This window comes from Narcine bancroftii, chromosome 2 (assembly GCF_036971445.1).
Source record: "Narcine bancroftii isolate sNarBan1 chromosome 2, sNarBan1.hap1, whole genome shotgun sequence".
In the NCBI taxonomy this organism is placed as follows: domain Eukaryota; kingdom Metazoa; phylum Chordata; class Chondrichthyes; order Torpediniformes; family Narcinidae; genus Narcine; species Narcine bancroftii.
Genome location: NC_091470.1, coordinates 335,594,529 through 335,714,079, shown reverse-complemented (window position 1 = coordinate 335,714,079; position 119,551 = coordinate 335,594,529). Strand labels below are relative to the sequence as shown.

General features: G+C 41.6%; 1 protein-coding gene and 1 long non-coding RNA gene across 3 annotated transcripts; one reads left to right on the top strand and one right to left on the bottom strand.

Moving 5' to 3' along the window:
• Window positions 1-4,743: 4,743 nt before the first annotated feature.
• Window positions 4,744-68,586, bottom strand: LOC138755709 (uncharacterized). Of its 2 annotated transcripts, none has more exons than XM_069922169.1 (4): window positions 68,401-68,586; window positions 53,691-53,860; window positions 12,994-13,203; window positions 4,744-9,511 (listed from the first exon to the last, which is right to left on the bottom strand). In XM_069922169.1, exon 4 carries the CDS (start codon window positions 9,028-9,030, stop codon window positions 8,326-8,328), a length of 705 nt encoding a protein of 234 aa, XP_069778270.1. In that variant the 5' UTR covers window positions 9,031-9,511; window positions 12,994-13,203; window positions 53,691-53,860; window positions 68,401-68,586; the 3' UTR covers window positions 4,744-8,325. The 2 variants fall into 2 exon arrangements, with proteins under 2 accessions (XP_069778270.1, XP_069778269.1); XM_069922168.1 differs by lacking the exon at window positions 68,401-68,586 and adding an exon at window positions 63,855-64,043.
• LOC138755713 (uncharacterized) lies at window positions 8,446-21,559 on the top strand. Its single transcript, XR_011352484.1, has 3 exons — window positions 8,446-8,775; window positions 14,574-14,685; window positions 19,713-21,559. It is a non-coding gene; the product is annotated as an uncharacterized lncRNA (long non-coding RNA).
• Window positions 68,587-119,551: the final 50,965 nt, after the last annotated feature.

Genomic DNA, 119,551 nt, shown 5'->3' with positions numbered 1-119,551 from the left:
TAAGGAGGACCAGAGATGACCACCTTCCACTATACTCCAACAACTCTGTAGTGGAGTGATTGGAGAGCACCAAGTTCCTTGGAGTTCACTTAACTAGTGATCTATTGTGGACACAACACCTTCTGGCTAGTTACATCACAGTATGGTACAGTTGCTGTAGAGAAATGGAGGTCAATCATTTGTGGCAGAGAGGATCACTGGAGTCTCCCTTCCCCCATCAACATAATCTACCAGGTCAATTTCTGAAGAGGGTGAGCAAAATCATTGAGGACTCCTTCCACCCTGCACACAACCACTTTCAGCTGCTTCCATCAGGAAAGAGATACAGGAATATCAGAGCCAGCACCACCAGGTGGAGGAACACCTTCTTCCCTTGGGCAGTGAGAATGCTGAACGACCAAAGAAAGTGCTCACATTAACCATCCGACACTTTCATATTCATGAAACGATATTTATTTGTTTGTATATATTAATACTTGCCCTGCATGTGTATTTTTTTTGTCTGTACATGTGCTACGCCTGGTTGTGTGTTTGCGTGTTTTGCACCGAGAGCTGGAGAACACTGTTTCATCAGGTTGAACTTATGCAATCAGATGATAATAAACTTGATTTGATAATATCAAACATAACCATTGTGGTGGTTATTAATTGCTTCCAAGTAGCAGCTCTGGGATTGTAAATCATTTTGAATCTTAATTTCAAAAGTTGGGAGATTTTTCTTTCTGTTTCTCTTTTTCTCCTTTACTGAATTCTGTTTTGATATCAAACCAAACAAATATGCATATCTTTCCAATCGTTTTGCTGTTATTATTCAATCCATCAACTTATTTGGTGGATGTGGTTCTAATTTCCCAGAGGCCTTTATTTCCTTGCTACAGTGTGATCAATTTGCACTCTCAGCCATTTACTGATATATGGGCACAAATTATAGCAAGGACTAGTCCTCTTGATTCATTGCATTAGAAGTCGACTTGCGGTTAATGTGTTGGATGCTATTCTGATCCTGTCTAAACAGTCAGTAGCTAAGTTCCTTCCAACTCTATCCTGACTGGCAATGTGGTTTTAGCTACCGTAGTTAAATCTCAGCAGATAGAAAGACCTATTTATGTCCAATAGCAATATTTATAACCGATAAATGAAAGCTAGCACAAAAAACCTCCTACGATGTATATACAGGTTTGCTTCCAGCTGTGTCTGGGAGATTACTTTTCAATTCCTGACTCTTTTCCTCAATTTATGATATATGATATGATGTGATAGAATGTGATATGATTTGCGAGTTTGATATATGTAAGAATACTATACAGATGCACCAACATTCAGGTGCATAACATACACCAACAAAAATAGGATAAACTAAATTACCATAATGCTTCTTAAGGCAGAAAAATAGATAATAATGAAAAAGGAGAGATTCATCAGTTGAAGTTAGTGTAAATAATGGTTCAATCAATAGTGTAGACTGATCATTGGGTGGTTGTGGAGTAATTCAGGGAAATTCAAAAAAGTCTATTTGAGAATCTAGAGTTGCTGGACCTCAGGCTGCTCAACCTTCTGACTGAAGGTAGCAACAAGAAGAGGTTATGTCCAGGGTGATGTGGATGCTTTATGATATTGGCTGCCTTCTTGAGGCAGAGCCTCACATAGATGTCTGCAATGGATGAGATGTTGGAGCGAGTAATGCAAGAAGCTATGTCTGCCACTTCCTACAGCCTTCTGTGTTCCTGTCCACATATCGTTTGGCTAGAGATTGGTTCTGGATTGTTAGCACTAAATGCTGCACCTTATTCTTTTGCTGAAATCTAGATCCAATGAAACTACCAAAGTACATTAACCATTAACTCTGTTTTACAGATGCTTATTGTCCCACTGTGTATTTCAAGCATTTTCTGGTTTTATTTCAGATTTTCAGCATTTGCATTTGCTTTGATTTTAACCCTCAGCTTCACAGCCTCTGGACTGCACTGAAATCCACCACAATTAGCACACGTGAAGAAAATTTGAACAGGTTCTTTTGCTCCACAAGCCCATGCCACCCAATTGCAACCAATTGACCTACAACCCCGGTATATTTTTGGAAGATCAGAGGAACACAGATACAGGGAAAATGTACAACCTCCTTACAGTTTTTTTTAGACCTACAGCAGAGTAACAGGCCCTTTCGGCCCACGAGCCCGTGCCTCCCAATTACACCCAATTGACCTACAACCACTGTACATTGTTGAACAGTGGGAGGAAACTGGAGCACCTGGAGGAAACCCATGCAGGCATGTAGAGAACATACAAACTCCTTACAGACAGCGCTGGATTCGAACCCCAGTCCTGATCGCTGGCACTGTAACAGCGTTGTACTAACCACTATGGTAACCATTCCTCTTGGCCTCTCTATCAGTAAATATAAGGACTAGTTTCAGAAGAATGGCTAGAAAATCCAGGAGCTAATTAATCACAAGCGCAATCCACTCAAAAGAAAAGAAATAGCTCTGCACGTTATTGAACGCTGAGATAAACTGAAAAGTCTGGAAAAGAAGTGTTGATGAGTGGAAAAAGTGTCAGAGATCCAGCAGCTCAAGAATAGCCCAGAAATCTATGGTCTAAATCAGTGGCTTTCAAACTTTTTCTTTTCACTCACATATACGGTATGTGAGTGGGGGGGGAAAAAAGGTTGCGAACCATTGCTCTAGACCAAATTCTTTCTGAAGTATTTTGCTTGATAAAAATTGTCATTTATCCATTTCCTTGGAGTTATGAAGCCATGCACATAACGAGTCAATTAAGTACGATTAAAACAGCGGTTTTCAAACCTTTTTTTTCACCCACATACCACCTTAAGCAATTCTTTACTAATCACAGAGCCCTTATGGTATAGGGATTGCTTAAGGTGGTATGTGAGTGGAAAGGAAAAAGTTTGCTGAAAGCTATGATAGGAGCAAAGATCAGATATGGTAGTGAAGCAGCTGGCTGGAGTGTTTCAAGGAGTTCCTCAATCTAGACCAAGGTGGGCAACCATTTTTTTTAACAACTCACATTCCACCTCAAGTAATCCCTCAAGGGATTGCTTAAGGTGGAATGTGAATGGGAAGGGAAGGGAAGAACCACTGCTCTCGAACAAATTGTTACTGAAATATTTTGCTTGAGTAAAATTGTTATTAGCTCCTTTCCTTTGGAGTTATGAAACTGTGCACCTAACAAGTCAATTAGATACAATTAAAACAGTGGTTTTCAAATCTTTTTATTTCCACTCACATACCACCTTAAGCAATCACTTACTAATCACAGAGCACAGATGGCATAGTGAATACTTAGGGTGAGTTTTTTAAAAAAAAGGTTGCCCACCTCTGATCTGGAGTCTGTCCTTGATGCTACTGTCCTCAACTCCATTCTGAAGTGGACTATGTGGTACAGCTTTCCCAGCAGTTCAGACCAACAAGGTTCATTTATCATCTGATTGTACAAGTACAACCCAACGAGACAGCATTCTCTGGTCCTCAGTGTAAACATGCAGATATAAAACTAGACATAATACACATCCAGATATAACACACTTACAGCCAAGCAATACATATGCAGGACAAATGTACATATATAACAAAAATATTGTTTAATAAATAGCATTAAATAAATTTTGCATGTATCTTCAGACAACGATCCCTTTAGATCACGTCGATGATACGACAGAGTCCCCAGTGATCTTCTCTGCCAGTCTAATGGTCCTGTACATTGACATCAAATCCATTTCTCTGCAGCAACCATACCACACTATGATGCAACTGGCCAGGACATTCTCGATAGACCTTCTGTAGAAAGTTGGCATGATGGTAGTTGTCAGCTTTGCCTGCTTCAGTCTTCCCAGAAAGAGCAATCTGTGTTGGACCTTCTAGACAAGTGAAGTAATGTTGTGTGTCCAGTATAGGTCACTTATTAAGTGGACTCAAAGGAACTTGGTGTTCTCAAGTTGAAAAGCTAGGTGGCACCTTTAGCATAATGGTTAGCCTGATGTTATTACAGTGCAAGTGACCCGGGTTTACATCTGCCACTGCCCGTACTGAGTTTGTACATTCTTCCTGTGACCTGTGTGGGTTTTCTCTGGGTGCCCTGGGTTTCCTCTCATCCTTCAAAATGTATGGGGTTAGTGGGTTAATTGGACGGTATTGGGCGGGATGGGTTCATGGGCCGGAAGGGCCTTCTACCATGCTGCATTGTTGAAAAAAAATTACACATCTGTTTGTAATGATAGAGATAACCTCTTGATATGTTTGCAGAAGAATCTTTCTCACTGCACTACCTTGATGAAGGGCTCAGGCCTGAAACATTGTTTATATATTGTGTATTTGCCTCCTATGGTCGCTGCAGGACCTACTGAGTGTCTCTATTACTTTTGTGTATTAACTGCAATCACAGTGTCTGCAGACTTTGTTGTTTTACTTACTGTACTAGGTATTTTGTAACATATAAACTTTAACAATGGATAAACCAATGCCAATGTCTTCTCTCAGGTCTACACCCCAAGTATGGATGGTTGAACTGGAGCAGCCAACGCAAAGATGCTGTGAGGAAGGACCACAGTCTTTCCGTTATTGCGCATTGAGGGGCTGAGACTGAGGGGTAGCCCTTCGAACAACAGAGTGGGGAGAAGCAACAAGGCATCACAGGGGTGGTTATGATATATTTAGAGAAAAAAATTTAACAATGTATATTGATGAAAATGTGTAGATATGATTCACATTATGGGTGTAAAAAGACTTTGAACAGTTTTCTTTTTGTAAATAATTTACTGTGAATTGTTGTGTCCGGGTTGTACCATCTGAATTCTTAATAAACACTAGAAAGGCTTGTAAGTTTAACGGCACATTTCTTTACTTACATCAGGCTACTGGGTCGCGTAATGATATAATGTCTCTCACCACACATGCACCACTCTCAAGTGTGATGTGGCTCTTACAGTGTTAGTGTTCATGCTCTAGCATAAAATAGTCCCAGGTTTCCTCAGTAAAAAAAATTATCATTTTAAAAATTTATTACAACTTAAGGTTTATTAAAAATAAATTGTTCTTACTTCTTTATCTGCAATTGCAATTAAGAATTAACTATTCTATTTACACATTTGCAGTTCTATATTCTTTTCAGCAGAATCACATTGGTAGTAGGATGTTGTTTCTCTACCTCATAGACCTTGTTGCAACTGTTTGGTTCTGTGGTTCTCCTGCTGTGCAGTCGCGGTGTTGTTGGTTGGGGTTTCACCCCGCATTCCATCCCAATTTGTTGGAATTACAGAAGCTTCCGATGCCTCTGGTCCTTTTTGTGACAGATCTTGTGTTGGGCGAATGTGGGTCCTGTTTCGTCTCAGCTGCCTGCCAGATTCTGTTTCAATGATGTGTGCCCTTGGCATCTCAGCTTCTCTAACAATCTTTGCTGGACTCCAGGTTTTTATCACTGGATCTTGAACATGCACATGCTGCCTTGTGAAGAGTTCTGGTAATGTTCATGTTTGTTATAATGTTAACGACTTCCCTCTTGTATGCTAGTCAATTTTCTTCTTATTTCCTCTTGGTCATCTGGTGGACAGATTTTGCTTGGCAGGGTTGTCTTGAACTTGTACTTTCTGCCATTCAGAAGCTTTGCTGGGGACTACATGTCAGCCCTCAAGGGTGTTGCAAGATAAGGGTCTTCCTTTGACTCTCGACACTTAATGAGAGTATTTAATTGTCTGTACATGCCCCCCAATTAATCCATGGCCCTTGGGGTAAAATGTTGATGATATAGTGATGGTGAACCCATATTCTGCAGCTATTTCTCTGAATTCATGCGATGTGAATTGGGTCCCATTGTCACATATCACTTGTTTGGGTATCCCCTGTTCCGTGAAGAGCTCTTGTACTCCAGCAGTGATAGTTGGTGTTCTCATTTCCTTCACTTTCCTGATGAAGGGGAATTTGGAATAGTAGCAGGACACAATGAGATACCACTCTCGATTTTCTGTGAATAGGTTTGCTCCCACAATGTGCCATGGCCTGGCAGGTACTTCAGCAGAATCATCTCTTCCTTTTGTAGTGTATTTTTGTATATCTGGTCTGCTGGACATGTAGCCACCATTTTTCGATGTCCTTATACATGCCTGTCCAGTAAACTGCTGACTTTGCTCTAAGTTTGGATTTCTCCATTCCCACGTGGCCTTGGGGTATTTTCTGTTGAATTTCTTTTTGCATTGTGTCTGGTATTATCAGCTGAGACCCTGCCAGCAGTACACCATTCTCCAGGGATATGTCATCCTTGATGGACCAATACTGGGGTATTGTAGGCTATACCTGTTTTATCCTTTCAGGCCATCCCTGTATCATCTGTTGGGAGAGCAGCTGCAGTACTTCATCCTTTACTGTTTCTTCTTTAATCAGGTTTAGTTTGTTACTGCTCACAGTGATGAGGTGATGTTCCTTGATCTCCATGTCTTTCATTTCATATTTTTCATTTGGGGAAAGATGTGACAAGGCATCAGCGAGCACCATTTCCTTCCCTTGCCTATACTTCAAGATGAAATCATAACATTGGAGCCTGAGGAGTAGCCTCTGTAATCAGTCTAATACCTTGCTGAGGTTCTTTTTCTGGATGTGTTCCAGCAAGCGATGATCATTCTCTACCACAAACTTCCTCCTGTAGAGGAATTTGTGGAATTCTTTGCATCCATATACAACTGCCAACAGCTCCCTTTTGATATTGGCGCATCGGATCTCTGCTGTTGTGAGGGCTTTCAAGGCAAAGGCCTATCATTTTTCCTTCCTGCACCAGTGCTGCCCCAAGGCCCCTGATGAAGTGCCTACTTGTAATGTGACACCTTTTTTCTGTCGTAGCAGCTCAGTTCTATTTCTCTGCAGACCACTTCCTTAAGTTTGTCGAAATTTTGTTGATTCAATGGTGACCACTGAAACTCCATATTCTCTTTCAGCAACTCTCTGAGATTGGCTATGTGGTCTGACATGTGTGGGGTGAATGTACTAAGGAAGCTTCTTAATTCCTTTATATCCTTTTGGTGTTCCATTTCACCTTCTGTGGGTTTGGCCTGACTCCATCTGATGTGTACACCATTCCGAAGAATTGGCGCTCCTTCTCCTTAATGATGCATTTGTCTGCATTGAGTTTGATGCTGGCCCCTCTTGTTCTCTCCATGGCTTCATGTAGGTAAAGACCTGGATGTCCTCTGCGATGCGCCCTTGCATCCCCTGTAGGTCTCCTCTATCTTTTGCTGGAAGACGTCTTGGCTTACCTTTAGGCCAAAAGATAGTCGCAGGAACTTGTACCGGCTGAATGGAGTATTGAATGTTGTGAGCAGTGTTGATTCTTCATCCTGCTTCTCATTCCAATATCCATTCTTTGCATCTAGTTTGCTAAAGATTTTGGATCCTAGTTCAGAAGTGATGTCTTCCATTGTTGGTGTTGGATAGTGACCTCTTTTGGTTGCTTGGTTTGAATCTTTGGGGTACAGACATATCCTCATGCAGTCATTCGGTTTTCCTTTATTACAATGGAGTTCACACAGTCGGTTAGTTCTACCACTTTTGCCATCATTCGTTTTTCTTCCATTTCTTTGAGCACTTGCTCTAGCCTTTGTTTCTGCTCTATTGGCACCTTCCATGGTGTATCGATTACTGATTTGCATTCTGGGTCTATGGTTATGCAGTATTCAAAATTTCTGAAGCACCCATCTGTGTCATCAAAGCATTCAGGGTATGTCCATGAGCCCGGCCTTGTTTGTGATCGGAGGGCGTTGCTCAAGTAGAATGTTGCTATTGATCCTCTTGGACATTTCCTTCTCCCTGATCTCATTGCTTATGGCGATTACCTGTAATTCCTCACAACTATTCAGGCCTAGGATTGCTGGTCCATTGGCGTCAACCACAAAGAATGTGTATATGATGCTCTTTCCTTTTATTTTGACTTTTCCTAGTTGTTTAATTACGGGGCCATCGTAGGTTGTGAGTGTGAGATTTACGGCTTCTAGTGTGCCTTTCTCCAGGTACCCGTCCAGCATGTTCTTGGGGAACATCTGACTGTACAGTCTGAGCAGGAGGACGTTGCTTTGTGATCTAGTGTCCAACTTTATTTTCAAGTTGAATATTGTCAGTTTGTTCCTGATTTTTCTCTTCACTTGGATCGAGGTGTACAGTTCACTTTTTCCTCCCTTCCCTTTCTTGGATGTCTCATGGAGGAGTATTATTTCGATGTCGAGCATCAGTGAGTCAGAGTCACTGCTGTCACTTCCCTCGACGTGGTGTACTTTCCTTCTGTATTCTTGTTTTCTCTCTCTTTTCATGCCAGACCTACACATTTTTCTCAGTGATTGACCTTCCCACAGCTCCTGCACTTCAAACCATATGCAGGGCATTTCTTGCGATTATCGAAGGCGTGTAGTCTGCCGCACCTCTTACAGTTCTCAGATGTCTGCAGCTTTCTCTGTGTGCACTTTATGGCATTGACGCTTCTATCACTGTGCTGCGTGTTGGCCTGCACGGAGAGGGATTGCATTTGCCTCTTAGTGGCCTCAAAGGCGTCTACTGCAGCTGCTAGTTTCAAACTATCTTTTCCCATGAGAGCTTTCTGCACTTCAGGATGAGCGCTTCCCCACATTAGTTGGTCGACTATTCGCTCCTGGATTTCTTTGAGCTTGCATTTCGCAGCAATATTCTTTAGCCTTGTGAGGAAATTATCTACCGACTCGTCAGGCTCTTGTTTCAATCCCTGGAACTCGTATCGCTTTATTCTATGGTTGGATCGTGGTTCCAGGTGAGAAGAAAATATTTCAATTAACCTTTCTGGGTTATTTTCTTCCTCTTCAGCCAGCTCCCAGCTATTAAACAGGTTTTGTCCTCGGTCTCCCGTCCAAAGAAGGATGCAACTAACCTTTTCCTCTGGTGTGACTCCCTTGAGGAAACTTTTGAATGCCAGGTTGCACTTCTGCTTGAACTTTTTGAAAGCCTCTATGATGTCGTCGGCTTCCCCATCCATCAGTGGGTGCAATGCTGCTGCTGCCACGGCCATTTTCTTCTCTAGCTCTGGTCATCAGATAATGGTGCTTTTTTTTTGTTTCCTTCTCCCCGTGTTTATTTCAATTTTTTTTCTATATGGTGTGTGTTTCAATCAATCCCACTTCTGCCACCATGTTGTGTCCGGGTTGTACCATCTGAAGTCTTAATAAACAGTAGAAAGGCTTGTAAGTTTAACAGCACATTTCTTTACTCACATCAGGCTACTGGGTCGCGTATTGATACAGTGTCTCTCATCACACATGCACACTCTCAAGTGTGATGTGGCTCTTACAGTGTTAGTGTTCATGCTCTAGCATTAAACAGTCCCAGGTTTCCTCAGTATATTACATGAATAAAGTCTATTTTGGGGGAAAAAAGTTTAATTGCACTGCATCAGCTCCAAAGATACACACGAGACTCCTCATTCTTAATAAAGGGTGCACTTCATCTGAAATGTTGCAGCTTTTATATTTCTTGAGACTCCTGATTCTATTCTGAAGAAAATCACAAAGGTTCATTAGAGCAAAGGGAACAGTTGGAAGATGTTCTTAAAGCCTTCTGGTAAATACATATCATTATGTCCAACTAATGGGAAGTCCTGGTCTATTTATTAATTTGCTAGTTCTGTCACATGTTTTGAGCCCCGCTCTGATCAATATACAAAACAACACATTAAAGTGTAGATTCTGGTATCTGAAACAAAAACAGAAATGCTAGAAGTATTCAGCCTGTCGAGCTGCATCTGAGAAAGAAAAACCAGTTAACATTTTTCATCAGTGAGCTTCTTCAGAAATGGGGGGCTCCAATATTAACCCTGGAAATTATAGACAGGTGAGCCTGTAGTAGGTAAATTATTGGAAGGTGACCTAAGAGATTGGATATACAATTATTTGGATAACTGGGGACTGATTAAGGATGGTCAGCATGGTTTTGTGTGCAGTAGGTTGTGTTTAACCAATCTTATAGAGTTTTTGGAGGAGATTACCAGGAAGGTTGATGATGGAAAGGTTGTGGATGTTGTCTACATGGACTTTAGAAAGGCCTTTGATGAGGTTCCACTTGGGAGATTCGTCAGGAAGATTCATTCGCTTGGTATTCATGGTGAAGTAGCAAACCGGATTCAGCGATGTTTGGACAGGAGAAGCCAGAAGCATGATTTCTTCTCAGACTGGAAATCTGTGACTATTGGTGCACCTTAGAGATCGGTGCTGGTTGTCATCCATGTCAATTATCTGAATGATAATTTGGTAAATTGGATCAGCAAGTTTGCAGATGACACTAAGATTGGAGGTGTTGTGTACAGCAAAGAAAGTTTTCAAAGCTCGCAGAGAGATCTAGACCAGCTGGAAAAATGCCAAATGGAATTGATTGCAGACAAGTAAGAGGTGTCGCATTTTGGAAGTACAAACTAAGAAAGGACATATATAGCAAATGTTAGGGCACTGAAGAGTGTGGTAGAACAAAGGGATCTGGGATTACAGGTATATCATTCCCTAAAAGTGGTATCACAGGTAGATAGGGTTGTAAAGAGAGCTTTGGCATATTGGTCTTCATAAATCCAAGTATTGTGTTTGGGAGTTGGGATGCTTTATAAGACATTGGTGATGCTTAATTTGGAGTATTGTGTGCAGTTTTCATCAACTAACTACAGAAAATATATCAATAAGATAGAAAGAGTGCAGAGAAGATTTACTAGGATGTTGCCTGGACTTCAGGAACTGAGTTGCATGGAAAGGTTAAACAGGTTAGGACTTTATTCCCTGAACCATAGAAGAATGGTCTCTTGGTATTTCTGTGACCACGGGAAATGCTACATTTGCACTTACTCCTCCTCCCTCACCACCTTTCATGATCCCAAGCAGTCCTTCCAAGTAAAACAATGCTTTGCCTGTGAATCTGTAGGGGTCATTTACTGTATCTGGTGCACTTGGTGCACCTTCCTCTACATTTGGGAGACTCCACACGGACTGAGAGGTTGCCTCATTGAGTATTTTCACAGTGACATTTGAAACAGCAAGAATTTCCCAGATACCAACTAGTTTAATTTCACATCTCATTCCCACACTTGTCAGTCCTTGGTCTTGTTTCTTCACAGTCTACCAAGCTGAGACCACATGTAAATTGGAGGAAAAGCACCTTATATTCTGCCTTGGCCTTCTCCATCCAGATGACATCAATATGACAACCTCCAGTAGCCCCCTCCGCTCACCTTTTTCTTCCTCCTCATTTTCCCTTACTGTCTGTCTTTCCCTAGCCTTCAGCCACACTTCAGCTCTCCACTCAAGCACCAGAGTGGAATAAATGTGACAGAGATATTTTTTAAATCCAGGGGAAAAGAGAATGACCTCTCATAGGTGCCATGTTGAGAGGTTATACAGTCAACGTAGCTGTAGGTAGAGGTGTTTGTGGTTAATCTATCTCCTAAGATGCAGATAAAGAGATCCAAATGGCTCAAGAAAGTTTCAGAGATGGACAATATAAATGTGAGACCAAGGTAGGAATTTGCAGCAAAAGTGATGCAATTCTTAGGTTCAAGATGCGCCTCCAATGGTGATCAGCATATTTTTCAGTCTCCTTCCCTTTACTTTCATAACAACCATGTAGCTATAACTCAGATGAACAGTACATTAGTTGACAATCAGTGATGCCCTCTGAAGGTTTCAAGGCCACAAATAATTTCAAATGGAGTTTCAAAGTCAATCGGTTTGGTCATTGCATTGGTAGATCTGCAGATACCTGGAGTACACAAAAGTACTGGAGATACTCAGCAGGTCATGCAGCATCCGTGGAAAGAAAAGGCAGTTGACGCTTTGGGCCTGGGCTCTTCTTCAGGAGGGCAGGAAATGAGGCAGAAGTCTGAATAAAAAGATGGGAGGGAGAGAGCGATAGGTGGATAGAGGTGGGAGAGTAGAAGCTGAGGAGTGATAGGTGGAGAGGGCAAAGGGCTAAGAAGGATAGTTCTCTGATCGGAGAAGGAAGGGAAGTTGGTGAGGAGCCAAAGAATGGAGACAGAGTGATAAGGAAAGACAGAGACTGGGGAGTGGATTAACAGAAATTGAAACCATTTATATTGATATAATTTGGTTGGAGGCTATTGTTCCTCCACTTCCCAGGTGGCTTAAACTTGGCAGTATGAGGCCATGGTCAATGTGGCAATGGGATGTGTACAGTACTCTTCCCCTCCCCCCTGATTTTCAGCAATCCTGAAGAAGGGCTCAGTCCCGAAACATCAGCTGCCTTTTGGATGGATGCTGCACGAGTTTCTCCAGCACTTTGGAGCACTGCAAAGATTGTGCTTGACCTCTGATAGTCCTCTCCACTGTTAAAGAAAACCAGAGAAAAAAAAATACTTTGCCTGATTCTAGCAAAGGGTGTCATGATGAGTGTAGCAGGACATCATGGATAGTGTAATTGGGGTGGCAAGGTTAGTGTAGCAGAGTTGACATGGTTAGTGTAGCAGTTAGTGCAATGTTATTACAAGCGCCAGTGATCGGGACTGGGGTTTGAATCCGGTGCTGTCTGTAAGGAGTTTGCTCATTCTCCCCATGTCTGTGTGGGTTTCCTCCAGGTGCTCAGGTTTCCTCCCACCCTTCAAAATGTAGAGGGATGTAGGTTAATTGCAGTAATTCGGCGGCACGGGGTTACCACAATGTATGTCTAAATTTAAACATTTTAAATTTAATTTAAAAAAGCAGACAGTTCCATTTGCCTGTTTAATAGGTTGTCATGGAGATAAAGAATATACATTGTGCATTGCTAGCAGCAGGTCAAACTCATAAAATTCCCCCATGAAAAGTTCTGTGGTAAGCTCTTAAGAAGATCACGAAGTCAATAAGCTTGGACATTCCTGACATAACTAATTTGTCATGCTTCTGGTAACTGGGAAGTATCCATGAAACATAACAGGGAAGCTCATTGTCACACTGCCTTGATTGCATTTTCTACGTGCACCAGTAAGTTATGGCACCTGACATACCCCAGGCAAAACCTTGCTCTTCAGAGTGACAAATGAAGCACGTGTAATCTGTGCTTGTGTGCATGTGAAAGCAGGATTATGGGAGTTTAATTCTTTCCTTCCAAAGGCAGTGACTGAAACAACCAGTTTTTTTTCAATCCCTGATGCCAAACAGGTGTGGAGATGACAAGTTAGCTCGCAGCTGGTTGAAGCACTCCCAAAGGATGGCACCTGCAATTATAAAAAATATTATTGTCAAGAAATAGAGTTTACATTGAAAAACACTGTATTTGACTAATGAAATTGAATTAATCCTATTGTTCTACCTATGGATTTCTTGCTGGTGATCTATTTTTATTGGACTGTCATGTACGCTTACCAAGGTACGCCCACATGTGCTCCTTCACCACCATACGGGACCCGAAACAGTCCTTCAGAGTGAAGCAACACTTTACTTGTGAATCTGCAAGGGTCATCTACTGCATCTGGTGCTCCCGTTGAGGTCTCCTCTACATTTCCCCCTACATTTTTCATGTTACTAGAGGTGCTGTGCCTTCAACAAAGTGGGTCTGCAGGGCACTGTAATTCTCTCCTTGTGGCTCCCTGCATCTCTACCTTTTTGCATCCCTTGAGGTACTCCTGAATCACTTTGATCATCCATTTGGTCATGAGTCTTAATGTGTCCTTTTGCAGTTTAGAGTCAGCTCTTTGTATAATTCCAAACTTGTGAAACATTTAAATGAAATGAGAATACTATATGAGTTGATGATTTCATTTTGCATACATAGTTTTTACTGGGGAACAATATAATTATTTGTTTCTTATAACTGAATAACAGAAAGATAGTTATTAATTTTCAGACAAACATAATTATTAAAATGCTTCTTCTCATCTTTGAGCTCAAACTGCCATTATTTGTCATTCTTTGGCCAATGGGACTTCCTGCTCTTATCCCTTCCCTTTATTCTTTTCCATTCACTTCCTTCATGTTCATGCAATTCAGTTAAATTGTGAGTTGTCTCAACTTAAATGTCCATTTACTGCAAAGCATTCCATCTTCTGCCATCTCCAGCTGCAAATATTTCTCTAAAATTCTCCTTTTGATGCATATTCAAGATACTCATGGGTCAAGATGATCACAATGTATAATAATTCATCCATGCTGAAGGACCTAGCATCCATTTCAGCACCTAATTGTTTCCTATGATTATAAATGGTTCCTCTCTTCATGTATCGCCCTCTCTCTCTATTCAAACTGTCAGAATTCACCATCCTGACCACTCTACCCTTGTAAATTATTAACTCATCTCCAACCCCTCTTTTATCCCCAAAGCCCTAGTTTTCTGACATACTCTCGCCCATCTTCCTTGCAACTCCACTTCAGAATCTTGCCAATCTGCTTTGTAATGGTCCTGTTTGAAGTGTCCAATCATATAGAGATCAGGGTGTACTGTATATTCTCTTCTCAGGTTTCTTGAGCTTGCTATGGCTATTGATGGCATGATGTCACCATCGGGAATTAGATCTTTTTGAACTATTTTGCAAACAAGTAATATTCCATTTTAAAAAATGAATTTCAATGGTTCTTCCCTCTTTTTCAGGATGTCTCACTACTGTTCATGGCCAAGGAAATATTCTTGGAGCAGCCACTATCTACAGCAAAGACCAGAAGAAATTTGTAATAGTAAAAATCTATGAATGATAGATTAACAGGTAATATCTCAGAAATTATCTCATGAAGAAAAGATAAATACTCCTCTAATGTTTGATTCTGTAAAGTAGTCTGGACACATGCAATGGCATGCTGTGCAAATTTGGGAGCCACATCTGGGTTTGTTCTCCACACCTACATGTCCCACACTGATCAAGGGTCATTTTAGCAGAAGCATACCTTCCCATCTCTTGTTAGACCTTCTTCTAAGTAAATTAGAAGGGACCCGCCTGTACAGGTTCCATCACATGTAGTGCAACATTAGGGATACAGCTTACAAGTTCTCTCTGGGCCTCCCGATCACTGATTCACAGACCATCCAAGATGACTGAGGGTTCCATCAACTCAATATCACTGTCATTTTGGCGGTTTCAATTTGCTCTGCCACTTGCCAAGTCCTCTCCATCACAGATCCTGGTCAACAGGCTTGCAGCCTAGAACCCTTTCAACATTTGACCAAACCTGCTGCCAACCTCCAAATTTGGCTTTTAAATCTTCAGCCCAAATATGACCCCCGATCTTTTATTTCCTCCCTCCTTCCCCTGCCCCTGTCCCACCCTTGCAACAGGTGTCCCTCTCACTTCCAAAGCCCTGCATACCCCCAGACTCAGTTTTGGATTTACTTACATTTCCACATACACTCAACAGTAACAGCGTGTTTGAAGGAGAGGCTTTTGTTGCACATGGCCTGTGCAGTAATGCACAGCAGCTTCAGTCTTGTGAGTTATTAAATTTCCCAATGAAGGACTTATGAAGAAAGTGTACATTACCTGCCACAGTGTAATGGTTTAATGGATGATAATAATATTTATCAATTATAAGCAAGGATTTCACATGACACACTGAAATATCTAGAAATGTAACAGGCCATGGTAACAGGCCATTTTGGTCCATGAGTGCATGCTGTCTAATTTACACTGAATTAACCTACACCCCCGGTACGTTTCAAATGGTGGGAGGAAACTGGATCCCCCGGGGAAAACCCACGCAGTCATGGGGAGAACATACAAACTCCTTACAGGTTGTAAAGGCATTTTGCTAACTGCTTCCCCAACTGTGCCACCCCAAAGCGCAACGCCTTTACAGTACGAGCGATCGGGACCTGGGTTTAAATCCCGTGCTGTCTGTAAGGAGTTTGTACTTTCTCCTGTGTCTGCATGGGACTTCCCAGGAGGCTGTGGTTTCCTCCCACCTTTCACAATATACTGGGGATGGAGGTAAATTGGGCGGCATGGACTAGTAGGCTGAAATGGCCTGTTAACATTCTGTATGTCTAAGTTTAAAAATAAAAATTTTAATTGTGTTATGAAAGAAAAGTCAACATCAACAAATTAATTATTTTACATATGTACCATCCACGTGAATTAAACACGTACTCACTTTAACCGTTTTTCTTTCATTTGACAGTCCAAACTAATTATGAATGTAATATAAATGTAATACTGCATCAATAACTGACACTGGAACTATCTACTCCAATCTTACTACTGTTTTTTTCAAGACATTTCTCCTAATTCTATTACAGGTACACAATCCTTTATCTAAAATTCGGAAAGCTCCAAAATCCAGCAAGTGGGAGAGAGACGGCAGCGTGAGTCGGGTGGGCGAGGTGGAGAGACCAGCAGCGTGAGTCGGGTGGGCGAGAGTCCGGCAGCATGAGTTGGGCGGGTGAGAAACGGGCAGGCGAGAGTCAGGCGGGCAAGAGACCGGCAGCGCGAATCGGGTGGGCGAGGGGGAGAGACCGGCAGTGCGAGTCAGGTGGGCGAAGGGGGGAGACCAGCAGCGTGAGTCGGGCGGGCGAGGGGGGCCCGCAGCGTGACTGGAAGGGGGTTGGGGTGGATACGGCAGCATAATTCGGGTGGGCTTAAATCTGGCTTTCCGAAATCCGGAAAAATCCGAAATTCAGAACACACTGTCCCAAGGGTTCTGGATAAAGGATCGTGTACATGTGATGAGGGAAATAGAGAGTTGGCATTTTGGGTCAAAATCCTTTACCTGGACTAAACGAACAGAAGGGAGAGAGGCAGTGTAAAGAAGTGAGGGGCCGGGGTGAGACAAGAGTGGGTGAGTGATAGGTGGATCCAGGGGAGGAGGGATCGGTTAGAAAATGTTTGGGGGAGGAAAAGGTGGAGATAATGACAGAGGGTCAGAGGTGACAAGTGGAAGTATGAAAGGACTGCAGAAAGGAAGGTGAAGAGTGAAATCAAATAAGGGAAGGATGGGGGAGCAGCTGAGAACACTGGAAGAAGAGAGGGGAACCCAGTGGGGTGTGTGGGTGAGGATCAATGGAAAAGGTGAGGGAGTGTCTTTGAAGTTAAATAGCTGCTTTGGAGTGTTGCGTGGTTGCAAATAAAGCACTGTTAATGTAAAAGTGTTTTATTTCTGTGTCTTTTAACATAAGACACAGGAGCAAATATAGGCCATTGGGCCCTTTGGATCTGCTCTGCCATTTAATAAAATCATGGCTAATCTGGTCATGGACTCAACTGCACCTACCTGCCTTTATCCCATAAATCATTAATTTCCCTCCAATGCAAAAATATACCTAAGTAAGTATGAGACAAGTTTTACTGTTTTTTTGCACAGAGAATTCCACTGATTCACTATTCACTAAGAAAAGCAATTCCTTCTCACCTCCCTCCTAATCAGCTCCTCCAAAGCTTGAGAAATTTAATCATTCAATAGCCATGAGATATTAATCTGAGAAACTTATTTATCATTTAGAAATGTTTCTATTTTTAAAATCTGGTTCTGAACGCTTTCTCCATCCCAAACTAGTTCTGGGAGAAAATCAAGAAACTGCAGATGTTCAAAGTTTGAAATAAAAATTTCAACTACTGTTCAGAGAGCATCTGCGAAAGAGAGCCAGTGTTGTTGTTTGAGATCAATGATACTTTGTCAGAAGGGGGAAAGCTATCAAGTTAGCTCTAAGTTGCAGACAAGGTTGGAGGATAAAAACAAAGGGAATATCTCTGATAAGATATGCTAGTAGTTGCTGTGGTCTTGATCTATTGATGAAGTCATCTAGTTGACAGATTAATAAGGGAATTTAAAAGAGAGAAAAAATAAACAATAGGTTATCAAAACCCACACAGGTCAACACGGAAAGTAGGTACAAACTCCTTACAGACAGTGTTGAATTTGAATCCAGGTCACTGGCCCAGAGCTGTAATAGCTAAGCACTACACTTGTGCAGCCCTGGCCTTGCTGAATGTTGGATGGTGGAGGTAGGAGAGAGGAATAGGGGTGGATTGATTGGCTGCTGTGGCATCTTCTACCAGGTGCGAACTGGGCATTTCTGCATTTCTGCCTCCCTTTTATCTCAATTGCTAACCTTCTGAGTTGGAAATGGGTCAGGTCAAGCAGACCAGGGAGCAGACTCACTTGCTGAGTCACTGAGACTGGCTGGCTCTACAGTTTATATGCCTTCTCTCTCTCTCCCATCACAGCAAGTTCAGTGATCCTCTCTCACACAATGTTTTTGTTAAGAACAGATATACTTTCCCCAGATATACTGGGGACTTATATAGAGGGATTGAAGTAAAGATTCGCTATTTCTGATTTTAAAGAGCAATTGTGGATACTTTAGCCAGAGTTATGAGAGGAATCATGAGAAAGACTGGAGGTTTTGGTGCCCCTAGCTTCACACATGCACACTCTTTAATTACTGGTGAAAACATTATCCCCTCTTTTGCCTTTAAAACCATAAGATAACTTTTCCAGAGATCTATAAGTTGCTGAGTTTCTACACTGATTACACAGAAATAGGTCATTTCGTTCACAGTTATTTTGAAATATTTGCCTGATTTGAATAACTTATTTTCCAAGTAGGCCAGATGTAAAAATCAGGGTACATTCTAAGGTCACATGCAGGAGCCGACTTTATAGATATGCCCAGCCATTAAACATCAATGCTTTTCTCTCCGTGTAAACTAAATGATGGAACAACTCAACATTTTTACATTCTTTCCTCTTTCCCTGATGGGATACCAGTGGTCACACGATAAGGTGAAAGAAAAGAAAACACAATTGGAGGGAAGTTTATATTAAGAGTATTTTACAAACTTTCCATTTGTCAAGCCAAATGCCAATTTGATATTGATCCCAGCCAGATTACACGTGACTTTTATTCAGTAATCTTAATAAACTTGATAGAAGTATATAAAGTTATGATAGGCAGAGATAGTCAAAAAAAATTCTCATGGTAGGGGTATAAAAAGCAAAGGGGCATAAGGTAGGAGTTTTAAAGGGGTTAATTTTATACACAAACTGGCTGGTACACGCTGCCAGAGGAAGTGGTGTAATCAGGTACAATTGCTACCTTTAAGAGGGAGACAGACTTAAATTGGTGAAGCACAGAAGATATAGTCCAAATATGAAAAAATGGGGTCAGTGTAGATTGTCAAAAAGGGTAGCATGGTAACGATGGTCTGAAGGGCCCATTTTTGAGCTGGTTAATTTTTTAACTCCATAAAACCAATGATATCCTATGTCACTGCTTTGAGTCAGAACCCTGGTCTGTATTCCAATCTTAATGACAACACTACGGCAATCAATTACATCACCAGCAACTGTGTAGAAGGCTGTGTGCCAAAAAAGAATGATCCCTGGTGTTCCCCAATTAGAAGCAATGGCTGCACAGCAAGGTCCACTCATTACTGAATGTCAGGGGTGCGACAAACAGGACAGATGGCAGAGCCTAATGCAAGATACCAAGAGGCAATACTGAAGCAGATACACCCCAGAAGAACATCACAAATACCAAGTGCTTGTGGCAGAGAAAGCAAGCCATTACAGGTTGTAAGGTGAAACTGGGCAGAAGCCCAGTCCTCCTAGACAAGTTCACTTGATTTTAACAGGTGGGCAACATGCCAGTGACACACACCTCTTCAACTTCAGGCAGTCATCATCACAGACATCAGGTCGGGCTTCAGAATATAGAAGGGAGATAGAGGGACTAATGCTCGAGTGTCTCTAGATGAGTTGTTCAAGGGTATTCACAGACATCTTCAACTTCTCTCTTCTACAGGCTGAAGCACCCACCTGCTTCAAGAATTCTATCATTCCGGTGCCAAGAAGGATGTAGTGTCAAGCCTAAAAGTTTACTGATTGGCCAATAACTCTAGCTTCCACCATCATGGAGTGTGTTGAAAAATTTGTCATGGTTCACATTAACTCCAGCCTTCCAGCCACCCTCAACCCAAATCAATTCACCTGGGAACTGGTCCACGACAGATGCAATCTCCCTGACCCTACACCTGGAAAGCAAGGTCTATGTCACACCTATGTCATTGATTATAGCTCTGCCTTCAACGCAACAGTACTAAACAAAATCGGCCCCAAACTCTGCAACCTTGACCTCAGCACCCCCATCTCTACAATTGGATCCAAAACTTCCAATCCCACAGGCTGCAATCAATGAGGATTAGTGACACCAACTCCTCCATGATCATCTTCAACATTGGGGCTCTGCAAGATTGTGTGCTCAGACCCCCATTACAATACTCCCTATACACATGACTGTGTTGCCAAATATAGCTCCAAATCCATCTATTAATTTGCAGTTGATACCACTATTGTAGGTAGGATCTCCAACAATGATGTCAGAATATAGAAGGGAGATAGAGGGACTAATGCTCCAGTGCTTGAAAAAACAACCTCATCCTCAATGTCAGCAAGACTAAGGAACTAGTGACAGAATTCCAGAAAAGGAGCAGAGCTCACTCCATGGTCAGCATCAACAGAGATGAGGTGAAAATATAGACAATTTGAAGATCCCAGGAGTAAACATCTCCAGTTCTGGTCTGCCCATGTTGGGTAATTGCCAAGGAAGTGCACCAATACTTGTAGTTCCTCAGAAGTTAGAAGAAATTTGGGATGTCACCTGCATTCCTTAACAACTTCTACAGGTGCACTGCTGAAGGTATCCAGTCAGGATGCATCGCCGCATGGTATGGGAACTGTTTAACCCAAGACTGCAAGAAACTGCAGAATGTTGTTAATACAGCTCAGTCCATCACACTTACTCCCCTCCCCTCCATTAACTCCATCTGCAATTCCTGATGTCTTAGAAAAGCAGGCAATATGTTAAAAGATTCATCCCACCCTAGCCACACTCTCTTCGCCTCCCCTCCCCCACCCCCCATTAGATTCAAGATTGTGAGATCATGCACTGCCGTATTCAAGGACAGTTTATTTCCTGCTGCCGTAAGACGAGATGGCAGAGGTCGACAGCATCGAGTCCACGCTGCTGAAGATCCAGCTGCGCTGGGTGGGTCACGTCTCCAGAATGGAGGACCATCGCCTTCCCAAGATCGTGTTATATGGCGAGCTCTCCACTGGCCACCATGACAGAGGTGCACCAAAGAAAAGGTACAAGGACTGCCTTAAGAAATCTCTTGGTGCCTGCCACATTGACCACCGCCAGTGGGCTGATATCGCCTCAAACCGTGCATCTTGGCACCTCACAGTTTGGCGGGCAGCAACCTCCTTTGAAGAAGACCGCAGAGCCCACCTCACTGACAAAAGGCAAAGGAGGAAAAACCCAACACCCAACCCCAACCAACCAATTTTCCCCTGCAGCCGCTGCAACCGTGTCTGCCTGTCCTGCATCGGACTTGTCAGCCACAAACGAGCCTGCAGCTGACGTGGACTTTTACCCCCTCCATAAATCTTCGTCCGCGAAGCCAAGCCAAAGAAAGAAGACTCCTGAATGAACTTCACACTGGTTAATTTTCCCTTTGCTATGCACCAACTGATCTCTCCCTGTAGCTTTTCACTCTGTGTATGAGATGTCCTGTTGGACTGCTTGCAAAACAAACTTTATCACTGCACCTTGGTATATGGGACAATAAACTTTAATTAATCATGAACTTATTTTTCAACTTGTTGAAAGCTTCATCAATCATTATCTCAGATATGAGAGAAATACCTGCATTCCTGTTCTCAGTAGGTTATAAAGCACTTCAGAGTCAATAAAGTTGTCTTCAAATTGTATTACTTTTATAATATTAGAAGTGGGATAATCTATTCAGATGCAGCATAAGAAATAATTACCAGATGAAATGACAGATAAACCTCGGTCAGTCTAACAGGGAAACTGGTGCTATTTTTCAAATTTTGGTATGGGATCTTTTAGAAACTGTATCTCTGAACACTACACTGGTGTATCTGCATGTTGCTGTGGTCAAGGACAAGAAGCAGGTTTCACACCCACAGATACTGATGCCATGAGTGAATTAAATCATGAATATCATTCCCACATTTGGAAACCTAACAAAATACTTAGTGCAGTGAAAACTTTTTCCACCAAATAATTCTAGGCAATATTCATTCTTCCACAAACATGTGACGCATTATTTTTTTTTAATCATTTGAAATTGGAGACTTTCTCAGCTAAGCCTATGCCTCACAGGTAGACAATGGAGATGATTGTATGCAGAGGGAACACTAATCCCTCGAGATAGTGAGGACATGGATTGGTGAAGGTGGGTGTCCCATTCTGAAAAGCAGCAGAATGGAGAAGAGGATGAATGAGCCTCACAGGTTAGCCCCATTAAAAAGTTGCTGGAACACAGGAGAGTTCTGATGAGTGGGCGAAATAAAATTCAGCTTCTGAAACCAATCATTCTGTGCAACATGCAAATAAAAGTCAGTTAAAATAACTAACAACCGTTCTAGCAGTCTTTGCCCCCACAGGAAAGGTTTATAATTAGACATTTGGTGTATATTGATAATTATGAACACAGAGGAAGGCTGAAGGTCAGTTTCTAGCTCTGCCGTTATGTTAACTTCACCTCAAATTTCCTGAACAGATCTGCACGCAAACAAGATCCACTGTCACTGAAATGTAAGCAGATCAGTTAAAAATCAAGTCATACTGAGTAATTTCTGCCCGTTTTTAAAAACTAAATAAACAATAGTCAAGGCAAATACCATCTCACTCTCAGTTTAGTAAATTTGATCACAACTAGTTCTAATTGCCTAACTCTTACTGCCACTTGAATGGCTTGTGAGTTCATTTAAGAGTCAATCAAATTGCAAGGCTAGATAAGAATATCAGATGTAAATAATAAAGACATCAGATACTTGAAAATTGAAGCAATGCACAAAATGCTGGAAAAACTCAGTGGGTCAGACACCATCCATTGAAGGCAATAGATGGTCACCATTTCGGGTCCTAACCCTTCATTAGGTATAGCAAAGAAAGGTTAGAAGCCCCAAACAAAAATGGGAGAGGGAAGGGGGAATGAAGGGGGAGGAACACAGGTGATAGGAAAATGGAGGTAGGAGGGGAAATGGGAAAGAAATGTAAGAAGCTAGGAGGCATTAAGAGGAAGAGGCAGAGGGCTGAAGAAAATGGACTCTGAGAGATGGAAGGAAGGGAGTGAGGAGCTGGAAGAAGGAAGGTGTGGGTGGTGGGCAGGTAGAGGGAGTGAAGGAGTGGAAAGAGGGTGAATGAGGCCAGAGAGATAAGGGAAAGCAAGAATATCATATGTCCTTGGCTGAAGGGCATTAATGAAATGAATAATTTTTTAACAACCCTTTGAGTCCATGTTTACCATTACTTTCCTAGTTTATTTCTTATTCCAGACTTATTTATTTATTTTAGTTTAAATTCCACAGCTGCCATGGTGCATTTCAAGCCCATGCCTTCAGATCAATAGCACCGAAACCTTTAGATATGAATACAATAAATTAACTACAATATTATCAGGTTATCCAATCTTCCAGTGCTCAACCCATTCTTCGACAGAATAAATGGTGAGGGTTTGAAAGCTGTTGGTGCTCAGAGGATCTGTGTTTCCTTGGACATGAGTCATGAAAAGGTTATGTAAAGGTGCAGTGAGTAATTTGGAGAGCAAACAATTTCTGATTAGTAATCAGAGAGGATTTGAGTGAAAAAGAGGAGGTTACTTAGTCCAATTACATAGTGAAACACGAAAGTCTGCAGGTGCTGTGATTGTGGTAAGAACACAGAAAAGCTGGAGGATCTCAGCAGGTCTCTCAGCATCCATAGGCAGTAAAGCTGTATAATCAATATTTCATGCCTGAGCCCTTAAATACCTTGAAGAAACAGTGGTGATACCCCACTAGCCTACTGCAGGGGTCGATCTCTGTACCTGCAGGAAGATCATCGGAGGACAGACCACACCTGGCTGGCTGTCAATCAGCCTGAATAGACCTAACTCCACCCGGCCAGCTATCAGTCAACTGCCTTGGATATAATCCTGAGCCAGCCCCTCCCGAGCCAGTCACTCAGGAGTCACCAGTACAGCTACCACTGTAGCAGAGACTTTTAACTGAATAAAGCCTGTTGTACAGTCTTTCTCGAGTTTTGTGTCTGCTTCCTGCTGCAACTGTGCATCACACAAACCAAAGAGAAACACCTAATATTCCATCTGGGCACTCTCCAACCAGATGGCATTAACAGCAACTTCTCCAGTTTCCGTTAACCTGCTCCCCATTCTCCCTCTCTTCCCCAACCCTGAGTCTTCCTTCTTCCAGCTCTCCATCCCCTTCCCTCTCCATTCACAGTCTCATCCCCCTCCCCCCCCCCCACCATTTGCTGGTGTGCCCACCCTCCGTTATCCACCTACTACCTCCTTCCTGTTGCATCTGTGCTTCTCCCGCTGCCCCTCCTTCCACCATTTTGTTCAGGCGCTTGTCTACATTTTGCATGTACCTTGATGAAGCGCAATATAAAGAACACTGTTCTTTGTCTAGGACCAAAGATCACAATCTCAGAACACGAGGCCACCCATTCAGCACAGAGATGTGAAGAAATTTATTTACTTCAACTGCAACATTTCTTTGGAAAATAGTCAACTTGAGAGGAATCATTGTCACTGAGTAATTTCAAGAAAAAGAATGATCATTTTTTTTTAGATGTTAAAATAAGTTCATGCAGGGAAGTAGCCCCGAGATAAAAGATCAGTCACAGTCTTATTGAATGGCAGAATAGAAATGAAATGTTGAGATGAGTGCTGCAAGCAACAAATAAGGCTCTTTGATGTTTAACTTAAAATTTCTTTTATAACCATTTTATCCCTGTCGATTTTTCATTCTTTGAGACATTTGTTACAATCTCTGCCTTTCTCTACGCCGATGATTTTCAACCTTTTTTCTTTCCACTCACATCCCACTTTAAGTGATCCCTATGCCATTGGGCGTTTTGTGATTAGTAAGGGATTGTTTAAGATGATATGTGAGTGGAAAGGGAAGATTGAGAATCACTGCTCTAGACCCAATCATTATTGAAATATTTTGCTTGAGAAAAATTGTCCTTCCTTTAGAGCTATGAAACCATGCACATAACGAGTCATTTAGGTAGGATTAAAACAGTGGTTTTCAACCTTTTTTCTTTCCACTCACATACCACCTTAAGCAATCCCTTACTAATTACAGAGCACCTATGGCATAGGGATTACTGAAAGTGATATGTGAGTGAAAAGAAAAAGGTTGAGAACCATTGCTCTAAGCATATGTTATCTGTCATAATACCTCTTTATATGCTTCAGTGTCAATCTTATTTAGTATTGTTGCAATGAAATGCTATTTTACTATGCTGTGGCTATGATGTTGTAATGAGGAGGGTCACGTAACCCTTCCAGTAGGAACCTAGGCGGAAGTCACCTCACCCGCCAATCATGGCTTAAGCTGCCCATACGTAAGCACATACCTTCCCATTGGCCCCCTTAATCACCTTACTTATTTTGAGCATTCCTGAGCCGGCCCCTCCAGCCAGCTGTGGTATAGAGTCCAACACATGGTGCAGCTCTTCCTCTTTCCCCCAGGAATGAACCCAAGCTCCATTCCAGGTGGCGAGTCATGAGCGACTCTGGCGAGACCAGTGTGTGCCATTAAAAGGTCAGGAGCTATAGTTGGTACATGCCTGTAGGATTGTTGGAATTTATCCTTTATTGTAACCTTGTAATATATTTACAATGGATTGTGGTGCCATGCCTGTCAGTTACCAAGGGGTGGCGGGTATCGTTTTACATAATCTGTGGGTTGAGCATCTCTCGGTTGTTTTGTTGCATCCACTGCTTGTGAACTGTGTGCGTTCTGTGTGTGTAGGTGTGAGTGAGTGTGCCCCCTGCTTTTACTTACCACCCCCCCCAAGCATTAATAAAGACTCTTTCTTTGTAATACCTAAGCAGTGTTTAGACACGTTACTCCTCGGACCACTGAACTTGTTCTCACTATCAAAGAAGTGCAAATTTTGTTGTCATCTAATGCCATTTGCAATGAAGTTACTATCATATGAACTTGGTGGTAAAGATAGTTTTCAGCCATCAAGAGTACATCAAGGCTCACTATGAATTTGCTTTATCTTCTGCTTCATCATGGTATCATGGATCTCACAACATTATTGTAAACACCTGATTTACTGCTCTCATTTTCTCACAACTGATTCATGACATTAGTTCTTCATTAAAATGTACCACACTGTTCCTTTGCTTGAGCCTGCACCAATGTAGAGATTGAGAAATCAGGAAAAGAGAGGCATTAAAGTTAGAACCTTACAAATTTGGGCTAGGAAATAAATGCAGAAAGGGCTTAGGGCATGATTCCCGCAGCAGAACAATGAGGTTCAAACTACCATTATATTGGGCCTCTGACTTCATTTCCAGTGAGAAGTGAACAGAGCAGCAAGTTTGAAGTTCAACCCTCAGCCAACTGAGGAATAAGTATGAGGAAGGGAGACATCAGTAGCTGTGGGGAAGCATGGCAGCAGCAGTGACCCATGACTCCTTTCATGTGGTTTAGAGGAAAAGAAAATGGGGGCCTTGGATTGAACCAATCTGGAAAAGTGCATTCATTTATTTGGTACTTCATCCAGAAAGCGGATATTGACCTTGGACTGATGTGCAGTGCAGATTCACCAGAATGATATTTGGCTAAAGGTGCTGTATGTACTGACAATAACCACACCAGCAGTGCAAGTATAAGACAGCTTTAATAAACTAATATGTACACTAAGAGGTCTTGTTTCTCTGCAAGACGAACCCAGAAGGCTAGACTGTAGCTCTGGACTGCTTTATATACAAGGTCACCGGGATGACCCCTGGTGACCTAGTGGTGTAATTACATATCACCACACTGTGTTAGAGAACGGGTGATTTAACTTGTCGTGCTTTACCCTGAGTTTAGAAAAATTAGGTATAACCAGAAGGAGAAACTAAAAATGATAATAGAAATCAATAGTAGTTCTTTTAATGGAAGAATTCAGAACAAGACAGCATGATCTTAAAATTAAAGTCCAGTACAATACATTTCTCAAAGTTGCTGTGCAGATTGATAGGCTAGTTAAGAAGGCCTATTGAATGCTGGACTTTATTAATAGAGGATTGTGTTCAAGAGTTGAGAGGTTATATTGCAATTCTACATATATTTGGTGAGACCACACTTGGAGCATTATGTTCGTTTCTGGTTACCTTATTATAGGAAAGGATAGGCTCTGGAGAGGGTGCAGAGGAGATTTACCAAGATGTTGCTTGGATTGGAAAATGAATCTTATGAGGCAAGTTTAGCAGAGCTGGGACTTTTTGGGGCAAAGAAGGATGAAAGGAGACTTAATGGAGGTCTACAAGTTACTGAGAGACATAGATAAGGTGGGCAGCCAGCGTCTTTTTCCCAGGGCAGGAAGAGAAAATACCAGAGGGCATCTCTCCAAAGTGAAGGGAGGGAAGTTTTGGGGAGACATCAGGGGTATGTTTTCTTTACACAGAGAGTTATGGGTGCCTGGAATTCCTTACCAGGGATGCTGGTGGAGGCTGAAACGTGAGAGGCATTTAAGAGACTCTTAGACAGGCACATGGACAAAAAAAAATAGAGGGTTATGAGGTTTAGTATTTGATTTTGGTAGGAATATATAGGTCAGCACAACATCAAGGGCTGAAGGGCCTGTACTGTGCTGTAATAATCTATGTTCTATGTTCATATGTTCAAGTTCAATTTCACGTTTATCATCATCTGATTGTATCAGTACAACCCGATGAAACACCATTCTCCAGGGCACTGTGCAAAACAGACAAACAGACATAACAGATACAGACAAACTATACATACATTAAAATATTGCTAATATTACGAAGTAGTCACAGAGAGTTTGAGCAGTTGAACAGTTATTCAGCAGTCTCACTACCTATAGGAAGATGTTCCTCAGCCTGGTGGTTGTGGTTCTAACACTTCTGTATCATTTTCCCTTCATGAGTAGTTGGAGAATACTGCGTATAGGGTGGTAGGGGTTCTCACTAAATTAGTATTCCTCTTTAAACAATGATCCCAGTAAATTACATCAATGGGGTGGGGGAGGGGGCTGGTGTGGGGGAAAGTAGACCCCACTCATCCTCTCTGCTGCTTTTATGGTCCTTTGGATTGACTTCTAATCCGATGCTCTACAGCAACTGCAACACAGTGACGCAGCCAGTTAGGAAATCCTCAATGGAGCTCATGTAGAAAGTTGACAGAATGATGGCTGGTAGCCTTGCCAGATATAGTCTTCTCTGGAAGTGCAGTTGCTTTTGCACCTTGCTGACAAGTGAGGGAGATGTTGTGTGCCCAAGATAGGTCACTTTTTAAGTGGACTGTGAGGAACATGGTGCTCTCTACTCTCTCCACTACTGAAGCATTAATGTGCAGTGGAGGATAGTCACCTCTGGTCCTCTTGAAGTCCACAATATTCTTCTGTGTCTTGTCCACATTGGGACTTGTTATACTTGCACCATTTCATGAGATTTTCCACCTCTTCTCTGTATTGTGACTCGACGTTGTCATAGATGAGGTCAACTACTGTTGTGTTATCTGCAAAATTGAGGACTCTGTTGGAGCTGGATCTGGAGATGTAGCCGTGGGTCAGTAGCATGAACAAAGGTGGGCTGAGCACATAGCCTTGAAGAGCGCCAGTGCACAACGTGATCATGCTCGATGTTTTGCTGCCAACTAGGACAGACTGTGGTCTTTCTATTAGGAAATCCCACTTACAGAGGGATGTTGAGTCCCAGTGAGGACAGTTTCTCCACCAGCCTCTGTGGTATGATTGTATTAAACGCTGAGCCAAAGTCAATGAACAAGTGAAGTAATGAAATTGGAAAGTACGTTTTGATCTAAAGGTCAATGAAAATCAGGTATCCTCTTGAAACGTCCTTTAGCAATGACTGCAACACTCAGGAATGTCCTGAGGTTAAAAGATGCTGTGCAAATATATATGTTTCTTTGGCATCCATAAGACTGATACCAATGACGTTTCCTGCATCAGATTATGTGAAAGGTCTTGAATCAGAAATGATGAGTGGAGCTGAGGAATATGCTTAGTCACAATATAATTGAGTAGTGGAGGATGAACTTTTACCGATAGTTTTAAATCATACTGTATAATATGAAACTTGATTCATGTCGGTGACAGCTTTCAATTCACTCCAGTACAGCCAGTGGCATGGATAATAGTGTTCAACAACTCACTGTAATAATAGCGTAAAAATTCTCATTGCATGGTTGAGGATCATATTACATCCCTGTGACCTTTAATTTACCTGCACGAGCAACTTATTAAAATGGTTGAACAACATAATCTAAACAAGCCACATATTTATATGCCAATGTAGCTACATGGAACAAGAATCCATATGATCTGATTTCATTCGTGGTATTTTTGATGAGTTCTTGAGCCAATGAGGTATTTCTCTGACTTGTTTTCTCTGGCTGGAAAATAACATTTTTTTGGGGGGGTCAAATTAATGTCTAGAAAACAAGATAACCTTCTGCTTTGTTTTAAGTGCAAGGCCAACTGTAAGGAATCCAAGTATATGAAATCATTTTCTGTCTAGTCTGGAATGCAATTTCACTCATAGCCAACTGGCTGATGTTCATTAATGGGGAACCCTGAGAGTCTGCAAATTGGCGTTTAGCCAGCTATAACATGGATCTTGCCACAAAATCAGCACTAAATAATCTTAGACTCAGCATCATTCTATCTGGGAATTAGCATAGAGTTAAGAATTTTATTTTGATTGTGATTTGTAAATTTCAGATCATTTAGAAGTTGTTTTACAAAAAAAGGAGTACTTTTTTGAAGTTCAGTCAACTATGATAATTCAGAAGCTCATTTGCAAACAACCATCTCCCACAAACAGCAAAGTGATAAAATCTGTTGTTTCTGTGATATATGTTTTTTCTCTCAAAGTTGATAAAGGGATAAATAGGAGTCCAGACACAAGGGATAAAACCCATTGTTCTTCTTCAGAATAATGGCATTGAATTCAGCTGAGATAGCAAACAGACCCTTTAGATGTTTGGAGTCCTGTCTAATAATGTTTTAGTTCAGACGTGAGAGGGGCCCAATCATTAGCTCACAGAGAATTGTTTTCCTTTTGCAATCAACCTTATCATTTAAGATGCAGGTCATTCAGCCCATTGAGTCTGCTCCACCATTCAAATCACGGCAGATGTATTTTTCCTCTCAATCCCATTCTCCTGCCAAGTACAACTATGCCACAAAAGATAGGTGGTGAGGCAATGTCCAGCTGACTGGGCCTTTGCACTGCAACAGGGCTGGGTCAATCCTTCACAACTCCAAGGGCAGGTAGAAACTCAGCACCTAGCAGCACTTGATGCCCTCATACTTTGGTTCCATGCACAGCCTGATGGAACCACACACAAAGGCGGTCATCAGAATGAGGACTACATTGGGTATGCACTTGCCACTGTGGTCTAGAAACTTGTACATGACAATTCTTTAGATCCTTTCCATCTTGGATCCCCATATGAATGTGAAGACGAGCCTTGTGACACTGAGGACAAAGGTGCAGGGGATGAGCCACACCTGTGCTATGTACAGCAGTTCCAGGAGCATCCCTCACCTGATAACCAGGTTATTGAGAAGTAGCGTTGCACTACAGACCCATTTTCTCGTGGACTTTTGCAATCCGCTCAGACTAATTTTTGTTGCATACCTTGATCCCTCCAAGCCAGATTGGCATCACCTTCAGGTAGTCAGATCTGAGTGTGAAGGGGATGGCAGGGACTCCAAAGAGAAAACAGCAAGAAAGTCCATATCCACGGAAGCTTTGATCTAAGAGCCTCTGGTGCCTGGCAATGTCCTTCCTGATAGATTCAGCAAAGGGCTCTATGCAGCACATTAAAGAAAACAGGAGGGAGGGAGCAACCTTGCCTGACTCCAGACTTGATAGGGAAATTTTTATAAATAAACACATCCATCAAGCAGTGGTGAGCCCGGAACATCCTACAGACACTGAGAGACATGGACTCGATGAATACTGTGAGGTAATTCCCTGAACAAACCAGTCCTGGTCATCTGAAGGTATGCCTTACCACCAGAGTCTGCTAATAAGCACCAAGATTTGGTCTGGCTGGCAGTGAAAGGAGCCCTCCTGGTCAGATCCCTTGTATTTGACAGGAATATCACTCATAACTCCTGGTGTCCCCAAGATGTGTGTGGAGAGAATCGCCCTCCTCTTTGCAGAATTCGTTATGAGCGTATAAAGAAGGATGTATGGATCCTTGTCATGGTTCATCCCGAGAAGCAGCGTGACAGAGGACCACAGTCTAGAGTCCTTCTGCAAATGGGCATTGAGGGGCTGAGAATGAGGGGGAGTCCCCCCCCCCCTCAAACAACAGAGGTTGAGTAACCACAAGATGCCACTGTGGTGGGAACAGTGCTAAATAGAGAATAAATGTGTTGGATATGAAACTATGGATGTGAAAAGACTTTGAATAGCTTTCTCTTTTGTAAATAATTTATTGTAAATAAAGTTTATTTTTTGAAAAAAAAAGCATACTCCTACCTTTTCCCCATAACACTTGACAACATATCAACTTCTGCTTTAAATGTACCCGATGGCTTGGCCTCTATCAAGGTTTATGACAACAATTCTACAGATTTACCACCCTCTGACTGAAGAATCTTCTCATCTCTTTCTATCCTGGACCATCTCCAGCTACATGATACCAGAAAACTAAGTTTACTACAGAAGGTTGGTATCTTTGAGCCAAAACACTCCACTTATGCTTATTAATACTGCCTGTTAATAAAGAGGACACACATCGAATGATTAGTATATTTCATTGCCAATTGTAAAATTACAACAGCAATATAAAATGCTTAAATATCCCTTTAATTGTCTTCCAAGAATTTATTGCAGCTGGATTAAAATCAGAATTCATAATTAAATTAGCTTTGACTCAAGATTAAATTCAACAAATGGCTCATGATTTCACAAGTAGATATGTTGTTTATTCTCTGGCCTGTCCATTAGTGTGTCTGCCAAAATGGTTCTCTATGGTAAAAGTTTCTCCAAAGCATTACTATTATAAATATGTCACTAATGGATTCATGTACAAACTTCAGTACCTCATAATTGTTGGTATTTAATATTTCTTCTGTGAAAGCAGAGCAGAGCTCCACAAGATAATTTTTATACCAACTAAATTGAGTATGGTTTGTTTCCATTATATGTTTTTTTTCATTTACAAGGTTGATTTGCTTATCATTTACCATCACCTCTCTTGACAATTCTGCTGTTCTCAAATTTTCAGAATGTTCACCTAAGAGAAATTCCTGCGAGCTAGATATTGGAATATTTAAATCATGATCATTTCTCAACACCAACTCCATTCTCGTCAATGACATCTATCTAAAATTGTTTGCGTCAATTATATCACACTTGATCTATGTTGAATTTTGGTCTACATATCAATGCCATAACTCTGCACTTATTTCCATCTTCGTAGCATTGCCTTTTGCAGCCCTGAAAAGAAAAATTTTGAAAGTTACTGTGTGAATGGCAAAACAAAATGGACAATGACCATTGGCAGTAGAGTCACAGGGACGTTTGGGATAGAAGTATGTCCTTCAGACCACCAAATCCATGCAGATCTTTTTGCCTATCTACATTAATCTCATTTGCCAACATTAAAACTACATCTTTCTAAGCCTATCATTCTAAATGTTGTTTAACCATGGTAATGTATCTGATTCCACCAACTTCCCTTACAGTTTGTTCCAGATATCAACTTTTTTTTTGTGAAAAAACCTTACCCCATAAATCTTGTTAAAATTCCTAGCTCTCATCTTACACTTAAACCTTCCTGTTTTTGGTATTCCTACCAGGAAGAAATTATTTTGACTACCATCCCCATCTATGCCTTCCATATTCTTATTTCCTTGTATCAGGTCATCACTCAGCTCCCTTCACCATGGGAAAAACAACCCCGCACCATCTAATCTCTCTCAAATGCGAAAGTTTTCCAAAAAAAAAAACATCCTGCTGAATTTCCTTTATACTTTCTCCAGGGCAACCACATCCTTCCTATAGTGTGGCAATTGGAACTATACACAACACTCAAAACATTGTTCATTTCTTTCCATATTGGAAGAAAGTGTAGCGGGAGCACCAGCTGAAGCAGGTTCGATCTGCAGAAACTGGAATTAGCCATATGGAATGTAGGATCCGGCCCTATGACTGCCCAATTTGGCCTTAGTGTACTCCACTATGGAGTATCACACTTCTAGATGGATAATCATTGGATATGTAACCAGACATGCCCAAATATCACCAGAATACTGATTAATAGTTATTAATTTGCTCCTGTCTTCTAACCTTAGAAGGAATGCCGCCTTCATCCACTTTGCTAATTGTGTCATTGCGAATCCAACACACCCAATCTTCAAAAGGTGTTCAGAGGTACCAAAGATGCAATTCATACCAAGACCTAAAGCATACATTGCAGTAGGAAAAATGAAAGGCTCAATGCAATAAAAAAAATCAGAAATTTGAACATCAATTATACATCATTTATTTTTTAAAAATAAAAACAAATGAATGCCCTTAAAATGAATACAAGCAAGACATGATTTTACCCTGAATTATTTTTTGAAAAAAAAAAGCATTCTCCTATCTTTTCCCCATAACACTTGACAACATATCAACTTCTGCTTTAAATGTACCCGATGGCTTGGCCTCTATCAAGGTTTATGACAACAATTCTACAGATTTACCACCCTCTGACTGAAGAATCTTCTCATCTCTTTCTATCCTGGACCATCTCCAGCTACATGATACCAGAAAACTAAGTTTACTACAGAAGGTTGGTATCTTTGAGCCAAAATCATGAATTCTTTTACCCTGAATTAAATTCAAAGCAACTTCTAATTTTGACTGCAACCACAAACCTCAAACAATGCAACACAATTTCATGCAGTAAGGCCATAATATTTTGAATCAGGAGTAGGCTATTCTTCCCCTAGTGGTCTCTCTCCTGTTCATAATAGGTGATCCAATTTTCCTCACCCACTTTCCTGCTCCTCCCTGAGCTGTTCGCTATCCTTTATCATTGGCTTGGATGGTGCACCAACAAAACAACCTTGCACTCAATGTCATCGAAACAAAGGAGGTGATTCTGACTTCAGGAAAGGAAAACCAGAGGTTTTCATTGGGGATCAGAGGTGGAGAGACTGAGAAAATTTAAGTTTTTGGGAGTCATTATTTCAGAGGATCTTCCCTGGACCCAACACACAAATAGCATCATGAAGAAAACACCTCTACTTCCTCAGGAGTTTCCAAAGGTTTTACATGACATTGAAAACTCTGGCAAATTTCTACAGATCTGTGGTGGAAAGTGTACCGTCTGGCTGCATCACAGTCTGGTATGGGGACACCAATACTCCTGAGCGTAAAGCAAAAGTTTAATCAAACAGATTACATTTTATTGATATACTAGTATTTTATTACAAAATAAAAGGAAAATCTAAACCCACTACCAAGAAAGAAGCTGTTTGACTATGAAAAAAGAAAAGAAAGACAGAATTCTTGTCAGAGTGATAAATTACCTCATTAGTCCACATTTCTACCTTCATAACAAATCAAAGATTATAAAAGTAATTCAAAATGAGTCCCCACAGTATTTGAAAATTTAAAATCAAATTAGAAATTGAGCATCTAATTTTCTCTAAATTTAAACTTGACATGACGTCATGTGGCCATTGAGCATGATTAGCTGGGGTAATCTCCCTCCATTTGAGCAACACCACCCGCCTAGCCATAAGGGAAATAAAAACTAATACATGTAGCTTAAATGTCATTAATATTATGACACAGCTCAGGACATCATGGGTAAACCACCCCCCCCCCCCCCACCACCAATCTATCAAAAACATCTGCAAGGAACGCTACAGTCAGAGAGCAGCAGCAATCATCAAGGATGCACACCATCTAGCACATGTTCTGTTCTCGCTGCTACCATCAGGAAGGAGGTATGGGTGGCATAAGACTCGCACCACCAGGTTCAGGAACAGCTGTTACCCCTCCACCATCAGACTCCTTAACAATAAACTCAATCAGGGACTTTTTTTCAAGACTTACTTTTGCATTTTATTGATTTTTTTCTCTCTTTCCATATTGCACTGTCAGCTTGATTACATTTCTTTATTTGTTTACATTTGTACATTGAATAAGTTTTTTTACACTGCAATAAGTGGTAATTTTGCCACGCCCGCAGGAAAAATAATCTCACGATTGCGTGGGATGTCATTTATGTACTCTGGCAATAACAGTGAAATTTGAAAATCTGAAATCTCCCAAATTTCCATATGTCAGTGAGGCAAGAAATAGGAAGGCAGTGCAATTCAAATTGTGCTTAAGGATCTGGTTGGTGTAAGAGGGAGGCCTTCAGACGTACATTTGCCAACGACCCTGCAGAAATCAGATGAGTATCAAATAACATTGAGTCAAAATACAAGGGAAAAAATTGAAAGTCTTCTGGAGCCGTGCCTGGACAACAACCTCTCTATCAATGCCCATAAGATGAAAGGGCTGATCATTGATTTCTGAAAAGGGGGCAGAGCCCACACTCCTGTCCACATTAATGGCATTGAAGTCGAAAGAATAGATAATAGATAAAGAATAGAATAATTATCTCCAACAACCTGACTGAAGATAATCACATTGGCACAACAGTCAAGAAAGTACCACTAAAGCCTAAACCTAAGTTCTTCATGGCTCCTCTGTCCCTCTATGTCTTCTACAGGTGGACCATCAAAAGTATTTTTGCTGGCTCCATCACAGCATGGTATGGGAGTTGTCCTGATCCAAATTGGAAGATACTACAGAGACAGAACAATTATATAAGAATGCTGAAAGAGCAGAGAAGGGGAAGATGTGGTGAAAGACAGAATTCATCACATTGAAGGAAGAAATAACAGTGGCATGGAAGGTGAGGACTCTGGGTGAGAGGAGAGCCGGTGAGAACAGCAGCACTGAAAATCAACCAGATGTGGTTGAGAGTCGTTTGAGCTATGAGGAAGGGGAAGCAAAGAGGTCTCAGAAGCAATGGTGTGGGCATTTTAGGATCTGCTCCACTAAGCATGATTTTGAAATTGAAAGCTCTCTCCGATTGGTCAGTGAAAAATATAACATGGCTATCTTGACTACAGGGAGGTATTGTTAGCAGAGCAGTTATCTCAGCACTATTACAGTGAAGTGACCCACTTATGAATCTGGTGGTGTCTATAGGCAGTTTGTCAAGCTCCCCATGTGGATGTTCTCTGTGTGCTCTGGTTTCCTCCCACCTTCCAAAATGAAATATATGGGGATTGTTGGTTAATTGGTGCATTTGTGGGGCAAGGGCTGTTGGGCCAGAGGGCCTGTTATCATGCTGTATGTCTAAACTTAAATCAGAAAAAAATTATTGCCTTTAACTAACTCAAATCTCATTAAAGTTAGCACCAGATCCTTCTCTCAGCAAAATTCTACATCAGATTCTGGATTTCACCTCCTTCACACTCCCTTTCAATTCCACACCTGCATGCTTTTCCTTTTTCATGGGTGTGTTTCCCTTTGCATTCAACCTCTGGCTGCCAATCACCTATGGCCCAAAGTACTCATTCAGTGTGCTTATCTCGCTCATGTTCATTCCATCATTTTCCTTCATCCATATCCATGTTTCAACCTTGTCATCTATTCCCTTTCCTATTGCTTTCACAATGTTATTTCTATTTTAAGGTTGATTATTCCATGCATTAACCTCTTTCCTTCCTCGGGTTTCTACATTCCTTAGTGTTCATCCTTTCTTATCTGCTCCATTCCTCAAGTCCTCATGTTCCCCTTGGTTTCCACCTCCTTTTCTATTCATTCATATCCAACCTACTCTTCTCTTGCCACTTCTCCTTTCTTTTTTCCCTTCCATTCTCCTGTTCATAAAGTAGTACCTTCAGCACAAAAATAAACTATTTGGGTCAATAGGTCCCTAATAGTCCTACCATCACCCTTTTCCCTCACCCTTCCAGTTTTATCCCTCTTCCCTTCTTCATAGATGCTTTGTTGACCTATATCCCTATTCCATTTTCCAAATGTTCAATAAAAAAATATCAAACTGGTTTTGACTAAACCAGAGACCGATAGCATTAAAAATAACTGGATATTTCATTGAAACAATGTAATCACTTCAGCAAGAGGAAATTAACCTGTGATAAATCTGGTTTTCAAATAGAAATCCGGCTTGTCTCAATATATTGATTTGGACACAAGATAACTGGTGAGTTCAGCAAGTCCAAAGTCACACTACTGCCAACTCTATGCTTGGATTTTTATTTTTGTCCTTGGTTTAAAGAACAATCTATTTATATTCCCTTAAACTACTCCCACAGACTGCAAAGGTTCAATGTTAATAATTAATTCAATGTTAGACTTTAGCAACATTAGCAATGTGACTTAATTTTAGCACTTTCAAATTCTTTACAGTGACTAATAAAATATTTCTTTTTTTCTTTTTCAATATTTTTATTCACATTGAAATTTCACATCCAAAAATATGGATATATGTTAAAATTCAGAAAAATATATTACACTTAAATCATATCATTTCATCTAAGATACTCCACATTTTAATCAAACAGATTACATTTTATTGATATACTAGTTTTATTACAAAATAAAAGGAAAATCTAAACCCACTACCAAGAAAGAAGCTGCTTGACTATGAAAAAAGAAAAGAAAGACAGAATTCTTGTCAGTGATAAATTACCTCATTAGTCCACATTTCTACCTTCATAACAAATCAAAAATTATAAAAGTAATTCAAAAAGAGTCCCCACAGTATTTGAAAATTTAAAATCAAATTAGAAATTGAGCATCTAATTTTCTCTAAATTTAAACTTGACATGACGTCTCGTGGCCATTGAGCATGATTAGCTGGGGTAATCTCCCTCCATTTGAGCAACACCACCCGCCTAGCCATAAGGGAAATAAAAACTAATACATGTAGCTTAAATGTCATTAATATTATGTTACTCTCTCCAATAATACCAAATAAAACAGCCAAGGGATTTAGTTTAAAATTAACTTTAAAAAGTGCAGAGAAAGTTTGAAATACTTTGATCCAATATTTCTCAAGACTCTGGCATATCTAAAACACGTGAATTAATGAAGTATCTCCATTGTTGCATTTATCACAACATTTATCTACATAAAAATAACATAGGTTGACTTTGGACATGTGAGTTCTATGGACTACTATAAATTGTAGGAGAGAGTGGCGGGCACATAAAGATGAAGTATAACCAATTTGAAAATTACATTCCAAGTTTCTTCAGGAATTAAAATCTGTAGGTCTTGTTCCCAGGCTTTTTTAAATTTCATCTGAGGGAGCCTCTCTTATTCCCAACAACACATCGTAAATGTTAGATATTGAACCATTATAGAAAGGTTGTACCTTTAAAAATTACATCAATTAAATTCTTACCATAAAACATTTAAAGACTTATTAATTCCTCCTCTCCTGGAAGTAATGAACAAGATTGAAGAAACACAAAACATGCCAGATTCGTGTAAAACAGCAATAATTACAGTAATACCAAAGACGGGGAAAGATCCACTAACACCAGCATCGTATATACCAATATCTCTACTTAACTTAGATTATAAGATAATAGCTAAACTATTATCAAACAGATTGGCCAATTGTGTACCAAAATAGTAAAACTAGATCAAACTGGATTTATTAAGAAAAGACGAACAACAGACAATATCGATTGTTCATTAACTTAATCCATGCAGTACAAGGAAATAAGTTGCTAACAGTGGCAGTTGCTTTAGCTGCAGAGAAAGCCTTTGACAGGGTATAATGGAATTAATTATTCAAAGTACTACAGAGGTTCAACCTACCAGAGAAATATATTAATTGGATTAAAGCATTATATAAGGGAACATTGGTGAAGGTGACAGTAAATGGATATATATCAAACCAATTTAAATTAAGCAGGTCAACTAGGCAGGGATGTCCACTATCTCCCTCGCTGTTCACATTAGCTAAAGAACCCTTGGCAGAACTGATAAGAACAGAAAATAAAATAAAAGGGATAAAAATAAAAGAGAAGAAATATAAAATCAGTCTATTTGCAGATGACATCATAGTATACTTAACAGAACCAGAATTATCAATAAAAGAATTACATACGAAATTGAAGGAATATGGAGAAGTATTGGGGTACAAGATCAACACAGATAAAAGTGAAGTGATGCCAATGAATAATGCAGATTTCACAAAGTTTAAGAAAGAATCACCATTTAAATGGCAAACACAAGCAATCCGATACCTAGGTATTCAACTAGATAATAATCTAGGCCATCTATACAAATTAAATTATCAGCCATTAATGAAGAAATTACAAGATGACTTAGAACATTAGAAAGATTTACCATTAACACTGATAGGAAGGGTAAATTGCATTAAAATGAATATTTCCCAAGGATACAATACCTATTTCAATCGTTACCAATTCCCTTAACAGAGAAATTCTTCAATGAGCTAAAGAAAATAATAAGGAAATTCCTATGGAAAGGGTGGAAACCCCCAAGGATAGTGCTAGATAAATTAACAGAATGGTACAAACAAGGTAGCTTACAGCTACCAAACTTTAAGAATTATTATAAAGCAGCACAATTAGATATCTATCAGATTCTTATCAAACAAGGGGAAAACCAGATTGGACCAGATTAGAGCTAGATAAAATAGGGGAGAAGGTATCAGAACATATACTATATAAGTGGGATGAAAAACTGGTGCAACATAACACTATCTGCTCAACATTTGGAAGAAGATTCACGTAGAAAGGAAAAAAACAAATTACCAACTACCAAACTTATTATTGACGCAGTATCAACTAATCCCTTTCACAATAGATAACCTTTCCTTTAGAGAATGGGAGAGAAAAGGGATCAAAAGAATAGAAAATTGTTTTTTGGGAAATAATTTATTAACATTTGAACAAATGAAGTACAAATATGAAATAACTCATGGTACAATGTTTGCATACCACCAAATGAAAACCTACTTGAATGACAAATTGGGAAGCAGGATGAAGTTACCAGAAGGAAGCAGCTTTGAATATGTGATTACAGACACAATGATAATTAAAAGATTTATAACAAACGTGTACATCAAACTGCAAGAGAAAGAGAATGATGAAATAAGCTGTAAACCCAAACAAAAGTGGGAACAAGATCTAAACATAAAGATAAAAAATGAAAAATGGGAAATGCTATGCTCCGGAACTATGAGAAATACCATAAACACGAGGTTACGCATGATACAATATAATTGGTTACACAGGCTATACACCACGCCCCAAAAGTTAAATAAATGGGACCCAAAAGTATCATATAGATGTTTTCACTGTAAGAAGAAAATGGGAACAACAATACATGCAATTTGGGCATGTGAGAAAGTGGAAAAGTTTTGGGAAGATCTAAATCAGGTATTAAATAAAATCACAAAAAGCAACATATCAAAATACCCAGAGATCTTTCTTCTAAGTAATATAAGAAGTAAAGAACTTGGCCTCGATTTGGATGAAGCACAAAAAAGATTTATTATGATAGCCTTAGCTGTAGCAAAAAAATATATAATGTCAACCTGGAAATCAGAAGAGAGCCTGAGAGTACAGCAATGGTACATGGAAATGAATAAATGTATTCCATTGGAAAACATAACATATAATTTAAAAAATAATGTCACAGTATTGGAACAAATTTGAGAACCGTACATGGAACACAACAGAGAGGGCCTACTGCGGACCTCCACCACCTAAAATGACAGAAGGAGAAGAAGACGAAATGAACTGACCCAGTGTGTAAAAGTTGATGACACAATTTTCTTGTTTATTTTCATTGTGTGATGACATTGTTTCATGGGTTTAATGAATTGTATATGTTGAACGTTTAGTGGGTGGGAAGGGGGGTGGGAAGGAGGGAGGGAAGGGAGGGGGAAAAATGGGAGAAAATGACACTGTGTATATTCAAGAGGGAAATGTTTGTGTGTATTTTGGTTAATATGTTTCATAGTGTGAAATTTTTTTTTAAATTAAAAAAAAATTAAATTCTTATCAGTCCTCTTTGGAACTGTATATAATTGAGATCACAAAAAAATTTCTAATCTGTAGATAACGAAAAAAATGAACATTTGGTAGACCATATTTAACTGAAAGTTGTTCAAAGGAAGTGGGACTCCCCTCAACAAATAAATCTTTAAAACATTTAATACACAATCTATACCATTCTTTAAAAGTTGTATCAATCATGGAAGGTGTTTACAAGGGCAGTCAAGAGGGAAATGTTTGTGTGTATTTTGGTCAGTATGGTTCATAGTGTGAAAAGTAAAAAAAATTTAAAAATTTAAAAAAATCATGGAAGGTGTTTCAATCACAAAAGACTAAAGTTGTGAAACTGACAGGCTTTTATTCACTATAGACTGAAACACTCATCAACCTCATTGACTGATCAAGGCAGAGTGAAATAGGGAGCATGCAAAGGGCTATGTGTAGATCGGTCTTGGGAGGTGCATCCAGTCGGCAGCAGCCAAACAAAGAATAACAATGGTTTACCACAGAAGGCTTAAAGAAATAATTAGAAAAAAAGGAGTAGAGAGAGAAAATTTCATGAAACCAAAATGTTTCTAAATTTTATCCAAATCCTCAAAGTATGTTTAACCACTGGATTATTAGTTAATTTATTTAGAGATATAGGAAGTGAGGATCCAAGAAGAGAAATGAGAGAAAGTTTTGTAACAGAATTAGATTCCAGAGATATCCATATTGGACAGTCTTCACAGTTATTATAATATAACCAAAACGTAAGGTTTTGTATATTGACTGCCAAATTAAATATTTCAATATTTATATTAATCATATTTAAAATAATTAGACAAATTGAGTTATTTATATTTATATATGTTTACACATGCAATGAAATATTTTGTTTGTGTGCCCATATATCTGTATGTGAAAGAAGCAAATACTTGGGCCTGGGACTGAGGTCATATATATTATACATGAACATCTACTAATTGAGTTATTTATATTTATATATGTTTACACATGCAATGAAATATTTTGTTTGTGTGCCCATATATCTGTATGTGAAAGAAGCAAATACTTGGGCCTGGGGCTGAGGTCATATATATTATACATGAACATCTACAGGCTATGGAAGCTTCAAAATAAAGTCTATTTTTGATTTTAAAAAATAAGCATAAATATATGCTTATCTGATATTTAACAGGAATTATTTGATAGCATTTAGAACCAGACAGCATAATGGTACATTTTTCCACTTTATTTATGGAAGAAATGCTAAAGTTGCTGGACCCATACCAAAAATCAAAGTCTACTCAATTAACTGAGCACAAAACTGGTCCTCACTGCTATTTTGGATCTAGTGAGCCCAGCAAGTGAGTCCCAAACAATTATGACACAACCAAGTATAGTGACTCATTGATTTCACTCATTGGCATTCGTGAAAGTTCCAGGACTATACAAAAAAGGAAAGAAAACCACCCAATTCAGGGAAAATCTCTGAGGGAATTCCTTTTTAAGATATGAGAAACAATTCAAGTAGATGATGTCAGTGATGTCAATATTGATGAATCCTTCTAAATCCAGTTCCACTGACCTTTAGTAAATCATACTGCCCTATTAAGTCACAAGATAGAAATTCCTTTAATAAGAAAACTTCCTGAAAATGTAGTTTCCTCTTGCTTAACTACTTGTTGTGAATGGCCTTATCGTACTGTTTAAATTCAGATCTGTAGATACTAATCTCAAAATTAGTGACACAGCAACATACCTCATTTTAGGCTCTGTAATCCATTCGCAAATGGAGCGGTGTATATATTCCAAGTTGTTTTTTTAAAAATCATGTGAAACAAAACATGAGCTTTCATAGCTTGTGTTTTACATCATTTTGGCAGCAAAAGGATCTAATTATGGGCTTGTAGGAACAGCTTTCCAATTGGCAGGGTTCAGGAATGAATGTTTTATATGTTGCTCCTGAGACCTTGTTTCTGTTCCAGAATGAGAGAATTTGCATTGTAATCGTATCTTTCATAATTTCAGAGTAGCCCAAGGCAGTTGATGATTATTGATACACATTAAAAATTGACTATTAATATATATATATAAATACATCTATCTATTTATTTATTTAATATATATTTGTGTGTGTGTAATACATTTGCAGACAAGTGCCCACAGATCAATGGTCAGTTCATCTCTTTTAATGCAGTTTACAAACAGCTTTGACCACAAGTCCATCAAACAATGGTCAGCATTGAATATCCTGCAGACATTGAGAGACAAATACTTAATGGATATGATGGAGTGCTTTCCTGAGCAGACTGTCCAGATCATCTGGTGGGATGCCTCATCACCAACAAGCACCAGGACTTGGACTGGATGGCATTGAGAGGAACCCATCCGGTTAGATGTTTCTTGTCTTCTTCTTTGGCTTGGCTTCGCGGACGAAGATTTATGGAGGGGGTAAAAGTCCACGTCAGCTGCAGGCTCGTTTGTGGCTGACAAGTCCAATGCGGGACAGGCAGACACGGTTGCAGCGGCTGCAGGGGAAAATTGGTTGGTTGGGGTTGGGTGTTGGGTTTTTCCTCCTTTGCCTTTTGTCAGTGAGGTGGGCTCTGCGGTCTTCTTCAAAGGAGGTTGCTGCCCGCAAAACTGTGAGGCGCCAAGATGAACGGTTTGAGGCGATATCAGCCCACTGGCGGTGGTCAATGTGGCAGGCACCAAGAGATTTCTTTAGGCAGTCCTTGTACCTTTTCTTTGGTGCACCTCTGTCATGGTGGCCAGTGGAGAGCTCGCCATATAACACGATCTTGGGAAGGCGATGGTCCTCCATTCTGGAGATGTGACCCACCCAGCGCAGCTGGATTTTCAGCAGCGTGGACTCGATGCTGTCGACCTCTGCCATCTCGAGTACTTCGACGTTAGGGATGAAAGTGCTCCAATGGATGTTGAGGATGGAGCGGAGACAACGCTGGTGGAAGCGTTCTAGGAGCCGTAGGTGATGCCGGTAGAGGACCCATGATTCGGAGCTGAACAGGAGTGTGGGTATGACAACGGCTCTGTATACGCTTATCTTTGTGAGGTTTTTCAGTTGGTTGTTTTTCCAGACTCTTTTGTGTAGTCTTCCAAAGGCGCTATTTGCCTTGGCGAGTCTGTTGTCTATCTCATTGTCGATCCTTGCATCTGATGAAATGGTGCAGCCGAGATAGGTAAACTGGATGACCGTTTTGAGTTTTGTGTGCCCGATGGAGATGTGGGGGGGCTGGTAGTCATGGTGGGGAGCTGGCTGATGGAGGACCTCAATTTTCTTCAGGCTGACTTCCAGGCCAAACATTTTGGCAGTTTGCGGAAACTGCCAAGATGTTTCTTGTACAATAGGAATATCACCCATAGTGCACATTGTTCCCGAGATGGCAGTGGTAGAGTGCAGACAGTTGCCCAAGTCTTTGCAGAATGCAGATTCACTAAGAATATGTGGAGAAGGATGCAAGGGTCCTCATCATGGTTCATCCCCTGCAGCAGGGTGACAGCAGACTCTCTTATTTACAGACTGTTCCCAGGCACGTACACAGACACAGATATTCAGAAGTGTTGGAAGACCATCAACGTGGTGAACTGAGATGTTGGTGAGGGAATGCTGCCAACTGATACATTTCAGGCTTGAAAGGCCCTGAGGTCTGACGCAGCCAATGTGAGGGCACTGTGGGGGAAGGATCACAGACGAAGTCCTTCCATCACTGGGCATTTATGGTCTGAGATCAAGGGAAAGCCCCTCAAACAGCAGAGGAGGAGAAACAACAACGTGCCACAGTTTGAAGTGAGAGAAGAGATAGCTGGGGCAGTAGCTATGATCTTTGAATCCTCTGTGACTGCAGGGGAGGTGCCAGAGGATTGGAGAATGACAATGTTTAAAAAAGGTACTAGGGAGAAATCCTGGGAATTATAGACCGGTGAGTCTTACGTCATTGATGTACAAACTATTGAAGAGGATTCTTAAGGATAGCATCTGAGCATTTGAAAAAGTACAGTCTACTCAAGGATAGTCAGCATGGCTTTGTGAACAGAAGCCTAATTGAGTTTTTTTGAGGACGTCATAAAAGAAATTGATATGGGTAAGGCAGTAGATATAGTCTACATGGATTTTAGGAAGGCATTTGATAAGGTCCCCCATGAGCGACTCATCCAGAAAGTCATGAGGCATGGGATCAGTGTGGATAAAAAATTGAATTCAGGTAAAAAGCAGAGAGTAGTAGTGGAAGAAAAGTATTCTACCTGGAGGTCGGTGACCAGTGCAGTGCCGCAAAGATCTGTTCTGGGACCCCTGCTTCTTGTGATTTTTATAAATGACCTGGATGATGAGACGGAAGGATGGGTGAGTAAGTTTGTGGATGACACGAAGTTTGGGGGAGTTGTTGATGGACCTGTAGGTTGTCAAAGGCTTACAAGAGGATAATAGACAGAATTCAGAGTTGAGCAGAAAAATGGCAGAAGGAATTCAATCTGGATAAGTGTGAGGTGATGCATTTTGGAAGGACAAACCAGAAGGCTGAGTACAGTTACTTAAGAGTGTGGATGAACAGAGAGACTTTGGGGTTCAAATCCATACATCCCTCAAGGTCACTGCACAGGTTGATAGGATAGTTAGGAAGGCTTGGGGGATGCTAAGCTTCATTAATAAGGGAATTGAGTTCAGGCATATAGAGATCATGTTGCAACTCTACAAATCTCTAGTGAGACCACACTTGGAGTATTGTATTCAATTCTGGTCACCTCATTACAGGAAGGATGTGGAAGGTAGGGAGAGGTTACAGAGGAGATCACCAGGATGTTACCTGGATTGGGAAACAAGTCTTATGACGCAAGGTTAGCAGAGCTGGGACTTTTCTCTTTGGGTGTAGAAGGATGAGAGGTCTACAAGATTACAAGAGGCATAGAGACTTGATAGAAGTCTACAAGATTATGAGAGGCATAGATAAGTTGGACAGCCAGCACCTGTTTCCCAGGGCAGGATCAGCAAACACCAGAGGACACATGTACAAGATTAAAGGAGGGAAGTTTAGCGGAAACATCAGAGGTAAATCTTTTACAAAGTGTTGTGGATGCCTGGAATTCCTTGCCTTGGATGCTGGTGGAGGCTGAAACATTAGAGGCATTTAAGAGACTCTTAGACAGGCATATAGATGAAAGAAAGAGGGTTATGGGGTTTAGTACTCTTTTTTAAGGAATATATGGGTCAGCATAATATCAAGGGCTGAATGGTCTGTATTGTGCTGTAGTGTTCTTTTGTTCTATGTTCTATGGTGGCGATGATATAAATAGAGAGAGTATGAAACAATGTAGAATGATGCGAATGCATGGACATGACACAAATGGCGAGAAGAGACTTTGAAAGATTTTCTTTTATTGTGAATAAAATCAACTTTTGAAAAAAATAAATGAATATTACCAAGAACTATTTTATCTGAATGCTACCATGGATCTTAAAAATGTAACAACTCCTTTAGTTAAAACAACAAAATGCTGGAGGTTCACCAGGTCAAGCAGTGTCCTTTATATAGCAAAGACATAGATACGTAACCAATGTTTCGGGCTTGAGCCCTTCATCAAAATATGAGAAAATGCTGGCAGGTGTCCAAACAAAAGAGTAGGAGCAGCGAAGAGGAGGTGATGAGGCAGGAGATGATAGGTGGAAAAAGGAGGGAGGGAACAGCAGCAATGATGGGAGGGGGGATCGCAGGGCTGGGTGGGTGAAAGAACTGGAATGATAGGAAAGGGGAAGGAGAAAGAAAAGGTGAGCAGGTTTAATAGAAAGCAATAAAATCAATGTTCATGCCATGTGGTTGGCTGTTGCCCAGCTGGGAAGTAAGGTGTTGTTCCTCCAATATGCTGGTGGTCAGGGTGAGACAATACATGAGGTCATGGACAAAAAAAAATTCTGATAGTATTCAACACTTAACCCCTTTATTATGGGAAGTGGCTCTTGCCACTAGTGGCACACGGTCTAGAAAGGAGAAGACAGAAAAAAGAGTCCGTCTCCCTCAGACAGAATATCAAAGATACTATCAATCAGTCAATCAACATGATAATCTACAAGATTATCATCAATTTCAACTTCAATTTCAGCTGGCTTCTGGTTTTCTGTTGAAGATTCTTCTCTCAATTAATCCTGGTTCTTTTGCATTTGCTGAGATGAATAACACTGGCTTCCATTTTGTTTATTATTAAGTAATGAATTAGCAAATTCCAAAGCTTCAGATTCATTAGCAAAAAATTGTGCTTGGTATTCTCCATAGAAGACTTTAAGGATTGCTGGATATCGAAAAGCAAATTTATATCCTTTCTTCCATAAAACTGATTATGCTGGATTAAATTATTTTCTTCTATTAACAATAGCAATACTCAGGTCTGCATAAAATAATACTCTGAATCATTTACAGACCTTGCTGTTCCCTTGCTTTTTGAACTGCCAATTTCAGTATAATTTCTCTAGCTTGATAACATGAACACTTAAATCAAAATAGAGCATGGTGGTTGCCCTGGACACGATTTCTTTCTCAGAGCTCTATGTGCTCTATCAAGTTCCAGTCCATTTGGAAAATTTTCAGACTCCAGAATTTCAGGTAACCAGTTTTGAAAAACTACTGGATTAGTACCCTCAAAATCTTCAGGAAGTCCAAAAATGTTTACATTATTTCTCTGGCTCTGATTTTCCAACATATCAACTTTTCGCAAAGTCTTTTTTTCTGAACCTCCCATGCCATGAAAGAATTTTCTATCTTATTAACTGTATCTTTACATTCTTATACTTCCATATGACACTCTTTGAAAATCTTCTTCAAATTTTTGAACCTTCATTTTAATTTTGTCAACAGTTTTAATATATTTTGCCATATCAGTCTTCATTACAGTCATTTCTTCTTTAATACCTCCCCCTTCCAAATTGTGTAGAAAATTCTGTTCTTATTTCTGCAAATTTTTTAAATTTTCTCACTCATGAAATTTATTTGCTCAGAAATTTTATGAAAAATTTAGGGGTCCAGAGGTTCTGGAGTATGTCCCCACTTTACCTTGAATGTACTTCCTTCATTTTCTGATTCTTCTCCTTGTGACTGTGGAACATATCCTTCTCCTTCAACTCTGATCTCCTCTTCCTCTTCTGTCAATTTTGTCAGAAGCTCAGCCTGTGCCCTTTGCCTGGCCTTTGTCTGGCCAGCAACGCTGGTCGACACAGGCCCTGAAGGCTCCATACAAGCCACAGTTGTTCTTGAGTCGCATCTTCAGTCTTCCTCCATGCTTCAGTTCCCTGAGGAAGTGGAGCTGGAGATTGAATTCTCACCCAAGGAGGTCACACCGAACTAGGCTGAAGAAGAATCAAGTCTGGAGGTTGAACTCTCAAGGTAGGCCCGGTTTCTTCATTTACTGTTGTTTCTGTTGTAGCCGTTTTCTTTACAGGTTGAGCTTTAGATTTTCTTGTTGCCATTGCTAGAGATCTTTAGAAGAACTTTAAAATTATCACTTTTTTTAAAAAGTTTTTAAAAGTCGGGTTTTAATTAATTCTGCCAGGAGAGGCGTTTTTCCACATCTCTCACCTACATCATCATGCCACGCACCCCCACCCCCACCGACATCTTATTGAAGTGCAAAAGTCAACCATAAATGAGCCATTTGATGAAGCACTCCAGCTAAACTTTTGAAAAGGGGCGAGCAGCAAGATGGGCATGAATGTTTAATCGGAGGGCATCCCATATTCCATTGGAATGACGGGGAATGGTCTATGGAATATGATTGGGAGATGGAAGTTCCCAGCATCGATGATGCTACTCCTGCCGTCCTGTACAGGAATGTGAGGGCAATCAAAGTGCCAGCAGCCCCCAGCATTGAGGACTTCGTCATTATCAAACCCGTCAGCAATGGGACAGTCAGTAAAGTGTTCCTGGCTCAGAAAAAACACCCCGAGAATGACGTGTATGCAGACAAGGCAAGTACTAGGTTCGGTGGTCAGCTGAAATAGGATCGCTGAAGATTTACTGTAATCATGACTAAACAAGCCACATTATGTCTTCTGGTGTTCTAGTGGGGAAAGGTTGTAATTTTCTCATGACATTTGAGCATGTGTAGGCGTGCTAGGTGGCTGTGGAGCAGAGCACACTCATCCATGGCAGATCTGTGGTCCTTGTGATTGATCCTGTGATGGGACCACATTGTTTGGCAGAGAGGCTTGACCATCCCACCCACTCCGCTCACCAAGCCTCCGCCTCTGGCTGCTCTCCCACGGTCACTTGCTGATGTTGCCCACTAGGTGCAGCAGGCTGTGAATGGGCAGAGGGAGGGGATAGGAGAAAAGGGAGAGAGGAGGGATGGGAAAAATGAACGGGAATGGTGAGGAGCTGAAGGGCAGGGAGATGGAGGAAAAGAGGATGTAGGTAGGAGGTGAAAGGGAGGGAGGTGGGTGAGTTGGGCAGTAAAGAATGAAGGAGAGAGGTGGAGGGAGGATATGAAAAGGAAAGGGAAGAGAGATTGAAGGGGCTGGAGAGAGAGAAGGAAGGGATGGAGGAAGAGATGGGTGGGTTGGGGAGGGAGGAGAGTGGGGCTTTAGGTGGGAGGGAGTGGAGAGGGAGGATGGCTTAGAATGGAGGGGGAAAGATTCGCAATGGTACCCTGAGCTTTACTAGAATGAAGCCTAGACAAAAGAGGCAGTTGTACTTGCTTTGTTAATTAAATTATTTGGTTTGCATTGTGGATGTGTGCACATTAATTTCCTCTGTGCGCTTACACATACACAGCTTTGAGGGAACAGTGGTCATTTCGACTTATTTATATGCTCGCCCCCTAACGTTAATACCTGGTTATGCCCCTGGAGATCCCCACTATTGTGGCACACAGAGCTAAGGTGCTGAACAAAGCCATCTCCCAGTCTCTCCGATGCAGAGGAGGCCACAGCTGGAACACTGGACACAGTACATGACCCCCCCCCCCAACTGATTCACAAATGAAGTGTGTTGTTTCACTTGGAATGACTGTTTAGGGCCCTGAATGGTGGTGAGGGAGGATGCGCGGGCACCAGTGTAGTACCTCCAGAGGTCACAGGGGCAAGTGCAAAGGAGGTGGACTGGTGGGAGCAAGGAAGTCACAGTTTGCTCAGTCTTATAAATGGGAGTCAGAAGAAAGGGTGAGTGATATGAGAAAGAATATTTCTTCAGTAATAGGCCCCAGCATCTACATATATTCTTCTTTATCTCCAGGTGTAATTTCAGCATACATGAAGCACAGATAGCATCAACATAATCAAGTCGTGCTCCCATCAATTTAGGCTTTGCATCATGTAGCCAAATTGGGGTTCATTCATTCATTCATTTGGATGTGGGTGTCACTGGCAAGTGTGAACTTAACATCCATTTCTGTTTGCAAAGTATTATACAACCAAAAGGATTGTTAGACCACTTGCAGAAGACATTTATGTGTTTATTGCGGTGCACATAATTGCAGCAGTGAACCGGCCCCGCTTGCCATGCATGGTCAGCAAGGCAGCCACAGCCATTGCCAGTCCTTCTCTTCCAGTGCAGACTAGAAGTACGTTTACGCGCTTATGCCAGCGTGACGCAAGTTCCAGGACACAAGAGGCGTGCTCCAGGCAACCTTAAAGGATGTGGCACGATCATCAAAGAAAGTCAGTTGTGCTAATCGAGCCCACAGCCTGCTGTCTCAGTTCTTTTGCTGCACTTGAGCACAACACGCTACAAATCAACCATTCTGAGTCAACCTCTTTGATGCCAGGCTGAACCCAGATTTACAAGGGTAGGAAATAAAGTGCTGAATCTCAGAAATAATTGGGTTTTCTCCTCGCCAAAATGATAATATTTTTAGCGTCTGCAGGTTTTATTGTACAACTGGTGGTCAAAGCCGATATCAAAGTGTCTAATGTTCCACCACACCAAGTAGGTGGAGGTGATATGAGTTAAGCATTTATCACATCTGTCTCTCTGAAGATTCTCTGTCTGGTACTGGTTAAGATTTTATCTGACCTTTTTTCTGTGTTTCTCATGGTACTATCCTTCTTTACATCTCCCACTGGTTACCTTTTGTCTTTCAAAGAGCTCCCTTTGCCCCAGGCTGTCAACAGAATCTTGCCATTGCAAAAAAAACAAACTTGAAACCTGATTGCAATGTCAATAAATCCTTTTGTGTATGGGGACTTTTGTATCTCCTGCTAATTGCTACCTCCCCCATTCACTCCCCTTCCCAAACTCATCATGCATCTGTATGCATTACCATTGCACAACTCTTCAGATACAAAAAAAACTCCCAGAAAGTGTTAGGGAAACTTGCAGTGACTGGCTACTGCCTGAATATGGTCGGTACTTTCTACAGACCTGTTTTTTTCTGTCTGATTTGTTCTGCTTTTGGTTAATACGTGGGTGGATTTTCAGAAAGGAACAGACAACAAGTCAGTTGGCCATTTCATGCCAGGCCTCCGCCTGGAGGCTGGCTACAAGAGGGGATCGAAAACTTAAAATTTCTTTTCAGAGAGCAGCACTGAAAGGCTGCTCCAGCATCGCATTCATATCAAGAGGTGCCTCATAGCACCCTCCAGATCCAACAGAGGCGGGGCGACTGGTGCTGTAGCACCACCCATCATAAATACGCGGTGCAGCAATGGTCATCTTCCCTACCCATAATCCCCCACCCAGCTGGAACCGCTCTGTGTTTCCCAGAACAGTTCCAGCTGTGTGGGGGATTATGGGTAGGGAAGACAGCCATTGCCTGCCACATTTTGAGCCACAGAGAGTGGCCCCAAAGGCCGAAGTGGCCCGGTGAGACTGCCACAATCCACACCGGCCGCCCCCTGATGGCTCCCACCATCCCCGCTGCCCTAACGGCTCCCGCCGGCCCCCACTGCCCTGACAGCTCCTGCCTGATGCCTTTGCCTTGGGGGGGTCATGGAGGGAGAGGGATGCATGGGGAGATGGGTTGCACGCTGACGGCGTCATCAGCCCACCCCTAACCAGCCGCTTGCAGCGGCTGTACATTCAGGTCAGATGGCAGAGTGCAGTTCCCCACCAATTATCCTTCCCCAAGAAGGGTTGGAATCGGTGCCACAGAGCCAGCACATCTTTAGGTGTAAGGGCAAAGAACCTCCGCCTTTATTGATGGGTGTTTTTTATGCTTAAAAGTGCCTAGTATTGCCTTGTATTAATTTTAGATTTATCTGTAGAGGGAATGGTAATTTTTTAAACAAAATCAGTTACCTTCCATGGTTTTGTTTACATTTCCTTTACATCAAGGTGCAACAGCTTAACACATTTCACAAATGGAGATCAATCTCCCTACAACTTAACAACATTTGATAGAATGGAAAGACTACTTTACAGGGACATCTGTGGCACAGTCCAAATCAATCAGTGAGCTGCCCCATTAAGTCTGGAGTCAGGCAGGATTGCCCATATCTGCTAGTTTTATTACTGTGCTGAATGTAAAAACAAAATGCTGAGAGACTCAGCAGGTCAAACAGTGTCTTAAGGACAGGAGCATAAGAGGAGTGAAGACAGTCAGGTCAAGTCCTCCAAGTACATGGATGACATCACCATCTTTTTGGACACCCAATTGGTCCCCAAAGTGATCAGTAACTGTGGCCATTTTGAGTCTGCTTCGGGTGCCAGGGTAAACCAGTTGAAGAGTGCAGCAGTGCTCTTTGGTAACTGGTCTGACCAGTACACCATTCCATTCACAGTCAGAGCAGATGACCTGAAGGTGTTGGGAATTAGGTTTGGAGAGCTGAAGGCATGCAATTTGTCAGAGAGGATGGCAAAGGTCCACCAGAAAATGGGTCTGTGAGTGCTGCACTCCCTCTCAATAACAGGAAGAACTGGTCATCAGGTGCTGGTGTGGCACAGGTGTGGTCCATCCCCCATACCTCCGCTCTGGCAGTCACCAAAGCTGTCTTCCATTTTATATGGGGATCCAAGATGGAAAGGGTCCATAGGGCCACCATATACAAGTCAACAGACAATGGGAGCAAAGGTATACCCAACAGGCCCTCATTTTGATGACCATCTTCGTGTGTGGCTGCATCAGGCTGTACATGAAACCAAAGTACGAGGCCACCAAATGCTGTGATGTGCCAAGGTTCTATCTGTCTCAGGTGTTGCAAGGATGGAACTGGCCCCATTGTCCTATAATTTAACATTTGTGAGATGGATGACCCTTTAAAAATCCCTTTAATACTATTAGTGAAGAAGACAGAATTTGCCAAGGCACGAGTGATCCACTTCTGCACAATCTGGCCTTGCTTGTTATTTCAATGATGTGTGGAAATACTTTGGGCTTGAAAGCTCCAGATTTATTTTTGTTAGCATCATTATATCCCAAAAAGTGACCTGAGGAGAATATTTTTTGTTTTTAAAATAAACTTTATTCACACTAGATTTTTTAAAATATTTGTAGTGTTGTATTTGCAAATAAACAAAGGAAAACTGTGCAAATTAAAATTTAACTTCATAGTGTCATATTCTTTTGTACATTGTTATACCTCATGGTGTTAACCATTTATATGAAGATCCTCCCACCCCACCCCCCCACTCCACACCCCTCCCAGTGTTCCTTTCCCTTCTGTTGTTTGAGTGGCTTTCCCACCAATCTTACCTCTCAATATCTAGTAGCAGAAGAATCCTGGATGCCCTGAACAGAAATAATTAAATCCGCTTGGCAATAGAATCTAGGTTTTGCCTTGACTATACCACACCAACTGTCCTTCATGGAAAAGGTTTTCCAATTGACCACAAGGCCATCAGCAGTAATTAGCACAGAACATCCTGCAAACAATGAGAGATGAGAACTCAATTGGACACGGTGAGATGGTTCCCTGAGTAGACCATCCAGATCATTAAGCGTGCTTAATCCCCATCCCTTAAATTGCTGGGTTGGCGATTTAACAGGTAGGTAGGCTGCTATTTGAAAGGTGCAGGAGGCACACTCGGCCCAGTAACCTCACCTGGGTCCCTGGATGGCTGCAATTTGAAAGCACCTTCTGATTTAAGCTCTGTTCCTGGGGACTCACACAGAGTCAGATGTACAGAACTGCTGGAAGACCATTAACTCATTGAAAGATGAATGTTGGTCTGCCCGAAACTATTGGTCTTTCAGCACACGGAGATGTCAGTGAGAGAATGCTGCCAACTGGCTCATTCCATGCTGTGAAAGTACGTGCTGAGAGATGCACTGAAGCCTGGCACAGCCAACCGAGAGAGATATGTGAAGGACCACAGTCTAGAGTCGGCATTGAGGGGCTGAGAATGAGGGGAAACCCCTTACACCACAGAAGGGGAGTAATAACAAGGTGCCACTGAAATAAATGTGACAATGTGATGGAAATGTATTGATTTACATTGGAAAAAACTTTAAACAGTTTTCCTTTTGTATATAATTAAAAGTGAATAAAGTCTATTTTTTTGGTTAAAAATGGGAAAAAAAGAACATTGTCATCCTGTCTTGGAAGTTATTTATCATGAAAGATAAAACAAGCTTTAAGGCCCATTCTTCTGGGAGAAAAGTAAAGGAAAGCAAATAGATTGTTTTGTACAGGGAATTTGATATTTGGATGTTCAGATATTATTTAAAACTTAAACTGCATGGAAAGATAAATATCAATGTGAATAATAGGTCAAAATTTTAAAAACTAGGAAATAAGATAGAATGCTCCCCAAGTTTGCAATATCCAAAAAACACGACCAAAGTTAATATTTTTGAGCAAAATGCAGAACCTGCTGCAAATTTAAAATAAAACTGATGATAGCTCATCAATCAAAATCTATTTCCCTCTGTAAAAATAATTAATGCACAAATGTTTTGGAGAAATTCAACATGAGACCTTTGTCAAGGTGACCTTGAGCAAGGGCTCAGGGCCGTTATGTTGGTTATATGCTTTTGCCTCCTCTGGACACTGCAGGACCTGCTGAGTTTCTTCAATGCTTTATATATTAGCTCAATCACAGTGTTGCAGACTTGCTTGCTTCACTCCCACTGTATGATTTGCTGAGTATTTCCAGAATTGATAGTTGAACATCACCGTAATTTAAAACTTCTTGCATTTATTAAATCTCCATATCCCCATCCCAATCCATGATAACAGTAACCCTCGTGATTTGTACCCTTCTCCAGACCCTAGTGCCTTTCAATGTGGTGGAGAGGCTTTTAAATATTAGTTGGATAGGTTTGAAAATTGCAGCTCTGTAATGGCAGTGCTGCCGCTGGTGCAGACCCGTGGGGAGCAAGGAGTGGAGATATAGCGCTCCTGCGGGGTCCAACCGCTGCTGTCAGCTCTGCACGGGCTTTTGAACAGCCCATTAAAGGAGCGGATGGTAGTTTTATTTAAAATTCCGCGACCGCGGGGTCTACACCCAAGATAGCGGCACCCATGATCGGCAGCAGCCACGAGGGGTTGCAGACTCCAGGGAAGCAGTGGACTGGCACAGGGCACCAGAAAACAGGGAGACCATCCCCCGTCTGAGAAGGGGAAGCAGAGGGGACAGCCCATGGGATGGTGACCATGGCAGCAGACTCGTGAGGAGGCCCTGCGGTTAAAAGACTCACGCGTGCAGCAGGCTGCTGGTGACTCGAGGCTGGGGGATGCTGGACACTGCTGTTGGGAGACTTGCGTTGGTCTGCAGAATGCTGGAGACTGGTTGGAATCTGACAGAAGGAGTACCAGGTATCGGAACTGGGATGCAAGTGCGTGCTGAAGGCACTGAGGGGTTCCTGATCGTGCCAGAGGCTTGGATCTGGAGCTCAGGTTGCCATTGGTTTGGACTGGACTCTGGGTGGCTGCAGAGGCTGTGGAATTGCTAGAGGCGAATCTATGGACACGCCGTGACTCTAGGGGGATTCTCTTCTGCTTCTCTTTCTCTGACTGTAAGATACGCTTCAGGTAATTTCTGTTGATGGCAAATCTGCCTTACAGCAAGCAAGAGCAATTTCATGTAACATAACACTGTTTTATTACAATTTCAAAAAATTAATCTTGAATCTTGAATGTGGGGAAGAATAATTTTCATTGCTGGAGGGAAGGAATCATAATTTTATGGGACAGGAGACCATTTGACCCATAAATTCTATATCAACTTCCTGCAGAGCAATCTGTCACCACACCCCTGCAAATTAACTGCTTAACAATTTCTCTGTTTTGTTTCCATCAGCCTTACACCCAGAGAAATCTAAATGTAATTAATCTATGCATGTGAAAAATTTTTCTTCACAACCCTTTGTGCTTTTTGCATTTTAAATCCGCTCCATCCAAGTCTTTCCATTATCTGCATATTGGAACTGTTATCCTCTATCCAGTTTTTCTAATTGAAGAGTATTGTCAGGTCTGACTGCATTGTTTTGCAAACTGCTGGCAGAGACTTGTTTGGAGGAGTAGTTCTCTTTAAACTGTAACGATTTCACAGTGTTATAATGATGCTATTATTTGGAATCAATGTAGTATATCAGCCAAATGCAACCATTCATTGGTTCCAAATTGTGACTACAGTTTGGGGAAGAATGTTCATCCCTGAATGACTGAGCTGTAATTTTAATCTCTTCCATGATGGTGAATTTCATCTCTGTGGAACCCTAAAGTCACTGAGCATGGAAACTGTGCTGACCATAGAACGTCTGTTAAAACTAAACTATTTCTAGTCTCCCCTTATACCCATCAACTTCTCTGAGAATCACCTACACACTAATGGCAATTTAAGGCAAATTAATCTACCAGCTATCATGTCTTTGGAATGTGGGAAGAAATCAGAACCTTGAGGACACCTATTCATCACAGGGAGAGTTTCAAAACTTAACATAAACAGTTGAATCTAATGAAGTTGATGGGAGAATAAAATGCAATGAGTGTAAGTGGGTGTTTGATAGTACAGAGCATTGCCATCAGAAAATATAATTTTCTCCACTTCTGAATACCTCTATTTTAACAACCTCAAATAAATTACTTCTTCGGTCACCTGTAGGCATGATTTAACACTGTGAGATTGGCGACCTTTAAAATCCCTTTAACACTATTAGTGAAGAAGGCAGAATTTGCCAAGGCCCTTGTGATCCACTTCTGCACAATCCTTGCTTGTTATTTCAATCATCTGTGGAAATACTTTGGGCTTGAAAGCTCCTGATTTATTTTTGTAAGCATCAATAATATCCCAAAAAATGACCTGAGCAGAATTTTTTTAAAGTTTAAAATAAACTTTATTCACACTAGTTTATTTTTAATATTCGTAGTGTCGTATTCATGAATGAACAAAGTAAATTTAAATTTATTTTCATAGTGTCATATTCTTTTGTATATTCTGTTATTGTACCTCATGGTGTTATCCATTTATAATGCCATTGCCACTAATATGCTCCCATCCGCCCACCCCACCCCCCCCAACCGCACCTGTCTCCCCATCATTCTTCCCTCACCTGCTGCTTGAGTGGCTTTCTCACCAATCTTACCTCTCCATATCTGGTAGCAGAAAAATCCTGGAATAATTTACTCACCCAACTAATTCAAGAGGTGACTTTGGCTAGTAAGACATTGAGTGACAAGAGCAAGTCAATAGAAAATAATTTCCAAAATCAATGGGATCAAAATTTATAGAGAGCAGATTATTTGTTTCACAGGTATTGTGGCATCAAAGGTTGGATATGGGAGAATGCCAGTAGACTTTATAACCAATAGTTGTAAATCCAACACCCACAGGAGAGCTGCATAGAGGAGAAATGCTCAGTGATAATCATGCCTACTATTCAATTAGTTTGCATATAACCTTTTCTAAATTTAAAACTAATTGTTTTATCTTACTGGGCATTATTCCAGCATTTATTTGGATAAACTCTGGTTGACAAACAAAAAAGTAAGTCCTATGTGTTTAATGAAAAGAACTGTAGAAAATCTTTGTTTGGCTTTTGCCAAGTAAATTAAAGAGTAAATTAAAACTTTAACTTCTTCAAACAGAGCAATTTGTGGAATAGAATACACCACCACATGAACTGCATGAGGCAGAAGGAAATTCAATTCATAGTCAGAATGGGGAAATAAACAATGAACAGAGTGTGAATGAACAGAATTTATTGTGAATTTACCAATTGGGTGTAATTGGATGGCATGGGTTTGTGTGGCCAGAATAGGTTCCAACTTTGATTTATCATTAAAATCAGTAACTTCATCAATGAATATAGAACATAGAATAGTATAGTATGGCTTTTCAGCCCCCATTACGATATACTTTCCTCTTATATTTGACCTCCCCAAGAGCAAAATCTCACACTTGCCCAGATTAGACTGCCATGTCATTTCTCTGCCCATATTTCCAACTGCCGTGTCCTTTGACAATCTTCTTTGCTATCCACAACACCTCCAATTTTTATGTGATCTACAAACTTACTAATCAACCACACTATCTTCTGTGTTCTATAGTCAAGACAATTTTGAATCCAATCTACAGTCCTGTAGATCTGGAGTAGCCTACCATGAAGGTTCTGTTAAATACTTTACTGAAGTCTATGTTGACAATGTCCTCTGCCCCACTATCAACAATAATTTTTGTCACCAGCTCAAAAAAACTCAATCGTTCATAAAATATGACCTGCCCTACAATAATTGCATGTTTTCCCAATGTGAGTAATTCCTAACCCAAAGAATCCTCTCCATTACCATTGAGGTGAAGCTCACCAGCCTACTATTTCCTAGATAATCCTTACTGCACTCCTTAAAGGAAGGTGGGCTACCTCCCTGAACTAATCCAGTCTGTGTGAAAAAGATGCTTCGCCACTTCTGATAGGAAGATAGAACCGGAATTTTGAGTCTGAAATTTAAGCAGAAAATGCTGGAAATACTCAACAAGTCAGGCTGTATTTGAACAGGAACAGAAAATGCTTCAGATTTCTCGCTTCCCTCCCAGAGCCATAACAAGCTTCTTTAATCTCCTTGCTGTTCTGATGAAGGTTCTTTGACCTGAAATGTTAACACTATTTCACCTCCCACAGATGTGGCCAGATCTGAGGAATATTCCCAGCACTTTTTGTTTTTAATTTTGATATCCGTCATTTGCTTTTATGGGGGTTTTCACTTGTGACCATACAACCTAAAAGGAACAATAAATATTGTGTCCTAGAAAAAAACCTTATTTTAACCTCCCTAACAACAGAGGGCCTGACCAATGTTTTTCCTTTGTTCAAGAAGTGAAATGGGGATAATCCAAGAAATTATTGTCAGCGACCCTCGCATAAATTGCATTAATCTCCTCCCCTTGTTACACTAATCAGAGGTTGCTCCAACACACAAAAAGATGATCTGTACTATTGCAAAGTCACTTTTGTTCTTTCCCTATGGTAATTATGAACATTTATTATCCATATTTTTAAAATATATTATCTTTTTCAAATTAATTTAATGTATACTATTGTAATTTTTGATGAAGTACTGTTTGGCTGCAACAAGTGATAATTTTGCGATATATATGAGAATAAACTCATTATCCTGGGGATATAATTTGTTTGCATGGCCAGATTAAGGAGAATGAGTGGGGCTTTGTGAGAGGCAGTTCATGTTTTACAAACTTGATTACATTTTTTTTCAGGAATTAACAAAGTTGATTGGTGATGGTAGGACAGTAGAGCTTGTCCATATGAACTTGTAAGACATTTGATGAATCTGCTCCTAATGATGATCAAGGTACCAGTGAGAAGAGGTTTTGACCAGAAGCGTGGAGGTCCTTTATGATTTCGGAAACTGTGATGGACCTGGATATGTTTACTACTTTCTGGGGGGCGTGGCAAGATGACGTAGATCTCGACCTCTCTGGCCGGACTTTTAAGTACCCGTTTTTAACCACTTGTTTTCAAGTTTAAACTTTTTAAATTTTAGTTTAAAGTATTAAGGAACTGTTATGGCCATTAATGGTAAAAAGATTAAACCTCAAGTGCAGAAGAAGTTACATTTTCGAAGTGTTGAAGATTTGGGGCCTAAACAACTTGCTACAGCTTCAGGGTTAACTTCCTTAGTGCCTAAATCACAAAGACTGCCTGTGGGAGCTGAAAAAAAAATGTCTACTACTCAACAAGTGAAGGATGGCGCTGGAATTTCCCGTTCTCTGGAGGAAGGTGCATGTTCCCAAGAAGTGGATCCCGATTCTGGCAGCCTGCCGATTTTAACGGAGGGAGCACACAGGAAGACGACTCCATTGTCTGAAATGCTTCAGGAAGCATTCCAACCTGAAGATCTCGATCTCATCCGTGATTTTGTGAAAAAACAACGAGCTGTGGGGGAGACCAGCGTCGACCCCCTGAGGAAGTCGGGGTGTCGTCGCTGGGAGTCCAGACCCACAGTAAAACCGTTAAAATGCCTTTTGTTGAGTTGCAGCAGGAGCTGCAGTTACCTGGTTCTGCCACTACATTAAAGAAAGCAGGGCTGAGCTTTTCTGAGCTACAATATAAACAGTTAAATGCTGTCATCCAGCCTATAATGAATGAGATGGCTCAAATGATAAATTCACCATTGTCTCCTAAAGAAAAATCTGGTTGTTCTGGAAATAGAAGAAATGGCAGAAATGGGAAAAACGGGAATGGAAAGAGTCCAACTTCTTTTGAAATGGGATCTTCGAGTTTGGAATCTCTTGGATGAATAGAAGAATCTTCTTATTCTTATTTTACTTTTTATTATGATATTTTGATGTTATTCTTTGTTCGGCTGGGGAGGGAGAGATTTGCTCTAAGTTCTATTAGTCATCAGCCACTGGTGGGTGATCCACACCCAAATTTTGTTTAGGGATTACTACCTTTTGGTAGTTTTTTGGTTTTTTTTAATGTTTACTACTTTCTGTAACGTTCTGCATTCTCAAACCAGGTTGTGATGCAACTAGCCAGTATACTTTTCACAGTGGATCTGGAAAAATTTGATAGATTAACTGATGACATGCTAAATCTCCTCAGACTCCTTAGAAAGTAGAGGCACTGGTGTGCATTCTTTGCAGTTGCCTTGATGTGCTGGCTCCTGGAATGGTCTTGACAAGGTCCTTCATGATAGGTTCAGATTCAGATTTCAGATTTACTGTCAGAGTATATACATGACACCACATACAACCCTGAGATTTTTTTTTCCCTGCGGGCAAGGCAGAATTACCATTTATTGATAGTGCAAAAAAAAATCCAGAAGACAAGGATGCATGGGATTGTGAAATATTAAATGTTCACAATCACTACTCTGGAGACAAAGTCTTGGAGAATAAGTTAAGTTCAGTCTCTTATTCCCAAGACACACCGGAGGTCCAGAATCATCACTCTTTTGTACAGTCCCGTCCTCAACATCACCACACCTCCCTTTAGTCTCTTCCAATCGGAATGTCAATACCTTACAACCTTCCCCTTTTCCCTTCCATCCCTGCAGATACCACACAGTCCCTCCCTCATCATACATCGCATGTTATGTTAATCAGGCAGTCTCATCATTAGGGCCATCTAAGTTAATATTCATGTCTTCATTAAACAAGCACAATGGTTACTGTTGGATACTCTAGGTCATCTTGCCAGTTTAAACCAGAATCCGTTATCCTTGAGACTTCTGATAAGAAAGGGGCCCACTAGCTGGTGGCTAACTATTTTCAAGCTCTAATCTACATATTTTGCATTCCATCACCCTTCACAGAATGGTGCTAGTTTAATCATCTCCAGCCATTTTTTACAGGATCCAAGGTGAATTTGATCGTCTGGATTTGGGATTAGCCAGCCCATAGGTGACCAAGGAAGGGTGTTACTCTGACTGCTGATTCATGACCAATGGTGTTCTGAGGGGATTGATGCTGGAACATCCCCTCTACCACCGTCAACTTAGCCCTCAATCACATATTGTCCATTACCTGCACATCTACCCTGGCCCCCTTCTCCCCCATGTGCAGCAAATACAAGATCCCCCTCGTCCCCTCTTACCACCCCACCAGCCGTTTCTGCTACCTATTTCTGCTTCTTTTCTTTGGCTTGGCTTCGCGGACGAAGATTTATGGAGGGGGTAAAATGTCCACGTCAGCTGCAGGCTCGTTTGTGGCTGACAAGTCCGATGCGGGACAGGCAGACACGGTTGCAGCGGTTGCAGGGGAAAATTGGTGGGTTGGGGTTGGGTGTTGGGTTTTTCCTCCTTCGTCTTTTGTCAGTGAGGTGGGCTCTGCGGTCTTCTTCCTATTTCATGATCCCATCACCAGGCACAACTTCCCTTATCTTTACACCTTCCACAGGGACTGCTCCCTCCCTGACTACTTCGTCAATTCCACCCTTCCCACGAATCGCCTCCCTATCCCTGTGACCACAGGAGATGTTCCACTTGCGACACCTCCTCCCTCACAACCATTCGGGACCGCAAACAAATCTTACGAATGAAGCAACACTTTATCTACTGTATCCCATGCTCCCGTTGTGGTCTACTCTGCATCGGAGAGCCTGGAAGATCGATTCATTGAGTATCTCGTCTCTGTCCGCCACAATAGTGGGGGATCTCCAAGTTGCCACCATTTTAATTTCCTGCCCAATTCCTTGCTGATATGTCTGTCCATGGTCTCGCACACTGCCAGTCTGAGACCACCCGCAAAATGGTGGAACAACACCTCGTATTCCACATGGGCACCCTCCAACCAGATGGCATTAATATCGACTTCTCTGGTTTCTGTTAGCACCCCTCCCCACTGCCCCCCCCATTTCTCCCTATGTCTCCTTTCCTCTAGCTCTGTCTCTGTCTCTCTCTCTCTCTCTTCCCTTTTTCCTTTTCCCTCTGTCTCCTTTCACTCCCTCCTCCAATCAATTCTCACCTTCATTCTTTCCTGTCCTCTTATTAAACACAATCTTTTTCTTTTGGTTTTTACATCTCCCCCTGTCATTCTTCCCTCTTCACCAGCCTTTTAATATAGGCATCTGCCTGCTTTTTACTCACACGCTGAGGAAGGACTGAGGCCCGAAACATCAGTAATATATCTTTACTTCCTACGGACGCTGCGAGACCTGGCGAATTCCTTTTTCTTTCTGAGTGAACTAAAAATGTCAAGACCTGCTTGCACTATGTTTTCCTCTGCATATATATTTTTTTCTGAATAAAGTTTATTTTAAAAATAAAATAAGGTTGAATAAGCTGATTCATCACCATTTCCTAAACAGTTTTGGGAATGGACAAATGAAGGAATAAATTAGAGATTCCTGTGAACTCCAGGACAAGGCCTGAGGTTTGCCAGTCCACCTGAGATTACAGGAGTGAACAGCTGATAAATTACAAAGGGAGTTGAAACTGCATATAAAAGTAGTCTTGGACTTTAGAGCTAACTTCTGCTCCATGCTTTGAAGATTTCCTTTCACACCTACATGTTAACAACCTTCTGAGTCAGAGCTGACAAGCTTTCATCTGCAGCCTGGGCTGTGTTTAGCTTCTGCTTGCTGCAAACCCAAGCTAACTGCTACCAAAGTGTGAAAGATTAGGTCACAGCTTTCACTTCGGCAGCCTTTCCTACAGCACCAGCGTGCTCCAAACACCACACCCTCTGGGGAGCAGATGGGACCATTTCTCTCTCACAACAGAGATAAATGACCGTGAAATGTGTCACATTCTTGAAGCAGCCCCCTCTCTTTACTATTAATCATCAAAGTTCCTCAGCTCAGGATCCTCTGATAAACAAGCCCCATGAAATGAATCACTGAGATAGGGTATAATGTTAATTTCAACCTTTTACCAAAATAAATGAGTACTTCAGATTCATCAACAATTAACTAAAAGGAAATAAGCTAGTAAATCCGATAAAATAAGTCAAATACCTTAAACACCAACTTGTCAGAATCAGAACTTAGTCATGAGCAAGTCATGAAAAACGTTGTTCTGCAACAGCATCATAGAGCAAACATTCATATTATAACCAGCTTACAACATTACTATCAAAAATAAAAACAATAGCATGTGGCGACGCACATCATCATGGCGAATCGGCCCCGCTTCTATCGCCAAGTGGTGGGGCAGCCATGGGGAAATGGCGTCGTCAGAGGTTTCTCTCTGACTCCAGTATCCCTTCCAGCGCAATTATGATGTCACAATGGACCAGGTGACTGAGCTCATGGTGTCCTTAAAGGGCCGTGCTGAATTTGTATAAAAACAGTCGTTAACGACCTTCGGTGTGGCAGTAGTGATTTCCTTCAAGCGACACAAGTGCACGAAAAGTAAAGCAGGGCCTTTGGTTCATTGGTTATTCAGGAATCTGATGGCAGTGGGGAAGAAGCTGTCCTTGTGCCGCTGAGTGCTCGTCTTTAGGCTCCTGTATCTTTTCCCTGATGGTAGCAGAGTGAAGAGAGCATGGTCTGAGTGGTGGGGGTCTTTGAGGATAGAGCCTGCTTTTTTTAAAGACACCGCCTCATGTAGATGTCCTCAATGGGGTGAAGTCTGGTGCTGTGATGTCACAGGCCATGTTTATAACACTTTATAGTTTATACGTGTCCTGAGAGTTGGCGCCTACATCAGCCAAAATGCTCTTCACAGTACACCTGTAGAAGTTTACATGAGTTTTTGGTGATATACCGAATCTCCTCAGACACCTCACAAAGTATAGCCACTGGTAAGCCTTCTTTGCAATTGTATCAACATGGAGCCTCCAGGACAGATCCTCGGAGATGTTGACACCCAGGAATTTGAAGTTCTTCACCCTCTCTACTACTGAGCCCTCGATGAAGACTGGGTTGTGTTCCCCTGACTTCCTCCTGAAGTCCAGGATCATCTCCTTGGTTTTGCTGATGTTGAGTGCACGGTTGTTATCATTACACCATTCAATGAGCTGATCTATCTCCCTCCTGTACACTTCCTCATTGCCGTTTGTAATTCTGCCAACAACGGTGGTGTCATTGGCAAACTTGTAGATGGCATTGGAATTGGCCACACAGTCATGGGTGTTTAATGAGTAGAGTAGTGGGCTCAGCACGTATCCTTGGGGTGTGCCTGTATTGACAATCAGTGAGGAGGGGACCTTGTTTCCAGTTCGTACTAACTGTGGTCCTCTGATGAGAAAGTCAAGGATCCAGAGTGGGGTTCGGAGGCCTCAAGTTGTTGTTGAAGGCCGAGCTGCAGATGATGAAGAGCAGCCATGTGTATGAATTGCTGTTTTCAAGGAGATCCAGAGCTGAGTGGAGAGCCAGTGATATTGTGTCTGCTGCGGAGCGATTGTGACGATAGGTGAATGGCAGTGGGTCCTGATCTTTCCTTAGGTACATGTTAATTCTAGCCATTACCAGCTTCTCAAAGCATTTCATCTTGTAGAAGTTAGTGCTATTGGGTGGAAGTAATTGAGGCAGTTCACCCTACTCTTCTTGGGCATCGAGATGTTTTATGCTCTTTTGAAGCAGGTGGGAACCTTTGACTGCAGCAATGAAAAACTGAAAATATCTGTGAACACTCTTGTTAGTTGGTTGACACAGATTTTCAGTACCCTGCCAGTATGCCATCAGGGCCTGGATCATATAATTTATTTTCTAAATTTATTACAGTTTTCAATATTTTCTCTTTGTCTCCAGGCAGGGAAGAGGCAAAATCTTGTTTTCGCGTGTTCCCTTGATGAGACCATAAGATGTAGGAGTTTGGTCTTCTCTGCCATTCAAAGCATTGCAGATGTATTTTTCATTTCAACCCCATTCTCTTGAACCATTCCTTTGAACCTTTGTCACCCTCACTAATTGAGAACCTTTCAACACCTGTTTTAAATATACTCAAGTACTTGGCCTTCACAGCTATCTATGGCAACAAATTCTGCAGAAATTTCACCTCATCTCTGTTCTAAAGAGATATCCTTTTATTCCTAGGCTGTGCCTAGAATATCCCACTACTGGTAACATCTCTATGTGCATTCTATCCAACCCTTTCAGTAGGTTTTAATGAGATTCCTGCTCACCAACCACCGCCCCCCCCACCCCACCCCCCGCCCATCGTTCTAAACAGTTAGCCTTGACAAGAATAGAATGTTTCAAAATGTCATGTTACATTGAATCTGCAACACACAAAAAGTTTCTTGGGTCCATCTAATCTGTAGTAGTTTATGTACGATGTCCACACAAGCATTGCTGAAATATAATAATCTCACAGTTCTCTCATCTCCCTTTGTTCACTTCTCACTCTTGTTCATATATTCTTCTTTTAAATGCATCTGTGCTTGCATCAACCATTGCATAAGATGATGAGTTTCACAGTCCTATCATTCGAGGCAATCTCTAGTCCCAAACTCGCATCTTTCTCTGGTTCCCGACCTCTAGTCTTGCCTTCTGCCTTCGGTTTCAAACCTCTCATACCTCCACCTGGCTCAAATGTAATCCCTTGATATCCAGGAAGACATATTTCCACTCCAGTATTGTAAGTTCTAAAATTTCGGCTGACGCCAATGTGGAGCCTGCATATTTAGCACATTGGGCAAGAGGTGATTGGCAGTCAGGATGGGGGGAGGGGGGTAGCTTTGGAGGTGATGCACACTTTCCTTGGTTTATGCTGAGCCTTTCTACACTTCTGATGCACGGACTTGAGGTTATCAGTGCTGCACTCAATGCTCGCTCTCCACTTTGAGCCAGCATGACCCCAAGATTTCCATGTATCGTGGGGAAGTTATATTTACTCAAGGTGGTTTTGTCAACATCTATAAAAATCTTTCCTCATTCTGATCTTAGAATAGAGTCTCTATTTTCAAAATCTGGCATTAGGCATTTCACTCTCATCAAACTCCTAGTCCCAAGAACTTTTCCTCCTTTCAAGAAGTCGGCAACATCGTTCAGACTCCCAGAAACTGACCCCTGAACCTTCCTTTCAAACTACTAACCCATCTCAAATCTTCTATTCTTCTCCAAAGTTTTTTAGAGCATTGCGTCCTCTCAAATCCATGTTCATTTCATCTATCTTGAATCTGTCCAGTAATTTTTTTAAACCCTCTCCTGACATTTAGATTGCTTTGATCAATATCTTTAATAATAATTATGGCAAAGGTATCCCGCCTCATTCATCTCTACTTTTTGGCAGCCTCCTCTAACAACTCTCCACAAGTCCCCTCTAAATGGAATAGCTGTAGCAGGCTGAGCGGCCGCATAGCCATGGCGCCTTGCCAAGTGGATACACAGATACGTACTTAGAAAATAGGTGCAGGAGTAGGCCATTTGGCCCTTCAAGCCTACACCACCGTTCAATATGATCATGGCTGATCAGTACCCAGCTCCTGCCTTCGCCCCATACCCTCTGATCCCATTAACCTACTCTTGTATATTGACAAGGAACTGGCCTCAACTACCTTCTGTGGGAAAGAATTCCACAGATCCACTACTCTCTGAGAGAAGAAAAATTTTCCTCATCTCAGTCCTAAAAAACTTCCCCCTTATCTGTGACCCCCCCCCGGTTCTGGTTTTACCCAGCAATGGAAACAACCTACATGCATCTAGCCTGTCTAAACCCTTAAGAATTTTATATGTTTCTATAAGATCCCCCCATCCATCTTCTAAATTCCAGAGAATACAAGCCTAGTCTATCCAACCTTTCTTCATATCCAAGTCCTTCCAACCCTGGTATCAGTCTAGTGAACCTTCTCTTCACCCCCTTCATGGCGAGGATGCCCTTCCTCAGATAAGGAGACCAAAACTACATGCAATACACTCCAGGTGTGGTCTCACCAAGGCCCTGTACAGCTGTAGCAGGATCGCTTTACTCCTATACTCAAATCCTCTTGCTTTGAATGCCAACATACCATTCACCTTCCTCATCTAAGTCTCTCTGCATCTCCCCTTTTCCTAAACGAATACCCTTTAGATAATAGTCCTCTTTCCAGTTCTTACCTCCAAAGTGGATAACCTCGCTTTTATCCACATTATATTGCATCTGGTCACGTCATGATCCACTCGCCTAACTTGTCCCAATCACTCTGCCGAGTTGCTGCTCACTCACCTGGACGAGGAACCGTGGGCACACAGCACTGCAAGCTGAATTGCAGCAAACTGGACCGTTGTGCCTCTTTCTAGTGGGCCTGGGGCTCCCATCATGTTTACTTTAACCCATGAGCCCTGCAGATTAGTGGCAGGCACGTGTTCAACTCAGTTGTAGCTGGACCCCACATTGGCTTCTCTTCCCATATCCAATCAGTACCCCAGCTGTGCTTCACCTGCTATTTCATACTTGCTCCTATTTCTTATCTAAGAGCAAGGCTTTGGCAATGTCTCTCAAAATTGTGGCAACAGTTATAATCTGTACACAGATGATACCCACATGTAAATGTCCCCTAGCAGCCTCCTCTCTAAATTGAGTATAACTGTTTATTGTCATATACATAAGTACAAAGTACAGATGTTTGGAATTTCTTACCTGCTTCAGCCACAGAGATATATAAAATACACCAACAATGGATGAGTAAATTTTCATCCAAGCTATGACTTTCTGACTTTGTCACAATCTCTGCCCGCAGCCACTGAATTCAATTGTCTGCCTGGAAATTGCTTGAAACGGAACCAACTTCACAAACCAAACTCTTGCTTGTTTTTGTTTCCATAGATGCTGCCTGACTGTTCCCTGTTTATCTTTCAAACTGCTGACGTGTTTGGAGCTGTACCAAAACTATAACTGCAGCATCCCCAAGACTATCTTTCTCCACCTTCCCTGACCCCATATTCACTCAAATGCTGCAGATGATCTTGATCAAGAAGTCAGCAGTGGAGAGGGTCAAGAACTTCAAACTTCTGGGAGTCAACATCTCTGAGGATCTGTCCTGGAGCCTCCATGTGGATGCAATCACAAAGAAGGCTTTGTACTTTGTGAGAAGTTTGAAGAGATTAAGTATGTCACCAAAGACTCTCAAAAACTTCCATGGGTGCAGCACGGAGAGCATTCTGGCTGGTAGCATCACTGTCTGGTATGGAGACGCCTATTCAGGACAACAAATAACTCCAGGCAGTTGTTAACTTGGCCTGTGACATCACAGGTGCCGGTCTTCACCCCTTCAAGAACATCTCCAAGAGACGGTGTCTTAAGAAAGCAGCCTTTATCCTCAAGGGCACCCACCACTCAGGCCATGCCCTCTTTACACTGCTACCATCAGGAAAAAGGTACAAGAGCCTGAAGACGAGCACTCAGCAGCACAAGGACAGCTTCTTCCCCTCTGCCATCAGATTTCTGAATGAACAATGAACCACAGATTTACCTCACTTTTCCTTTCCTGCACTATTTTTATTTATTTTGTAGGGTGTTTTATATAAATGTTTGCACTGTGACGCTGTTGCAAAACTACAAATTTTGTGGCATGCTCCTGGCAATAAATTCTAATTCTAATTCTGATCCATCTATACTTGAATATTCCAATATACTGTTAATTGACCTTCCTCATTTAAATACATAAAACTTGGGATCATACAGAATCTAACTTCCATGGCATCACTCATTCCTACATGGACACTGAGTTAAGCAATGAAACGATTTAAAAATTCTCACCCTTGAGTTCAAATCTCATGTTTTCCCCTTTATTTTCCCTTGATGTCCCTCAGCACTATATGTGTCTTGAGTATATGTGTATCGAGTCTTCCAATTCTGTCTTCTTAAACTCTGTCTGATTTTAATTGCTTCACTGTCGATTTTGTGCCTTCAGCTTTGTAGGCCACAAGTTTTGGAAGCACTCATAAACTTTTGAAAACTTTATCTGTGCTCTTTCCTTTTGGGACATTCCTTAAATTTGACTTGATCTGTAATTTTTGCAATATGTTTTAGAGTCTTTTTTAAATGGCTGAAAATTGCTTTTGTTTGGAACAACTCCAAAGAAGGATTTCACAAATTTTGCTATTTTGAAGGTTTTGTTGAAATGCAAGTTGCAATTTTCCTTGGATTCGGTATCTATAAAAAAATCTCCTAAATTCATAATTAACCAATTTTTTTTTTCTTCTCCACTTCCATAAATATACAACCATGATCATGCCAGAGTTGAAACACTTTGGGAGGTCAAATGTAAAGTCAGCATATGAGATAAATGTCTCTAAAAAGCATTAATGTGGAGTGGGATATGGGATTCAGGTCCACAGCTCCTTGAAGGTGGCCACGCACATAGATAGGGTGGTAAAGAAGGTGTATGGTATGCTTGTCTTCCTTGAGGGACGGAAGGGGATTTGATATAAGAGTTAAAGAGGTGATGTTGCAGCTGTATGAAACTTTTAGACAGCACTTGGATTTTGAATTACTTTCCAGTGGTTTCATGGTTTCAAGATCTTCTTTAAAACAAAACATTTCAAGTTCAAGTTCATTTAGTTATAAATAAATATTTATATTCCCCAGGTGCGATGCATGCCAGAATTCTAACGAATTTTTCTGACTACTGTTCCAGAAATAAACCCTCTAAACTACTGCTCACTTCAGTGCAAGTTCTCACAGAAGCAGTAGTGTTGTGGGTGTACTTGTGGTATATGAGAATTTGTTTAGGATGAGACAAGTAGATCAGACCTAATGAAAGCTCATTGTCGTGACACAAATGTTATTGTTTCCTTCTCGTAAATGCCATATGACCCATTGAATATTTCCTGAATTTTCTGTTTCAATTATATTTCAATTTCTAGTACAGTATTCATATTACTTTGCAACATAGCAGTACACATTAGCATTGGAAGTCAAATGTGGACGAAACAAAGTTATGGATGAAGGCTTTGGCAGCAGATGGGCTGAGATAGGGTCTGAGATGGACAATACAGTATTATAATAGCCAGACATAGATGATTTTAGCGACAGAGTGGATTAGGATTGGAAGCACATCTCAGATCCAAGATCCATCTTCCTAATGAGGTGGCTAGCACAGGAGAGGAAAGAAACTGGAAGAGTAAATGTTTACTTTTGTTCTCAGGGTGGAGAGACAATGTGAAACCTTGGCCCATGTCCAGATTGAAACTTGTGCCAGAACATTTAAAGATGGAGGTTTGAATTTTATCAGCTGCACTGACGGAATCCAACCATAACTGGTCCAAGAGTTAGACAGGACAAAGGAAGACTTCAGTCTATTAACTAAAAATCTCGAGAATTATGATTTCACCTTGTGTTAAAGAAAAATTTCTTTACTGCTCCACTAAGACCAGCACTGCATGAGCAATGAGTGCTGCTGAATCAAGGCAATTTCATAGTCAAAAGCAAACTGCAGGAGGAACTCAATGGATTGAGTGTGTGTGTGTGGTGTGTGTGTGTGTGTGTGTGTGTGTGTGTGTGTGTGTGTGTGTGTGTGTGTGTGTGTGTGTGTGTGTGTGTGTGTGTGTGTGTGTGTGTGTGTGGAGGGGGGTGCAGGAATTATCAACATTTTGAGTCAAAACCCAATTTCTTTGACTGAGAATGGAGAAGAAAGGCAGACACTATAAATAGGAGAGAGAAAAGAATGAGAGAAGGATCAGGTGGTAATCATGGCTTGGCTTCGTGATCAATGATTTAGGAAGAGGGCTGTCCACATCTGCTGCAGGCTCGCTTGTGGCTGACTAGATTAATGCGGGACAGACATGCCTGGCCACAGCAGCTGCAAGGGAAATTTTGCTCCATCTCCTTTTGTCCTCAAGGCCAGTCCTGCATGCGTTCTTGAAGGAGGAGACACACTGGTGAATGGTGTGTCACTAGGTCGTACGATCGGCGGCTAGAGCAGACCACTGGTGTTGGTCAATGTGATAGGCATGAAGGGATTTCCTTTGAGAGTCCTTGTACCACTTTTTTGGAGATCCTCTGTCATGGTGGCCAGTGAAGAGTTTGCCAAACAACACAATGTTGGGAAGCTGATGATCCTCCATCCTAGAGATATGCCCTGCCTAGCATAGCTGTATCTTCAACAGCATGGTCTCGATGCTGGTAACCTCCACCTGTTCGAGGACTTCAATGTTGGTGACAAGGTCACTCCAGTGGATGGTACTGAGGCAACACTGGTGGAAGCTTTCAAGGAGTTGTAGGTGGTGATGGTAAATGACCTACAATTCAGACTCATTCAGGAGGTGGTCAGTGTAACAGACCACTGATCTTTGTGCATTTCTTCAGATGCATGTTGTTCCAGACTATTTCTACAGCCTGTTGAATGTGGTGTTTCCCTTTGCCAGTTTGTTATCAACCTCCTTATCAATCTTAGCAACTGGCACCCCAAGTAGCTGAACTGGTGGACTGTCGTCAGATCAGTCTCGTCAGTGTTTTGCGGAGAGGGTGGAACTCTTCCTGAGGTATGGGCTGATGGAGAACCTCTGTCTCCTTCAGGCTGACTTCCAGTCCGAGGAGCTCAGCAGCCTTTGCAAAGCAGGATGTTATAAACTGCAAGGCTGTCTCTATATTGGCAACAAGGGCAGCATCGCCAGCGAGGAGTAGCTCTTGAATGAGTTGTTTTAGTGCCTTGGTGTGGGACTGTAGTCTCCTCAGGTTGAACAGGCTGTCATCAGTGTGGTAACAGATGTAGGCACCATCCTTGTCATCAAGGTCTTCTGTGGTCCTTTGGAGAATCATGCTGAAGAAGATGGTGAAGAGAGTCTGTGCGAGGATGCAGCCTTGCTTTACACCATTCCCTATTCAGAAGGGCTCTGAGAGATCATTGTTGTGTCTGACTTGACCATGCTGAGGAACTTTGGCTTTGGGGAAATCCCAGTTGTTCCATGATTTGCCACAAACTTTTCCTGCTCACAGTATTGAGCGCTTTGGCAAAGGTCAACAAACATCATGTACAGTCCCTTGTTCTGTTCCCTACACTTCTCTTGGAGCTGCCTAAGAACAAATACCAATTTGATGGCGCTCTTATTGGCTGTGAAGCCACAATGACGCTCTGGGAGGTGTTCTTCTGCAATGATGGGTACTCTTGAGAAGATTTTTCCTGTGACAGAGAGCAGTTATCCCCCGGAAGTTGGAGCAGTCGGACTTTTCTCCCTTATTCTTGTACAGGGTGATGATAGCTGCATTACAGAGGTCCTATGGTAGTTTGCCTTGTTCCCAGCAGCAAAGAATTCATGGAGTTTGATGTGTAATGCTGGGCCCACTTCCTTCCAAACTCTGGTGGGATTCCATCGACTCCTATTGCCTTATCACTTTTCAGCTGCTCTCTGGCTATTGTGGGATACAATGAATTGCTCAGTCTTGGACCATGCAACTAGCACTGAACAGAGTCTGGAAATGTTCTGACCTCCGGTTCAGGATGGAAGCCTTGTGTGTGTAGAGTGCCTGGCCATCTGCACTGTGCAAGGGACTCTGGACCTAGTGCGAAGGGCTATATATCACCTTCAGGGCTTCATAAACCCTCTGTAATCACTGGTGTCTGTGCAAAGCTGAGTTCTCTCTGTGAGGTTGGTCCACCACATGCTCTGAATCTCGAATCTTGCACTGAGGATTGCTTTCTTATTAAGACAAGATGACTGAGCAAGGTATGCCTGGTGGGTAGATCTCTTCTTCATCAGAAATTTTTGGATCTCCTGGTTGTTTTCATTGAATCAGTCTTTGTGGAAAGTCCCTAGGACTTCTTCAGCGGTCTGCAGGATGGCAATTTTTAGGTGTTCCTAAAGCACTTCTGGAGAGGAATCTACGGGGAAACTGGGATCCCCAAGCCTCAACTTTAGGTTCACCTGGAAGTCAGCTTTCACTTCAGTTGACTGGAGATTGTTAACTTGGAACTTCTTCCTTGGAGTGCCTCCCTTAAAAAGTGATGGGTAGATGAAACCAGGAGGGGGAAGGAGAGGAGAAAGTAGAGGCAACTGCTGGGAATGTAAAGACTATCAGGAAGGTAATAATGGGGACGCATGGTTTTAGATGGAGGGCAGATATAACCCCAGATGAGGAAGAGGGTGAGGAAGGAAATTTTATGTGGAAGTTAGCTAGATAGAATCAGGAAAGGGGAGGGTGATTAAAATGTTTGATGAGATATTGAAGGGGTTAAGAGGAAGGGAACAAAAGTGGGAAGACTGAAATTTGAAGGCAAGTGAGAGGGGAAAATAGCTGGTAAGGGTTACCTGAAGCTAGAAAATTCAATGTGTGTACCATTGTGACATTCCCCTCATTTTTCAGTTCATATTATTTGTGTGGGATTGTCCCTTTAAGAGAACAGATTTAACAACCTGCCTGCAGGATTTGAAGTGACTGTGAAACTATCAGCAAACTTTTAAGACATCGTGTTCCTAAATGGATACATTTGAAGAGAAGAAAACCCAGGTGCAGAAACATGACCAACAGATTAAGACTGAATGCACAGGAGTGACTGGAGTCCATTTTGAGGAAGCAGCATAAGAGTCAACAGCTCTTCAATCTCCTTATAGATAGAATTGTCAGATTTCCTCCTTTTGCTTACAGAGGAATGAAAGACCACTTTCTACTGACCCCCAAAAGGGGTTTTAAAGTTGCAAAAGAAAAACTACACTTTTCTTTTACTGACCCATGAAAGGGGGTTTAAAATTGCAGAAGAAATACTGCACTCCAGTGACCCACGGAATGGGTTTTAAAGTTGCAGAAGAAATACTGCACTCTATTGGAATGACCCATGAAAATGGTTCTAAATGCTGAAGAAGGCACTTATCTAAAAGAGAACATTTCCTTGAAGTACCTCAGCAAGGGTGTTCATGAGTTAATCAACCTTCTGTCTCCCCCTCTCTCTTTCACCCACTTCATGAACTGCTCCTTTCATCTAAGTGTGTGCCTGCATGCCTCAACCATCTAAAGCCTGTGTGTTGCATCAAACTCAAGCCCATGTATCATCACTGAATTTCTGAACTATGAACTTAGAACTGCCTTCCCAGAATTGAGCCTTGAGCTGTTACGGCTTGGGGTATTCCACACACACACCAATATATTTGTGTATAGTTAAAGTTTAAGTTAGATAATTATATATAAATGTAGTTAAGTTTAAATGTTAGTTAGATTAGAATAGGTGATATATAATTGTTGATTAATAATTTAAAATATTATTTTAAATATAACACCATCTGAGCTAATCTTTATCGCTGTTGTCATGTAGTGACAATCATTAATTGAAGACTATCCAGACAGAATTTGTGGCGTTGTTCCTCTAGCTTGCATGAGGACTTGCTAAGGCAGAGGAGAGAGCCAAGGATGAATACATCAGTATGAGAATAGGAAGGGGAGTGGAAATGGCATGCACCTAGGTGCATGGGATGGTTATTTTGTACAGAGCCTAAGTGACCTGAAAACCAGTCACCTCATCCGTGCTTAGTTTCACCTATGTAGAGGAGGCTACACCAGGAGCACTGAATGCAGTCAACAGGCTGAAGAAGGTGCATGCAAATCTTTGCCTGACCTGGAAGGGTAGTTTTGGACCCTGGATGGTGGAGAGGGAAGAGCTACATGAAGGAGTGTACCTCATGCAGTTCAAAACACGCTGCAATGCTGGAGGAACTTCAGCATCTATAGGAAACAAACATGGGCAATGTTTCAGGCCTGAGCTTTTCTTCAAGGAATAAGTGGAATAAGACAGAAGCAGGAAATCTCAGAAAGTCTCAGAATTCAAACAATGGGGGAGACCAAGAAAAGGTGTTAATTCAACATGATAAGGGAGGAGGTAAGAATTTATCATGTTTGTGCGAAAGGAGACAGAATGGAGAGAGTGAAAGGCGATGGGGGAAGTAAGTAGGGGGGCGGGTGGTTTAACAAAAGTCGGAGAGGTCGATATTAATGTCATTCAGTCAAAGGGTGCCCAGTCGGAAGATGAGTTGCGGATAGTCTCAGTCTTGCAGTGCAAGAGACCATTGATGAACATCCCAGCAAGGGAATGGGATGGAGAATTGAATTCAAAGTGAAGATTGATAGGATCTTGATTAGTTATGTGAAAAATATTATGGAAGACGGTGGGAGAATGGGAGTGAGAGGAAAAATACTTCCACATGATTTGAAAGGCAGAGCAGATTTGATAGGCCAAATGGCCACATTTTGCTCCAACATCCTATGGTCTTACAGGTCCTATGCAAGGATCCATGGCTACACCTTTTGTTTATAGTGGTGAGAGGTATCAAAAGAAGTGACAGGCTAAGAACAAGTCCAGGCTTTACAGAGAATAATAGTGAAGAAGAGGTGGTGAAAACCAGGGAATCAGAAAGGATCTACATGGTCTAGAGTATGTGAGGTGACCCAGATATAGGTGGGAAGGGACTAGACAAGGGGAGGTAGGATACAGTCAAGGAATGAGGTGGTAAGTTTAGTGGAGCAAGAGTAGGCAAATTCATAAACTTTCCTGGTCTTGGTGAATCACAGCAGATATTTGAATGCTAGAATAAATGGCTGGTTGGTTAATTAAAGCTCTATAAGGTTTTGCAATGTTGGGTTTGTTTAAAAAAAACAATCTTCAGAAAATGTAGCTAGATTGCTTAGCATAATTAATTTAACACAAAAAAGAGGTGATCTGTGTGTTGCAGTAGCTTTAGATGCAGAAAAGGTATTTGATAGATTAGAGTGGGATTTTTTTGTTTAAAGTATTAGAAAAGTTTGGATTTGGATTAATATTTTAAATTAGATAAAACATTATATAATAGTCCTAAAACTAACATAGTAACAAATGGACAGGTGTCTATGCCATTTAATTTAACAAGGTCAAGAAGACAAGGATGTCCCTTGTTGCCAGCTTTATTTGTTTTAGTTATACAACCACTTGCCCAGATAATTTGTTCAGATTTACAAATTAAGGGCTCTAGGATAGGTCAAGAGGAACATAAAATCAGTTTATTTGCATGACCTGATGGTGAGGGTCCTTGCAGGTGGAGGTTGCTTTCTTCAGATATTGCCTCTTTTAGATTGTCCTCGATGGAGTGAAGACTGATGGCCATGATGGCACAGGCCAAGTGCACAACTCTCTGTAGTTTCTTTTTTCCTGTCCTGTGCAATAGCACCTCCATACCAGACAGTGATGTAACCAGTAAGAGTCATCTCCATGATGCACGTGTAGAAATTTGCTAGAGCCTTTGGTGACAAACCAAATCTTCTCAAGCTCCTCATGAAGTCATGATCAGATAAATGTTTTTGCTGTAAGAAGGAAACGGGAACAACAGTACATGCAATTTGGGCATGTGAGAAATTGAAAAAATTTTGGAAGATCTAAATCAGGTATTAAATAAAATCACAAAAAGCAACATACCAAAAAATCCAGAGATCTTTTTTCTAAGTAATATAAGAAGTAAAGAATTAGGCCTTAAACTGGATGAAGCGCAAATAAGATTTATTATGATATCCTTAGCTGTAGCAAGAAAATGTATAATGTCAACCTGGAAATCAGAAGAGAGCCTGAGAGTACAGCAATGGTACATGAAAATGAATAAATGTATTCCATTGGAAAAAATAACATATAATTTTAAAAATAAAGTCACATTATTTGAGCAAATTTGGGAACCGTACATGGAACAAAACAGAGAAGTCCTACCGCGGACCTCCACCCCCTAAAATGATAGAATGATAAGAAGACGAAGTGAACTGACCCAGTGTGTAAAAGTAGATGACACAATTTTCTTGTTTATTTTCATTGTGAGATGACATTGTTTAATGGGTTTATTGTATTGTATATGTTGAACGTTTAATGGGTTTGGAGGGGGGATAGGAAGGAGGGAGGGGGAAAAAGGAGAGAAAATGACACTATGTATATTCAAGAGGGAAATATTTGTGTGTATTTTGGTTAATATGGTTCATAGTGTGAAAAATTATTTAAAAAAAAAAAGCTCCTCATGAAGTACAGCTATTGCCAATCCTTTGATATGGAAGCCTAGGACAGATCTTCAGAAATCTGAATGCTTGAGGGAATATATTGTCGAAAGCTCACTTGGAACCCATGAGATCAAGATCACAAATAGCTTAAAATAGTTGCCAGGAAGATGGATGGGACTGATAGATAGGAAATGATGCTTGTGATCCTCCTAGTGATTGTCTGGAGAGACTAATAAGGGCAGAAGGAAGTTGTGTACACTCCCTTCACTACATCAAGGCAACAGGTGTTAGAGTTACAAGCAGTATCCAACAAGACACCACTGAGATGGAACCTTGTCAAATCTTGCAATCTTGATGAAAGGTAGACCTGAACCTGGAGAACTGGAAAGGATATTAGATTCAAAGTACTCTATCAGATGCACTTATACTTTTGTCCCTTCATATTGCATAAGTGGGCTTGTTATCTGGAGGTTTAACCAACAGGTCAGACAGGAAACTGCCCCAAACAAAGAATAATCCATGTGCTTGCTCCTGGACCGTCATCTGACCAGGCAAATCAGAAGTCATTTCATCTTTCAATCAAGGCTCAGCCTTCCCACAGATAAATGTACACCTTGCTTTTGGCTCCTTTGAATATATACACACCACCACACTGGCTCCCTTAGTCACCTTCTTTATTTTTGGGCATACCTGAACCGGCTCCTCCAGTGGTTACTGTATAAATTCCAACACAGGGAGCATCTGGTTCACTTTTCCCTGAGATCAAACCCAAGCTCCACTTCAGGTGGTGAGCCGTAGAGAGACATTTCTATTGTAAGGTGTGCATTATTAAAGGGTAGTGGAGCTATAGTTGGTGAATGCCTGTGTGATTATTGTAATTTATTTTTTAATCTATTGTAGTGCCATACCCACTGGTTATCTCAGAGTGGTGGAAACTGTTTTATACTGTTCTTCCATATTATCATGGATTGTAGCATAAATCAGTTGCGTCTGCTGTGTGTTAAATTTTGTGCTCTGTGTGTGTGTGTGTGTGTGTGTGTGTGTGTGTGTGTGTGTGTGTGTGTGTGTGTGTGTGTGTGTGTGTGTGACCCCTGTTGCAACTTCCCCCGCGTGTTAATGAAGATTCTTTAGAACCATCGAATGCTACAACACAGAAAACAGGCCATTTGACCTGTTTAGTCTGTGCCAACCATTGTTCAGCTAGTTCCAATAACCTGCTCCTATTCCATAAACCTCCAGATCTCTCCCATCCATGTATCTATCCAATTCATTCTTAAAACTCAAGATTGACTCCACACTCATCTCATCAGATGGCAGCTCATTCCACACTCCCACCACTCTATGGGTGAAGAAGTTCCCTCTAATGTTCCCCCTAAACCTTTCCCCTTTTTCCCTAAAGCCATGTCTTCTTGTATTTATCTTTCCTCTTCTTAGTGGAACGAGCCTACTCACATTTACTCTGTCTATACCCCTCATAATTTTGTAAACCTCTATCAAATCTCATTTCATTCTTCATTCCAAAGAATAAAGTCCTAACCTGTTTAATCTTTCCTTGTAACTCAATTCCTGAAGACCTGGGAACATCCCAGTAAATCTTCATGGCACTCTTTCACTCTTTCTTTGTCATTAATCTGCGTTCAGACTCGTTACTTCTCGGACATGCCGAATTTGTTCATCACATCACAGGATTCATTAAGACATTTGAGACTAAACATAATGCTCGTTAAGGGCAGCAAGGTTAGAGTAGCGCTTAGCCCAATGCTATTTCAGTGCCAGTGGCCCTGTTCAAAAACGGTGCTGTCTGCATGTGGTTTGTACATTCTCCCCATGTCTGCATGGGTTTCCTCCTATGCGCCAGTTTCCTCCCACCCTCACCAAAAAAAAATGGGTTTTGCAGGTTAATTAGTGTATTTGGGCAGTATGGGCTCATGGGCCTGAAATTAATATTATGTTAAAAATCAAAACTGGCAAATGAATGCTGAATTCATTCAAGTAGCATTTTATTCGGCTGTTATTCTAATGTTTTAAACTAGTCATGTTTTATTAACATGTTAATGTTTTTTTTAACAGATATCATTGCTTGTGAATTCTAGGTTTTCATGTAATAGGTTGTCATGGCAGCTAATAAATAGGATTAATTTTATAGCAGTTATGTTATTCACATATAAACATGTCATTAGATAAAACCAATCCTACTAATTGATATGTTGGCAATGCCCTCAATACAAGGCCCAGCTCTGAACATTAAAACACTTAAATTATGGTTGGCATTACAAAAGAACAAAAAGTCCCTCGCAAATATTTTTTTTCTATTCACAAAGCTATCGACTAATTTTTTTCTGGAACTTCTAATACCTATTAGAATCGTAAATACAGTTTTTCCCATTGCTCAGTTCCAGGCTTGATGCCAAATATAAAATTGATATGGCAATGGAAATTAGAAGATGAGAGTTGAACTTTACAAACAATAAAATATGCAACAAATAGTCAGGGTCCCAGTACTACACTGCGTTACAGACTTGCAATCACAGAAACAACCATCAACTGTTACCCTCTGCCTTGTATTACCAAGCCAATTTTGGATCTAATTTGCCATTTTGTCCTGTATCCCATGGGCTCTAACCTTTTGGAAAAATCTCCTACTTGGAACATTGACAGGCCCTTACTGAATTCTATGTCCCCTTCATCAACTGCACTGTCAGGATCAACTGTGTTGCCTTTTTCGAAAAATTCAATAATAATCTAATCCAAAATAAATCACACTGATGAGAAAATCTGGCAGTTCCAAGGGCAGACTAATTTTGTCCCTCAGAAATCTTTCCAATAACTTCACTACCATAAGCCTGCATTTCTTGTCGAATCTTTGTTGCCTACTTTGAATTATTTATTTTCTTCTAATTATATGAATCTTCCCCTGTGGTCAGTGAAGATTTAATAATCTCTCTCAAAATTCTATCAACCTCCTCCTTTGTTTCCCATTGCAGCCTTTGATACATCTCTTAGAGCCCCTGCAGATGTAGCCACCTTTAAGATATTTTAATGCTTGAAGTTCAATTTCAAATTTATTGTCAAAGGTAACAATGAGAAAGTTTGTCATTTTGCATGCAGTCCAGTTAGTCAACTTGTATATTTCTTCTTCTTTGGCTTGGCTTCGCAGATGAAGATTTATGGGGGGGGGTAAATGTCCACGTCTGCTGCAGGCTCGTTGGTGACTGGCAAGTCCGATGCAGGACAGGCAGGCACGGTTGCAGCAGTTGCAAGGGAAAATTGGTGGGTTGGGTTTGGGTGTTGGGTTTTTCCTCCTTTGTCTTTTGTCAGTGAGGTGGGGTCTGCGGTCTTCTTCAAAGGAGGTTGCTGCCCGCCGAACTGTGAGGCGCCAAGATGCACGGTTTGAGGCAAGATCAGCCCACTGGCAGTGGTCAATGTGGCAGGCACCAAGAGATTTCTTTAGGCAGCCTTTGTACCTCTTCTTTGGTGCACCTCTGTCATGGTGGCCAGTGGAGAGCTTGTATATAGTGCAACAGTAAAACACAGTGTGGAGTCCAGAGTTACAGAGCGAAATCAGCTAATACTAAGCAAAGGAAATATAATTTTACCACTGTGAAATGCCTCCTCCTTTCTTGTGATGTTCAGGTCTTGCTGCCAGAATGGATGTTCAGAATGAGGTTAAATTGCACGAGAGTCCACTTTGTAAGGAGAAAACTAGGAAATTTAATATGACTAATCTATCCACTTTCCTTTGGAGTCACATCTGCCCCTGATAAACTTTCACAAAGTCCCCCCCTCAGCCTTTTGTTCTCCAGAGAGAAAAGTTTCAGCATTTCAAGCCTCTCCTTATAACAAGACCACAAGCCACAGCAAAATTATTATGAATCTTTCCTGCAACATTTCCATTTTAATTACATATTTTTTTATAGCTAAATGACAACAATTGGGGACACTACCCCAGATATGGTCTCATCGACATCTCGTACAGATGTAACATGACGTCTCAACTTCAGCACTCAGTGATCTGACTGATGAATGAAAACATGCCAAATCCCTTCTATACCACCCTTTCTACCTGTGCAGCTACTTGTGGCCATAGGGCTCTCTTTTCTACAATATTCTCCAGTATCCAACCATTCACTGTACAAGTGCTGCTTGGTTTAAACTACCAAAGTGCAACACCCTGTACTTGTTCAAGGTAAATTCCACCTGCCATTCCTTAGACCATTTTGCCAGTTCATTTAGATCTTTTTGGAATCTCAGATAACCTTCTAATTTGTCAGCATCTACTCAATTATAGAAAACCACAATTACTTTGTAGAAGAGATGCAATAGTGGATGTAACCGCTGAAGAGTTTGAGCTACTCTGCTCCTTTGCATGCACCCAACCAAGAAGCTGGGACTTCATTTTCGTAGCTCACATATAAAACTTGGTCAAGTGCAAAGGTCACAAGTAGGTCCAAGTGACAGAGATTACACTGAATAACATTTTTTTTCAAAAGGTTTGCTTCCTTTAAAAAATAGGTTTATGATAGACAACTTCAGGCTGAACAGAAAGATAAATTTAGATTTGATGTATAACGTTGGAAGTTGGAGAAACATTAACTTTTATTGAATTTAACATTTTTTGTCACATAATGATGCTCAGCCAAGCTCTCAGGTTGACTGCACGTGTTGCACAATAAATGTGAGGAACTCAGGGTTGTCTTGGTCACCAATTTTACAACTGAAATAGAGCTCATAGGCTTTCTTAATAAGTGCAGTCATGCTACATTTTGAGCCTTAAGCATATACTTGCTACAAATGTATCAGAATGTATTGCAGCTGTTGTGACATTGATGAGACATTTTTGCTGCTATTGCCTGAAGAACATGTGCATCAACATGCATTCAATCTATAATCAATGTAATGCACAGCATCTGTGTATGTGAGTTGCTTTTATAGCCCGTTTGCATCTATCCTGACTAAACATGTCCAGGCCTAAGACAATGTTTGCTTAGCACCTGCACTGGGTGCGTACCTCAGGGATGCTTGGACTGACCAAAACAGTTTGCTTTGTGGGCAATATACTTGTAGACTTAAAATATGACAGGAGATCACAAAATTAGGTTATATCTAAAAAAAGGTACATGATAGGAACATTTTAAGGTGAGCCCAAAATCCACAAAATACACGTGAAAGTGGTCAGGAAGAAAAATCTTTGTTGTCTAGTGTTATGTCCCCAAATAATTTCTGCATCTGCCTACACAAAAGAGCATGGGATTTTAGTGTCAGAGCTGTGCCTGATTTATTCCCTGAGAACTACAATGAACACTTCAATCAGCTGCCAGTTCCTACCTTAAGGGTACTGCCACCAGTTGCCATGCCAGCAGCTTGCTGAATATGCAGTTAAAGGATATCAAATGTAAAATAAACCGCACCCTGTTGAGTCAATAGGAGACATTCTTTCTTTGATAGTTGTATCACAACTATAAGTTCAGTGATTCACTGGAGGGCAATGGCTTTATTAGGTAAATTGCAATTCTATACTCACCTATAATTGGTCATTAATGTAATAGTATCTGTTGCATTCACTCATTAAAGTGCTTTAACCCAGATTTATTACAGATGGGCTGAAAATATACCTGAATTATCCTAATGCTTCTTGGAACAGATGCTGGTGCAGATCCAGGAGAGCAAGGAGTAGAGAAGCAGTGCTCCTCAGTGGGTACCTACCACCCAGTCATAATGCTGACAGCCTGTTAAAGGGGCTGGTGGTGTTTATTTTAAAACATCTTGAAAACCACGGAGATCCATACCCCAAGATGGTGGTGCACATGCTTGGTAGGGGACCAGGAGGGGTTGTGGGATTCAGGGGAATCAGAGAACCAGGACAGGGCACCACTGAGAAGGAGAAGCCTGGGAGATGACACTACAGGGAAGGTGCCCACAGCAGCGGGCCAGCAACAAGCTCCGTGGCTGAAGGACCCGCACATGCTGAAGGCTGTTGGAGTCTGGTTTGTGGGAACCAGATATTGGGATTGGGATTCAAGAGAGTACTGAGGGTAAGAAGTGCTCCCAAAGGAGTGTGGGACATGAAAGCTTCCTGATTGTATTGGAGATTCAGATCTGGGAGCCAATGGGTTGAACAGGAAGATGTGAAGTTTCAGAGGTTATGGGAGCACTGAAGGTGGATCCAACATAATGTCCATGAAAGGACTCTCTTTTGCTTCTCTTTCTCTATTTGTTTGGTATGCTGGGCAATGCTAATAGCACTTCTTTGTGAGTCTTTATGGCAGGTAAAAGTTGACGTTTTGTGTAATATTACATTTTCTGTATTAGTACTTAAAAGCTTTATTCTTCCAAATATAGCAGCCAACCAAATCAAGTCATCAATTTTATTGTTATCTGATTGTACAAGTAGGATCAGATGATGAAACAGTGTTTCCTGGTCCTTGATGCAAAAACACACAGACATACAGCCAGACATAACACACATACAGCCAAACAACACATATGCAGGACAATTATTTCATCTATACAAATAAATAAATATTGTTTCATGAATATGAAAGTCTTAGATGATTAGCATTTCCTTTGGTCGTTCACCATTCTCACTGCCCATTGGAAGAAGCTGTTCCTCAGCCCGGTGATGCTGGCTTTGATACGCCTGTATCTCTTCCCCAATGGGAGCAGCTGAAAGATTCAGTGTGCAAGGTGGAAGGCCTCCTCAATGATTTTGTGCACCTTCTTCAAACAACAGTCCTGGTATATCACATTGATGGGGGCATGGAAACTCCAGTGATCCTCTCTGCTACTCTTATTGACCTCCAATCCATTTCTCTGCTGCAATTATACCACACTGCGATGTAGTTGGCCAGGACACTCTCAATAGAGCTCCTGTAGAAGGATGACATGATGGTGGCTGGTAACCTTGCCCACTTCAGTCTTCGTGAAAAGTGAGGAGATGTTGAGTGTCCACAATAGGTCACTAGATATGTGAACTCCAAGGAACTTGGTAATCTTCTCTCTCTCTACCACAGAGTTATTGATGTGAGGTAGAGGGTGGTCATTGGTCAGTAGTGGGAATATACAGCCCTGAGGTGTGCCAGAGCTAGTGCTTGATGTTCTGCTACTGACCCAGACAGACTGTGGAAGTCCAAGATCCAGTTGCAGAGAGGGGTGTTGGGCCCCAGTGTAGAAAGCTTCTCTTCCAGCCTTTGGGAAGTGATCATATTAAATGCCGAGTTGAAGTCAATGAACAGCTGACTGACGTTTAACACAGTATGAGGCGGAAAATATTTTTGATAGAGTTGAATGATACAGGTTCACAAACCTTGATCCAACATCTAAATTTTGGAAAGCTCCAAAAACCGGCATTTTTTTCCTGACGCTGGTACAGCAGAGAGAGAGAGAGAGAGAGAGAGAGAGAGCAGCGGGACTAGCTTGAGTGGGGGGGGGAAAGAGATAGCAGCGCAACTCGGGTGGGCGGGAGGGAGAGATGGCAGCACAACTCAGGCAGGCGGGCGGGGGGAGAGACGGCAGCACGACTCAGGCGGGGGGAAGAGAAACGGAAGCGCAAATCAGGTGGGCAGGGAGAAGAGAGATGCCAGTGTGATTGGAAGGGGATGGATATGGCAGCACAATTCAGGTAGGCGTAAATCTGGGGTAGCTGGCTTTTGTTCCGAAATCGGGAAAAATCCAAAATTCGGAACACACTGACCCCCAAGGGTTTCGGATAAAGGATTGTGTACCTATACTTGTTTAAAATGTTGGGAAGGTTCAAATTTGGTTTTGGATTCAATTCCTGGTTTAAGTTACTTTATTTTAAACCAACTGCAGTGGTTATTACTAATATTCAGAAATCTTCCTGACTCAAATTGTTTTGAGGTGATAGACAAGTCTTACCCTCAGCCCTTTGCTTTTTAATCTGGCTTGAGAACCCCTAGCAAATGCATTCCCTAATTCAAATGAGATTCAAGGAATTAGAAGAGGAGATGAAGTACATAAAATCTCTCTATATGCAGATTTAGTCTATCTTTCAGATAGACTATCGGATTTTGGGAATTTTTCTGGATATAAACTACATTTTCATAAAAGTTAACTATTTCTAAAAAAAATTCACATGATCCTATGCTATTTAAGATTGGTAAAGAGAATTTTACTTAATTTTGGTGTTAAAATCACCAGGAAATTTAAAGATATGTTTAAATTAAAATTTTCTCCTTTATTAGATTTTGTGAAACAATCTTTTACTAGATGGTCCCCATTGACCTTGTCTTGGATTGTTCGTATTAATGCTGTTAAAATGATAATATTACCTACATTTTTATACCTATTTCAAGCTGTCCCAATTTTTATTCCAAAATCTTATTTTAATAATATTAATTCTAAGATTTCATCTTATATTTGGAATGGTAAGGGGGCCAGATTGAATAAGCTTCACTTACAGAAACCTAAGAAGATTGGTGGTATGGCCTTAACGAATTTGAGATTTTACTATTGGCCAGTTAATGTTTGCTTTATTATTTTTTTGGATTTATTATTTTGATAAATTTGATTATCCATTCTGGGAACATTTGGAATTGAAAGCTGTCCAGAATTATTCCTTAGCTTCTTTTATAGGACCAGCATTACCTTTTAAACAATCTAAGATCAGTAAGTATATTTCCAATCCAATTATTAAATATTCATGCTGTATTTGGTTTCAATTTCAAAGGTTTTTTTGGACTAAAAATTTTTGCCTTGGCTAATATTATATATCTTAATTATTTTTTTACACCATCTGCTCTTGACCAAACCTTTCTGATTTGGAAGATGAAAGGAATTATCTCTTTTGTAGATTATTTGTTGATGGTGGTTTCATATCTTTTGAACTTTCTACCAAATATAATTTGCCATGCACACATTTTTTTTTAGATATCTACAGATTAGCGATTTCCTGAATGTGGTAAAGTATAATTATCCAACATTACAACAACCAGATTTACTTGATGTTTTGTGCTGGTTAAACCCCTTCCAGAAGGGCTTAATTGGTACTATTTATACTCCTATATTAAATTTGAGATCATTCCCCATGGATAAGATTCAACAAACATGGGAATCGGAACTTCAACTAACATTATCTCCTGAAACATGGGGAATAATTACTAGACTCATTAATACTTCTTTGCTTTGTGCACATCATTCTTTAATACAGTTTAAATAGTTAATAGAACTTATATGTCTAAAGATAAACTGGCTCTCATCTTTCCTAATATGAGCTCTACTTGTGATAGATGCTATAATGATGTGGCTTCATTGACTCATATGTTTTGGTCATGTCCCATGTTATAAAAATTTTGGAAAGATAGTTTTTAAACTCTGTCAATGATACTGGTTATTCAACTACAACCTAATGGTAAGGTAATGGTAACCTAACTACTTTACTGTACTTTTTGGAATTACAAATGTAAGTTGTTTACCTGCTTCCCCATATCATGTTATAGCTTTTTCTACACTATTAGCTAGAGGAGCCATTTTACTTAAATGAAAAGACTTTGATTCTCCTATATTATTTCAATGGCATTCTTATGTCTTTCTTAAATCTAGAAAAAAAAATCATAAGTCGTATTTTAGATACGACTACTAAATTTGAAGAAACAGATGTAATATAATTCTTGGCATTTTTGTTATCTGTATGTGTGAACCAGAGCTATGTTTTAAACTATTCAATAGTTCTTCGGAATAGGCTGCACAGTTGTTTTTTAATTTTTTTTTAGTAAATTAGTTGGGGTTTTATATATATATATTTCTAATATATATATATATATATATATATATATATATTTCTATATATATATATATATATAGCCTGAAGAAAACTGAGGTCCTCCATCAGCCAGCTCCCCACCATGACTACCAGCCCCATCGGGCACACAAAACTCAAAACGGTTAACCAGTTTACCTATCTCGGCTGCACCATTTCATCAGATGCAAGGATCGACAATGAGATAGACAACAGACTCGCCAAGGCAAATAGCGCCTTTGGAAGACTACACAAAAGAGTCTGGAAAAACAACCAACTGAAAAACCTCACAAAGATAAGCGTATACAGAGCCGTTGTCATACCCACAATCCTGTTCGGCTCCGAATCATGGGTCCTCTACCGGCACCACCTACGGCTCCTAGAACGCTTCCACCAGCGTTGTCTCCGCTCCATCCTCAACATCCATTGGAGCGCTTTCATCCCTAACGTCGAAGTACTCGAGATTGCAGAGGTCGACAGCATCGAGTCCACGCTGCTGAAGATCCAGCTGCGCTGGATGGGTCACTTCTCCAGAATGGAGGACCATCGCCTTCCCAAGATCGTGTTATATGGCGAGCTCTCCACTGGCCACCGTGACAGAGGTGCACCAAAGAAAAGGTACAAGGACTGCCTAAAGAAATCTCTTGGTGCCTGCCACATTGACCACCGCCAGTGGGCTGATATCGCCTCAAACCGTGCATCTTGGCGCCTCACAGTTTGGCGGGCAGCAACCTCCTTTGAAGAAGACCGCAGAGCCCACCTCACTGACAAAAGGCAAAGGAGGAAAAACCCAACACCCAACCCCAACCAACCAATTTTCCCCTGCAACTGCTGCAACCGTGTCTGCCTGTCCCGCATTGGACTTGTCAGCCACAAACGAGCCTGCAGCTGACGTGGACTTTTTACCCCCTCCATAAATCTTCGTCCGCGAAGCCAAGCCAAAGAAGAAGATATATATATATATATATATATATATATATATATAGTTATGAGCCCAAAGGACCCCTGTGATAGTACAGATTCTATCACCAATGTGTATATGTATAGATTGTAGTGTAGGATTATTGTGATTGGCTTTAAAACCTACTGGCAGGTTTTAAAGGGTTGCTCCTAGCCAGACCAGGTCATTCTGGACTGGTCGACCTACATGTGATACACTCCAGTCTTCTAGTTAATAAAAGCCTCGGTTTGGATCAACAAGCCTTTGATTTTTTCAATGTGCTCTACAACCCCAAAACCCAGCAGCAATAGACATTCACCAAGACAAGTAGTTACTTAAACAAAAGTTGTTTTTGATTATTTTTAAACATGAAAACAGAATCAAAATTTAACTTATCTCTATTAACTTAACTACCCAACTTAACCCCTTTCTAATTCTAAGTGCACGTGTATGTAATGTGTATGTAAATTTAAGAAAAGTTCTTTGGTTCACAGTTCAATCTCACTTCTCATTCTTCCAGGTTCATTGATTGCAGGCAATTCTTATACTGTGCACAGAATTTAACATGTTTACCACTCAGGAAGGTTCTTTGAAGGTTTGAAGAGAGAGATTTGTTGTTCCAGGATTTCCACAACTGAAGTATCACCATTAGTCACCTCAATGTCTTACTGATGAAACTTGCCCCATCAGGGTTCTCCAGATATTAACCTCTTTCTTTCAGGCTACCACAGAGTTTCTTTCTGTTCAACTTATTCCAAGAGAAACATCAGACAGATAGCAATTACAGCCATCCGCCGCACTGGAGTTTCTGTTTCAGTACCAACAAGCTTCCTGGCTTGCACTGTTCAGCTGTCTCTCTCTCTCTCTCTCTCTCTCTCTCTCTCTCTCTTCATCTGAGATACCAACTACTAGCCACATGTCCTTTTCTCTCTCACACTTGCAAAACCCCCTCCTTCTTCAGCAAACAATAGGAGTTAGACTTCTGCTCCCATCTGTTTTTTTTAGGTAAACAAACTTCTCATTGACCTTTGAGTGAGCACTTTATTGAGAAGTCCAACACAGCTGACCTGACTCCTGTCCAAGACAATGGTCTATTCATTTCATGACATCATTTCAATTAGCACCTACTTGTGAAATGTGCATAACACTCTCCATAGTTTCTGTAAAGTCATTGAATATGAATTCTTCAGTATTTCAAATAAAATCTGTTTTAAAGTGTGTGTATGTATGTAACCTAACTCATTTTACCATTTTATCTCCCAAATATATTCCATTTACAATATTATTTCTAATATGTCACATTTTCATTCATTGGAATTTATATATGATACTTATTCTATGTAGACTTGAACATGCCATTTTAATTGTGTTGTTTCTAATCTTATGCTGTGTATATTATGAAATGTTAATAGAAAGATTGAAAAAGAAAGAAAGAGGCATCATTTTCCAGGTGGGTCAGGATGGAATGAAGGGACAATGAAGCATAATGTGTGGAATGGATTCTTCTAAAGGCAAATTTAAATGGATCCAGCAACCCTGGGAGTTGTGCTTTGATGCATTCCATCACTAGATGTTCAAAGCACTTCATAATGTTGGAGTTCAGTGTCATAAGGCGGTAGTCATTGAGGCCTATTATTGTCATTCTCTTGGGTACTGGGATGATCATGGCTGTCTTGAATGCTATGGGAATAATGGACTGCTGCAGTGAGGTGCTGAAGATGTCCATGAAGATCTCTGTCAATTGGTCTGTGCAGTCTTCAGTAGCCAACCAGGTATGTTGTCTGGTCCTGACGCCTTGTGAGTTTCTCCTCACCTTGGTCATGGCTATGCAGCAGCCATGAGAAGAAGTGTAGAGGGAAAATTGGTGGTGGGACAAAACCTATTTGACTTGTAGCTGGGAATGACCTCATTGGGTAGCACAATATCTCCACATCTTCCAAAGTGTCAGAATTGGTAATAGGTTGGATGCATGAAGCAAACAATGGCAGAGCCTGGGGTTAACTTTTTAGAAGTATAATGTAGATGATAAAATCTCTTTTAAAACATTCAGTCAGATCTGATCTTTGTTGACAACTTCTGGTTTAAGATCATGGGAAATTAGCAATTTCCCTCATGATATCTGTGCTTCTAGTGTAAACAGGAAATTGCCCATAATTCTCCTCTTCCACTCCTCATCTCAGTTTATCATGAATGGTAGAATTTACATAAGCCCCTTTTCCACTGGCACCCTGTCCCAGGAATTAACTGGGAATTTACTGTGACAGGGTCCAGTAGAAAAGGAACACTGTCTGAATGCTGGCGTTAAATGACATAATTTCACACTGGGAATTAACCAACTCTTCCTCTACTCATATCCCTGGCATTTGCTGATGCCGGCATGCTGATAAAACCAATGGAAAAGGAACAGCAGAAATTCACCCATTTCCATTTGAAGGTAGAACACTCTGGTCCCCGGCGATGAGTGTATTCAATGAAAAAGCAATTAGTGTCTCAGTTAAGGGTGGCCCAGTGGAAACTGCACAAAGGGCTTCCTATCCCTGGACACTGCTCAAGCTATTAACTGGAATGTCAGTGGAAGAGGGGCTATAATTAGCCATGAGGTGATAGAGGAATAATTTCATGAAAGGGGATAAATATCTAGAAGGTTAAAGTTTTGTTTGAATGGACTGCATTGGGAAGAAAAAGAATAGGTATCAATACTTTAAGTCTCATATATGGAATCTTTGAATTATTGCCGTTTTTATTGCCAAATGTACCAATACAGTGTAAATCTTTGTTTTGCATGCTATCCAGGCAAGTCAGCTCTACATAGGTAGTGCAAGAAGAAAAAGAGACTTACAATAAAACAGAAGTGCAGTATATAGTTCTTCTTTGGCTTGGCTTCGCGGACGAAGATTTATGGAGGGGGTAAAAGTCCACGTCAGCTGCAGGCTCGTTTGTGGCTGACAAGTCCGATGCGGGACAGGCAGACACGGTTGCAGCGGCTGCAGGGGAAAATTGGTTGGTTGGGGTTGGGTGTTGGGTTTTTCCTCCTTTGCCTTTTGTCAGTGAGGTGGGCTCTGCGGTCTTCTTCAAAGGAGGTTGCTGCCCGCCAAACTGTGAGGCGCCAAGATGCACGGTTTGAGGCGATATCAGCCCACTGGCGGTGGTCAATGTGGCAGGCACCAAGAGATTTCTTTAGGCAGTCCTTGTACCTTTTCTTTGGTGCACCTCTGTCACGGTGGCCAGTGGAGAGCTCGCCATATAACACGATCTTGGGAAGGCGATGGTCCTCCATTCTGGAGACGTGACCCACCCAGCGCAGCTGGATCTTCAGCAGCGTGGACTCGATGCTGTCGACCTCTGCCATCTCGAGTACTTCGACGTTAGGGATGAAAGCGCTCCAATGGATGTTGAGGATGGAGCGGAGACAACGCTGGTGGAAGCGTTCTAGGAGCCGTAGGTGATGCCGGTAGAGGACCCATGATTCGGAGCCGAACAGGAGTGTGGGTATATTGAACCAATAACAACCTTGTACTCAATATCACCAAAACTAAAGAGCTGATTGTTGATTTCAGGAAAGGAAAGTCAGAGGTATACAATCATTGGGGGATCAGAGGTGGAGAGGGTGGGCAAATTTTAAGTTCTTGGAAGTCACTATTTCAGAGGATCTTTCCTGGACCAAACACACTAATGACATTGTGAAGAAAGCACATTAGCACCTCTACTTCCTCAGGAGTTTGCAGATATGACATCAGAAAACCTGGAAAATTTCTACTGATGTCTGGTAGTAAGTGTGCTGTCCAGCTGCATCACGGTCTGGTATGGAAACACCAATACCCCTGAGCACAAAGCCCTCCAAAAGGTAGTCGACACAGTCAGGACATCACCGACAACCCTCCCCACTATTGAGTACATCTACAGGGAATGCTGCCATTGGAGAGCAGCAGCAATCATCAAAGACCCTCACCACCCAGCACTTGCTCTTATCTCGCTGCTGCCATCAGGAAAGAGGTCTAGGTGGCACAAGACTCGCACCACCAGGTTCAGGAACAGCTGCTACCCCTCCACCATCAGACTCCTCAACGACAAACTCAATCAGAGACTCTTTTAAGGACATGCACTTTATTGATTTTCTTTTTGTTCTCTCTGTATTGCACAGTCAATTTGTTTGGATTGGTTATCTGTTAACAGTTCTTTGTTTGCAGGTTTATGCTGTGTACAATTTATTTTTGGCACTACCAATTAGTGGTAATTCTGACATGCCTACAGGAAAAAGGAATCTCAGGGTTGTGTGCGAGGTCATGTATGAACTCTGACAATAAATCTGAAAATCTGAACATGCAGTGAAGGTCCAATCAAAACTGATAACAGCAGATCTAAGCATGTAAAAGAAAAGGAAAAATGCAGGATCCATTCTGATGAAATGACACCCGAGGTAAACTTTATTGGAGATTATTCATACTTATTCCAAACTAGAATAAAATCCTTAATACATTATGAGTAGAAAGCCAATTAGGAAGCAGTCAGTTGTAGTAGATTGCAATTTTAATGTTGACTAAACAATAATATAATACTTGTGCGCTGGGGAAGAGACTTCCAGTGATATTGGAAAGTTGTTTTATGACTCAATTCATAAAAGTGCGAAAATACAAATTAATTATGAGTGTAATGGGACAATCAAACCTCCAAGCAAACATTTTGTTTTCATCTCATCAACAAGCTGTTGCCATATCTATCTAGGTCTGCATTCATTACTCATTCCTATGAACTAACTAACAGTTGGTGATAGTGAATTACCATCTAGTACCATTATGGTTCATGTGTTGTTATTGTTCTCAAGGTGAAAGTTGATGTTGCCCTCCCTCACAATCCTTGCAGGGTGTCCCTGCAGAGATATATCACATATAATGCTACATCCTGGCATTGCAAAATTCAGAACTGCGGAGGGTTAACGATGTGGGATGCTTCTCCCTAATTCAGCTGTTCATGAAATAAAGCAGCCCTACGTGTGGGAGTTCAGAAGTGCTGTTTTGGAACCGATTCTGAGAAATTTTGGAATTTTCTGGAACCACATCAGGGGGATTGCCAGCATGCAGAGAAATGACACAGATGAATGTCTGGGCCCAGATCCCTGTGGACTATCTTTGCATTATTCTTGTGCACATAAGCAGAGAGATATAGAGGTGAAGGAATAAATCCATCACTCTTCCCACCAGCGACATGGCAAGCAGCCTACCTGTTATTTTTTGCCCTGAGCTAGAAGAACCATCATGGAACTGAGCCCTAAATAGTTTGAGGAGGTGGGGGAAGTGAAGTGAAATGTTGCTTTGTGAAAATGATGATTTATTTATTTAAATCCTAACTAAGGAAATTACCTATTGCCTTACACTATGATGAAAATTAAATCATGTTTTTTATATTACCGGGCCACATAATTTTTCATAGGGATTTGATAGAACTGAGAAGCTTGCTAAGATATTTTGGACAACCACATTGTTATTCATACATAGGCCAGACAGGGTACGAATAGCATATCTCCATTCATATAAAACATTATGAAGTAGACAGCCTTTTTACAACAGTCCTGTAGTTTCATGGTTATTGTAACTTAGACCGACTTTTACTCCAGAATGATATTACACATATTTTAAGCATCCTTTTAAACTTCTCCCACTTTGTCCACTAATGGTGGTTTTATTTATCTCACACCTCAGGATTTCTGATTTCTACAGTTTTGCCTTGTTGTACCAGCAATTCATTTGACTTTGCAAAGGATGGTGAGGTCATATAACCTCATACAAAACGCACAGTGAGCGTAATGGTTAGCGCAACGTTGTTACAGCACCAGCAGGCCGGGTTCAAAGCTGGCACTGTCTGTAAGGAGTTTGTACATTCTCCCTGTGAACTACAAGGGTTTTCTCCTGGTGGTCCACCGTCCAAAATGTACAGGGTTGTTAGGTTCATTGGAGGAAATCGGGCAGCATGAGGTTCATGGGCTGGAAGGGCATTCTATTGTGCTGTATCGTTAAACATTTTGACAGAAATGTCAAGTCTCAGAAGAACCAAGCCTCAGAAGTTGTTTCAAAGTCAAATTGACCAATCTGCACCTGAAAAGCAAAGTTACTAAACTTAAAAGCACTTTTGTCTGGCAGCTAGTTTGCAAGTATAGCCAGTTTGCAAGCGTGTGGAACAAGAAACTTTGGAATTATCATCCCCAAACTTTAGCATAAGAGAAAATTTAGTTTGCTGAATGCCCAGTTGTGTTGTGGATGAATTGCTAGAGAGGGATTAATGTGTTTGATTAATTTTCCACGAGTTAAAAATCATGTAACAAACAGAACAGTCAAATATAGTCCCATTGCCACACTGCTCCCACTCTGTTATCCCTGCTCCATGACCATGTGATCACCCAGGCTCCCTTTCACAGACACTTGTCCTTCCAGGTTATTTGTCTTTCCCACCATCTAGTGCCGCGTGGTTTCCAGGCCTCCCAGTTTGATCCCCACAAGGTGTCAGGTATTTGCACTAGGCATTGACTGCTAACTTCTCCTTCCTCTCTCGTTTCCTCCTCCCCTCTCCCCTACCTTTATATTCAGGTGTTTATAGTTTTCAGTTTTGGGCAGAGTTCAGTGCCCTGAAATGTTCCCTTTGTTTCTGTCTCCTTGGGGGCGGGGGCGGGGGCGGGGGCAGCCCAACCTGCTGAGTTGTTCCTGCATTTTCTGCTCTTATTCCTCACTTTAAGCTTTGGGTTGAGCGCTGAAACCTCTGTTGCTTTGGCCTTCTCATTCGTTACATTCACCCTCAGTCCCATGCTTCCTCTTCCTCCTTCTGTTTCCACATCCCCCCACCTTTATCATTTTGATGTTTTTTTTCTTCAGTTGCACCATGTTCATTTGTTCTGCCTCTTCACTTTTCATCCATCTTCTTTGCTTTCCTGAGCACTCTCTCATTCTCTACACCCCCCTCCCCCCACCTTTTCCATGGCTGCTCATTTTCCAAAAATATCCTCTTTAAACTATAAGTTCTGTTGACCTCATCAGATTAACATGGAGAAAACCCTGAGCATGATGACACTGTGAGTACAAGAACTGAATGATTACATTCAGATGGAATGATGAGATCAGCTTGGCTAATGACTTCAAATCTGGTGATACTAAGTTAATTCCATCACCACACAGTTCAGTAAATCTCCCTTGCCAGGTGCCAGGAAAGTTCACAGCATAGACAGAATTCATTGTTAACACTTGATAAAAGGTCAAACTATTGGAAATCAGCCTGGCAATTCTTGTGAGAAACCTATTCTTCTTCAAATTGGTTAATGAGCCTCAGGCCAACACCATAGATCTGGTTAGTAATAACACGGTTAGTAATAAGGCTGGATGTGGCCAAATCAAGACCAGGGTTAAAGAAACAAAAACTTCCACCAATGTAATGTCATGCTAAAGCCTTTATAGTTAATTCAATTGTTCTGAAATGCAATTGCTCTTATAAAGTTGAAGATAGATATAATGATATAATGATAACAAGTTTATTGTCATATACATTGTACAAGTTACATTGTTATGAGCCCAGAGAACTCTAAAAACCAGCAGCAAGACAATGGTTACTTAAACAAAAAAGTCTTTAATTTTCTGCAAACATAATAATAAGATCAATATTTAACATTGCTATTAACCTAACTTAACCCCTTCTAATTTTAAGTGCACATGTATGTAATGTGTATGTGTTCAGAAGAGTTCTTTGTTTCACTGTCCGTTCATTCACTTTTCACTTCTCCAAGTTCACTGGTATCAGGCAATTTTCCATACGGTGCACAGAATTTAACATTTCTGATCTTCATCAGGCTCTGGTGCTTTAATTTAAATTGTCACTGCAAAGGAAGGTCTTTGTTGGTTTCAGAGAGAGATATTCATTGTTCATTAACACACACAAACTGATCTCCTTCAATCAGCCAGTTCAGTGTCTTGCCGAAGAAACTTACTCTCTCGTCAGTTTTTCCAAAAGATAACTTCCTCCAGATTACCACAAAGAGTTCTTATTTTTCCTCTATTTCAGAAGAAACACATTAACCAGCCACATCCTCTTGCAATTGACTACAAGGGTTTAGAATAGGCTGAACTCAGAACTCAAAACCTATCTTCAAATCGGGTCTTATATCAGGTCTGCAAAACTTGCCGACCAACACGAACCCCTGCTGTAAACTGAAACTCTCTCTCTCTCTCTCCCCAAAAATAATAGCATTTTTTTCTCTCTCTCTGTTTGCAAAACCAAATGACCCCTTTTAGAACAGCAAACTTCAACCAGACTTGGATCACTGCTACCAGGCAAAAGATTAATCAATTTTTGAGACTGGACATCTGTCACTTTAAAGACCATTTCAATTCCACAACATCAGTCCAATTAACACCTACTTGTGAAGTCTTCATAAGTATGCTTCAAAGTCACCATAGAGTCTTTGCTAAGGGGAGGAGTCACGTGATGGAGTAGTGGCCAGTAGGGGAATACCAGCTTTCTCCTGAAAAGAAGAAATAAAGTGAAGAAAATACAAAGTTCAAGAAACACAAAACATAACAAATAAAAGATAAAGTTGTAAAGAAAAGAAAGAAAATGGCACCCAAGAAGGAAAAAGTAAAAACAACGGGAAAAAAATAAGAAAAGACGCCGGAAGAAAAAGAAGAAGGCCTTACCTGCATGAAGAAACAGAGAGCTGTCATGGAGAAGAGATCCTGTTCTCCAAGGTTGGTGACGACCCCACAGAGTCGCGACCCCCCGAACACTGGACTGCAAAAATGGCTCTCTGAGCTAAACAAAAGTGCGCAACTGCGCATGCGTGACCAGTGTGTTCACTAAGGAAAAGGAGAACACCGATGGGAGGGGGGCCCAGCTGAGGAGCAGGCAAACACAGCGCGACCAGCTGAGGGATGCCCGACACCAGGGCTTTCAGCTGGAAGAAGAGGAAAGCGACAGGAAAGGGAGTGATAGGAAAGAAGAGCAGCAGCAGGAGGCCCAACAGATGAGTAGCCCAGAAGAAGAGAACCAACAGCAAGAAGCCAAGCAAGAAGAAGCCCAGCAAAGTGGGGCAAGCAACTCATCAGGAAAGTCAGAAGAGTCACAGATACAAGGAAGAGAAAAAGAATACACAAACACAGGTGCAGACACAGAAGAAGAGGAAGAAGACCAAGATCTGCACAGAGAAACAGAAGTTAAAATAGATTGACAGGATAGAGATTAAAAAAAATTCATGAACAAATGAGAGCATTAAAAGAATTGTCGACATTAGAATTTAGTGAAATGAAAAGAAAAATGAAAAGTACAGAAGAAAAAGTGAGTAGAATAGAGCTAGTCATGACAGAAATAGGGAAAAGATTAGAAAATGTGGAAGAATGAGAAACGGCTGTAGAAATGGAAATGAATGACTTAAGAAGAAAATTGGAAGACAGTGACACAAAAGTTAAAGAGTCACAAGAGTTGTTAGCTCAGAAGATGGATATAATGGAAAATTATAGTAGGCGAAACAACATCAAGATATTGGGCCTAAAGGAAGATGAAGAAGGCACAGATATGAAAGAATTTATGAAAGAATGGATCCCGAAGGTCCTAGGAATGCCAGAAATACAGGAAGGAATGGAAATAGAAAGGGCACACAAAACACTCGCCCCGAAACCACAGTCACAACAAAAACCAAGATCCGTTTTAGTAAAATTTCTGAGATACACGACAAGAGTCTTTGCTAAGGCATAGCTTTTGGATTTCAATTGAGATGTCTTTTGCGAAATGTTAATGTCTGTTGTGAAGTGTACGTAAACTAATACTTAAACTAAACCCTCACATCGATATCTTTTAAGATATATTTCATCATAATTTTATTAACCCATTCCATAGCAACAGATGTACTTGCTGGAGCCAAACAGGTATTTCAGAAAAAAAGACTTCATTAGTATGTATTACTTGAATTAAAAAGAGACAATAAATACAAAAAAATATATATGCAGTATTCACAGTTATTACAGATTATAAAGTGACTTGGCAGTAATTCAGAGCAGTCCCTGATTAATATAACAAGGTGAGGATCAAGACCTTGAGAGCTGTGGGGAAGTAACTGTCTTGAACCTTGAAGTGCTGGTCTTTAGGCTTCTTTCTGTACCTTCTGCCTGAAGGCAGCAGTCAGAAGAGGCTGAGATCAGAGTGATGGGGGTCCTTGATGCTGTTGGCTGCCTTTTTATATGCACGTTATATCATTTTATTCAATGGATTGAATGCCAGAACCTGTGATGGACCTGGCAATGTTTGCCTCCATCTGTATTCCTGGTTTCTATGTAGCAGGACCTGATAAACTACAATAAGATAAAGTGATCTTTTGATTGGAATCAAACTGCTGGAAGAATTCAGTTGGTCAAGCTGCATCTATGGAGGCAAATGGATGGTTGATGTTTCAGATTGAGACTCTCAAAGCTTCAAATTTAATTGTTACATAATAATACATTAAAAATATAATATACATGATATGCTTCAGCTTTTGGCTGCCATGAGATAAACAAAGAGTCACCATGAGCACTGCCTGCACCGACCGAGTGTCTGTGGATTTGCCACCAGCACTCCCACAGCCTCTGCATCCACAAAGACACCAGTTAAAAACCACCAGTACCCCAAGCTCCAGATCCAAACCGCTGATATGATCAGGAGGAAGTCTGCATCAGGACAGAGAGTTTAGAGGATAGCAGCCAGACAGAGGCTGGTGATAAGAAAAAAAAGGCAAATGTAGCCTGCTGGGGGGGAAAGGAGGTGGAAGGGTAGAGATTGAAAATGTGAGGAGATAAGTGAAACCCTACAGGGAAGGATGGGGACAGAAGGAATCAGGAACAGAATTGGATTGAAGGATAAACCAAGGGAGAAGAAAACCAGTTAAAGAGTTATGTGAGTGAGAGTGATGGGTTTTTTTAATAAGGTGCAGTGGGTGGTGGGGGGAGGGGTTGGGATAGTGGTGGTAACCAATGGAAGACATGACTAAAGGGAGAGAGAACTTGGTTAGACTGGTGGGAGGAGAAAGGAACACAGGTTACCTGAAATTAGAAGATTTAATATTCATATTAATGGGCTGTAGACTACCTAAGCATCTACATGAAGTATCCTTCCTCTACTTGGGTTTTGGCCTCACTGTGGAGGTGGAGAAGACAGAGCACAGACAGACTGCTGAGGGAATGCCAAGATTGACTTGCAGTAGTGAAAATTCTTATGTTCTTTTGCTTTGAGTGATGCAATTAAGTTTTGAGACCATAAGGCCATAGGAGCAGAGTTAGGCCATTTGATGTATTTTTCCTCTCAAGACCAAGTTTAACCACCCTCCCAAAATACTGAAACTTTCAACATCAAGGTTCAATTGCACTGTAGCATCACGGATACCATTCCACGTCTTTAGAATAAGAGACATGAAACTCACCAATAGGCCCCATCTGGGACTTACCTGGCCTATAAACATTTTGTCTAATTTCTTCCTTGTTACAGCTCTTCAAAAGCTCATTATTTTTGTTTTCTCAATTAGGACTGTTAAATCCATAACACCTGGTCCATAACAGTCTTGTTTTACCCTGGATTCTGCGTGACTTGCCATCTTGCACTCATAATTCCAGGCTGCTTATTGCCTGCACCTGACAATACACCCTATTTTATTGTGGTTTCACAATTAGGATAAGGCAGCTGAAGTGAGTAATATAAACATCTGGAATCCAGATTAAAACAGTACCAGCATAAAAGGAGCTTAACTAAACACAGCTCAGGGGTCTGAACCTGACACCTATTGCTTTGTACAAAACTGTCTTTTAATGAAGTACAACTCAAATCTCCATCTGTAGATTTGACTGATTTTCCCAGATTCATTAAAAAAATGATTTGGTTGTTTGAAGGTCTGTTCTCTAAGAGCCTTCGTGGAATCATGCTAATATGTAAAGACCCGATTAGATTAAATTATTTGTTCACACATTGCAAGCACAGGCAGCAAGAAGAAAGGAGGCTTTATCAAAAAGTGAGCCTATTTATGGAAGGTGATCAGCCAGGAATGAGCCTCATGTGTTAAGAGCTCTGAGCAGTTTAAGGTAGCATTTTTCAATATATAGATCACCAGTCACTTGTGGCTAACTAGGACTCCAGATGTAGCTAATTGCAGTTTTGATTTTAACATGTGATTTTATTTAGCCATGTGATTGTAATACCTATTTTTGGATGGAGGACACATGTAAACTTTAACCTTGTGTGTTTGTGAAATAATGAAATGAAATTAAGCATGAGATTTTTTTTAATTGTGAGCACTTTATTTCCTAAATTACTGAAGGGTGCTAAATGTTAAATGAATGTACGACTGTGAACTTCACATCAACACAATGATTCTCGTGGAAGCATGTCGATATCAATTGAAACCAGGGTAGTGTTTTGTTTGTTTTTGACTTTCTACGTCATGGAATATTTGCAACACAGAAGAAGGCCACTCATCGCATTAATTCCACAACCATATTGATTTGCTTAACCCATATTAGGCAACAGGTTAACAATTTTTTAAAACGGATATCCAAATGTTGGTTGGTATCTAGAAAAACAGGGATCACAGATTCAGAGTTCAGATTTCAGATTTATTGTTTGAATGCATATATGACCTCACATACAACCCTGAGATTCTTTTTCCTGTGGTTGAGGCAGAATTACCACTTAATGGTAGTGCAAAAGAAAACTGTACTCACGTGTAAACAAATAAAGAAATGTAAACAAACTGACTGCAATACAGAGAAAATAAATAAATAAAGTGCAAAACTAAGAGTTCTTAAATGAGTCCCTGATTGAGTTTTTTTTGTTGTTGAGGCATCTGCTAGTGAAAGGGTAGCTGCTGTTCCTGAACCTGGTGGTGCGAGTCTCGATGGTAGCAGCAAGATCAGAACGTGGGCTGAGTGATGTGCATCCTTGATGATTGCTGCTACTCTCCGATGGCAGCGTTCCCTTTCGATGGTCAGGAAGGTTTGACTTGTCATGTCCTGGGCTGTATCCACTACCTTTTGCAGGGCTTTACGCTCAGGGGTTTAGGTGTCCCCACACTGGACCGTGATGCAGCCGGTCAGCACACATTCCACCGCACATTTGTGGAAATTTACCAAGGTTTCTGATGTCAGGCCAAACTCCCACAAACTCTTTGGGAAGTTGAGGTGCTTTCTTCATGATGCCACGAGTGGTTTGGGTCCAGGAAAGATCCTTCGAGATAGTGACTCTAAAGAAGTTAAATTTTTGAGAGTCTTGGAACTTAAAGTGCCGCATCAGTAAAGATTCTGCCTCACTGCCCTGCCCATAGGTTTCAATCCTGCCCTCTGGTGCTGCTTCTTTGGCGCTTACAGATTTTCCTTGTGACTGCTTGGGGTTCCTCTGTTTGCTTTAGTTTCCTCTCACGTGACAAAAGGCAAGCAAGATGGTAGGTGACTTTAAATTGCTCCTCATTTTTATACAAGTAGTAGAAACTGGAGAAAATAAAACAGGTTGGGGTGGGACGGGAGTAGTGCAAACATATGCTTGGTGGTCAATGTGGATTTAACAGGCCCGAGGGCCTGTTTCCATGACTTTAAAATGTATCCTGGCAAAACCCGCTGCCTTCAGCATGAGGAAAGATCAGCCCCACCTTCAATAGGAATCGTGAAATTTTTCAGAAAATTTCTCAAATTGTTGTGAAAGAAGATTACAGGGAGAATTCCTCTGTACATCTGAAACATTTCAATTCTCATATGAATTCAGAATTGGCTTGTCCACAGAAAACAGAAGGAGTAGCTGCAGGGTGTTATTCTGGCTGAAGGTCCGTGACCAATGGTGTTCCATACAGATTGGCGCTGAGACCTCATTTGTTTCTTTGGCTTGGCTTCGCAGACAAAGATTTATGGAGGGGTAATGTCCACGTCAGCTGCAGGCTCGTTTGTGGCTGACAAGTCCGATGCGGGACAGGCAGACACAGTTGCAGCGGTTGCAAGGGAAAATTGGTCGGTTGGGGTTGGGTGTTGAGTTTTTCCTCCTTTGCCTTTTGTCAGTGAGGTGGGCTCTGTGGTCTTCTTCAAAGGAGGTTGCTGCCCACTAAACTGTGAGGCGCCAAGATGCACCATTTGAGGTGATATCAACCCACTGGCGGTGGTCAATGGGGCAGGCAGCAAGAGATTTCTTTAGGCAGTCCTTGTACCTCTTCTTTGGTGCACCTCATTTGTTTATGATATATATAAATGACTTGCATGAAAAAGTAGTTGGTGGGTTAGTATGCTTGCAAATGAGGATCGGTGGAGTTGTGGTTGGTGCAGAGGTTATCAAAAATTACAACATAAGGTAGATCAGTTGCAGGCATGGGCAGAGAAGTGGAGGTTAATCTAACAAGTGGGAGGTGTTACTTTTGGAGATCAAAGGTAAGGGTGAAAATATATGGTTAGTGGATGGATTCTTAGCCTTACGCGCAGAGAGATCTGGAGGTTCAGGTCATTTGCTTGAAAGAGGCAGCAAGTAGACAGGGTGGCAAAGAAAGTTTATGGTTTGTTTGTCTTTATTGGTCAGGGCATTAAGTACAAGGAAGTCGCATTGCAACTATATAAAATTTTAGTTAAGCCAAACTTCAATATTGTTCGCATTTCTGTTGTTCCCATTAAAGGAAGGATGTGGAGGTTTTGGAATGGTACAGAAGACATTTACCACAATGCTGCCAGGATTACACAATATCAAGTCCAAGTTTATCACCATCAGACTACATATATAACCAGATGAAACAGTGTTTCTCCTGACCACTGTATGCACACAAACACATAGACTACCCTGCACATAATAATCACATACTGTATATACACACCGATAATAATTTAAAATAAATATAAATACATATTTTGAAACTATTTACTCATTTCATTTATAAGAGACCCAAAGATGCAGGATACTATTCAGGATACTATTCTACAATCACACAGCCTGCAGAATGGAAATATTTCCCAGCCTAGGAGTCCTGATTTTGATGCTCCTTTACTCGTCGATTGGAGTAGGTCAAAGATACTGTGTGATGGGTAGACCCCAGTGACCTTCTCAGCTGTTTTGATGATCCTGCATATTGACATCCAGTTCGATGCTTTGCAGCTGCCGTACTGTACCACATAATAAATGCAGTCAAACTGTCAATTGTGCTAGTATAAAATGTTGTCAAGTTGTAGGCTGGTAGCTTGCCCTCCCAAAATATATTTTAGATGCTGCTGGACCTTCCTGACTAATGAGAAGGTGTTGTGGGTCCTGGAGAGTTTATAATGAAAAGGTGTTGTGGGTCCATGATAGTTTACAGATGTGTGGGGCATGTTTATTACACAGGACTGCTGAGGGTAGTGGTGGAAGCAGATCACATGTCAGCATTTAAGAGGCTTCTAAACAGACATAGGGACATGCAGGTGATAGAGAGATATTTATGATGTACGAACAGCAGAATTTTTGTTGAATTCGGGCATCACGCTTGGTGCAGAAATCATGGTTCAAATGGCCTGTTTCTGAGCTGTGCCCTGTACTCTGTTTTATTATTTATGTTCTATTCTCCTCTGAAAAGCAATCTGTTCAACAGTGACTCAGATACAAAAATACAAGGGAGATTATATGTTCTTAAACCCCTGGAATAGTTTCACAGAATGCCAAAGGCAGAACTACCACTCCATCAAGGCAGAGAAATTGAGAATGAAATTGCCAGACAGACATATAGCTTTTCAGGAAACAGAGGTTTTGCCTGGGAATTTCCCCTGTTCTGATGACTTAATGGAACAAGAACCCTACCCACAATGAGAAGTAGCCCTTTTCTCAGTAGTGGAGATAAAGAAGTCTTATGAAATAATCCCATTTGAAATAAAGACTATTAAGAAAAAATATATGAGGGATGATTTTCTCCATTTGTTGAGTGTTATAAACATCAGAAACATGAAGGGAAAAGTACAGAAGATTCCCAATGCTTGCAGATGTAATAATTTAACATTTTTAGTAGACACTTTCCTACCTAAATGAGGTACTACCAATGAGTTATATATTGTACTATGCACAATGTCCCGCAATATAGGTAATATCCCACAAACAGCAACTTGTTTTAATGACCAAGAGATAAGTATTGGCAGGACATGAGGGACAATGTCTTCCTACAAAGCATAGCTTTGGTATATTTTTAGTGGCTCGTGCAAATACAGAGTGGAACATTTACAGATAAAGGTTAGATTTTGAGATTTTCTTTTGAATTGGACAGGAAAATTTTAAGACAGAAGTTTCAAAACATCATATAAAAGATTGGATTTTCAATGTGACTAAAATGTAATGGAAAAGTGAAAGGACTAGACATGGATAAAAGGGGCAGCCGAGTGAAGCCACTTACAGAGCTGCTGCCTCTCAGTGATTTGGGCTCAGCCAGGGCCTCCAGGTGCTTCAATGTTTTCATATATCCCAAAAGCATGACTGTGATAAGTTAATTGGCCACACTAAATGCCCTGATGTACAGGAACCTAGATTCTCTGAAAAGTTGATGGGAATAGGTTTCAAGAAAAATAATACACTTTTGTGTGTTGCACAGCATTTGAAGACTTTCTTGTTTAACTGCAAGAAAAAATAGTAGTGGTTTGGCATTGTTCTGTGAGCTGGCATCGATATGATGAGCCAAAAGACCACCATCTAGATCCTAAAGAAATACATCTAAACCAACATGGAACAATAGGTTTCAAAATTCCATCCTTCTTGGAATTCCAAGATACTTCCATATCCTGCTGTGGGCAATCTAAGTTCCACAAAATTCAAAAGGATCTCAATGCAACACTTCATATGCCCTCCTCAAGGAAGATTCTCCATGTAGAACACAGTTTCTAGTCTGCAGCAAATCTGGGTTTTGTAATCATTAATATTTGGTTGCCTCAAGGACTGTAATGTAATGCATCTGATGGCGGACTAGTGAGAACAGAATACATAGAGGCAGTAAATCTTCCAACTTATGTTTATAATCTTAAGATGAAGCTTTGTAAAATAGTTCTTACTTATCAGATTCCAATTTCTTCTTCCTGTGTACATCCTCCCAATTCAAATAGCTTTTATGTTGGTTGATGCATTGCAAAATTCACAATTTGGCCATGGCAGAATCCTGAACTACTCCTGGGCATTCACCAGTGATCGTTGATCTACTGCTCACTGCTGTCTTGGAATCCTCCATCTCAGAGGGTGGGGGAAGTGATTTAAGGTAGAGTTAGATACATTCTGACAGATTAAGCAGCACGGTTAATGTAGCAGTTAGCACAATGCTGTTACAGCTCCAGCCATCAGGACCAGGGTTTGAACCCAACCCTGCCTGTAAGGAATTTGAACATTCTTCCAGTGACTGTGAGGATTTTCCGCAAGAGACTCCAGTTTCCCCCCACCCTTCAAAACATATTGAGGGGTTGTAGGGTAATTGGGTATAATTGGGCAGAACAGGCTCATGTCACTGTGCTTTACGTATAAAATAAATTTTTAAATGTTAAAAATTGAGGAGTTGAGAGCAATAGAATCTAATTAATAATGATTTTTGTCATAATGCACAAACGCACCAAGATTCTTACATGCTGTAGTCAACAGTGCTTTCTGAAAAATCCTGCAACCTCATGGTCTGTGCCCAAGATAATGGCACCTCTGCTGGGCAGTGCACCACGAGGGGTTGCAGAATCCAGGGGAGCAGTGGATCCAGTCAGAGCACCAGAAACGGGGTGAATACGCTTCATTTAGAAGGAGAAGCTTAGGAGGCGATGCTACAGGATAGTGACCTTGGCAGCAGACTGGAAAGAGGCTCGGTGGCTGACAGACCCACACAGACTACGGGCTGTTGGTGATTTGTGGCTGTGGGCTGCTGGGGACTGGCTCTTGAAAATGAGGTACTGGATTTGGGATTCAAGAGGGAAGAAGGGCTCCTGAAGGACCTTGGGGCTGAGGGGTTCCTGATCAAATTGGAGGATTGGATCTGGCTCAGTTTGCCAGTGTTTGAACTGGAGTCTGTGCTGTTACAGAGGCAGAGCGAGCACTGGAGATGAATCCATAGACCCTTAGTAACTCCGAAGGGACTTTCTTTTGCTTATCTTTCTCCTATTGTTGGAGGCATTTGGACAATGCTCATGATGACTCTTTGTTTGCTTTTATGACAGACAAAAGTTAAAGGATATCATGTCCATTACATTTTAATGTATTATTATGTGACAATAAAAGGAATCTTTGAACCTTTGAAGCAAACTGATACATACGATACACCAGCTACTATAGTATACATTAAATTTACACAATATGCCAAGACAGAGAAAATATAATAAATATAATACGATAGACAGATAAATATTTAAAGATGCAATTTGCAGAAGAAGAAAGAGTGACTCTACAATAGTCCAAACTATAGTCCATAACCTTAATCTAGGTGATCCTAGATTAAGGTTATGGTTAGAGTAATACAGCGAAGTTCAAGAGTATAATAGCTATTGGATAAAAACTGTTCTTGTATCCAGAGGTGCTGGACTTTAGGATTCTTTATCTTCTGCCTGAAGGCATCCAAGTTGAAACTCCTCGAACCCTGGTTCCAAACCCATGAAGTGTGGAGAAGCTGCCAGTGCCTGGTATCCTTCGGGATCCCTGCTCACCATTGCTTCTTCTCAAATCTTAGACCCAATACCTGGCTCCCAGAAGCTGGGTACCAGCAGCCTGCAGCCTTGTATCACACTTTTGGCTGCTGAGCCCCAAGTTGGAGACTGGCCTCCTGCTGTGGTTTCCTGTTCTGTAAGGTTTACTCCAAGATTTAAGCCCCTTTCACACTTGCATCCCAGTAAATAGGCCATTCAGTGTCCTGGGATAGGAATGGGGGTTTGACCTTTCACACGTCCACTCCGAACTGGGACACTGAACGCTTTCATACTTGCAAGGGTTTATCCCCGACGTTTGGTCTGTTCTACCTTAAATAGGAAGTGCCTGGAATGCTACTGCCAGTTTCACACTTGCCTGATCTCAACAATGACGTCTGTAGATGCCAGGGATTGTACTAGGGGTTGAGGCCAGAAATCCCCGGTGTGAGATAATGTCACCTGAGCCAGCATTGAGCAGATTTTGCTTTCACACTTGCCACTTTAAAGCCAATTGGCGTTAGATTCCTGGGATCACTGGCAAGTGTAAAAGGGGCTTAAAAGGTCCAGTTCCCCACTCCTTCTGAGTCTACACTAGCAATACTGCTGTTAAGGCATCTGAACTACCCTGACAACTTTAAGATGATGGACTATCGGGTCAGTGCAACTTACATGACAAAGATAATAGAGTTTAACATGACAAGTTTACAGGGAATGAAATGAGGGAAGAGAGAAAAGCTTACATCAAAATATTCCTGAGTAGACATGGATACTGATTTCACTATCATGGGAACTGATGCATGAGCAGACGAAAGTGATGTTGGAGGGTAGAAACATGCAGTTTGCGATGCCACAAATGTGAAGCCCACAGATCAATTTGGGATTAACATGATTGTAAAGCTGAGATCAGATGGTTCTGTTCCAGATAGAAGGATGAATCTATTTATTGAACAGGGATTGTGATGGGGACAAAACCTCAGAACATTCCAGTATAGGAGGAAACTTTTGCTTCATCCAGTACTTAAGCTGGGCACATCACTTGGCAGGCAGTGTTTTGAAAAAAAAACACATACATCCTCCTCCAATATCCTGGCCAATATTTCCATATCAACTTTTTAAAATGTCATCTGATCATTATCACATTACTGCTCCGTACAGCATATATTTTTTTAAAATATCTTAGATGGTTCGGTAATCCTGAGGTAGTAAAAGTGTGCCTTAATTACAAACTGAGCTCACCAATTCTTTAGTGCAGAAATAGATACTTCTAAGCAATGGTCTAAAGGGATGAACAAAAGTTTTGTCCACATCCTACTGTTGGTAACATTCTTTCAAGCATGAGGCTGTAATATTACAAGGGACAAAGGGCCTTTCATATGAGAATAACATGTGTGCATTGGTGGAGTGATAAAAGAGGAAAGGTAGGTCACAGATTCCAGCATCTCTATGGGAGGACTTGAAACAGAACTGTGGTTAGGAGAATGAGTCTGAGTTAGGCCTGGAGTTGATTGGTTTTGTGACATTGAAGTTTGGAATCCCAAGGTCTGATCAAGGGTGAAGATTTCAAGTATCAGGGCACAGGGAATCCTCTTCCTAAGATATTCTTTCATGTAAATGGCCCCTCTAACTATACTGTTTGTTGATACTAATTGTGCAAGTAATTTTTTAAAACATCTTTGAACATGCAACTGGACACCTACCCCTGCTTCCCTGTATATCTGATATGGTGAACCAAATCGCATAATATCACGTCTTCTCTGCCATCAACCTAAAATCGGCATACCATTAGCTCCCCATCTGCCTGGAGGATTGCCAATATGCTGGGTTCAAGGCAGACAACTGCCTCTATCATTTCCTGAGAGTCCCCTTCGGCATCACCAATGGGAAACGGACCGCATGGTAGATCAGTACCAGCTGCAGGCCATATTTCCGTATTTTGACAATGTTATCATCTGTAGTCATGACCTGCAGGACCACAACACCAATCTTCAAAAATTCCTCTACACTGCCAAGCTCCTTAGCCTCATGTGCCATCAGGTTAAATATGTATTTTGCACAACCCGGCTGTGTCATTGAGAACATTGGTCATGACCCTGACCACATGGGCCTGCACCTGGAACTCCCCTTCCCCCACAGCCTCAAGTTCCTGAAAAGGTGCCTAGGAGTTTTCTTTTACTATGCCCAGTGAGTCCCCAATTAATGCCTGCCCCATCATTAAATCCACCTCTTTCCCCTAACACCAGAGGCCGGTGCAGCCTTCAGCTGCATCAAGGCAGACATTGCCAAAGCCACTTTGTACACTATGGATGAATCCATCCTGTTCCAGGTCGAGAGTGATGCGTCAGACTTCACTCTGGCTGCCACACTTAACCAGGTGGGCAGACCGTTGCTTTCTTTTCCCACACCCTCCAAAGCCCCGAAATTCGACACTCCTCTGTTGAGAAGGAGGCCCAAGCCACTGTTGAAGTGGTACAGAACTGGAGGTACTACCTGGCCTGGAAACAATTTACCTTGCTGTATTGTGTGGAAAGGGTTCATTTTGGGGTTCAGCAGACAAGCGAGTCTGGACACAGTGTGGTGCAACAATACATGTGCTTTATTAAAACAGTACACAATAAAACGGCCTCTGGGGCAGTCCCAGGGTAAACAGTTAATCGGCTCTAAGGCACACACACACACACACACACACACACACACACACACACACACACACACACACACACACACACACACACACACACACACACACACACACACACACACACACACACACACACACACACACACACACACACAATGAGGTTACTTGCTAGTACCCAGCCTTGAAATCCAGACCGGGGGAAGGGGCTAAGCAACAAGGGACACAATCCCTCACCCAGCTTGGGAGTAACACCTACGGGGAGGAAACACATCCTCTATCCCCAAGTAAATGGAGGGCTACAATGCCAGTATCTACTGGGTTGCCAGTGATATCCTGGTCAGCCTAAGGGTTTCCCTTCGATGGCGTCCACCGTGGTGACAACAAACTGGAACAAGTGCAGGACTTGACCATATGGGAAAGAGAATGAACAATGGCATGCTCAGGTTTAAATATCCAACTCTGCTGATCGAGGTCTGTGATAATTGGGGTCACCCAATGACACTGTGTGCTCTGGGTGGTGGGTGGGCACACTCCTGATTGACAGGCTGAAGAGGCTGGGCATTACCTAAGGGATGATGGACAGTTCTGTGTGGCTTCCAATATCAGAGGCACGGGTACCTTGCCAACATAACACTTGCTAACCAACCGATGTGCAGTTGTGTTCATGGTCAATAACCAGCATCGAGGTAAAATCAAGAACAACAAGATATTGCGGTAGAGAATTGAACTTTTCACCTACAACCCCTAGATGCCCCATCCCATGGAACCTATGCCAGCGTGCAAATCGACCACTTACAAGCCCTCCACAATGATCTCTGCCACCCCGGAGACATCAGGTTCTTCCACTTAGTCAAAGCCCACAACCAGCCTTACTCCACTGAAGAGATCAGATCGACGACCAAAAACAGCCGGCTCTGCAAACCGCACTTCTACCAGCCAGACAGAGCACAGTTGATAAAGAACACCCGTCCCTTTGAATGCCTGAATGTCGATTTCAAAAGACCACTCCCCTCCTTGTGTGCTTCCTCAATGTCATTGATGAGTACTCGCATTTTCCGTTCACCATCCCCTGCCCTGACATGACAGCTGCCCTATGTAGTCTCTTCACTCTGTTTGGCTTCCCCAGCTATATTCATAGCAACCGGGGGCCCTCATTTATGCGTGATGAGCTGTGCCAGTACCTATTGGCCAGAGGCAATGCCACGAGCGGGACTACCAGCTACAACCCACAAGGGAACAGGCAGGTGGAAAGGGAGAATACTATGGTCTGGAAGATTGTCCTCCTAGACCTATGGTCCTCCTAGCCCTAGTCTCCAGCTAGCAAGTCCTTCCTGAGGTGCTTCACTCTATCAGGTCCCTCCTATATATAGCCACAGCACATGAACGTATGTTTCCTTTCCAAGGAAATAAGCAACATTGTCTATGCTGCCAGCATGGCTGATGTCTCCAGGGCTGGTCTTAATCAGAATCATGTGAGAAGTCACAAATCTGAACCACTGGTTGAAAGATTCCATCTCCTCCACGCCAAACCCCAATATACCTATGTAGTGTACCCCAATGGGCATGAAGTCACTGTCTCCGTTAGGGCCCTGATGTCCTCAGAGACTCTAGAGACCACCACTCATCACCCCACACCCTTCCCACTCCTCACCACTCACGATGCGCCAGGGCCATGGCATATTATCTTAGCCTCAACAAATTACACACCAGACTTGTCGCAGCACATCCACCAGGTCAACGCCAACAACTGCATTCAGGCGCCCCAGACTGTCCGGGACCCAATCACCGCACTGCTGTCATAGCCGGTACTACGACGGTCACAGTGGAAAACCAAACTACCCGAAAGACTTAATTTGTAATGGTATTACTCCGCTGGACTCTCTTTAAAAGCAAGGGGTGAACGTGGTAAACAACTATGTATATATTTATCATTCCTCAGCGCCATCCTCAGTTCGGGACAGTCAACCAACAGGGATGTTGTGAATAAAAGCCTATCAGTTTCACTCAACTTCAGTCTTTTGAGTTATTGCTGGTGCATCAATCAATAACCATATATCAATCACAACCAGACAAATTTTGGAAGCTGTAAGACTTGTTGTCAATCAATCTGACTATGCTTAGATTAATTCCTTTGGAGATTGCACTACACAGAAGAAAAATTAGCCTAACTTCTTTCTTTGAGTGCTCAGTATCAAAGTTGAGATGAGGCCTCGTGGGAGGGGTACTGGATACCCTTTGGTATCCATGGAATATTCCCTAGCATGAGTCATTCCTTTCAAGAGAAGAAGGAAGGAAACTGGAGCATATTTCCTCCATACTACTGCTGCCACATTACCAGATTCTTTTGTCCAGCAAACTCATGGGATTTGGCAAAGTTACAGCAGCAAAGATCTGAGGAAATAATTATTTTGAGTGATTTATTCCACACAAAAAAAATGTATAAAGTTCATGATAAATAAGGTATCATCCTGAAAGACAAAAATATAATGTTTGATGCCAAGGGATATTCAGGAAGCTTGGGTAGATTGGCTATCCCACTTTATTTTTTTTTCCAATAGGCACAATTTGAAGTTGATGTGACATCATAGGTTTCATTTGTAAATAGTGAGCAGTGGAAGGCTGTTCATTTGGAGGGAGTCTGGTGTGATGATGTAATGGGGGGGTGTATTATACAGCTATTGGCTATGGCTGTAGAGATACTCCACCCTACTGGTATAACAGATGGAGATGCTTTCCCACTGGCCAGTTTAGAGGTTGTGGTAGCCAAGGCCCTGTCTTGGTATAATACTTGACTGGTCCATGTCTATGGCATATTATCTGGTCAATCTAATGTTAGAGCTCCTATACACGGATCTTGAACTGTGGTGTACAGAGGTAAGTGTAAACATAACTCATTCAACACTACTATGCCCAACATGGTACACATGGGATTTACAATTCACAAACTTCTGAAAATGGCAATTACACTAACTTGGCCCATCAACATGAAAGACCTTTCCACTGGCCCTCTAGTTCAGTGCAGGAGATTCACTTGGGAACATGATCCTGATAATTTTCCTGACTTTGGAGATTTTAACGTTATTTATTGCATTTGCTTTTGCAGTTAGCAATTAAGAGCACCAATTCTGTTCATCTATACCCCGAGAAAGCAGAATTTTCTCTTGGAAAGTCCTTTTATATGGTAGACTTGTTAAACTAAACTAAACCACAACGGACTTTTTTTGGCATTTCGTTATTACTAAGATTACAATTTCTGCTGTGTTGTGCATCAGAGAAGGCATAAATAACAATGCAAGGATTCCATTGTGACATTAGGTTTACATTCTTTCAGAGGAAATACAAACTGTTCAACAATCAATTATTCAATTTTATTTGCACATAATACATCTCAAAATTGTGGATGTGCTCTATGTTGCACATTGGAAGGACAAACCAGGGTAGGACTAACACAGTAAAAGGTAGGGCTCTGCAGAGCACAGTAAAATAGAGGGATCTGGGAAAACAGACACATTATTCCTTGAATGAGGCATCAAGGTAGATAGGGTCATAAAGAAAGCTTTTGTTCCATTAGCCTTCATAAATCAAAATAGTAACTACAGGAGTTGGGATGTTATGATGAAGTTGCATGAGGCACTGGTGATGCCAAACTTGGAGTATTGTGTGGAGTTTTGGTAACCAAACTACAGGAAGGATATCAGTAAAATTGAAGGGATTGCAAGGATATTGCCAGGACTTGAGGTGTTGAGTTGGAGGGAAAGATTGAATAGGTAAGGACTTTATTCCATGGGATGTTGGAAAATGAAGGGAGATTTGATGAGGGTTACACATAGGGTAAATGCAAACAGGCTTTTTAACACTGAGGATGGGTGAGACAAGAATGAGAGGACATGGGTTAAGGATGAAAGGAGAAATATTTATGGGGAACATTAGGGGGAACTTCTTCACTCAGAAGTAGTGAGAGAGTGGAATTAGCCACCAGTGGAGGAGGTGGATGTTGGTTTGATTTCAACATTTCAGGGAAATGCGCATAGGTACATGGATCCTCGTGCAGGTCAATAAAACGAGGCAGAAAAATCATTCAACACAGCCTAGATTAGGCTCTTTCTGTGCTGTATTGTTCTAGGGTTCTATCTGGACATGTCTGGTAAATAATGCATTTATTGTACAGCTTCTAGCTGCCCTTGGGAATCTAATGTTGGCTCCTTTTTTTCAAATTTTGTATTATTGAACTAAGTGTAGCTAGGCCAGTTTGGAACATAGTCAACCATAATGATATGAGAATTGAGTCAGTCAGAAATCATTTCACAAGCATTAATTCTCATCTAGTGACCTGTCATTATTCTTCATGGGCCTTGGCACATCCTACAGCTTAAAGACATCATATAAATCCTGTAATGGAATCTTTTAGCTTGCCTCAATGAGTGCCGCTCCAACACTCAAAAATCTTCAACACCATCCTGGACAAAGCACTCTACGTGACTGGCACACCTTCTACTCGTTAAACATTCACATGCTCTACCAATGGTTGGTACAGCTGTGGTGTGTACAATCTGTAAAATATACTGCTAACTATTCATTGAGAGCACCTCCAATCGTAATGGTGGGCACAACGCTATTACAGCGCTAACAGCCAGCATTTGAATCTGGCGCTGTCTGTAAGGAGTTGGTCCGTTCTCCCTGTGTCTGCGTGGGTTTTCTCCGGGTGCTCCAATTTCCTCCCACCCTTCAAAAATGTAAGTAAATTGGGTGTAATGGGTATCACGGGCTCATGGACTAAAAGGGCATGTTAATGCACTGCATGTCTAAAACCATCAGTAATATTTATCACCAATATAAAAAAGCTTTGATTCAGCCACAGATGGAGTATGGTGCGCTGCTCTGTAGGAAGGGTGCGATTCACTACAGATGTTGCAGAGGAGATTCACATTGACGTTGCCTGGGAAGGAGAGTTTCAGTTATGAGGAAAGACGGAGTAATCTCTGTTCTCCAGAAAAGAAAGTTGAGGGAGAAAACTGACTGAGCTATACAAAATTATGAGGGACATAAATAAGATGGGCAGAAAGAAACTTGTCTCCATATGAGAGCCGTATGTAGCTCCAAATCATAGACATAGGCTAAGGGGTGTAAGATTCAGAGGGGATTCGAGGGAGCACTTTCTTCACCCAATGGGTGATTGAAATCTGGAACGTCTTAGGAGATGATGGAGGCAGAGACCCCCCCTTCCCCCCCACCCACTCAACATTTGAGAAGTTTCTCAATAAGCACTAACCCACTGAGGTAAGAGAGAAGGCCAAATCATCAAAGTTACCAGACACTAGGTGTTGGTAAAACAGGGCATCCAGGTGGATGGGACAAAAACATTGACCTCTGTTGAGTCAATGCCCCACGGTGTTGTACTGCATGCCAAAGTGAAAGAATCATATAATCTTAAGCACAGAATGTAGAGCTCGTCGAAAGAACCAAAGACTTGTTGATCCAAACCAACGCTTTTATTAGCAAAAGACAGGAGCTCTTCACAGGTGGCCGACCAGTCGGAATGGTCCGACCTGGCTAGGGACACAACCCTTTAAGGCCCAGACAGTAGGCATGGCTAAGCTCTCAGCCAATCGTTGTAAGCACAGTCATTACATTCTAGATACTGTAACTATATACATTGGTGATAGGACTGAACTATCACACAGAAGGAGGTCATTCAGCCATTGTCCTGTGCTGGCTTTTTGAAAGCCAGCTCACAGTTCCATTCCACAGAGACATTAAAATGTCTTCAGTTTGGGTGTCTCTCCAATTTTCATCACTCCTTCAAGCAGTCCAGATAGGTAGTGAACTCAACTTGTGAAGTGAGGAAAAAAAACCCCACTGTTTTGAGAGCCAAAGGTACAAACGAGTCAGCATTCTGCACAAAGCAGTTTGTTGAGATTCTGCACGTGTAGAAGCAAACATCTCCCAGTGTGAAATGTAGCCAGCCGGTAAATGATGCTGCTTTCAACTCCTGATATCAGCAAGAATCTGTTATCATTTCCTGAGGTTGGTCTTCCTGCTGGTGGCTCCATTTGCGCCATTTCTGATATCTATGTAATACTTTCAAGGAGGATGTACTTCAGAAAAGAAAAGCAGCAAGTAAAGGTAAAGCTAAAGGTTCCATTATTGTCAAGTAATGCAGGAATTCAACATACAGGAAATTCTTTTAACTTTTGTCAACTATAAGGCAGTCAGAGAGTCACCACTTTGTCCAGCACCTCTCACAGAAACCTACAGCACTTGATGTTCCTAGGTAGTTTCCTCTCCAGATACTGGCCAGTCCTGTGCTTGCTTAGCTTCTGAGATCAAATAATCCCAGGCATATTCAGGCTATTAGGTGCTATTAAGTAAAAACACAATCCTGGAGAAACTCAGTAGGTCGAACAGTGTCTTTTATATAGCAAAGATAAAAATACATAACCAACATTTCAGGCTTGAGCCCTTCATCAAGGTGTGGAAAAATGACAGCAGGAGTTCAAATAAAGAGGTAAGGGAGAGTCATGGTAATAGATGGAGAATGAAGGGAGGGCACAGCAGCAAGCAAGGGGAGGAGAGATGGCTAGGTGAATAGAGAGGGAAGGGGTGGACAGCTGAGGGAAAGAAGACAGGCAGAAGGGAAGGGAGGGGGAAAGGAGAGCAGGTCAGCAGAAACTAGAAAAGTCAATGTTAATGCCATCTGGCTGGAGAGTGCTCAGATGGAAAATCAGGTGTTATTCTTCTAATTAATGGGTGGTCTTGGAGGGATAGTACATGAGGCCATGGACAGACATATAAATATGGGAGTGGGACGCAGAATTGAAATAGTTGGCCAAAGGGAGGTCCCTGTTACTGGTGCGTACAGACCGAAGGTGCTCAACAAAGCGATCTCCCAGTCTATGCCCATTCTCTCCGATGAAGAGCCACAAAGGGAGCACTGGATGCAGTAAATCAATCCTATGAATACACAAGTGAATTGTTGCTTCATTTGAAAGTTCTGTTTGGAGCCCTCGGACTTTGGAGAGGGAGGAGATGTGGGCACAAGTGTGGCACCTCCTGTGGCCGCAGGGGAGGGTGCTGGGGGGCAATGGATACAGAGGGATGAGTGCTCAAGGGAGTCATGGAGGGAATGGCCCCTACAGAAGACAGAGAGGGGAGGAGAGGGAAGTTGTGCCTGGTAGTGGGATTCTGTTGTAAATGCTGGAAATTCCAGAAGATAAAGTGTTAGATGCGAAGGCTGGTGGGTGGTAGATGAGGACAAGGGGAATCCTGTGTTTGTTGCATCATAGAGCAGAGGGGGCCAGGGCAGATAAGCAGGAAATGGAGAAGATGTGGGTGAGGGGAAGCCACGTTTGTGGAAGAAGGCAGACATTTCAGAAGATTTGGATTGGAAGATCTCATCTTGGGAACGGATGAGGCGGAGACGGAGAAATTGCGTGCGAGAAGAGAATAGAATCCTTGCAGGGAACAGGATGTGAGGAAGCGTAGTCAAAGTAGTTGTGGGAATTGGTGGGTTTGCAATATATGTCAGTGGAAAGCTTGTCTCCTGAAATGGAGACAGAGAGATCCATGAAGGGGAGAGTGTTGTCAGAGATGGACCAGGTGAGTTTGAGATCTGGATAGAAATTAGCTGCAAAGTGAATGATGAAGTTGACAAGCTCATCTTGGGTGCATGAGAGCCCCTGTGTAGTTATCAGTATGACGAAGGAAGAGTTGAGGGACCTTGCCTGTGTAGGTTTGTAGTATGGATTGCCCCACAAAGCCCACAGAGAAGCAGGTATAGCTGGGACCATGCAGGCACTCATAGATGCTCCTTTGATTTGGAGGAAGTGAGATGATTAAAGGAGAAGTTGTTTAGAGTAGCGCAAGTTCTCCAGGCAAAGGAGGGTGGTGGTAAAGGGTGACTGATCGGGTCTCAGGTCCAGAAAAAATCAAAGTACTTTAAGACCTTCTGTATAGGGGATGGAGGCCCCCCCCCCCCCCCCCCATCATGAATATGAGGCAGTCCGTTCGGGGAATCAGAAGTTATTGAAGAAATGAAGGGCATGTTAGGTATCGCAGAGGTAGATAGGAGGGCTTGAATTGGGGGAAAAAGATAGAATCAAGGTAGGACAAAAGTACATTGGTGGGGCAAGAGCAAGCAGAAACAATGGGTCTACCAAGATGGTTCGGTTTATGTATCTTGGGTAAAAGGTAGAACCAGGCAGTGCAAGGATGGGAGACAATGAGTTTGGAAGCTGTGGGAGGGAGGTGACCAGAAGTCATGGGGTTGGAGATGGTGTTGGAGATGGTGGGTTGATGAGCTGTGGTGGGGTCTTGTGGAAGGAATAAATAGGAGGAGGTGTCTGAGAGCTGTCGTCTGGCCTCAGCAAGATAGAGGTCAGTGCGCCAGACCACATCAACACCACCCTTATCTGCTGGTCTGATGGTGAGGTTGGGATTGTTGTGAAGAGAGTGGAGGGCACAACTTTCGGAAGAGGTGAGATTAGAATAAGAGAGGGGAGTTGTGAATTTGTGATGCCTGATGTCTCAGCATCAATTGTAAATAAAAAGATCCAGAGAAGGCAGCTGGCCAGGATGAGGTGTCCAAGAGGAAGAAAAAGGTTTAAAGCAGGAGTGGTCTTGAGTGGGGGATGGAGAATAAGGGTCGTGGAAGAAAGAGTCAGGGAAGTAGGCCCAGAGATGGAGGAGACGGACCAAGAGTTCAGCATCATGGCAAGTGCAGAACTCATTAAGGTCTGGGCAGAGGGGGATGAAGGTAATGACTCTGCTGAGGACTAAGTGCTCCATCTCAGGGACAGGAAAGTCAGAGGGGATGGTAAAGACCAAGCAGGGGTCAGAGTGCGAATCGGTGTGGTGGAGAGTGTTTGGAGGAAGTGGAAGGTTGGGGAGGTCAGAGGGTAAATAAGGAAGGTAGGGGAGGTGGAGGGTTGGAGAGGCCTGAGGGGGAGGTGGAGGGTGGGAAGGTCAGAGAGGGAGAAGGAGGGTAAGGGGTAACTAGAGAGAAGGAAGAACTGAGAGAGGGAGATGGGGGTAGAGTTGGGAGAAGTGTAGAGGATAGGGAAGGTTAGGAATGGTGAGGGGGTAAATAAACCAGTGGGATCCAGCAATAAGGTTGGGACCATGGTAGGTGTCTATGTCAGAAGCCACGTGGTTGAAGTCAGCATTGGAAGCTCCAGCCCAAGCCTCAGGTGAGAGTCAGTGACTGAAGCATTGAGACCTTCTGGAGGCTGGCAGCCAGTGTTCATGCTGGAGTCAGTGGCCAAGGCATCGGGAGCTCCAGTGAGTAGGCAACTGGAGCCAGGATTCCAGCCAGCGGCCATGATGTCGGGAGCTCCAGCCAACAGGCAGCTGGGGCCAGGGCTAGAGTCAGCTGGTGGAGTGTCAGGAGCTCCAGTGAGTAGGCATCCAGGGCCAGGGTACCAGTCGGCGACCAACATGTTGGGAACTCCGATGAGAAGGCAGCCGGGGCCAAGGTTCCAGTTGGTGACCGAGGCGTTTGGAGCTCCAGTAAGTATCAAATTACCCTTAAGAAAATGCATGTTGTATGTTAGCATGCATTATTTTTATTTTTTTACTCTTTGACTGCTCAAAATATGTACAGGGAGAATGGGGTGTAGGTAAAAATCAGACTGCATTTACTCTACTCTGAAAATCATTGAGCATGTAAAGGATATCCAAATAAGGGGCATAATGGTCAGTGTTTTGAGTTTCAGAGTTGATTGGAAGGGAGTCCTAGCACAAATACCGGTAGAGTAACAATAGCAGGAGTTTTTGGGAGTGATTCAGAACACACAGCGTCATTTCATCCCAAAGAAAGAGAACCATTCTAAAGGGTGAGAAAACTGTGGCTGACAAGCGAAGTCAAAGATGGCATAAAAACAAATTATAGTGTTTCAAATTAAAAGCATGAAGCTGGAGAA

What these genes read in the sequence shown, in the direction of transcription:
- LOC138755709 (XM_069922169.1), bottom strand. Translation starts at nt 9,030, where the DNA reads ATGGCCGTGGCAGCAGCAGCATTGCACCCACTGATGGATGGGGAAGCC.